This window comes from Myotis nattereri, assembly GCF_964212035.1.
Source record: "Myotis nattereri genome assembly, chromosome: X".
Lineage (NCBI taxonomy): Eukaryota > Metazoa > Chordata > Mammalia > Chiroptera > Vespertilionidae > Myotis > Myotis nattereri.
Window position 1 is genome coordinate 15,877,067 of NC_138078.1, and position 144,179 is coordinate 16,021,245.

Genomic DNA, 144,179 nt, shown 5'->3' on the forward strand with positions numbered 1-144,179 from the left:
CCGGAGGGCCGGGGGCGGCTACGTACCTCGGGGGTCCGTCCAATCTCTAGTAGACGGCAGTTTGCATCAGGAAGAAGCGGGCCGGCGGCCGGACGGTGGGCAGTCGGGCGCCTGGACGGCACGCGGCAGGCTCCTCGACCGTCTAGAAGGGACCGCTCCCGGGCCGGGCCGGGGCGCTCCGGCGGGGGGCGAGTCTGCGCGCCTGCAGCCCCCTCGGCACCAGTCCTGGGAAAGGAGACAGCACTGAGTCGCCAGTCGAGACAGTCGAGCTGGTCGGGAGGTGGCGCGGCGTCGGGGCCGGCCCGGCCTTACCAATGCCTGAAGCACACGGCACCCCGAGGGGCTCGGCGAAAGGACCGACTGGGGACCGCGGGCAGGGAAAGGGGCTGAGGGGCCGCAGGCAGCGGCAGAAGCGCTGGAGGTGACGGCGTCGACGACGGCGTCTCCGGGCTTCTACCCCGAAGCGCGCCGAGTCTCAGGATCACCCACGCCGGGGGTGGAGGCAGGCGGGCGAGGGGCGGGAAAGGGGCGGGGCGAGTGGGGCCACGAGCCAGGGGCCTCTCCTGGCCGCGCGCCCCCTGCGGGCGGCGAGAGCGCCCGGGGCCCGCCCAGGGGGGCGGGGCCCGCCGGCAGAGAGCGCCGGGCGCTGTCGCTGCAACGCGGAAGCCTGCCACGTGGGTAGGGAGGTCGAGGGGTGGGAAGCTGAGAGATGGGCAGGAGGCCCTGGAGGCGCCCCCAGTCCCCGCCGGTGCCTCAAGGGGGCCCCGCGTACGGGCGGCGGCCCAGAGGGTGTTTACCTTCCCCCTGGTCGAGCGCCAATGCCGCCATCTTTCAGCCAGCACGCGTCACTTCCGGCGCCGCGGGAGCGGGAGCGGGTGTGGGAGCGGGGTGGGGGCAGGGCCGTCCCACGCTCGCGGGGCCCCACGTTCCGGCTGGCCAAGCCGGCGGGCCCCACTGAGGGGGGATCCGGCGGCCCCCGCGCTGTGGCCGCGAGCCCTGCCCGACGTGGCTTTCCTCGCCGTCGGGGCTGGCAACACTTGGCTGTGCTCTAGTCGCTGCGCAGCGGTCCCTGCTCGTCTGCAGGAGCAGTGGGCTCGAGGCACTGCAGTGCGCCCACTCTCGACGAGTTGAGAATCAGGAAGCTCGGAAAACGTCTTTGCGTGTTGCATTCACAGTGGGGGTGGGGGAATCGGGAACGACGTGGAGGGAGTTTGACCATACCTGTGTTATGAAAGCGACTCCATCTGCAGCAAATGACATCATTTTTTAGTAAGGCAACTTGCAGGGGATAATTGCGTCACAGTTCCACTTGGCTTGTAGCACAACAATTACACGTTTCAGAAGTACATTTCCCAGAGGTGGGGAAATTCATAGAAAACGGCATGTCTGCACCACGCAGAGAAATGCCGGATCTAAAAACGCTGTTCTGTTTCTGTTTCCTTGCAAATAAGATGGCAAGCAGCAATAGACCGCAATGATTTGGGGGGCGGGGAGATGTTCTTTTTTTAACAAATCAACTATAGAACTCTACCTTAATGCTTTTTTAAATAGCGCCTTTTCAAAATAAATAGCGCCCTTTTCTTGATTTAGAATATAAAATTACATTATAGGACTGTTTTGTAATTTTATTGTTGTGAAATCTTTTGGGAAAAGTGTAGATGAAATACACAGTTGGAGGCCAGTGATTCTACAACTAACCTTAAATTGTCATCCATTGCCCATTTCAGATCCTAAACTATGGAATTTTTCCGCCTCCCACCCCCAGCCCCCCCGCCGCCATTTTCTCTATACTTATATCCCCAAGTACTTTCAGTGAGATACATATATTGCTAAAACGATCATTATCTCTTTGTAGCAAACTTAAACACGTCCTGTTCCCTAAAAGGCCAAAATAGCACACGGTGTACTATTTTGCTGAAGTAGACAGAATACTCTGTGAGGAAAAAAAAGAGAGAGAAGCACCTTCATCTTCTGGAAATAGGGAAATAAGCTTTCCTTTTCCCATTTAAACTACAAAAAAAGCTTTGAAAAAAAATGAGCCATCAAATAAACTTTAAAATGGCATATATTCAACTTGGAACATTTGTTTTCATACATTATTCCTGAATATCTTTTTTTTAATATATTTTATTGATTTTTCACAGAGAGGAAGGGAGAGAGATAGAGAGAGTTAGAAACATCGATGGGAGAGAAACATCGATCAGCTGCCTCCTGCACATCCCCCACCGGGGATATGCCCGCAACCCAGGTACATGCCCTTGATCAGAATCGAACCCGGGACCTCTCAGTCCGCAGGCTGACTCTCTATCCACTGAGCCAAACCGGTTTCGGCTATTCCTGAATATCTTAAAATGCTGATTTTTTTGCACATTAGTTAACATACATTTTGAGCTATATATTGCATATTGTGGCACTAAACTGTCTAGAAAGAGACTTCTGTTCTTGATTCAGTCAGGAACTGAAATGTGTCTGTTTTGTGCAGTAGGGATATATATACAGTGATGTCATGAGCCTTATTATGACATTATGTGGTCTCCTGTGATATTTCATTATGTCCAAATGTCCTTTTTGAATATACTTAACTGTTTCTGAAAACAGGCTGAGTCTTTCCACCAATCTATATATTTACTATGTAGTGCCCACTCTGAGTCGAGGATGAGTCTCTCTCTCTCTCTCTCTCTCTCTCTCTCTCTCTCTCTCGTTCTCTCTCGTTTCATAGAAGGGTCTGATACAATAAGAAGTATTTTGCTTCTCCAACACCAAGCAAATTAAAACCAAGTTATTTAAATAAATGAACTCCTCCAGGTAATTCAATTACTTTCCCCACCAATTACTGGAACAATGGTAATAAATACCCTGAGAACACTTTTTTCTCACTGGTAGAGACCCTCATAGGGCAGATAGAAGCTGTCTTTTCCTTGCCCTCTAACATAAGTATACAGACCTCAAATCCAATATCTAGCAATTTCAGATGTCCGCAGGTTTAGAGACGTGGTAGTAGAGTTGGGAGAAAGTTCCTACCCTAGAGTTCTGAGGATTTAGGATATTGTATACCCTACCCCACTTTTTTTTTAAATATATTTTATTGATTTTCACAGAGAGGAAGGGAGAGGGATAGAGAGTTAGAAACATTGATGAGAGAGAAACATCCATCAGCTGCCTCCTGCACACCCCCCACTGGGGATGTGCCCGCAACCAAAGTACATGCCCTTGACCGGAATCGAACCTTGGACCCTTGAGTCCACAGGCCGACGCTCTATCCACTGAGCCAAACCGGTTAGGCCCCTCCCCCACTTTTTAAAAAAATAAGTTGAGGCTTTTCAGAAATCCAGTCTGTGCTACTTATCTTGGTAATCACTTTCCATGTAACTAGCCCTCACCCCAGTCTCTGGGAATCAAAGAGTTATATCTTCAGCAAACTCTAATAAAGCTGCATATGCATTCTCTTTCCTCTTGAAAACTGTTTGCCAAATGCTCTATAGCTTGAGGCTTTTTAAGGCATCTTGTGGCAAATAGTCTATTTCAGTCCCTCAGGGTCCACCAGTATCTTCCAAATCAGTACTAACTTCTGTGGGTCCATACCAAGACTTGGACACTGACACATTGCATCAGGATGATGGCTGTTGTCCTAAACATTATTTCCTGGTCCCTAACCCTGATGTGGCCTTCAAAATGCAACCTGAGCCTTAGCTGGTTTGGCTCAGTAGATAGAGCGTTGGCCTGTGGACTGAAGGGTCCTGGGTTCGATTCCAGTCGAGGTCACATGTCGGGGTTGCAGGCTCAATCCCCAGTAGGGGGAGTGCAGGGGGCAGCCGATCAATGATTGATGTTTCTATCTCTCCTCTCTTCCTCTCTGATATCAATAAAAATATCTTTAAAAAAATTTTTTTTAAATGCAATCTGAAGGTCCCCAAATTTTCCAGGCTTTCAAGTTTATTGCTTTAATAGCCAAATAAAATAACTTGAGGTTTTTAAATTTTTTTATTGAAGTGAGAGAGAGAGAGAAACACCAATTTGTTGTCCCACTTATTTATGCATTCAATAGTTGATTCTTATGTGTGCCCTGACTGGGGATCAAACCCGCAACCTTGGTGTAGTGAGACGATTGCTCTAACCAACTCAACTACCTGGCCAGGGTGACTTGAGCTTTTATGTTACATGACTAATAGGAAATCGGTGTCTTCATGAATGTTGGAGGATTCCTGGCTAATACACATCTTGGTCATTGCTGGTCACCTGTCACTTGTAGTGGCTCCTCTTAGCTTGTCTCATTACCTCTGGCCTTCTTGTTTGTCACCACCTCTCCACACTTCTCCAGCTCGCTCTCTCTCTCTCTCTCTCTCTCTCTCTCTCTCCCCACTTCCAGACTAACAAACTTGACTCTCCCTCCACTTCCCTAGCAAAGCAAAAACAAGGAAACTTCAATCTCTTTAAACAAGTCATGGCTTCTAGCGATCCCCACACAGGGATGTCCTCTCTCATTGTCTCTAAGATCTGTAATCATTTGGTGGGAACCCTTTCCTGAGCATACCACTTGTTTCTCTCTTCCCCAGTGCCATGAACTCTCAAAGCCCACCCTGGGCCCAGCTAGGAGAGTACCAAATCCCTAAATATACAAAAGTAATGTAAGTACAAAAATAAACAAAAACCCTTCAAAGGGCACTCCCCCCATGAAACAGCACGCCTAAAGTATTTACATTTGTGTTATTTCACTAATATGCAAAGCTACCCAAAGGAAAATGAATTGATAACATGACATGTCTACAAGTCAAGTCCAAGAGGACTCAACTATGTGATTCGTCCTGGAACTTGGCTTCTTCCTATTTCATTTCCCTCCTTAACGTTCTAGCAAACAGTCCTCTGCTGGCCATTGTTAGAATAACTGCTTTGACCTGGGGCCAGTCAGCAAGGGTTCAGAAACATTCAGATTCCATCTCTGAGTTCCTAATACATGTGATAGGTTTACAGAGTATGGGGTGCCATGGGAGCAAGTACAAAGGGGGGATGTAATCGGAGCTTGGGAGGATCAAGCACAGCTCCTCAGAGGTATTATTCTCGAAGTTCCGTCCAAAGGGAAGAAAAGCAAGGAAGAGAGTAAAGGATACCTACACGGTAGTGTGTTCCAGGCCTGGAAGAGGCAGCAAAGCACCTTTCTTCAGAGAACCACTGATAGTTTAGTAGGGCTACAGTGTGGGACACAAGAAGGGGAAAGGGGAAAGAAGCAAAAACTCAGGAAGGCTGTGGAATATGAACCTTGGCAGTCAGGGTTTCCCCCCTCCTGGGTGGCCTCTCACTCCATGCTCTTTCCACTGTACCATGTTATATGGATTAACATAGCAAATGATCTTCACATTGTTGCACTTTTTACTCCTACTTAATTCCATAAATTGTTCATTTTTAATCTATACTAATATATCATTAATATTTATGAATGGCTACTATAAGTCCCTTTCTAAGCACTGGGAATCTATCAGCAACCAAACATAAAAATCCATGCCTTGCCCTAGCCGGTTTGGCTCAGTGACTAGAGTGTTGGCCTGCGGACTGAAGGGTCCCAGGTTCAATTCCGGTCAAGAGCATGTACCTTGGTTGCGGGCACATCCCCAGTAGGGAGTGTGCAGGAGACAGCTGATCGATGTTTCTCTCTTATCAGTGTTTCTAACTCTCTATCCCTTCCCTTCCTCTCTGTAAAAAATCAATAAAATATATTTAAAAATAAAATAAAATTTAAAAATCCATGCCTTGCCCAGCCAGTGTGGCTCAGTAGTTGAGTGTCGTCCACCTATGAACCAGGAGGTCACGGTTCGATTCCTGGTCAGGGCAAATGCCCAGTTGTGGGCTCATTCAGGAGGCAGCCAATCAATAATTCTCTCATTGATGTTTCTTTTTTTTTTTTTTTAATTGATTTCAGAGAGAAAAGGAGAGGGAGAGATAGAAACATCAATGATGAAAGGGAATCATCGATTGGCTGCCTCCTACATGCCTCCCACTGGGGATCAGGCCTGCAACCTGGGCATGTGCCCTTGACTGGAATTGAACCCGGGACCCTTTAGTCCGCAGGCTGACACTCTAGCCACTGAGCCAAACCAGCTAGGGCAGTGGTTGTCAAACTGCGGCTCTTGAGCCACATGCGGCTTTTTGGTCCCTTCAGTGTGGCTCTTCCACAAAATACCCACTTCTGCGCATGGGCCACGAAGTTTCAATCGCACTGTACGTGCGCGCCCCCACGTGGTATTTTGTGGAAGAGCCACACTCAAGGGGCCAAAGAGTCAAATGTGGCTCTCGAGCCGCAGTTTGCCGACCACAGAGCTAGGGCATCATTGATGTTTCTATCTCTCTCCTTCTCCCTCTCTGAAATCAATAAAAATATATTGTTAGCCCTAGACGGTTTGCTCAGTGGATAGAGCATCGGCCTGCGGACCAAAGGGTCCAGGGTTCAATTCCAGTCGAGGGCATGTACCTTGGTTGCAGTCTCCTCCCCGGCCCAGGCCCTGGTCAGGGCTTGTGCAGAAGGCAACCAATTGATGTGTCTCTCTCACATCAATGTTTCTCTCTCTGTCTCTCCCCATCCCACTGTCTCTAAAAATCAATGGAAAAATATTCTCAGGTGAGGCTTAACAAAAAAACAACACAAATTCATGCACGGGTACCGTCCCTAGACCTCGCCTGTGATCAGGGCCATCTTCCCCAGCTGCCCGTAGCTGGCCCTACCCCCCTGCTGCCACCCACCCCCAGTTCCTTGTTTGCCATCGGGTGATCAGTGCCTGACTGCCAGGGGAAGGGACCAAGAAGTCAGCTGTTCCCGCCAGCTCTCCGGCCCCACCCCCGCCATGAGTAGCCATCAGGCGAGCGGAGCCTGCGGGGTGGGTAAAGCAACCAAGAGGTGGTCAGTGTGCCTCATACTGACTGGTCCAGCGGTCATTCTGGTCATTCTGCTGTTAGGGTCAATTTGCATATTACCCTTTTATTATATAGGATAGAGGCCTGGTGCATGGGTGGGGGCTGGCTGGCCTGCCCTGAAGGAGGCCCTGGATCGGAGTGAGTGGTCCCCACTGGGGGGCTGGGCTGGTCGGGGTGAGGGGCCGTGGGGTTTGCTGACCAACCCCACCCCTGATCAGGGTGGGGGTCCCTGCTGGGGGCAGGGCCAGCCCGGGCAAAGGGCCGCAGGTAGTTTGCAAGGTGGTCACACCCCCAGCTTTGTCAGGAAGGAGGTCCAGAATGACATCCAGAAGACGTCTGGTCTATCTGGTCTAATTAGCATATTACCTTTTTATTAGTATAGATATTATATATATTTTAATTCATGTCTTCTTACAAATCACATAAATCAGGCAATAACCAAAATAAATAAGCAAATTATAAGGCCTGCTATAATGTGACAAATTCTATGGGAAATAATAGAGCAGGATGGTAAAAGAGGTTAGGAATGTTGATGTGGGGGGTGTTCCAATTCTAACTGGGAGGATTTGGGTAGGAGGTATCCTTTGAGCCTTGACTGGAAGGAGATGAGGGACCAGACTATGTAAAGCCTTGTAGGTTATTGTAAACTCTTTGGCCTTTTTTCCCCTTCATTTTATTTTTTTCCCATTCACCATTTATTCCCCCTATACCATCTTCCATCTCCACCCCCCTCCATCCCAAGTCTTTGGCCTTTGAGAAATTGAAACCATTGAAAGGTTTTGAGAAGAGAAGCAATATGATTAATACTCAGGCTGCTGTATAAATAATAGAATTTAGGCATAATGTATGTACAACATGATGACTGTAGTTAACACTGCTTTATTGTATATTTGAAGGTTGCTAAGATAGAGCCTAGAAATTCTCATCACAAGGAAAAAAAACTTTTTCCCCCCTTGTATCTGTATGAGATGATAGATGTTAACTATACCTACTGTGGTAATCATTTCACAGTATATGTAAGTCAAATTATGCTGTATACCTCAAACTTATACAGTGCTGTATGTCAATTACATTTCAATAAAACTGAAAGAAAAAACACTGGAAAGATTACACAAAAAATATAGGCTATAAAAAAAAATGTAGGCAGACATGGGAAGCAGGGTGCTGTTCCATCAGTGGAGTGGAATGGAGGCTACAGTGGAGACGGGAGAAGTGGCCAGACTCTGCAGATATTTTGAAGGAAGAGCCAACAGGATTTCCTGAATGTAGGGGGAAAGGAAAGAGAGGTGTCAAGAATGTTGTCCAGGTTTCTGGCCTGAGGACTGGAAGGATGGAATTGTCACTTCCTGTGATCTGGGAGACTTCTAGAAGAACAGGTTTGCAGGGGTGGAGGGAAGGGGAAAGGTGAAGATACAACGACTGGATCCTGGTCTAGTCATCCAGGAGAACATAGGGAGACCAGAGTGCCATATGCTGTACCCTGGAGAGGCAGGAACTAAATATTCAATAAAAGATGCAGTGCCGGGCTGGAGTGGCTCAGTGGTTGAGTGTTGACCTATGAAACAGGAGGTCACAGTTTGATTCCTGGTAAGGGCACATGCCCGGGTTGCGGCCTCAATCCCAGTGTGGGGCATGCAGGAGGCAGCCAATGATTCTCTCTCATCATTGATGTTTCTCTCTCCCCCCTCCCTTCCTCTCTGAAATCAATAAAAATATTTTTAAATAAAAATGAAAATATTATAAAGAACTAATTTTTAAAATTTGTATTGAATTTATCGGGGTGACACAAGTTAATAAAATTACAGCCCTGACCAGTTTTGCTCAGTGGCTAGAGCGTTGGCCTGTGGACTGAAGAGTCCCAGGTTCGATTCCGGTCAAGGACATGTACCCAGTAGGGGGTGTGCAGGAGGCAGCTGATGGATGTTTCTCTCTCATGGATGTTTCTAACTCTCTATCCCTCTCCCTTCCTCTCTGTAAAAAATCAATAAAATATATTTTAAAATAAATAAAATTATATAGGTTCAGGTGTACAATTCTATAATACATCATTTGTATATTGTATTGTGTGTTCACCACCCAAGGTCAAGTCTCCTTCCATCACCATTTATCCCTCTTTACCCTCTTCTACCTGCCCCCACCCCCCTTTCCCTCTGGTAATCACCAAACTGTTATCTGTGTCTATGAGGTGTTTGGGGTTTTTTTTGCTTAATCCCTTCACCTGTTTAACCCAGATCCACCCCGTCCCCTCTGACAGCAGTCTGTTCTCTGTATCTATGAACAAATTTTTAAAAAGTTAATCATTTTTGTGCTCCTTATGACCCAATTGAAAATAATACTATGTTCCCAAAGCCTTGGGAAGCAAGCCACGTATTCATGAGGTGTTGACAAAACTTTCAAGGGGCTGAGTGTAAGTACAGGGAGGACTGGAAGCACCAAAAGTAGGGAGTCATCTGGGGGAAGATAGAGAACTGCCAAGGAGACAGAAGGAGTAGCCCGTGAGATAGAGTAAAACAAAGAGTGTGGTATGCTATGCCAGATAGAAAAGTACAGTAAATTGTTCAACACCTGCAACATCAAAGATGAAATTAATATCACTATTATAATGAAATATATTTACTTTGAAACACGTTGTAGACAATGTCCCCTTATAATAAATGGAAAAGTTGCCAGGCTGGCATGGCTCAGTGGTTGAGCGTAGACCTATGAATCAGGAGTTTCAATTCCCTGCCAGGGCATATGCCCAGGTTGTGGGCTCCATCCCAGTGTGGGGTGTGCAGGCGGCAGCGGATCAATGAGTCTCTCTCATTAATGTTTCTATCTCTCCCTTTCCCTTCCTATCTGAAATCAATGAAAAATTTTTTTAATAAAATGAAGATGCTAAAAACACTTTCCCACAGAGTTAATAATTTTTATGTTCTTTCTGAACCAGTACAAAGCAACACTATACTTTAGAAGCCTCAAGATACAAACCACACATTCATAAGTACTGCATTTCAGTACATACGCATGCAAACACACACATTCTAAGTGTGAGCCCCAGAGTTGAGGTGAGTGGGAGCAGTGAAGAGCTAATATATGGTGTTTGCACCATGAAGGAAGTGAGAAAAAAAAAAGCCTCCAAATAATTAGTGTTGCCAGAAGCACAGCTTTAGGACTTGGGAGACTGTGGTTAAGGATAGAGGCGGGATTGAATATAGGGTCTGAAGTTATTTATTAGTTCTAAAACTAAGTTCTTAAAAAAACAGTGATCACATAGCTCTTAGGACAAAATGTCTTTGTCCTGACTAAGGGCAGAGAGGGACTTCAGGTAAGTCAGTTCTGGCAGCCTCAGCTTGGGGTGGGTAGCTTTAGTGGAAGCAGGGGCACCTGAATAGCGAGGGGCCTAGGCCTGGCTTCAAGGATGGCTGAACTTCACCCTGTCCAGAGACCTAGAAAAAAAGCAGCACTGTCATGGTAGGGGGTATTGAAATGCTAAGCATAGGTGAGACTAGAAATCTCAATATTGTCAAGATGGTGAGTCTCCTCAAATTGATCTATAGATTCAAAACAATCCCTAGAAATCCCTAGCAGGCTTTTATGTAGAAATTCACAGGCTGGTCCTAAAATTTAAATTCAAAGGCTCTAGAAAAGCCAAAAGAATTTTAAAAAGAATATGGTTAAAGGACTTACACTTCCCAATTTCAGAATGTACTATCTAAAACTACAGAAATCAAGACAGTGTGGTACTGGCATAAGGATAGAGAGATAGATCAATGGAACAGAGAGCCCAGAAATAAACCCTTTTATGGTCAAACTAGTGGCTCAGTGCACGAAATTCGTGCACATTAAAAGGAAATTAATTAGCCTGGCCGGTGTGGTTCAGTGGCTAGAGCGTCGGCCTGCGGACTGAAGGGTCCTGGGTTTGATTCCCGGTCAGGGCACATGCCTGGGTTGTGGGCTCGATCCCCAGTAGGGGACATGCAGGAGGCAGCCGATCAATGATTCTCTCTCATCATGGATGTTTCTATCTCTCCCTTTCCCTTCCTCTCTGAAATCATACAAATATAGATTTAAAAAATAAAATATACAAAAATATTTTTTTAAAAAGGGAATTAATTAGAGGAAATATTTTAATATTGCTATTTGCCCTTTATAATAGAAGTGTCAGAGATGAAAGAAAATTAGTAAAATGTATATGAAAATCTTCCTTCTAGACTGATGAACAAAAATAGATACAGAAGCAGAGCATCAAACAGATTGTCAAACTACAGCAGGAAGGCGGGGAGGGTTGGTGGGGGTAAGAGATCAATCAAAGGACTTGTATGCATGCATATAAGCATAACCAATGGACACAAGACACTGGGGGGTGGGTAGGGGAGGCTGGGGGAAGGTCAAAGGGGGAAAAAAGGAGACAAATGTACTACTCTTTGTAATATTTTAAGCAATAAAAAAAAAAAGAAAGCCTGACCAGTTTGGCTCAGTGGATAGAGCGTCAGCCTGAGGACTGAGGGGTCCCGGGTTCGATTCCAGTCAAGGGCACGTACCTTGGTTGCGGGCACATCCCCAGTGGGGAGTGTGCAGGGGGCAGCTGATCGATGTTTCTCTCTCATCGATGTTTCTAACTATCCCTCTCCCTTCCTCTCTGTAAAAAATCAATAAACTATATTTAAAAAAAAGAAAAAAAATCTTCCTTCTGTCAGAGCCTGGGGCGTGCCGCAGGACCCAGAGTCAAGTCCCTGCCCAACCGCGTGTGCCTCGAAATCGTGCGAGACCCAGACCCGGCTGGCCCCATCCGCATTGGGCAAGATCCAGACCCGTCAAGCCCCACCAGGCAGGGGGGCACAGCCTCAGGTCCCCATCAAGCCCTGCCAGGCAGGGACACAACCCTAGGTCTCCTGGCGCACACCAGGTGGGGGCGCAGCCACAGGTTCCCCAGTGAATGCCAGGGTCGGGGGGAGTGGCCTGAGGTCCCCTGGCCTGGGCTGGGGTGGGAGGCATGCTTTGAGGTCCCCCGTCAATCCCCACCAGGCAGGGAGTGCGGCCTGAGGTCTCCCGTCAAGCCCCGCTGGGTGGGGGTCGTACCCTAAGGTATCCCATCAAGCCCTGCCGGGCAGGGAGCACGGCCTGAGGTTCCCCTGGCCCAGGCCAGGGTGGGGGACATGCCTTGAGGTCCCCCGTCAAGCCCCGCCAGGTGGGGACGCATCCTCAAGTCCCTGCTGACTGCTCATTAAGGCTCCTTATGGAATTGGCCTCAGCTGTGGGCACAGCCATCTTGTGACAGTATGATGGTTAATTTGCATAGTACCTTTATTATATAGGATGTTATATATTATACATTATATATTGTATGTTATAGGTTATACATTATACAACATATAGCATACAATTATATATCTTAGGGGTCCAGTGCACGAATTCGTGCACCTTGAAAGGAACTGTGGGCCACGAGGCTGCAGTGGGCACAAGGACAGGTCTCAGCCCATCCTCCACGCCCCTCCCCGGCCCCTTCTGCCGCAGCCCCTTGTCCCTTATCTGGCGGCAGCCCTGCTCTCGCTGCGGCCTGCCACTGCTGTTCCCACACGCTGACGGCACAGAGAGAGCAGGGCCAGCCCCATCAGCAGGTACGAGCGGCAGCTGCTGCCCCAACTGCCCCTCAGGAGCAGGGGGAGGCAGAGAAGCCCTGAGGGGCGATCAGGGCTGGCAGCTGCCGCTCACACCTGCTGATGGTGCCGAGCGATTGGGGTTGGTGCTGGGTACTTGCAGCAGGTGCGAGTGGCGGCTCCAGCAGCGATTGGGGTTGGTGCTGGGTACTTGCAGCAGGTGCGAGTGGCGGCTCCAGCAGTGGCTCCAGCGCCAGCAGCAGGTGTGAGCGCCGGGTGGGACCGCGGCATGTGGGAGCAAAGAATTTCCAGTAACCACCAGAGGCTCACCCCAATGATAGCGACCAACACCCTGCCTTGGTCTGGCACCCCTGCTCATCTGCTCTACCATCCCGCTGCAGCCAATGCCCGCCATGTTCCACATGTGTCCCCTGGTGGTCAGCGCACATCATAGTGAGTGGTTATTCAGTTGTTCCGCTGTTCAGTCTATTTGCATATTAGGGTTTTATATATATATATAGGTTATATATTATATACTATATATTGTATATTATATACTATCTATACTAATAAAAGCCTAGGTGACCCTTGTGCGCAATGTCGTCACAAGATGGCCATGTGCACAGTGGAGGCAGGGCCCGGCGGCTGCTCCGTGCGGTGAGGCCTGGGGGTCCCATGCCTCCACACGGCATGGAGGAGGCCTGTCCCAGTGTCTTCGCCGCCTCACGTGGAGGAGGCGGGTCCCAGTGGATGAGGTGGGTCACAGCAAATAGTTGGGGGAGATTGGGCCAGCAGGGGAGGGCAGTTGGGGGTGATCGGGCCAGCAGAAGAGCAGTTAGGCGTCGATTGGGACAGCAGGGGAGTGGTTAGGGGGCGATTGGGCCAGCAGGCGAGCAGTTAGGAGCCAGCAGTCCCGGATTGTGAGAGGGCCTAAACTGGAAGTCGGACATCCTCCAAGGGGTCCCAGATTGGATAGGGTGCAGGCGGGGCTGAGGGACACCCCCCCATGATGAATTTTGTGCACTGGGCCACTAGTATATTACATATTACTATATATATAGTGTCCCCAAAAATATATACATACTTTTTTGATAGTTCAATTGATGTTTCTTCCTTTTCAAATTTAAGCATTGGAATTAATATTCCAAGTGTGTACACATTTTTTGAGATATGCTATATATATTATTTTTATTGATTTCAGAGAGGAAGGAAGAGGGAGAGATAGAAACATAAATGATGAGAGAGAATCATTGATTTGGCTGCCTCCTGCACACCCCCCACTGGGGATCAAGCCTGTAACCCAGGCATGTCCCCTTGGCTGGAATCAAACCCAGGACCCTTCAGTCTGCAGGCTGATGCTCTATCCACTGAGCCAAACCAGCCAGGGCTATATATTTATATATATATATATATATATATATATATATATATATATATAATTTTTTTTTTTAAAGAGAGTGGGAGGGGGAGATACAGAGACAGAAAAATCAATGTGAAAGAGACACATCAATTGGTTGCCTCCCGCACACTCCCTACCAGGGCTAGGGTATCAAACCTCTGACCCTTCAGTCCACGGGCTGATCCTCTATCCACCGAGCAAAACCGGCTAGGGCTATTTTTTTATGTTGATATTGATTTTTTTAAAATATATTTTATTGATTTTTTACAGAGAGGAAGGGAGAGGGATAGAGAGTCAGAAACATCAATGAGAGAGAAACATCGATCAGCCGCCTCCTGCACACTCCCTACTGGGGATGCGCCCATAACCAAGGCACATGCCCCCGACCGGAATCGAACCCGGAACCCCTGAGTCCGCAGGCCGATGCTCTATCCACTGAGCCAAACCGGTCAGGGATGATATTGATTTTTAGAGAGAGAGGGAGGGGGAGAGAGCAAGAAACATTGATCAGTTGCCTTCTGCATGTACCCCAACCAGGGGTGGAACTCGAAACCTTGCTATGTGCTCTGATGGGGAATCGAACCTGCACCTTTCAGTGCAACCAACTGAGCCACAGTGAACAGGGCATGAATTTTGTATTTTTTATTGCTATAATTTACATACTGTAATATTCACCCTTTAAAACATATAGTTCACTGCCCTAGCCGGTTTGGCTCAGTGGATAGTGTGTCACCCTATGGACTGAAGGGTCCTAGTTTACATTCCCGCCAAGCGTACATGCCCAGGTTGAGGGCTTGATCCCCAGTGTGGGGCGTGCAGGAGGCAGCTGATCAATGATTCTCTCTCATCATTGATGTTTCTAACACTCTTTCCCTCTCCCTTCCTCTCTAAAATCAATAAACATTAAAATAAATTAAAAATAAATAAGATGTACAGTTCACTGATTTTTTAGTTTATTCACAAAGTAGTGTAACCATCACCACTAATTCTACATTGTTATCATCTGGGTTTTCTGAATTGGGTGGTACAACTATTTACAATGTCAGATAAATTCTAAATTTATAAACTTGTAATTTCCTAAATTTAGAACTAATTGCCTCCACCCAAATACAAAATATCTGCCATCACGTAACCAATTAATGTATTTATTGAAATATAGCTTCCCATTTTAGGTAAATCGTTGTACCTAAAACTTATAAAAACATATCATCTTTCTTAAGCATTAAATGAACACAGATAACCTAAATTCTTATTCATCTCTCCTTACATTTTTTTCTGACTAGAAATGAATACATGTTCATGATGGAAAATTTGTAAAGCATAGAAATACATGGAGAAACAAAACTTGCATTCTTTTTAACACTGGATGAAAAAGGGTTAAATCTCAACAACCTTTAAATTTTAAAATAGCAATTTATTGGTAATATTTCCATTAAAGAAGTGGGTTTTCTTCATATGTAATACCCTTTGTAATACTTTAAGCAATAAATAAATAAATAAAAAGAAGTGGGTTTTCTTGAATCAGCTTTTTTAAAAACAAAACAAAACAAAACAAACCTTTTTGGGAGGTCTTACTGACACCCAGCTTCTATTCTATGCTAAATCCATTCTAGCGCCACCACGCACCACCTCCCTAGCTCCCCAGAAACCTCCGAGAATAAGTTAAGACTTTGCTTTTCCCATCCGTCGGCCGCGAAACTTCCGCGCGAGGGCGCCCTCCCCGCCGTCTGCCAGTGACGCGAGGCGACGTGAACGTGGCCAGCTCAGCGCATGGCCTCCTCCCCGCCTATAGCTCCGTCACAGGTGGGCCGGACCCGAGCGGACGTCGCCTTATTAAATTGCGGAAGTCAGTAAAAAAATACGTTCCCACAGTCTGTCCTCACATCCTACCTAAGGTTCCCAGGTCCTGAAAAACCCTTCCGGCCACCCCCACGGGAAACCGGAAATGGTTCCTCCCGAGCCAGCGCGCGCGCTGTTAGTTTCCCCCGCGTAGACAGGGGCCTTTTATGGAGCTGCCCTCAGCTTTGCCTGCACAAAAAAACCCAACAGGTCCGCTACGAATCGATCCCGAAATTTTGCCTCGTGCTTTCTAGTCATCCTGCCGGCAGGTACTGTATGAACCCAAGCAGAAAGAAATGCAAGTAATGAGGTCCTGCTGCACCGACGGTCCTCCTTTCCCCGGCCCGAGCCCTGGCCTTCCTTCCTTTATTCGCCCCGCCCCTCCTCCCTCGCCCTGCCTTTGGTCTGGCGGTTGCCGCGGCGACTTCCTTCCTCTCCCAACAAGATGGCGGGGGGTGAGGCTGGCGTGACTCTCGGCCAGCCGCATCTTTCTCGACAAGATCTCGCCACTTTGGTAAGGTTTCGATCTGGGAGGATGCGGAGTGAACTCGGGAGTGGGAAAGACAGGGCCTCCCGAGTGGCGTTGAGACAAGGCAGTGCCGGGCTGCTGCAACGTGGTTTGCTCTGGAGCCGGAGTTCCTGAGCCGCGCTCGCGCCGCCGCCTGCCTCTGGGCAAGTCCGCGAGCTGGGCGGGGGGAGTGATATCGTGAGACCTAAATGTCATTACGGTTTTCACTTTTGAAAGTTTGTCCTCAGTGCTAATGTCAAGGTTGGGCTGCCTCCAGCCTCTCCATCTTCTCTAGAGAACGGAGTGTAGTCTTATGTAGCGATGAGAGGGACTTTTAAAACTTCCCAGTCATTCGAGTACAAGATTGCTTACAGAAGAGAGCTATTTGCATGGTGGTGAACTGTAGGTAAAGTGTAAAGTCAAAGGAAAAAGTTGTGATTTGCCTTATGTACAGTGATTAAAAGTAAAAGTAAAATGTTTAATTGCAGGATGTTACCAAATTGACTCCACTTTCACACGAAGTAATCAGCAGACAAGCCACAATTAATATAGGTAAGATAAGGATAACCTCTTGGACACCTGAGTTGCTTGATCTCCAGCAAGTGATTTTTCTCTCCCTTTGTGTGATTACCTGAATTATATAAGGATGCAGATATTCAAATAGACGTTGAGCACTTGTGAGCAAAGCACCTCCTTGATTTCTTTGGGAAGCACATGTTACCCATGCTTACCTTACAGACTAGGTGAGGGAAAAAAAACAGACAGACATATGAGAAGTTTAATAGCATAAGGCAATATGTAGTCATGTAGCACGTTAAGAAGTAAAAATGTGGCTGTACTTGTCACACAGGGTTATTGCAAGGGCAGAGTTTCTTTGAAAGTTTTATTTGATATATAGGCCATTATTAAGTAGAGTATTTTTTTTCCTTAATTGACACCTACAGCTGTAGAGGAGAAGTTGTTATGTCGGCTGAGTGTAAATTTGGGCTATTTGAGAGTCTGTACAAACAGCACAGTAAAGCCTAGTTAAAAGTAAGGCTTTACCATCAGGCTATTAAAGGGTTGTAAGATATATGCTATCCTTGACATCATTACTGTAATTAAACCTGGGTTTTCTCATTTTCATGGATTCCTTTTGGTTAGGCTCATCATACCTATTTATTCTGGGAATGCTGGAAAATTTCTGAATATACAAGATACATATTTTTTATTGCATTTTTTATTTTTGGATTTGAGAGAAACATCGATTTGTTGTTCCACTTATTTATGCATTCATTGGTTGCTTCTTGTGTGTACCCTGACCAAAATCGAACCCACAACCTTGGTGTATTAGGATGATGCTCCAACCAACTGAGCTACCCATCCAGGACCTTGAGTGTTTATTTTAAATGAAGGCAATCTTTCCTGTGGTTAAAAACATGAGATGAATAGTTTTTAGTATGCTAAGTACGGCTTTTTTGTTGTTGTTAATCCTTACCCAAGGATATTTTTTCCATTGATGTTTTAGAGAGTGGAAAGGAGAGGGGGAGGCTCTCATCCTTGATGTTTTTGTCTCTTTCCCTCTCCCTTCCTCTCTGAAATCAAGAAAAAAAATTTAAAAAAAAGGAATATGTAAGCGCAAAAATTGAAGTCACTGTTGGTTTTACATTGATATTTCTAATGAGCTATAGCTTTGTTTTTCTACTCCATTGTTATTTGCAAAAAAAATATTTGGTGAAATTGAGTACATGTGAATTAATTTTTTTGAATTTTGTCTGTAGGTACAATTGGCCACGTAGCTCATGGGAAGTCCACAGTTGTAAAAGCTATTTCTGGAGTCCACACTGTCAGGTTCAAAAATGAACTAGAAAGAAATATTACAATCAAGCTTGGATATGCTAATGCTAAGGTGAGCCCTGTACTGTGGAACTAGAAATCAACTTTAATTGGAACATGCAGATAACAAATCCCAAATCTTTTCATTGAAACTTTTAGATTTATAAACTTGATGACCCAAGTTGTCCTCGGCCAGAATGTTACAGATCCTGTGGAAGTAGCACACCTGATGAGTTTCCTACAGACATTCCAGGGACCAAAGGAAACTTCAAATTAGTCAGGTGACCTCTTTGGTGCTAAAAACACTTTATACTTTATATTTTATTGTCTTGTAGTTGGAACTCTTTGAAATATATGACCGGGATATTAAATAGAGAGCCTAATCGCTGAATGGTTTTGTTATTTTAACATTATTTTATGTTTTTAAATAGGTGTTTCTGTTCTTATGGCAGGAACAAAATGAGGAGAGAGAATCATTGATCGGCTGCCTTCTGCATGGCCCACAATCCAAGCATGTGCCCTGACCAGGAATTGAACCGTGACCTCCTGGTTCATAGATCTACACTCAACCTCTGAGGCAGATTAGCCGGGCAGAGAATTTATTCTTGTATCAAAAGCCAGGCCAATTCCAGCTTTTGAAAGTGCTAGCAAAATTTTTGGCAAATTGTTTTTTCAGATGGCAATGTCCATTCTGTTAACACTGTTAACTTTCAAATAGATTACTTTCCCTGTATATACTCCATACCGTATTTACTTTCATTGGATTTGGGAGTTTCTGGGTCTTCAGTTATTTCTAGTTATTACATAGCTAATTTCATTTGCTTTGTAATGATCTATAGTGATTTGACTCTCGGCGAGTAGGTAATCTTATTTCCAAGGTCTAGAAACACCAAGTCCTGTAACCACTTGACTTTATAGTAGTAAGAATTATATATATTTTTTCCATATTCATATATAATATTTATATTCTGCATTTAAGGTGGTTTAATTTTGGGAAATCTGTAACTTTCATCTTGAAGCATTGATTGATCTTAGGAGTGATTGTTATTTCTCCATTGGTAGACATGTTTCCTTTGTTGACTGCCCTGGCCACGATATTTTGATGGCCACTATGCTGAACGGTGCCGCAGTGATGGATGCAGCTCTTCTGTTGATAGGTAAGTAATATCAGAATTGGTTTGGACAAATCAATGTAGAGCAAATCCAAGATGAAATATTTAAAGGGGAACTAAGGCCTTTAAAGGCCATATCTATTACCTAAGGGTGACATGAGTGGAAACTAATATGAAATACTAGATGACATCCCTGCCTACCAGCTGTCACAAAATATTAAACAAGATAGACCTAGGGCCTATAGAATTCATATGGTGGTATATCGTTTTAAAAGTCAGGAGTTCATTTTCCTTACATCACATGATATAACTTATTTTTATTTTAAATTTACTTGTAAAAGTACATGTGAGTTTTTGTTTTTGTCTCAGCTGTCCACTGCAACATTGATATATAATGTTTTTATTTAGACGCAAACTCATTCTTAGTAAGTGTCGAAGGTTAAACCTGAATTGGGGTTTTCAGGACTAGGGTTGTACTACCTCCTTATGTGAGCTGTTGAAAGATTTGTTGCTATGGGATATAATTTTTTAAAAGTATGCCAAGGGATATAGTATAGGACACCTGAACATTACTGCATAGAGAGGATGACCATTGGAGTGCCCAACAAAACATGCCTATTTCTTTATGATACACTGTTAGTTATTTTCACTATTAGTGTTCTTCCCTTCCTTTGTTAGGGAATAACCTCTAATAGTTGAAATTCATAGACTGTATTGTGTCTTTCCCTCTTAATTACTCTCTGCCTCTTGGGAGCTTGACTAGGCCGGAACATTTCTAATGCTGGATAGAGCCTTATGCCTGAGCAAAAGTTAAGGGCAGACCCTGAGATGCCAAACTTGTTGATTCCAAACTCCTTGCTTAGGACCAGCAATGGGAGCCAAACAATGTGATAACCAGGACCTTTGCCTTGAATAGGTCTAGGACATTCAAATGTTTCCTTTATCACATGCCAGCTAATAAAATATACATAATATAAAACATCATTTTAGCCATAAAGTGTACAATTTGGTGACATTAAGTACACTGACGGTTTTGTACAAGCATCACCACTGTCTAGCATCACCACTGGGACATCTTCATTACCCCAAAAGAGAGCCCTATGCCCATTAAACAGTCACTCTATTCTCCCCGCCAGCCCAGCTCCTGGCAACCACTAATCTGCTTTCTGTCTCATGAATTTACCTCTTCTGACATTTCTAGCTAATTCTCATGCATCTATTTTATTCTTTGTCATTTAGCTGGTAATGAGTCTTGTCCTCAGCCTCAGACTTCTGAACACCTGGCTGCTATAGAAATCATGAAACTGAAGCATATTTTGATTCTACAAAATAAAATAGATTTGGTGAAAGAAAGCCAGGCTAAAGAACAGTATGAACAGATCCTTGCATTTGTACAAGGTAAGAAGCCATAATATCTAATACATCGATGCATCACTTTGAGAGCTATTTAATCCAGGTACCAGATGTTAACTCTTAATAGATTTTATAAAACAGGGTAAGCTTAGGGGTCTTAAGCCTTATTTTTCTCTACCTACCACTGGTGAAATCAATGTTTCTGAATAAATAGACTAAAATATATTTTTGCTGGTTGAAACTTAGAAGTGAAGTTGTATTCTGGAAACTATCAGTTTAAAAAATCCTCAGTGAGCCCTAGCTGGTTTGGCTCAGTGAATACAGCGTCAGCCTGGGGACTGAAGAGTCCTGGGTTCAATTCCGGTCAAGGGCACATGCCCGGGTTGTGGGCTCGACCCCCAGTAGGGGGTGTACAGGAAGCAGCCTATCAATGATTCTCTCTCATCATTGATGTTTCTATCTCTTCCCTCTCCCTTCCTCTCTGAAATCAATAAAAATATATTTTAAAAAAGTAAAAATAAAAAAATCCTCAGTGATAATAAAATGAACAAAGCACTTAAAAAAATAGGTCTTAAATTATTCTTACTGAGTAGCTACTTGAAGAATTGGAACTGACAATCATTTATTTAAACTTAATCATCCCTTTCTCTACCAGCTAGTGTTCTTCATTTTAGGGAAGACATGATACATCTTATTGTTGACATTCGATTCTCTCTCAGCCATGTTTTTGTTGTTAGATTGACTTTCCATGAACCCAGTTCTATCATAATGAAAAATAATAAGTCATATTGATTAAAATTAATTCTGTTTGTTCCATTTCTTTGACCAGCCTGTTTGACATATAATTAATAAGGAGCAAATATTAATATGTGCAGTAGTCTTTGATTAGCAGAGTCTGTAATTTTATCTTGACATTTATTGGAAGGTTAATTACATGTTATTGGAAATCTTTCAACTAGTAATATGTTCTTTCCCAGGAGTGTTAGTATTTTATTCCTTTAAATAGTTTTATTATCTTAGTATATTAAATATACTTTAACATTTTTCTCTTAAAGGGAATAGTATCCATTTTCAGGAGTAAAAGCAAAAACAATACTGCTACCTTTCTAAACAAAAATCACTTTCTTCTGGTTTCTGGCACTTGTATGGGGATGTGTAGGCATCTGTTTCTTAACAGTTTCCTGTAACATGTATAGAACAAATTTTGTAAAATTGAATTCTGATTTTTCTGAATTTTGTCATATAGGTACAGTAGCAGAAGGCGCTCCTATTATTCCAATTTCTGCTCAGCTGAAATACAATATTGAAGTTGTCTGTGAGTACATAGTAAAGAAAATTCCAGTACCGCCGAGAGATTTTACTTCAGAACCCCGACTTATTGGTAAGTGATAGGATTTGTTTTTAACTCTTTTTAAAAAATATATATTTTATTGATTTTTTACAGAGAGGAAGAGAGAGGGATAGAGAGTTAGAAACATCAATGAGAGAGAAACATCCATCAGCTGCTTCCTGCACACCCCTACTGGGGATGTGCCTGCAACCAAGGTACATGCCCTTGACCGGAATCGAACCTGGGACCCTTGAGTCCGCAGGCTGACGCTCTATCCACTGAGCCAAACCGGTTAGGGCTGTTTTTAACTCTTAATTGGATCTTTTCTACATTGGTGATTCCCCCTTAAGAGTATTTACTACTATTTCCTATTTCTGGTACCATTAATGAAGATTTTCATGTCCCTTTCACTTTTATTTAAGTTTAAAATATCAATTTTGCTATAATTTGATCATCAAAGATTGTGATTTCTTTTTTATTTTATTGATTTCAGAGGGGAAGGGAGAGAGAGAAACATCAATGATGAGAGAGAATCATTGATCAGCTGCCTACTGCACTCCCCCTACTGGGGATCGAGCCCGCAATCAAGCCACATGCCCTTGACCGAAATTGAACCCAGGACCCTTCAGTTTGCTGGTCTATGCTCTTACCTACTGAGCCAAACCAGCTAGGGCTAGGCTTGTGATTTCTACGGAGATGTAGGAGCCTTTTCAAAACACATTTAGCCCTTTTGGGCCTTCACCCAGGGCCCGCCTGTGTGTTGTGGGAAGTGTTCTCTTGGGTGATTGTGATGCATACCCATTGTTAAGAGACACTGCTCTCAGGACCTAAGTGCAGGTCATATAGTCCTAGAGTTGTTTTGTAGTTTTAAAACTAAATTTTTATTTAGAAGTTGTATAGTGGTATATAAAGGAAAGAAAAAAGTCCATAATCTCCCTGCCTCCCTCCCACTTCTAGCCCCTTAGCCCTGAAGTATTTTAGTTTTAGTTTTTCTTTGTGGAAGTGGGATCATACTGTGTGTGTTATTTAATAGTGTCCTTCCAGTTCATTACATATGGTTCTACATTCTTTAATGGCTGCATGACAAACCCTGGTATTGATGTACCATAAAATGCCTCCTGTCAGTGAACTTTTACGTTATTTCCACTTTTCCATAAGGCTGCAGTAATCTTAGTTGGAGTAATAATACTAGGTTTTGTCACAAACTCACCCCTATGGTGTAAATCTTATGTGTATACTATTTTAGGAAAGTTAACTTAGAAAATAATATTTCATCTAAAATTAAAGTGTGTAGAATCAGCTTTAATTTGTTTTCTTTTTAGTTATTAGGTCCTTTGATGTCAACAAACCTGGCTGTGAAGTTGATGACCTTAAAGGGGGTGTAGCTGGTGGTAGTATTCTAAAAGGAGTGTTAAAGGTAAGTTGGGTTTTGGTTGTGTTTTTGTTTGTTTGTTTAATTGAGGTAAATTGGTTAATAACATTATTTAAATTTCAGGTTTTTACAACCTTATAATACAATATCTGTATACTCCATTGAATGCTCACCACCCAAAGTCTACTGGTTATCTTTTTGCTTTGTTTTCCCCTGGTCTTTTTTTCTTCTTAGGTTTTTTTTCCAATTACAGTTTACATTCAGCATTATTCTGTATTTGTTTCAGATGTACAGCAAAGTGGTTAGAAAATCATGTACTTCCCTGGTCTTAATTAGGAAAGCAGTATATGGATATTTTAAATTGAAAAATAAAAATTATTTTTTCAAAAGACATAAAACTTTTTAAAAGAATTTATTGATTTGAGAGAGAGATCAATGTGTTCTACTTATTTATGAATTGGTTGCTTCTTGTATGTGCTCTTATTGGGGATCAAATCCACAACCTTGGCGTATTGGGACAACACTAACCAACTGTGCTACTCATTCAGGGCAAAACATTTTTTTCTTGGTGGTGCCTAGTACTTGATATAGATATCTTTTAGTACTCCACATTTTTTGTGGAGATAGGCTTATATGGTAGCTGGTTAGAAACAGTTGGATGGTTCTGTTTTGGGAGATCATTTTACTTTTTTTTATTATTGTTGTGGTCTTTGAAATAGAAAAAGGATTGCCTTTTCACTTTTGTGGTCTTTCTGTTAGGACTTTTTATGTGTAAATGGGAATTGTGTTGTCCCTAACTCTAAATGCAGTAATTTTAATTATTAAATTTTTTTTTTTACAGGTGGGCCAGGAGATAGAAGTCAGACCTGGTATCGTTTCCAAAGATAGTGAAGGAAAACTCATGTGTAAACCAATCTTTTCCAAAATTGTATCACTGTTTGCGGAACATAATGATCTTCAGTACGCTGCTCCAGGGGGTCTTATTGGTAAGGTTTTTCCTCTCATCCCTATGTTATTTTTGAGAGGCAGGAAGGGAGAGGGAGAGAAAAACATCAGTGTGAGAGAGGGAAGCATCGATTGGCTGCCTCCTACATGCCTCCCATTGGAGATCAAAACCACAACCTGGGCATGTGCCCTAACTGACTGAGAATTGAACTGAGGACCTTGCAGTATATGGGATGACACCCAACCAACTAAGCCACACCAGCCAGGGCACATCTCTACATTTTCATTTGTGCATGTTCATGGCACTTTTCATGGGACATGGATTACTCAAAAAGATATAGATTTTTTTTTTTTTTTTTTTTTTTTAGTTCTCACCCCAGGATATGTTCTTCATTAATTTTGGAGATGGGGAAAGGGAGAGGGAGGGGAGGAGAAAGATAACTCTTGTAGCCACCACCCAGCTTCAACAAATTACCAATACACTCTCAATCTTGCTTCCTCTTTATATCTGTTCTTCTCCTCCTCCTCAAAAGATACACGGCTAAAACATTTTGAAGTGGATTCTAGGAGTCATATGAAATCTTTACGCTATTTTTTTGACTAGCCTTCCAGGGGAGAAATGGCAGGCAGATATCCTTCACACTACCCATGAATTTTGTATCTTCACACTACCCATGAATTTTGTATCTTTTCAACCTTCATTAAGGATAGATTCATTTTTTAGTTAGGCTGTTATCTCTTTGCCTTTTGTTTAGAATTTAAGTGAAGGGAGTCTTTCTGATTTCAAATGCACAACTAACTTGGGAGTTTACAATTCTATTTCTTCAGATAAAGTGGACTTTTTGTCAAACCTATGTAGCTGTTATGTTACTATGAAAATCTAAGTATTAAAATGTACAGGTATGTGCTGTACTTGTTTGAGTACGTTTTGGGGTAAACAGCTTTGTAGGGGAAAAAATGGGAACATATACATACATACACACACATGTATATATGTGTATGTATATATATGCACATACACTAGAGGCCCGATGCACAAAATTCATGCAAGGAGCTCGGCCCTTGCAGCCCTGGCTTCGTCCGGAAGGTCAATTGGCTGTTCGGTCTAATTAGCATATTAGCTCTTTGTTATATAGGATATATCTTATTTTATATCAGGAGTTGGAACCAAAATTGACCCCACTTTGTGCCGGGCTGACAGAATGGTGGGGCAGGTACTTGGTGCGGTTGGAGCTTTACCTGAGATCTTCACAGAATTGGAAATCTCCTATTTCCTGCTTAGACGCCTTCTAGGGGTACGCACTGAAGGAGACAAAAAAGCGGCAAAAGTAAGTGCTTTCCATAATTCCTGTTTCAGAAAAGTGACAGTGATGTGAAGACCAGTCTTACAGTTAACATGGGATTCAAAAAAAAGGAGTAAATTTGAATTCTTGAAAATGGAGAATTTCGATATGGCATTCAGTTTAAAGTGAAACCGAACAAAACGGAAAAGTATGTCATGTGTCAATGATTTAGTCCTGTTATCCATTTTATTTATTTTTAATTTTTGTTAATCTTCACCTGAGGATATTTTCCCATCGATTTTTAGAGAGAGTGGAAGGGAGGGGGAGAGACAGAAAAAAACATCAGTGTGTCCTCCAGTTGATTGGTTGCCTCCCGCACGTGCTCCAACCAGGGCCAGAGATTGAGCCTGCAACTGAGGCATGTGCCCTTGACAAGTCAAACCCGGGCCCATGCCCTATCCACTGAGCTAACCTGGCTAAGGCATCATTTGATTTTTTTTTTTTAAGTGTCAAGATTATGCTGGCAGAGATGGAAAGTTGCTGACATCTGTTGTTGGCAAGGATGTCAGAAAATGAATAGTAAGTTTTGGAACACATTTTCTTGATATTGGGGTTTATTTTTATTTCCCTAGGTGCAAAAGCTGTCTAAGAATGAAGTGCTCATGGTGAACATAGGATCCCTGTCGACTGGAGGAAGAGTTAGTGCAGTCAAGGCCGATTTGGGCAAAATTGTTTTGACTAATCCTGTGTGCACAGAAGTAGGAGAAAAAATTGCCCTTAGCCGAAGGGTTGAGAAACACTGGCGGTAAGTGTATTAGCCTTTGTCACTGTCTATTAAAGAAGACACAGTTAATTTTCTTAGATCCTCTGTGGCGTGCGCGCGTGTACACACACACATACACTTGAATACAACAGTTATTATTGTGGCTTTAACTCTAAACTATATTTATTTGAATGACTTTGTAATCTGTATTTCCAGCTGTGATTTGTGATGGACACCTATCAAAAACCAATGAATTTGGTTCAGTATTTCCCTTGTCTTTGGCTTTTTACACACAGACACACACACACACACACACACACACTAGGAGTTGCTGTCTGCTGCTTGCCTTAGCTGGCCACCCTGCCCACCACCTCTGGTAGCTCTCCCCTGCTCATTGCTCGCTGCCCCGCCCTCCTATAGCTCTCCCTACTCTTAGCTTGCTGCCCCACCCTCCTGTACCTCTCCACTGCTTGTAGATCGGTTGTGATGTTATGGCATCCTGGCTAATTTGCATATTCTATTATTAGATGTATAAACATTTTTTCTGAGCTGTTTGAGGATTAGGTTGTTTATAACCATGCCCCTCCCCTTGATCTCATAATACTTCATATAGTTCCTAAAAACAAAGATATTTTCTTATATAACCATGTAAAGAAGTTTAACATTGATAAAATAATAAAATCTACAGTCCATATTCCAGTTTTATTGCTTGTCCCAATATTGTCCTCTACGTTCTTCCATTCTGGGTCATGCATTGCATTTAGTTTTCATGTCTCTTTGATCTCTAATCTGAAATTTCCTTAACCTTTCATTGTCTTGGCATTGTCAGCTTTGAAGAATACAAGCTAGTTACTTTATAGACTACTCCTCAATTCGGGTTTATCTGATGTTTCCTAAGATTAGACTCAGGTTTTATCTTCTTGCCTGGAATACTTATATAGGTGGTGATGTATCCTTAGAGAATCACTAAAATTGTTCACAGAAATGAGAGCATCTGAATGAGTCTTACATTCTTTTTTTTTTTTAATATTTTTTTTATTGCGTTCAGAGAGGAAAGGAAAGGGAGAGAGAGAAACATCAATGAGAGAATCATTGATCATCTGCCTCCTGCACGCCCCCTACTGGGGATCGAGCCCATAATCCGGGCATGTGCCCTGATTGGGAATCAAACCAGTGATTTCTTGATTCCTGGGTCGACGCGCAACCACTGAGCCACACTGGCCGGGTGATTCTTACATTCTTTAGAATTGTAGTTTTAATCCATGTGGAGGTGGATTTTGTTCTAGAAGCTACAGTTGAGTTAGCAATCCAGCTTAGTCACTTATTAGAGCAGACATTGGAAGAGGGAGCAGAGGTCTCTCTACTGTTGAGAGTAATCCTATATAATAAAGAGCTAATATGCAAATGGTTGTCGGGCCAGGAGACCCGGGACCTGAAGCCACACCCCTGGGTGGGGCCAGCCGGGTCTTGGTCTTGCCCAGTGGGGGTGGGGCTGATCAGGTCTTGGTCTGGCGCAATTTTGAGGTGCACGTGGGTGGGCGGGGACTTGACTCTCGGTCCCGCAGCGTGCCCCAGACTCTGACAGGAGGGAGATTTTCATATATATTTTTACTAATTTTCTTTCATCTCTGACACTTCTATTATAGAGAAAGGGCAAATAGCAGTATTAAAATGTTTCCTCTAATTCCCTTTTAACGTGCATGAATTTTGTGCACTGGGCCACTAGTCTGCCAATAATAGACTATCTATCTAGTCCTTTAGTTTAATTTCCTTTACCAGCTAAGGTTATGCTAAAGCCATTGTGATATGCTGAGGTGCTGTGAATGGAGAAAAGGATAGAGAATGAGATTTTTTTAAAAGCATCAGAGTGGGGGGTTTTATAACAGCACTAGAGGCCCGTTGCACGAAGAGATTCGTGCAATAGGCCTTCCCTTCCCCTGGCTGCTGGCACCGGGTTTCCTCCTGCACCCGGCACCCAGGCCTTCGCTCCTCTGGCTTGGAGCCTTCCATCTTTGCTACTCCGGCCCAGAGCCTTCTGTCTTCGCTCTGCCGCTTCGCGCCTACGCATGCAAATTAACCGCCATCTTTGTTTGGTTAATTTGCATGCTCCTGCTTGGCTGTTGAGCTTAGTGGAGGGATGGTCAATTTACATGTTTGTCTATTATTAGATAAGATGGTTCCTTAGGTGGATGGGAAGGCTCTTGACAGTTCTGAAGGAGTAGGTGTATTTTGATAGAGTGAAGGTGAGCATATTTATAGTAGCAATTTTTTTTTCTTCCGTCATTCATTCTGACTAGAGTCCATCTGTCTGGGTCTAAGAATCTAAGATGATAGTGTGAGCTTTATGGAGAAGCAGGTTTTGGAAACATTCAGATTGAGCAGATAGGCAAGTAAAACCAGTTATGTCAAATGATTGTGTGGTAATAATGAAATAGCCCAAAAATCACAGTTTCTTTTATTTTCATTTTGCAGTTTAATTGGTTGGGGTCAAATAAGAAGAGGAGTGACAATCAAGCCAACAGTAGATGATGACTGAAGAATTCGGAACAAGTCAGATTTTCAAAGTAGTGCTGGGGAGTGAACTTCACCTTAGCGATTACTCTCATTTTTTGGTGATGCAAATGTAACCTCTCTAGTACTGAAATAGGGTCTACAATAAATGCAAAAATTACTGGATTGATTTTCTCAGAAACTGCTCATTCCCAAATAATGTCTAAATTACATAACTGCTGGTTTGAAATGAAATACTACAGTTAGCTTTTGCTGTAGCACATGTACCACAGAACCTGTTTGAAATAAATTTTTTCTTCTTATTTTCATGATTCATCTTTGAGTAACTTCAGGCTTGAAAGGATTATTACATCAGTAAAAACTTGGAGATACAAATTCTTGAAGACCAGCTTCCCTTTGCCTCATATTTTATGTTGTTTTATTTTCACAATTTTGAGTAAAAGAAATGAATAGGTTCAAATAAAATTATCCTTCAGAGCAAGCATGTCACACTCAAAGGTTAACATGGGCTAAATAAGGCTTAAGTTTATGTGGGCGGCAAAAAAACCCAAAAGCTTCAATTTTCATAGAAACGTAGGTTTATTTTGATAGAGACATTCTGAATGCACAGGGCTGAAATAAATGAGTCGTTAACAAAATAATAGAACATTTTAATAAAAATAGTTTTTCTTGAACATTAACTTACGAGACACTGAATAACTACACAAATTAATAAGTGTAATGCAAATAAACCTATTTTTCTTGTTCTCCAAAAGCGAAATCTTTTCTGTTGCGCACAACAAGCAGTCCAAGACTAATGACATGGCAACCGGCTGCTAAAATATTTGCTGCTAGTATTAGTGGAGAGAAATGGTGTGCCTGCGCGTAAGGTGCATAAGGAAAATGAATGCAACACAGTTATAGTAATCAGTCAGTGAATGTAGTTTGTTATGTATAACGATATTGTAAAAATTAAGTTACAGATTTAAAAAATATATATAGATTTCAGAGAGGAAGGGAGAGGGAGAGAAACATCAATGATGAAAGAAAGTCATTGATTGGCTGCCTCCTGCACGTCCCCCCCATGGGGATCAAGCCTGCAACCAGGCATGTACCCTTGACTGAAATTGAACCTGGGACCCTTCAGTCCGCAGGCTGATGCTCTATCCACTGAGCCAAATCAGCTAGGGCAAGTTACGAAATTTTTTTTTTTTAAATACATTTTATTGACTTTTTACAGAGAGGAAGGGAGAGAGAGAGTTAGAAACATCGATGAGAGAGAAACATCAATCAGCTGCCTCTTGCACATCTCCTACTGGGGATGTGCCCACAACCCTGGTACATGCCCTTGACCAGAATCGAACCTGGGACCTCTCAGTCCGCAGGCCGACGCTCTATCCACTGAGCCAAACCGGTTTCGGCAACGAAATTTTTATTAAAAAGTTTCTTCCATTATATTGGCTGGGCCACAAAAATATTTGTTGTGGGCTGCGAGTTTGACGTGCTTGCTTTGGAGCATGAGTGCTGGTTACTGTGGGCACACCCCTCCTCCACCCCCCTTTCTCTCTTTTCCTGGACTGGAATATAAGAAACAAGTCAGAAGTTCTCACCCTTTCCCTATGAAATTCTGTAATTGTGTTGGTTGACACCTGAAATCCAACAGCCTTCTCCCATTGCAAATACTGTTACACCAGGTGCTTCTAGATAAGTAAGATCTTCCAAGGCCTTATTTATGAGATTCTAATAGTAATCTTTGGGATTTATTATAGGTATGTACTTACTGATTACAGAGAGGGACAGGGAGAAAGAAACATCAATGATGAGAGAATCATTGATCAGCTGCCTCCTGCACACCCCACACCAGGGATGGAGTCCACAATCAGTCATATGCCCTGACCAAGAATCAGACTGTGACCTGGTTCATGGGTCGATGTTCAACCACTGAGCCACCAGCCGGGGAAAGTTTTGTGTGTTGTTTTGTTTTTTAATATTAGTAATCTAATGAGCTTTCAAGAGAAAAGATGTTAGAAAGCAAGGGGTGTGCCCTTTGATTTTTAACTTATTCTCCATGTTCCTATACTTTTCATGTGCTGTGCTGTTTAATTTTTTACTTATTTTTTGTTTCATAAGATTCTGTTAGAACAGTGGTTCTCAACTCTGAATGACATTAGAATTGCTGGAGAAATCTGAAAAAAAGAAAGCTGCCTGCCCTAGCTGGTTTGGCTCAGTGGATAGAACATGGGCCTGCAGACTGAAGGGTCCAGGTTCAATTCCTGGTCAGGACACATACCCAGGTTGCAGGCTTATCCCCAGTAGGGGGCATGCAGGAGGCAGCCAGTCCATGATTCTCTCTTACCATTAAGGTTTCTATCCCTCTCCCTTCCTCTCTGAAATCAATAAAATAAGTATTTTTTAACAAAAGATAGATGCCCCACAGAGATTCTGATTTAATTGGCTTGGGGTGGAGCTGAGGTGTGATGTTTTTAAAAACTCCCGTGTTGAGAAACAAGTTTAGAGAGTTGAGAAGTAGGTGTATCAGATAACACAGAATCTTACTGAGTTTTGGTAGTCTGATAATACCCTGGTTTGCTTTTCTTCAATTTGCATTTAATGTGGGATTGGATGCCATAGTCATAATAGTATGCTCTTTTGGGCATTGAAGCTGGTGTGTCATAGAAGTTTAGTATCTATGACTATGAGTTATGTAAGTATAAGTTTTGAGGAACCATATTAATGTTACATACTTGGTTGACTTTGAAGGGTTGTGCTATAGCGTCTGGAACACACTTAAATTGCTGGGGTCCAGCCCCAGTGGGTCCAGGGGTTCCCAAAGGTGTGGACGGAGTCGGCGAAGAATGTTTTACATGGAGACAGCGTTCAGAACTCTCTAGCTTTCCTTAGTCTCCGTGGATCTTCCCTGTGCCTGGCTGAGGCCACAGAGAGAGAGATCCCAAGGCAAGCTGAGCCTTTATTTTATAGTGAGAGGTAAACAAGGTAGTGGTTACCAAAGTTACACTGTTCTTGTGAGTTTCACTTGTTTACACTGTTCTTGTGAGTTTCACTTGTTTTTGTTCTTGTGAGTTTCACTTGTTTACACCATGGTTATACTTCCCAGATAAGATCTAGGGAGTGTCACAAGGTCAAGCCTAATTATGCTAAGAGGACTGTGCCCTCTAAGCTGGGAATTGTTTGTGACTTTGCCCACAGGTCAGTCGGAGGCTTAACCCTATATCAGCTCCCTACATTAAATAAAACAAGGTTCTAATCCAAACATTAAGTTTATATCTAATATGTCCCCCTGTGTTTTCTAAGCATTTACCAGAAATTCTGGAATGATGTAAGATCCAGAGCTTTGCAATAATTGACTAATTTATTATTTTTAAAAATATTCTTGCTAATTTTTAGAGACAAAGGGAGAAACACTGATATGAGAGCAAAATATTGATAGGCTGCCTCTGCACGCCCCCTACCAGAGATCCAGCCCACAACTTGGGCATGTGCCCTGACTGGGAATCAAATCGGCAACCTTTAGGAGCACAGGATGAGGCCCAACCAACCGAGCCACACTGGCTAGCGCAACCAATTTAATTAAGCTCATGTCAAAATTGAAACCAGAAGTCTCTTACATGAATTTCAATAAATTTGCAAAACACTATGCTTAGTGTAAATGGGAATATACAAATAAAACAATGGGCCTTATTTTCATAGAACTTAAAGTTGGTACAGTGATTCTCAGCAAAAGATATACCTAGTTGAGAATCTGCCTATAATGTGATGTTGCTGATGAAAGTTCATGGCATCTAAATTCTGTTGGCTCTCGTCAGCAAGATCTTTTCAGAATCTGACCAGTTCTCATCACCTCCGCTGCTACCATCTTACTTGTAGTCACCAGTGACAATAACCCTATAAGTCCTTCCTGCTTCCACACTTTCACCACTGCAGTCTGTTCTCAACATAAGTAGGTACCCTTTTTGTAAGCGAATGCTATGTACAACTCTGATAAATTATAAAGTTAGTCTCACAGAAGTGGGGGGGGAGCATAAGGACAGTGAAGCTGTGACATCATCCAAATGACATCCAGGCTGACCTAAAAAGCTCTGCACTATTTCACTCTTTGTGTATAACCTCCCAAGATGTGTGTGTTTACATTTGGCTTTTGCAGAGAAAAAAGAACTTTCCTTCTAATAAGAGTGTGCAAAAAGTTGCACTCATAAAATTTCTGAAATGCCATTTTTAGAAAAAAATGTGGTAAAGCTTCCAGTGAAATGGATACTTTTCTAGAAGTACATAAAAACATTTTTAAAATACCAAAAATGAAGCAGGTACCCTTAAAATATTGATAATCAAGAAACTGAGCATGTTAAAAAAGTACCTTTGCAAAAATTTTCACATTCTGCCAAATTTTAAGGAATAGGTAATTCTGATACTTAAATTGTTCCAGAAAATAGGAAATGAAGAGGGGGCAAAAAAAGGAGACATCCTAACTCATTGTTCAAAATTATTCTATCCCTGCTGTCCAAAACTGGAAAGAATACTACAAAAAACAACAAAACCATTAGAGACTTCATCCTATATAATAAAGAGCTAATATGCAAATAGTTGTCACGCCCTCATGTCCTTGCGCCCTCACAACCTCATGCCAGAACTGCTCAGACACTCAACACTGGGGTGAGTGGAATGGGGACCAGCCAGGCACAAATGAGCTTGTGAGAAAGGAATGGGGACCAGCCAGGCTGCAGCCTGGGAGAGGGACAAGCTGCCCGCCCCATGGTCCTGGGTATCAGTGCCTGTTCCTGCAGCCTGGGAGAGGAACAAGCCGCCCACCCCACAGTTCCAGGTGCCAGCGGCTGCAGCCTGGGTGAAGCCACCCGCCCATGGTCCTCTGCGGCTGTGGCTGGCCCAGGCGAAGCCAGCCCAGGTCCTGGGTGCCTGTGGCCGGCCAGAGGAAGGGAAGCCTGGGTCCTGGGTACCTGCGACTGGCTGGAGGAAGGAATCCTGGGTCCCAGGTGTGGGGCGAGGCAGAGCTGGTTAAGGGTGATCAGGCCAGCAAGGGAGCAGCTAGGGGCGATCAGGCCGGTAGGGGAGCAGTTAGGGGCGATCAGGCAGGCAGGCAGAGGTGGTTAGTGATGATCAGGCAGGCAGGCGGGCGAGCGGTTGGGAGCTAGTGGTCCCAGATTGCGAGAGGCAGTCAGAAATCCCCCAAGGGGTCCCAGATTGGAGAGGGTGCAGGCAGGGCTGAGGGACTCCCTCCCCTCGCCACCCCCCCCACATGAATTTTGTGCACTGGGCCTCTAATAAAGTTATACAATTTATATTAAAATATTAGTAAATTAAGTCCAGCAATATATATCAAAAATAATGCATTCTTGTGTACACTTGAGTGTTTTTATCGGTTGAAATAAAAAGCATACCTTGAAGATGTATTTGGTACAATTCAAAAATTTAAAAACATAGGTGATATAGAGAAGAAAACTATTAACTTGTGTACTTAGAGACTATCAGAATTATCATTTTTTTTAATATATTTTATTGATTTTTTACAGAGAGGAACGGAAAGGGATAGAGCGTTAGAAACATTGATGAGAGAGAAACATCGATTAGCTGCCTCCTGCACACCTCCCACTGGGGATGTGCCTGCAACCTAGGTACATGCCCTTGACCGGAATCGAACCCAGGACCCTTCAGTCCGCAGGCCGACGCTCTATCCACTGAGCCAAACCGGTCAGGGCAGAATTATCATTTTTAATGATGAAAAATTTTCATCTTGATAAAAAGTTTCACTTGAATAGAAAGGGGGCTTGTGGGGTTAATAAAATAACCCCACAAATTTACAGGGTGGGAAGCAGTCATCAATTGCATTCCACCAGAATTCATGTTATTGTTTTGTTTCTGAATTTTCAAGTCCTGGAACAAGTCAAGAATGTCAGCTGCCACTTCAATTCTACAACATGATTCTCTGGGGCTTAGCACATGAGATATAAATATTGGGAATGGAAGTGACAGAACATTATTTACTAGGTCTAAGGTTGTCTACCTGAAAGACAACCCAGAAACTGAAAAACTTGAACTGCTAAGAGAATTCAGTAAAGTGACAGAGTTCAAGATGAACATGCAAAAATTATTAGTTTACTAAATAATTTACTCATTTACAACACACAGATACACAAATCAGAAAATGCAATAGTTATAAACCATCCAGGTATAAATTTGGCAAGAATATTCAAGGTATATATGAATACAACCAACATTTGCTGAAAGACAAAAAAGGAGATATGAATAATAAGAAAATAGGCAATATTCTTGGATGGGAATACCCAACATTGTACAGATGACTGCCATTTTTTCCATAAAAGTGCAATCAATAAAAATTTCAATAAGACTTTAAAGAACTTGTTCAGCTAAACATAAAGATTTGGAAAACTAAATTCACAAGAATAGTAAATAAACTTTGAAAAGGAATTATCATGGGAGAGTTGACATATAAAGCCACAATATAAGAAGCATGGTATTAATACAGAAATAGATTAATCATTGGAACAAACTATAACCAGATCTAAAATTTTAATAATATATACTATAGGTAGCATTTTATGTCAGTGAAGAAAAAGATAGACTGTGTTTTAGTCCAAATGGCTAGCTATTTGGCGATAGAGATATTTTATTGAAAATCATATGTAAAACTTCATCGAGACAAAATTATGAACAAAGAAAATATGAGATTATTTTAGTAATTTGGATGGGGAAGGCAAAACAAACCCAAAAATTATAAAGGGAAAATTGACAGACCCAATAAATAAAAGTTCAAAACTTATGGCCAAAGATATTGCAGATTTAAAAGATGATAGGTTGAGAGAAAATTCTTTTTTTTAAAAAAAATATATATTTTATTGATTTTTTACAGAGAGAAAGGGAGAGAAATAGAGAGTTAGAAACATCGATGAGAGAGAAACATCGATCAGCTGCCTCCTGCACATCTCCTACTGGGGATGTGCGCGCAACCCAGGTACATGCCCTTGACCGGAATCAAACCTGGGACCTTTCAGTCCGCAGGCCGACGCTCTATCCACTAAGCCAAACTGGTTTCGGCGAGAGAAAATTCTTAAAACTTGTATGACACGTGAAAAATTAATATTCCCAGCACAAATCAGTAATATAAAAATAGAATAGAAATGAGACAAAATACATATTGCATTGCTTTAGGTGGCTAAAAACTAGCAGGAAGAGAACTCGTATAGACTCTTGAGCATATTGATTTGACTTGGGCACCTGGAGAAGTTAGTGACAGTGAAATGGTCCCACAGGCAGGAGCATATGCAGCATCTCACCTCCATGGAGTTTTCTTAGTGCCTCAGACTCCACAACAGGAAAGGACTGTTGGGACTTATAAGATAGTGTCTTATTGGATCATGAAAATGAGTTTTGTGCTGAACCATTGTTCTTTTATTTTTTTATTTTATTTTTATTTTTATTTTTTTAAAATATATTTTATTGATTTTTTACAGAGAGGAAGGGAGAGGGATAGAGAGTTAGAAACATTGATGAGAGAGGAACATCGATCAGCTGCCTCCTGCACACTCCCCACTGGGGATGCACCCGCAACCAAGGTACATGCCCTTGGCCGGAATCGAACCCGGAACCCTTGAGTCTGCAGGCCGAGGCTCTATCCACTGAGCCAAACCGGTTAGGGCCCATTGTTCTCTTATACTCAGAGATCATATCATTGTTCAGGAAGAACTTAGACAAATATTCCTCTTACTATGCTTGCATTTAAGGGAACGTTTACAAACATTTGGCATCAGGGTAATAATCACACTGTATTCTGGAGGATAAGGCACCATTAGTGAATAATGTGTCTGACTTCAGCTTTTTGGCAGCAGGGAAAATCCATCTCGCAAATATGTATAGGCTATTTATAGAAGAAATACAAATATCCAATACACATTTGTGAAGTGCTCAGCCTATCTAGTAATAAGGAATGTGAAAACTAAGTGTGATTCATTTTTCACTCTTTAAAATTGGCAAAAATTAAAACAATTTATAGCAGTCAGTGTTGGTGAGGATATAAACAAGTACATTCTTTAAAGAAGACAGTTTGATTATAACAAGATTTAAAATATCTCACCCTTTAACCCAGAATCCCACATGGGGGAATGTATCATAAAGAAATATTTGCTTGCCAAAACCGGTTTGGCTCAGTGGATAGAGCGTTGGCCTGCGGACTGAGGGGTCCCGGGTTCGATTCCGGTCAAGGGCATGTGCCTGGGTTGCGGGCACATCCCCAGTGGGAGATGTACAGGAGGCGGCTGATCGATGTTTCTCTCCCATCGATGTTTCTGACTCTCTATCTCTCTCCTTTCCTCTCTGTAAAAAATCAATAAAATATATTAAAAAAAAGAAAAAAAAATATTTGTTCATGATGTTTATTTCTGCATTGTTTCTTTTTTTTTATTTCCTTTTTTTTGGGGGGGGGTTAATCCTTGCCTCAATTGATTTTCAGAGAGAGAGTGGAAGAGAGAGGGAAAGACAGAGAGAAACATCAATGTGAGCATGAGCCCTGACCAGGGCCCAGTGCTGGGGAGGTGACCGGAATCGAACCCAGGACACTGGTCTGCAGGCCGATGCTCTGACCACTGAGCCAAACCAGCTAGGGCAGTTTGTCTCTTTTTATTGCTGAGTAGTATTTCACTGTAAAGATATACCACATTTATCAATTCACCAATTGATGGACATTAGGATTGTTTCCACTTTTTTGGCTATTAAGAATAATGCTGCTATGAACATTAGCATTCAAGTTTGTGTAGACATATGTTTTCATTTTTCTTTGAGTAGATTCCTGGGAGTGGAATGTTAGGTTGTATGGTAAGTCTGTGTTCTACTTTTTAAGAAACTGCTAACCTGTTTTCCAAAGTGGCTGTACCATTTTATATCCCCTTCAGTAATGTATAAGAGTTCCAGTTTCTTCACATCCTTTCCAAAACTTGGTATTGTCTGTTTTCTTCTATTATTCTAATTTTGGTGGATATTTAGTGGTATCTCATTGTGGTTTTAATTTGTATTTTCCTAATGTCTAATGATGAGCCCATCATAGTACCAAAATATCCCCCAAAATGGAGTTCAAGTTTGAGCAAAACATAAAGCAGGGTGTGTGACCCTTTAAAGGACAGGCAGAAGGAAAAGTCACCCTAAAGCACGATCTGCTCAGGTCTCGCCTATGAGAAAGGGAACAGGGAAGGAGAGAAATCTACATGCATAGCTGAACTTGAGAACATTGCTTGAGGCCCCGGGGCGATTTCTGTTTCCTGGCTTTCCCCCACTTCCCAGACAGCTGCTCACAGAACTTGGGCACGTATCCTCCTATTCTGCCTGGTAGCCCGTGCCAGCCACTGGGGACTGAGCTCATACTTTTTGTGGAAAGATGCCACCTTGAATTTACCAGGGTGGCCTCCAGGTCGGTTGCTGAGAATGGGCTCGTCCCACTTCAGCGGCCAGTGAAGTCCTGTGCCCTTTGGAAGCCCAGAGCCCACATAATCAGAGAGGACTGTGCCACTGCTGATGTCACTGCCCTTCTTGTTGACCACCAGAAAATGGTGCCATTCCCTACGTTTGGGGTCCTTTCCGCTGGGAGCATCCGGGTCTGTGGAGACCAAGGTGTAGAGTTTACTTAGCTCAAGGCCATCCCTTGCAATACTAGTGGGTCGGTTCTCAGCCTGGGTGGGCGTCAGCACTTTGCCCAGCTCGTCTACCTCCACCCCGGCGTATGCGACCTGCAGCGGGTGCTGCGGAGTCTCATCCACCCCCTGCAGGCTCCAGGGCCGGGACCACTTCCCGAGGTCCGCCGGCACACGGGGCGGAGCAGGCGGACAGCCGGGAGAGCCAGAGCAGGAGCCGAGAGCCACGGGAGACCAGGAGCTGTAAAGTAAGATTTTAAATCGGGTAATAGAAATCCTCCAACTTTTCTGTTTTCGAAATTGTTTTTACTATTCTCAATCCTTTGAATTTCTGTAGAAATTTTAAGCCCGGCTTGTCGATTTTTCCCCAAAAGGGCCTGCTGGAATTTGGATAGGGATCGCGTTAAATTTATAGATCCAGGCAGCGGCCTGGGCCCGGGCGCGGCGGTAGCGGAGCCGGAGCCGGAGCCGCATCTAAGATGGCAGCGGCGGCGGCGGCGGGGCGGGCGTTGTGGGGGTGGCGGGCCGGGGCGTCTCGGGGCCCTGCGCGGCCGAATCGGGGCTCCCTGGCGCCCACCTTCTCGCCATCGGCGATGCGATCGGCGGGATCAGGGGCGCGCGGAGCCGCAGGCGATGCGCTCTAGCCCCGCCGAGGCAGGCATCGCCCTCTACAGCCGTGAAGATGTGTGTGTGTGGCGGGGGGAGGGGGGCTCGGTGTCCCGCGAGACGGAGTGCAGCCGCGTGGGCAAGCAGTCCTTCATCGTCATTACCCTGGGCTGCAGTAGCGTCCTCATCCAGTTTGCCGAACCCAAAATCTATTCCTTCTGCAATATCCTAAAGACCTGCCGGGGCCATAGCCTGGAGCGGTCGGTGTTCTTCGAGCGAGGGAGGAGTCGTCCTCCATCTCCGTGCAGTATTTCCAGTTTTATGGCCACCTGCCCCGGGAGCAGAACAGGATGCAAGGCTACGTGCAGATGAGCACCTAGCAGCGTGCCATACTGCAGAGCCACAGGGACTTCAAGGACAAGGTCGTTCTTGATGTTGGCTGTGGCTCTGGGATCCTGTCGCTTTAAAAAAAAAAATCTATATGTATATATAATTGATTTCAGAGAGGAAGGGAGAGGGAGAGAGAGAGACATCAATGATGAGAGAAAATCATGGATCAGTTGCCTCATGCACCCCTCACCCTGGGGATCGAGCGGTAACCTGGGCCTGTGCCCTGATCGGCAATCCAATGGTGACCTCCTGGTTCATAGGTCGAGACTCAACCTCTGAGTCACACTAGCTGGGCTCCTGTTGCTTTTTGCTGCCCAAGCAGGAGTAAGGAAGACATAGGCAGTGGAGGGCAGGACCGTGGTCCAGCCCCCGTAGTTCTTGGTGAAGAATAACCTCACCGACTGTACTCAGCTGCTGTATCATGGTCATCTCCCGGAAGGTAGAAGAGGTCTCGCTCCCTGAGCCAGTGTACATCACCATCTCAGAGCCTATGGCACTGATGGCGAACCTATGACAGGCATGTCAGAGGTGACACGCGAACTCATTTTTTTGGTTGATTTTTCTTTGTTAAATGGCATTTAAGTATATAAAATAAATATCAAAAATATAAGTCTTTGTTTGACTATGGTTGCAAAGATCAAAAAAATTTCTGTATGTGACACGGCACCAGAGTTAAGTTAGGGTTTTTCAAAATGCCGACACGCCGAGCTCAAAAGGTTCGCCATCACTGGCCTATGGGCTACATGCTACCAACATGCCAGGTACCTGAGGCCTAATGGAAACATGTTCCCTATCGTTGGTGATGCCTACCCCGTGCCCTTCATGGATGAACTGCTCTACATGGAGCAATTCACTAAGGCCAGATTCTGGTACCAGCCATCTGTCGGCCCTCCGAGGCACTGTTGTGGATGAATATTTCTGGAAGCTTGTAGTGGACACATTTGACACCTGGATCTTTTTAAAAAATATATATTTTATTGATTTTTTACAGAGAGGAAGGGAGAGGGATAGAGAGCTAGAAACATCAATGAGAGAGAAACATCGATCAGCTGCCTCCTGAACATCCCCCACTGGGGATGTGCCCGCAACCAAGGTACATGCCCTTGACTGGAATCGAACCTGGGACACTTCAGTCTGCAAGCCGACGCTCTATCCACTGAGCCAAACCCTTTGGGACTGGCACCTGGATCTTGATGGCCATGCCTGTCAAGTACACGGTGAAGTCCTTAGAAGCCAAAGATGGAGACTTGCACAGGATAGAAATCCCATTCAAATTCCACATGCTGGGGGAGGGGGGGAGTGGTAAGAGAAAAAAGAAAAACAAATTCCACATTCTGCATTCCGGGCTGCTTCAGGGTCTGGCTTTCTGGTTTGACGTCACGCTCATTGGCTTATAATAACTGTGTGGCTTGTCCAGGCCCCAACAGAGCCCCTGACCCACTGGTACCAGGTCTGGTGCCTGTTGCAGTCACCAGTGTTTGCCAAGGCTGGGGACACACTCTCAGGGACATGCCTGCTTATTGCCTACAGAAGACAGAGCTACAACATCAGTATTGTGGCCCAGGTAGACCAGACGGGTTCCAAATCCAGTCACCTACTGGATCTGAAAAACCCCCTTCTTCAGATACACAGGCGCGACACCCCCACCCCAGCCTGGGTCCCACTACACCCCCTTGGAGAGCACGTGGAACATGGGCAGCACCTAAACCTCAGCAGTGCGATGGCTGCAGCTGGGATGCTGACTGCCTGGGCCTGAGCAATGTTATCACAGGCGGCTCCAGTGTGGGCCACAACAACCTGATTCCTTTAGGGTCCTCTGGCACCCAGGGCAGCAGTGGTGGGGCTCCAGCACCCACCACCCGGTCAACAGTTCACCATGGGCATCCCTGCCATCTCCATGGCCTCACCCATGTCCATCCCAACCAACACCATGAACTAGGGGAGCTAGGTCCCTCCAGTGAGGAATGGACTGACAGCAAGCACCAAGAAACCAAATGAAGGCCCTGCCCACCCACCCCTGCGCCTGCGCAGCTTTCACCCCACTATTGGAGAAGCCCAAATACTGGTCATGGTCCTCTTTGCCTATAGAAATGGACACTTTTTAAAAATATATATATTTTTACTAGGGGCCCAGTGCATGAACTCGTGCACCTTGAAAGGAACTGTGGGCTGCGATGCTGTGGCGGGCACAGGGGCAGGTCTCAGCCCATCCTCTGCACCTCCGCCCGGCCCCTCTCACCTCGGCCTCGGTCCCCTGTCTGCCCACAGCCCCACTCCTGCTGCCACTGCTCCCATGTGCTGATGAGCCAGCACTGCTCGCACCCGCTGATGGTACGATGGTGCGAAACAATTGGGGCTGGTGCCAGCAGTGGGTGCGAAAGGGTGCAAGCAGGGCCGGTGCTGTCAGTGGGTGTGAGCGGTGGCTGCTGGCCCCATCGCCCTCCAGGAGCAGGGGGAGGTGGAGAAGTCCTCAGTGGTGATCAGGGCCATCAGCTGCCGCTTGCACCCTCTGACAGTGCCAAGCGATTGGGACCAGCGTTGGGCGCTGGCAGTGGGTGCAAGCAGCGGCTCTGGTGCTGGCAGCGGGTGCAAGTGGGGCCGTCACTGTCACCAGCAGCGGGTGTGAGAGGTGGTTGCTGGCCCCGATTGCCCCTCAAGAGCAGGGGGAGGTGGAGGAGCCCTGAGGGGCAATCAGGGCCAGCAGCCACTCGCACCTGCTGACGGCACCGAGCGATCGGGGCCAGTGCCGGGCAGGACCACAGCGCGGGAGCAAAGAATTTTCAGTAACCACCAGAGGCTCGCCCCAATGACTGCGACCAGCGCCCTGCCTTGGTCTGGTGCCCCTGCTCACCTGCTCCACCATCTCACCGTGGCCGATGCCCGCCATGTTCTGCACGTGCCCCCTTGGTGGTCAGTGCACGTCGTCGTGACCATTCAGTTGTTCTGCCTTTCAGTCTATTTGAATACTAGCCTTTTATTATATAGGATTGATTTCAGAGAGAAAGGGAGAGGGAGTGAGAGATAGAAACATCAATGATGAGAAAGAATCATTGATTGGCTGCCTCCTGCACTGCATGCACCACGTTGGGGATGAAGCCCATGACCTGGGCATGTGCCCTTGACTGGAATAGAACCCAGAACCCTTTGGTCCACAGGCCGACGCTTTATCCACTGAGCCAAACCAGCTAGGGCGAACTTGGACACTTTTTACACAATGTTGCTGCCGCTACCCCCACCGCCCACTCACATCTTGGCCCCGAGCGTGGGTCACTGCCATATTTTACACAAGATCATACCATGGGATCCCTGTTTCCCCCTCCTGCCCTCTCTACCCTGACGTGGGCTTGAAATCTAACGAAACAGACGTGCCCAGGCCTGACAGCTGCAGGCCCTGTGGGTGGGTGGTAGGGAGCAACTGTGGCCCTGCCCGGTTCCCCAGTGCCGGCCCCCCTTGCCTGTCTCCAGTGGGAAGGCAGTCTTAGCCAGACGGGGCCTCCCTAGGCCTTGGTCACAATGGGCAATAACATGCTGCTTTTTAAATTTTATTTTTTTATGAAAAGAACCAGTGTTAATCCACAGACCCTCTGAGAAACCAGGCTGGCCAGGCGGAGCCAGCAGTCCCCCTCCCCCAACTCAGAGTCTCAGTGGTGAGGGGTGGCCGTGCTAGGACTTCAGAACAGGGTGGGGCCAGGCCTGTGCAGTTCCATATATGTGTCACAAAAGGGTTCACCTCACACTTGAATGTACAGCCCACTCCAGCTGTCGGGAAGGCCCTGCCTCTTGCTGCTATCCTGTCCCTGAGCCCCTCTGGGTCCGCCTCCCTAATCCCTGCCAAGAGCTAGAACAGGAGGCCCTGGGGCCTGGAGGGGAGGAGGGTCAGTGTCAGCCACTAGACACAGAGAAACCTCAAGGATCTGTTATGGAAGGCGTTCTTTTTCCTTGTAGCTAACATTAGGCCCGTGTATTTCCCTCAGTATTTGTATTCCCAGCCTAAATCCCATTTGGTCACGGTGTATGATTCTTTTTATATGCTGCTTAATTCAGTTGGTTGATATTTTCTTAAATATTCTTACATTTATGTTAATGAGGGATATTGATTTTTAGTTTTCTTTTCTGATGATGGCTTTGTTTGGTATTGGTAAGGGGTAAAGCTAGCCTCGTAGAATGAATTGGGCAGTATTCTGTCTTCCTCTATTTTCTGAGAGTTTGTGAAGGATTGGTAATAATTTCTTCTTTAAATATTTGATAGAATTCACCAGTTTGCCAGTGAAGCCACTTAGATTTGAGCTATTCTTTCAGGGAAGATTTCAAATTAGTAATGCGATTTCTTGCTGTAGGTGTGTTCAGATTTTCTGTTGCTTAGGGGGTTGATTTTGATAATTTGTGTCTTTTCAGGAATTTGTCCATTTCATCTAAGATGTGCAATGTGTGGGCATAAACTTGTTCATACAAACCCTTTTTAATCCTTTTAGTTTCTGTAGTGTGGGCAGTGTTGTATCCTCTTTCATTCCTGATTTTGGTAATTTGTGTCTTCTCTCTCTCTCTCTCTCTCTCTCTCTTTCTCTCTCTCTCTCTCTCTCTCTCTGTCAGTCTTTTCAAAGAACCAACTTTTAGTTTTTAAATGTTCTCTATTGTTTTCTGTTTCATTGATTTCAGTGCTAATCTTTATTATGTCTTATCTCGCTTTGGGTGTAGTTTGCTCTCCTTTTTCTAGTTTCCTAAAATAGAAGCACAGGTTATTGATTTGATATTTTCTTTTGTGATACAGATATTTAAAGCTATAAATGTCCCTCTCAGCACCATTTTCTCTGTATTCCATCTTATTTTATTTTATTTATTTTTTTAATATATTTTTATTGATTTTTTACAGAGAGGAAGGGAGAGAGATAGAGAGTTAGAAACATCGATGAGAGAGAAACATCGATCAGCTGCCTCCTGCACATCTCCCACTGGGGATGTGCCCGCAACCCAGGTACATGCCCTTGACCGGAATTGAGCCTGGGACCTTTCAGTCCGCAAGTCGACGCTCTATCCACTGAGCCAAACCGGTTTTGGCTCCATCTTATTTTAAAAGTACATTTTTTATTATGAGATAATTATGAATTCACATGCTGTTCTAAGAAATCATACAGAGATATCCCACGTATCCTTTACTGATTTTCCCCCAATGGTAACGTCTTACAAAACTATAATGTCTCATTGTGGTTTTAATCTGCATTTCTAATGGCTAATGGCGTTCATGGGCTTTTTGCCATCTGTATATCCTCTTTGGTGAAATGTCTGTTCATGTATTTGCCTCATTTTGTAATTGGAATATTTGCTTTTCTACAGTTGAGTTTTGAGAGATTAATCCTTTGTCAGATATGTGATTTGCAAATATTTTCTCCCAGTTTGTAGCTTGACTTTTCATCCTCTAGATATTTCACAGAGCAAAATTTTACATTTTGATGAGGTTCAGCTTACCCGTTTTTCCTTTTATGGTGCTTTTGATGTTAAGTTTAAGAACACTTTGCCTGGCCCTAGCTGGTTTGGCTCAGTGGATAGAGCATCGGTCTGCAGACTGAAGGGTCCCGGGTTCAATTCCAGTCAAGGGCACATGCCCGGGTTGCAGGCTAGATCCCCAGTAGGGGGCATGCAGGAGGCAGCCGATCAGTGATTCTCTCTCATCTTTGATGTTTCTATCTTTCTCTCCCTCTCCCTTCCTCTCTGAAATCAATAAAAAATAAAAATAAGAACACTTTGCCTGGCCCTAGGTCCTGAAGATTTTATCCTATGTTTTTCCCCTAAATGTTTTTTTTAAAAAATATATTTTATTGATTTTTTACAGAGAGGAAGGGAGAGGGATAGAGAGCCAGAAACATCGATGAGAGAGAAACACCGATCAGCTGCCTCCTGCACACCTCCCACTGGAGATGTGCCCGCAACCAAGGTACATGCCCCTGACCGGAATCGAACCCGGGACCTTTCAGTCCACAGGCCGACGCTCTATCCACTGAGCCAAACCAGCCAGGGCCCCTAAATGTTTTATAATTTTATGTTTTACATTTAAGTCCACAATCCATTTTGAGTTCATTTGTATATCAGGTGTGAGGTTCAGGTTTAGGTTTTTTTCTTTTTTTTTTTTACCTTATGGCTGTTCAATTAATCGAGCACCATTTGATGAAAATACTCTCCTTCCTCCATTGAATTATTTTTTGCATCCATGTCAAAAATCAGTTGGGTATCTTTGTGTGGGTCTGTTTCTGGATTTTCTATTCTGTTCATTGACCTATGTCTATACGTCTACAATCTGGATTACTGTAGCTATATAATAAATCATGAAATCAGGTAGACTAATTTTTTTCTACTTTCTTCTTCTTTTTTCAAAATTAATTTAGCTATTCTAGTTCCTTTTCCTTTCTATGTAAATATTAGGATAACCTTGTCTACATCTATAAATTATTGTTGAGCCCTAGCTGGTTTGGCTCAGTGGATAGAGCATTGGCCCATAGACTGAAGGGTCCGGGTTCAATTCCAGGCGAGGGCACATACCTTGATTGCAGACTCGTTCCCCAGCCCTGGTCGTACACACACACACACACACACACACACATACACACACTGAGATTTGGATAGGAATTGCATTAAACCAGTACAGGAATTTGGGGAGAACTAACATCTTTTCTATGTTGAGTCTCCTAATTCACGAACACAAAAAGTCTCTCCATTTATTTAGACCTTTTTGTATTTCTTGCACAGGGTTTTGTAGTTTTTAAGGATACAAGTCTTATACATGTTTTGTTAGATTTATACCTAAGTATTTTATTTTTTACTAATTGTAAATGGTATTTTATTTTAAATTTTGGTGTCCATGTGTTCATTGCTAATATATAGAAATACAGTTATGTTATACACTTATCTTGTATCCTATGATGCTGTAAAAATTATTAGCTCTAGGAGTTATTTTATAGATTTTTTAAAAAAATATTTTTATTGATTTCAGAGAGGAAGGGAGAGGGAGAGAGAGATAGAAACATCAATGATGAAAGAGGATCATGGATCAGTTGCCTCCTGCATGCCCCATACTGGGGATCGAGCCTACAACCCAGGCATGTGCCCTGACTGGGAATCGAACCATGACCTCCTGGTTCATAGGTCCACACTCAACCACTGAGCCACACCGGTGGGACATTTTTACATAAACATTCATGGCATCTGCAAATAGAGACAGCCTTATTTCTTTCTTTTCAATCACAATTCCTTTTATTTTATTTCAGTTTATTTCTTTGTCATGTTGCACTGGCTAGGACTTTCAGTAGTATGTTGAATAAGATGATGAGAGCAGACATCCTTGCTTTGTTCCTGTTCTTATGGGGAAAACAGTCAGTTTTTCACCAATAAGCATAATGTAAGCTGTAAGGTTTTTTTGTAGGTTTTATTTATCAAGTTGAAGTTACCTTCTATCCCTAGTTTTCTGAGAATATTTATCGGGAATCAGTGTTGAATTTTGTCAAATGCTTTTCTGCATCAATTGATATGATTATGTGATTTTTTTTCTTTTTTAGCTTGTTGAAGGGATTTTAAATATTGAACTAGATTTGCATCCAGGGAATAAACCTCCCTTGGCCATGGTGTATGACTCTTAAAAAAATTTTTTTTACTGTAATAAAATACACATCGCATAAAACTTACTATTTTAGCCATTTAAAAGTGTACAATTGTCACTAAGTACATTCACGATGTTGTGCAATCATCACCACTATCTAATTCCAGAGCATTTTCATCACTCCGAAAGGAAACCTCATCCTCATTAAGCAATCACTCCTCATTCCCATTCTCCCAACCCCTGGCAACCACTAATCTGCTTTTTGTTTCTACGGATTTGCCAACTCTGCATATTTCATGTAAATGGAATTATACAGTGTGTGGCCTTTTGTGTCTGGTTTGTTTCACGTAGCACAATGTTTCTGCGGTTCATCCATGTCAGAGCATGTGTCAGTACTTCATTTCTTTCTATGACTGAATAAGATGGCATATTTTGTTTATCTGTTCATCTGTTGATGAGCATTTGGGTTGTTTCCATCTTTTGGCTATTGTGAGCAGTGGTGCTATGCACATCATGTATAAGTTTTTGTTTGAACACCTGTTTTCAATTCTTTTGGGTATATACCTAGAAGTGGAATTACTGGCTCATATGGTAATTCAGTGTTTCAGCTTTTTGAGGAACAGCCAAACCTTTTCGAAAGTGGCCACACCATTTTGCATTCCCACCAGGAATGTGTGAGGGTTCCAGTGTCTTCACATCCTCATCAGTGCTTTTCATTTGATGTTTTGTTGTTCGTGTGGCCATCCCAGTGGGTGTGAAGTCGTATCTCATTGTGATTTTTATTTTCATTTCCCGAATGAGTAGTGATGTTGAGCAGCTTTTCATATGCTTGTTAGCCATGTGTATATCTTCTTTGGAGAAGTGTCTATTCAAGTCCTTTGTTCATTTTTTAAGTGGGTTGTCTGTCCTTTTGTTGTTGAGTTGTAGATGTTTTTGATATATTCTGGATACTAGAGCCCATATAATTATTTTAATATGTTGCTGAATTTTAATTGCTAAATACAAGGGTGGGCAAAAGTAGGTTTACAATTGTATGTGAAACAGAATTTATTCTGTGTGTGTGTGTCAACAGCCACCTCTTCAAATAAATTATTTCTTATTTATTTATTTTTAAATATGGAATGCTTCACGAATTTGCATGTCATCCTTGGGCAGGGACCATGCTAATCTTGTCTGTATCGTTCCAATTTTAGTATATGTGCTGCTGAAGCGAGCACCAGAGTTTATTCTTTTTTAAAAAAATATGTATTTTTATTGATTTCAGAGAGTAAGGGAGAGGGAGAGAGAGAGAGATAGAAACATCACTGATGAAAGAGAATCATTGATTGGCTGCCTCCTGCATGCCCCCAACTAGGGATTAAGCCCATAACCCAGACATGTGCCCTTGACCGGAATTGAACCTGGGACCCTTCAGTCCCCAGGCCGATGCTCTATCCACTGAGCCAAACCAGCTAGGGCCCAGAGTTTATTCTTGTGTTATTTATTAATCATTGTATTATTTATTTGTATTACAACTGTATTCATGAGGGATATTGGCTGTACTTTTATTTTTTCTGATTAATCCTCACCCAAGGATACTTTTCCATTGGTTTTTAGAGAGTGCGAGAGGCAACCAATCGATATGTCTCTCTCACATAATTTTTTAAAATTATTTTTTTCTTTTTGCCTCTCTGGGTGTTTTTAGCTACATTGTCTTTTAAGTTGCTGACTCAATCCTCTGCTTCATCTAATCTGTTGTTGACTCCTTTTAGTGTATTCTTCATTTCAGATTTTGTATTCTTAAATTTCGACTGATTCTTTTTCATTGTTTCTATGTCCTTTGTTTTATGTTTACTATCTCTTTGTTGAAGTTCTCACTAAGTTCCTTGTATATCCTTATAACTACTGTTTTGAACTCTATGCCTGGTGGATTGCTTGCCTACATTTCATTTAGTTCTTTTTCTGGGGATATCTCTTGTTCTTTCATTTGGGGCATGTTTCTTTGTCTCCTCATTTTGGCTGCCTTTCTCTATTTGTTTCTGTGCATTAGGTAGATCTGCTATGTCTTCTTGTCTTGGTATGGAGGCCTTATGTAGTAGGTATGTTGTGGGGCTCAGTGATACAGTCTCCCTGATCACCTGAGCTAGGTGCTCCAGGAATGGCCCTTGTATGGGTTATGTGAGCCCTCCTGTTGTAGTTGAGTCTTGATTGTTGTTGGTCCCTCAGTGGGTGGGGTCGATTCTTAGGCTGGGTGAAGATATGGATTGACCCCAACCACAGTGTATGAACTGCTGTGTGGAGACTGACCCCACAAAGCAAAATTTGCCCCAACAGGATTTGTGCCTGCTGAGATTTCCCTTTGGGCATGCTTCTTGAGGAACTAATTGGGTGGTGCTCTGCTGTGGTCTGAAGCCTGCCACCAGGTGTGCTGGTTCTGGGGCCTCTTGGGAGGGACTCCGTTGCAGCAGGTCAATATTAGGCACTGCCTGTGACTGACTCAAGGCTACCTGTTTGGAGCTACAAAGGAATCCACAGTTTGTGCTACCTCTGCTGGGCCTGGGTATGATGAGAGGAGCCAAGCTGCACACCAAGGCCGGTTTCCACCAGCACCAAGCCTGGGAGCAGGTCAGCAAATAGCCCAAAGCACCCCCAAAATCCACTTCCGCCTATGGCTTCCTGTTAGTCTCAGTGAAATAGCCTCTGGTGATATGAGAGTTGCATGAGGTACGTTCTCAGTGAGTCACCAGGTAGGGGCATGTGTTCTTCACCAGAATGATACAGATTCAAACTCAGCACCAGTGCTGGGACTGAAACCACTCAGCAAAAGTCCCAGAGTACACCAAGGTCAACCACCACCATCCGGGTGCCTGCAGACCTTTGTAGTGGGGCAGGGTCTCGTGGAGTTATCAGGGTGAGGCCAGCAGAGTTCATCAGACCCAAGGAGACCAAGATTTGGCCGTGTGAAGGGAGGGCTATATACAAGAATGATGGTGCTGGTCAGGCATGTGAGGGAAAATTGGCACCCGCCCTAGAGTCACAGAATTCAGTCTCTTCCTAATTCTGCCCAGAGCTTTTCTAGAAGCTCTGCACTGCAAGCCCAGGCTGGCCACAGCCAGGTGACAATTCTGCAGGACACCAGGTTGGCAGGGAGGGGCCACTGGGAGTTGGGAGGGTGGGGCTAATGGATTTCCTCTAGGGGATAAGCTCCAGTCAGGAGCGTGGTAGGAGGCGTGGTCCCTACCCCAGAGCCATATAACTCAGTCTCTGACATCTCCTGAGTTCATCCTCAAGAGCCCTCCAAGAAATTCTACACCACAGGCGCAGGCAACTGACTCCTCTTCAGGGCTTGAGCTCGGCACTGTGGAGCAACTGGGAGCCAGGAAGATGAGTCTATTACATTCCCCCAGGCTGTAACTACCAGGAAAGATTGCATCTGTGGGAAGGTAAGAGAGGGACTCAGCACAGGTCCCCTGGCGGCTGTCCCTTCAGCTTTCTCCTCGGAGCCACACAACCCAGTGTCTCCGGTCTTCTTTGAGCATCATTCCCTCCTCTGGAGCCCACGGTGAGTGACTGTGAGTGAGATTTTGTGCTCTGATCCTTTAAGAGGGTGCCTGGGTTTCTAGCAGACTCCCATCTCCCTGGTGGACAGAATTCCCACTGATTTTCAGGGCCAGATGTTACGTGGGCTCCTCTTCAGGCTCTAGTGTTCTGGGCTGGGAGCCCTGCTGGAGTTGAGACTCCATGCTTCTAGCAGGGGGAACCTTTGCCCTCTGGATTCTCAGCCACTGCATGTGAGTACGGGTCCAGTCCTTTTCACATCTCCACTCTTCCTACCAGTCTCGATATGACTTCTTCTGTAAATCCTTGCTAATAAGACTTTTGTTCAGCTAGCCTTCAGTTGGTTATTTAGGTTGATTTTCCTTTATTTTAGTTGTACTTTCAGTTTGGTCCGAGGAGGCAGTGAGTATGACTTCTACCTTCCTCCACCTTGGATCATCTGTGAAGGTATTTTTCTTTATTGTGATTAACATTTAAGTCAATGGTACAGCAGAATATCCTCAATAATATGGGTGGGCCTTATCCAATTAGTTGAAGACCTTAAGTGAAAAAAACGTACCTCCCCTGAGGAAGAAACAATTCTGCCTTTGGACTTAACACTACAGTTTTTCCCTGGGTCGCTAGCCTGCTGGCCTACCCTGAAGATTTTGGATTTGCCAGCCCCACAATTTTGTGTGTGTGTGTGTGTGTGTGTGTGTATTTTCTCCCCTCTTTGTCAGTGATGTTTCGCAGTTTCAAAAAACATACCCACAAACTTCCAGAATGCTCCTTAGAGGGCAGTGTTGTCCCTGTTGAGCCTATAGCACTTTTGAGACAATTGCTGTATCTCCTGAGGCTGCTTTTTGGCCAGAGACTTGAGTAGGTTGTGAAATCTGGGCTGTAGAGCTCCAGTTTCTCATGGTCTCAACGGCTGGACTAATCCTCTTTTATAGACAAAATGATATGGATTCCAAAATTTTAAAATAGGGGTTGTATTCTCAGCCTACATAATCTTCATTTTTCTCTCTTTATAAAAATATATAATATATATTATATAAATATAATATATGTGATATTTTATGTTATATATAGAATAAGGGATATATATGTGTATATATACATATATATTAACACATCTACTTCTATTGAGCTCATCTAGTGAATTTTTAATTTTATATATTGTATTTTTACCCTCTAAAATTTCCATTTGGTTATTTTTATAGTTTATTTTTACTCTGCTGAGAACTATATTTTCATTTATCAAAGGGTGTGTTTACCTCATAGAGCATAATTATAACAGCTTTAAAGTCTGTCTGTTAATTTCAACATCTGAGTTATCTTGGATTTGGCATCTGTTGAATGTCTTTTCCCTTGGGAATTAGCCACGTTTTCTCGATTTTTTGTATGTCAAATAATTTGGATTGTATACTGGATATTTTGAATCTTATGTTGTAAGAATCTGGGTCCTGTTAAAGTCCTCTGGTGGATGAGATTTAAAAAAAAAATGCAGGCAATCAACCTGGTTAGGTTCAGACTACAAGCTTTGTGTGCAGTGGTCCCAATGTCAGTTCAAAAGCCTCCGCTCTGGTACTTTGGTCTTATCTCGCATATGCTCTACTCAGGAGTTAGGTTGAGGGGTGTTTTATATAATAGTTTAGTTCTCAAAGTCTTTGCTTTGTTACTTTGGGTCTGTCCCATGCATGCTCAGCTCAGAGTTGAGTCTGGGATTTGTGCTTTTCTCAGTTGTCTGGCCAGAAGTATAGGGTTCCTTGGAGGTATTCTCATTGTACTGTCTAAGCAAGCTCTGCTGGAGATTTCTCCTCTGATCAATGTTGGGAGAGAAAGTAGCTAAAATATATGGGTAACTCACCCCTCATCTCTTCAAATTTTTACTTCCCTTCTCAATGCACCTAATTTTGCTTACATTTCAGAGTTCTTAGGTAGTTGCTTTTGTGTGTGTGTCTCCCCCGGCCACCCCCAGAGGTTATAGTTGTTCTAAGTGGGAGAGATAGACTATAGTGGGTTTATTCTATTTTGGCTGGCACCATAAATCAGTACATCCACAGTATTTCTATTAGTGGTAATCTACTTTTTATGTCTGTAAATGTCTGTATTTTGCCTGTATAATGGTAATTTATCTAGGTATAAAATGCTATGTTGGTAATAATTTCCCTTTTTCACTTGGAAAATATCATTCCACTGTCTTCTGGCAGCAGTTGGTGACTGATACAAAGTCTGTCGGTTATATAATTTTCATTTCTTAGTGGTAATACCTTTTTTCTCTTGTGGCTTTTAAGATTCCCTTTTTCATGAATGTTTTGTAGTTTCGCTCCAACGTGTCAAAAAAAAAAAAGTATTAACAACCATCCATAATGTTCCCTAGAGGGCAGTATTTTTCCTGTAGAGTCCAATAGCACTCCAGTGACAATTGCTGTCTCTTGACTGAAGTTGCTGCTTGGTCAAAGACTGGATAAGTTGTGAGATCTCAGTGTACTAGTAGATCTCCAGTTTCTCACAATCTCAAAGGTTAGACTAATCCTTTTATAAACAAAATGACATGGATTCCAAAATTTTAAAGTAGACGTTGTACCCACAGACTACATAAGCCTCATTTTTGTGTTTATAACCTATTTCTTTCATTGATTCATGGAAATCAGCCTTCACTAAGGTTTTGGCTAACTTCCATCAGTCCTTCATTGCTTTGTATTTCTTTATTACCTTAAAGATATTTAAATATATTTCAGAGAAACTTAAAGCCACTTAACGTCATTCATTAGACTCTTTGCACTCCTTCCTTCTTTCCTTCCAGTAATTGTCAATTTATTTATTTAACATTAATTGAGTTGATATGCCAGGCTCTCTACTAGACCCAGACCTTTTTCTCAATGTTCCCTCAACCTCTTTAATGCATTAATAATCCAGGAAAAAAAGTTTCACGACAGAACAGAGTTTTAAGGAACATATGAAGTTGTGCCAGAAAATTCTTTGACTTACATCATTTAATCTCTTCCTTAGTGGATATATTTTTGGTCAGGAGAACTTAACCATTGTTTCTTAAGCTTCTATAAAACCTGTCCTGCTACCTTCTATGAATATATTACAGTAATATTTATTGACCCATGTGCAGGGTGGTTGTGAGATATTTTACAATATTTATTGTCAAGCCTCAGTTAATAGAAATTGTTACTGAAAATAGTACTTTTGGGAAATGTTATTTGTCAGGTTGAATTATTTGTTTTATAACATCTTGTGTTAAACCTGAAAGTGATAAATAAGTATTAAAAATCTGAGTGTTTTTCTTTTATTAGTATTATAACATCATTTCAAGTGGATGTTTGGAGACATTTAGTTTTTGAGCAGAAATAATACAAATATTAATGTACTTGTATAATTTAAAGATAAAATAAATATTCCTTACTAAATATTAAAAAAGAAGTGGTTGGTTTAAATTAGGCACATCTTTGTTCATCATAAATGGTTGTCCAGAGCTTGGACTTTGAATTTCTATTTCATATATTTATTAAAAATACAAAGAATCAAACTATGTATTTAACTGTTTTTTAAAAAAACATTTTAAAAGCATAGATGTGCCTTTTTTGGGGAAATAAACACTGTTAGAGAGAAGCAAATAATCTGTATTCTAATTTTGCCTAAATCAAATTTCTATTAATTGAATGTTGTTCCAAAATTTATTAGAGAAACTTATACATGAAAAAATCACTTTAAACCACGAAGTGCTACATTAACAAGAAATATTACAGTAATTAAAGGAATCCTAGGACTAAAATTATTTTGAAGTGATTTCATAGACTTAGTTTACTTAAGTGAGCAAGGCCATAGGAGGAAAATATTAATGAATAAATGTTCCCCTTCAAAGAGAGGAAGAATGAAAAAATAGAAAGGAGAGGAGATCCCTTATTTTCACAATTTGGTGTGCAGTCCTCCAGGGGATAGGGCTAGAAGTTCCATTACTTGTAAAAAACAAAAAAAAAAATTAGGATAAAATCCAAGAAATTAAAGAAAACACTATAATATTAAAATTGAATTGAAAATATTCACATAAACCCATTATTAAATAGTACATTAGTTATCTAGTGCTACATAACAATATGAACACAAACTTAGAGGCTTAACACAAGACACATTTATTCTCTGTCTTTTTCTGCGGGTCAGGAGTCGGCATGGCTTGGCTAGGTACTCTGCTTCAGGGACTAACAAAGCTTCAGTCAAGGTGCCCGCCCAGGCTCCCATTGCATCTGCTTCCATGCTCACGTGGTTGTTGGCAGCTTTTCGTTCCTGCGGGCTGCTGGACTGAGGGTCTCAGTTTCTTGCTGGCTGCCCTCAGTTCCTTGCCAAGTGGCCCTCTCCATAGGCAGCTCTCAGCATGGCAGGCGGCTTCTTTAAAGACAGCAAGGGACATAGTCTCTTTGTAAGGCTGGCAACAGTCCTACAGACTATAGTCATATATTATATGCAACCTGTCACCTTTGTCATCTGCTAACGACTAGAAGCAAGTCATGGTTCCTCCCACTTTCATGAGGAGGGGAGCACACAGAAGCATGAACACCAGGAGGCAGGAATTATGGGGGCCACCCTAGAGGCTGTCAGCCACAGTATGTGAATTTTTCTAGTTCTACCTATTGAAATGGCCTAACAGCATTGCCACCATTCATTGTAATGTTCGAATAATGAACCTCCCTGGTGCTCAGGTTGTGGTATCTGAAAACCATTCCCCAGTAAAAGGAAGCTGGGCCTTTTGGACAAATAGCTTATTCCAGGGCTGGGACAGGAAAAGTGCAAGGAAAGCCAGGGATATTTTGTTGTGCTAGGAATCAGTAGTTCTCAAAGATCAATGGGGTCACGTTGCACTGGCCGGAGTCAGGGCATTTAGAGCCTTATGAAGATTCATGGTGGCAATGAATTGCAACAGGTGGAATCTATGAAAATCTATGGTTTAATAATGATGTTCAAAAGTCTGAAAATGTTTACTTGTCACCATTCGAAGCAGCTATTAAATCAACTCTTACTATGTAATTTGGCTATTAATAAAGAGTTAATCATTTTTCTGCCTTTCCAGTAGAATCTGTATTTCAATAACCAAATATCCCCAGTGGATAAGGGGAGCTCTACTTCAAAAGATGAATGCCAATTAATAAATGTGGAGAGATGATAGATTTTAAAACACCACAGACTTTAATGGAGGCTGTAGGGGAGAACCCATTCCTTGCCTTTTCCAGCCCCGAGAGGCTGCAAACATTCCTTGGCTCTGCCTGCATCACTCCAGTATCTGCTTCTTTCATCATATCATCTTCTCTGCCTTCTGAACATCTTGCTTTTTCTAAGAAAGATCCTGTGATTACATGGAGTCCACAAGGATAATCCAGGATAATCTCCTTATCTCACGACCCTAAGCCTGGCTGGGTAGCTCAGTTGGTTAGGCCCCTGGTCGGCAAACTGCGGCTCACGAGCCACATGCGGCTCTTTGTACCCTTGAGTGTGGCTCTTCCACAAAATACCACGTGCAGGTACGCATGTACAGTGCGCTTGAAACTTTGTGGCCCATGCGCAGAAGTCGGTATTTTGTGGAAGAGCCACACTCAAGGGGCCAAAGAGCCGCATGTGACTCGCGAGCTGCAGTTTGCCGACCACTGGGTTAGGCCATTGTGCTGATACACTAAGGTTGTGGGTTCAATCCCTGGTCAGGTCACATACAAGAATCAACCAATGAATGCATAAATAAATGGAACAACAAATCAATGCCTCTCTCTCTTTTCTCTCTCTCTCCTCTCTTCCCTCTCCCCTCTCCCCTCTCCCCTCTCCCACATGCCTGGACATCTGGGCCTCTCCTCTCCTTGTTTCTCTCCCTCTCTCTAAAATAAAAAAAACAAACCAAAAGATCCTTAACTTAGTAACATCTGCAGAGTTCCTTTTGCTGTGAAAAAGATTCAAGGGATTAAGTCATGGACATCTTTGCGGGGAGGCCATTATTCTGTCTACCACAGTATGTGATGTTTTTACTTTGTACTTTTGTGTCTACATTTTGTAATTTTATATAATGTGTATGTATTACTTAAAATGTACTAAAGTTAAAAGTAGAAAAATGTTATAGGTTAATACCAAGTGACATGGAATATGGTTCTTTTAAAACTTTTATTGGGCTCCATATGAAGCGTGAGCTCCACATCCAGTTATTTTCTTGGTTTTTATTTATACGAAATCAGAACTTTTAAATTCACAAGTATGTGTCGCCAGAAATGGCAGTCAGCGTTCCGTCACTGGGCCAGAGACTTTAGTATATTGGATTGAACAAGGACCCATAAATTGAGAAGTCATTTCTTCCATTTTGTGTTGACCCCGGACACTAAGAGGATGAAATATCAAACTCAAATTCTGCAGGGAAGAATATTTCACCTAGGAGAGTGGGTCTCACTGAGGGCAGTACCACCCAAGGGTATGCTTTGAACACATGTGGGGCTATTTCGGTTGTTACAGTGATTGACAGGACTCCCCTGGCAGGGATTTCCTGGCAGTTAATGGGAAGGAGCCAAGAATGTCATATGTTCTTCAATGCATGTGACATTCTTTCCAGGACAGATTTTCCTACCTCTTATGTAATTTTCAAACGTCCCCTTAGATAGTCACATATATGAAAAAGCTATTTGTAATGGTCTGAGCCCAAACCCAATCTCATTTTGCATGTCAGCTACCCAGTACTTTTTTCTTTTTCAAAAATTGAAGTTTTAAAAATATGGAATGCTCTCACAAATTTGCATGTCATTCTAGCATCAGGGCCATGCTTATCTTCTCTGTATAATTCCAATTTTAGTCTATTGCTGCCGAAGCGAGCATAACTCACAGTCTTTTTTGCACAGTTTTAATATCCTGGAATTTTCCAGGAACGGAACCACTGGACAAATTGAAAGGAGTGTGTGTTGTTTTGTTTGGAACTTTACCAAGAATGGTTTAATGGTTTAGAAAATCACACCAATGACATCAATGCCATTTATGGGCTGCGCTGGCTATCTCCCATTTGCCCTTTCAGATCCACTCCACTCCTCTCTGTCTGCTTTGTGCCCTGGGAAGGGACTGTATTTACAGGTTTCTTTGCCTTCCAGTTTCTGGACAGGTTCACTCAGAAAGCGAAGGCAGGAAATGTAAAACGTGAAAGGAGAGGGGTGTATGCCGCTTGAGATGACTATCAGGTAATAGGTCTTTTCTCATCCATGGAAATAGAAAATTGGATGTGACATTTTTATATTCTATTAGGAGATGATAACGTTGTACATGTGATTGAGTCCCAGCTAGTCAGAAAGCACAAGTAATGTGTATGAAGAAGTGTTTTAAACTCCCGTGGTCTTGCCCTAGCTCGGTGGATAGAGCATCGGCCTGTGGGTCGCAGGTTCAATTCCAGTCAAGGGCATATGCCTGGGTTGTGGGCTCGATCTCCAGTAGGGGGCGTGCAGGAGGCAGCTGATCAATGATTCTCTCTCATCATTGATGTTTCTATCTCTCCCTCTCCCTTCCTCTCTGAAATCAGTAAAAAAAATAAATAAACTCCCATGGCCTTAATGGTGACAAGCTAAAGTTTGGATATCCTTACAACGTTTATCATTTTTTGGTGACATCGCTATGAGATTCATTTTGCTTATGTTAGACTAATATTATTAAAACTCTATGAAGCCTGGCCGGTGTGGCTCAGTGGTTGAGCATCTACCCGTGGACCAGGAGGTCACCTGTTCGATTCCTGTTCAGGGCCCATGCTTGGGTTTCAAGCTCCATCCCTTGTCCCCAACAGGGCGTGTGCAGGAGGCAGCCAATCGATGTTGCTGTTTCTCATAGGTGTTTCTATCTCTCTCTTCCCCTCTCTCTCAAAAACAAAACAAAACAAAACAAAACAAAAAACCCCAACCCTATGAAAAGATAAACATATTAATTGAAAGGGAACCACCATCTTAGGAACTACATAGAAGATAATACCATTAATAATTTTCTATAGAATTTTCATTTGAAAAAAACAAACCCTTTCTCATGTAATATTTCCACTAATAATGGGAAAATAAAGATGAATCTATATTGGAAAAAAACAACAACCCTGCTATGGTACTTGCTCCCTCTGATATATTTCTTCCTTAACTCACATTTATGGCTTCCAGAGAGTTCTCTATGATTGGACAACAGCAAAACACAGGCTTGGTATATGCACAGTTTGCTGTCACTGGGTAAAAATGGATGGCTGCATTCTAGCCCCTGAAAGCAGTGGTGAAGGGAAATATTCCTAAGGGTAAAACTTTGAGCATTATCTCTTATTGTTCATTTCATGTGGAAAGAGAGATGGCCTATTTTCTCTCGAGGCATAATATTGTTGGGAGATACAATCTGTCAGAGCCCAGAGTGTCCCTGATGTTCTTGTTTTGTATGCCAAGAATGCGAGTCCCTGACCCTCTTTACCTGGGCCTTCATCTCTCAAGGCGGTATTTGCAGGGAGTTGCCTGGAGAGATGAGATGCTATCTCCTTCTCGGACAGAAAGCACGTTTGCCATAAAAAATGTGAGTTCAGCCCTGGCCAGTGTGCTCAGTGGTTAGGCACTGTCCCATGCACCGAAAGGTTTTGGGTTCTATTCCCAGTCAGGGCACATGCCTGGGTTTCAGGCTCAATCCTGCATAGGGAGTGTGCAGGAGGCAGCTGATTGATGTTTCCCTCTCACATCAATGTTTCTCTCTTTCTCTCCCTCTCCCTCTCTCTCTCAAAATCAATAAAAATATATTTTTTAAAAAGATGTGAATTCCCCAAGGCCAGTATTCCTTGGCTGCGATGCAAACCCGCATTGGGTACATAGTGTGTCCACCTGGGCCCATCCACATTGCCCCTGTGGGACTTGAGGAAGTGGGGAGTCCATGCAAATATGTTGATGATGTTCATACTTACTGTGCTGTTGGCTTCCAAGGAATAGAAACAGGCTAACTTGTTAGCTTGTAAGTAAGAGAAAGTCCCATGTACCAACAAATACTTGTTATATACTTTGTAGGTGGTTTTACAGGCCGTTTAGGTATTATGTGACTCATACCTGAGTTTGCGTTGAGGATTGTGACTTGGAATTATTCCTCTGTAGTTTTGGCCCTTATGGAAAAATTTTTGTCATTTTTATGTTTGAATGACTTATTTTTTTCTTTGTTCAGGCAAAACTCTACTGGCAGAGGTATCATTGCACATCTGTTGGAAAAAGCAGATAAGTTTTACTGAGTTTATGAAACGATTTGACTAGTTTCATAGCAGACAATACTAAGGACCAGGGGTGAATGTATTGCCAATATAATAAATCAGAAATTCAAATATTCATTATCAGTTTTTTTCTGTCCTCACTGTAGATGGATAACACTACATGGTCATTTTCAATTGTTTATAATTCTATTTTGTCCCTTTCCTTTCCATAGTAAGTTTTAACCTTAGATCTGTCTTTATTTCCCTCAGTTCTAAATAACAGAATTTCAGCATTTGAACTGGAAACTCACAGACCCTCCTAACTGCTGGGGTAAGAAATCCCAGCAAGAGCCTCAGCCACTCTGGCTCAGTTGGTTGGAGCATTGTTCCCTTGACCAAAAGGTGGTGGGTTTGATCGCTGGTCAGGGCACATATGGGAGATAATTGATCGTTGTTTCTCTCTCTATCTCTTCCTCTCTCTTAAAAAAAGAAAGGAAGGAAGGAAGGAAGAGAGAAAGAAAGAAATTCCAGCAACAGAGTAAAATGATTTTCTTGTTTCTTAAAATGTCCTTGAAAATGTTATGTCTAATCATATAATACTTTTGGGTCTTGTAAGACATCTGGAATCAGAACTTATGGCTTGTTCTGTGAACGTAACCTTGGCCTTAAAAGGCCGGTGATTCTTTTTGTTTGTACTACTTAATAATGTGTTTCCTGGGTAATGGTATTTAAATTTACATCTCCATGTCCTAAAAGCTATGAATACCTATGAGTTTTAGTAGCTAAGTTAATTGAAAATTTATGTGCACACAAAAATTTATGTGCAAATGTTTATAGCAGCTTTATTCATCAAAACTGGAAAAGACCAGATGTCCTTCAGCAGGTGGATGATAAACTGGTAGATGAATACAATAGAACACTAGTCAGTGAGGGAAATATCTCTTGATTCATTCAACATGCATGAATCTCTTTTTAGTGGTAAAATATACTTAACATAAGCATGGTTGAATCTTAAATGCATTTTGTTAAATGAAATAAGCCAGGCTCCAAAGACCCAAAAGTATTGTATGATTCTGCTCATGTGACATTTTGGAAAAGGCAAAACCATAGGGATATGTATAGCGATAGGAATATCCCTGCTGTAAAAAACTACCACGAACTTGATAGCTTACAGCCACACAGATTCTCTTACAGTTCTGGAGGCCAGGAGTCTGAAATCAGTTTCACTAGGCTAAAGTCAAGGTGTGGTAGGGCTGGTTCCTTCTGGAGCCTCAGGGGGAAACTTGTTTCCTTGACATTTCTAGCTTATGGAAGTCTCCTGTATTCAGCTGACTCCTTCCTCCCATTGTTCCAACCTCTTGCTTCCATTCTCATGACTCCTCCTCCCTCCTTTGACTTTCTTACAACTTTCTCTTAAGGAACCTTAGGATGACATTTAAGACCAATCTGGATAATCCAGGATAATCTCCATCATGAGATCCTTAACTTAAATCACATCTGCAAAGTCCCTTTTGCCATATGATGTAACATTCATCGATTCCGAGGATTAAGACATGGGTATCTTTTTTTTTTCTAATTTAAGATTTTAAAAAATTGATTACAGCTCTGACCGGTTTGGCTCAGTGGATAGAGCGTCAACCTGTGGACTGAAGGGTCCCGGGTTTGATTCCGGTCAAGGGCATGTACCTTGGTTGCGGGCACATCCCAGTAGGGAGTGTGCAGGAGGCAGCTGATCGATGTTTCTTTCTCATCGATGTTTCTATCTCTCTATCCGTCTCCCTTCCTCTCTGTAAAAAACCAATAAAATATATTTTAAAAAATAAATAAATAAATTGATTTCAGAGAGGGAGAGAGAGATAGAAACTTCAATGATGAGAGAGGATCATTGATCGGTTGCCTCCTGCATTCTCCCTACTGGGGATCGAGCCTACAACCTGGGTATGTGCCCTGACTGGGAACCAAACCTCGACCTTCTGGTTCATAGGTCGGTGCTCAACCACTGAGCCACATCGTTTGGGCTACATTAAAATTTTTTAATAAAAAAATTCTGTAACTATGTACAGTGATGGGTGTTAAATAGACTTATTGTGGTGATCAACTATTGAATCATTATTTTTGTACACCTGACATCCATTATGTGTCAATTATACCTAAATTAAAAAAAAGGAAAGATGGTGCTTTGACTAGATAATGTAAAACTAATGACAAAAAGAACTGTACATAAATACTGTACTCTAATTGGTAGATACAGAAATACAGATATGTAAGTATACGTGAGATAGTATGCTTAGATAATATTTCCTGGCTCTGAGTGCTGAGGTGGCCTAGAAACAGTGACATTCAGCAGCAATGAGAACACATCCAGACCTTTGTTTCTAAATACCATTCTCCAATAAATGGAACCAGAGCTCTTTGAAGAAATGGCTGATTCTAGGCCTGGGGCAGGAAAGAGATAAGGAGCCTGCACTTGGCCTCTCCAGACCCCTGCTGTGAGTCACATGCTGTGATGTTTATTCTGATTTACAGGCTCTTGCTGTAGGGTGTCCTTTCCCTGTACATTTGAAAGCTTTGCCCTTTTGGGCCCCTTCTTCAGCAATTTAACCCTGTTTCAGTGCCACTGTGAGTGCAGCTATATATTCTATTCTTGTAAATGTCGCATGGGCACTAGGGGGGGGGGAAAACGGGGTATTATCTAGTATGCATATTTGTTTTCAGATTTATTAGTCATATTATTAAATGATTCTTTATCCTTCATATTTTGGCTTTATAAATTTCAGTGTCACTTTTGTTGTTGTTAATCCTCACCAGAGGATATTTTCCCATTGATTTTTAGAAGGAGTGGAAGGAAGGGGAGAGACAGAGAGGGAGAAACATTTGATGTGAGAGAGACACATCGATTGGTTGCCTTCCGCACGTGTCCCAACCAGGGCCAGGGATCGAGCCTGCAGCCTAGGTACATGCTCTTGATCGGAACCGAACCTGGGACCCGTCAGTCCGCAGGCCAACACTCTATCCACTGAGCCAAACTTGCTAGGGCTCAGTGTTACTTTTTTTAAAAAAGATTTAAAAATATATATTTATTTTATTGATTTTTTTTTACAAAGAGGAAGGGAGAGGGATAGAGAGTCAGAAACATCAATGAGAGAGAGAGAAACATCAATCAGCTGCCTCCTGCACACCCCCCACTGGGGATGTTGCCTGCAACCAAGGTACATGCCCTTGACCTGAATCAAACCTGCGACCCTCCAGTGAGCCAAACCGGTTAGGGCTTCAGTGTTACTTTTTTATTTTTTTTTAATATTTTATTGGTTTTTTACAGAGAGGAAGGGAGAGGGATAGAGAGTTAGAAACATCTATGAAAGAGAAACATCCATCAGCTGCTTCCTGTACACTCCCTACTGGGGATGTGCCTGCAACCAAGGTACATGTCCTTGACCGGAATCGAACCTGGGACCCTTGAGTCCGCAGGCTGACACTCTATCCACTGAGCCAAACTGGTTAGGACTTCAGTGTTACTTTTTAATGTCAGATTCTACTAACATAAATATTTTCATCTTTGATTTCTTTTAATTTGCATTTGTTTTATATGTTCCCCCTTTTCTTTACCTTAATTTTGTGTTTCATTTTGTGATTCATTTAAATAGTATGAAATTCAAATTTTATTTTTAAAACTTATTTTTAATTATAGTTGCTATACAATATTATATTAGTTCCAGGTGTACAACACAGTGATCTATTTATGTACTTTACAAAGTGATCACCACAATAAGTCTAGTAATCATCTGTCCCTGTCCATAGTTATTACAATGTTATTGACTCCATTCCCTATGCTGTATATTACATCCCCCATGACTTATTTTATAACCGGACGTTTGTACTTCTTAATTCCTTTCCTCTTTTCTGCACAAACCCCCATCTCCTCTCCCCTCTGGCAACCATCAGTTTGTTCTCTGTATCTAAGAGTTTGTTTCTGTTTTGTTTGTTCATTTGTTTTTTGAATTCCAGATATAAGTGAAATCATATGGTATTTGTCTTTCTCTGTCCAACTTATTTCACTTAACATAATACTCTTTAGAGGTCTATCCATGTCCGAAATAGCAAGATTGACCTCTTAATCCAATTGTGAATCTTAATCTTTAATAGGGGAGTAGATCCCATTTATATTTATAGTGATCACTAATGCATTTGTTTAATTATTTATGTCATATTTTTCTATGCTATTTTTAATGTTTCCTTATCATTTTTATTTGTTTTATGATTTAAAATTTTTGTAGTTTATTTATTTATGTTTGTGCCCATGAGTTTCTGTTTTATATCCCACATCTGAGTGAAATGATATAGTTCTTAGCTTTTTTCTGACTGATTTATTTCACTTATCCAGTCCTCTATTGCAGGATGCTTTGGTTGCTTCCATGTCTCATTCGCGACAATTTTTAAAATTTGTTTGTTTCCCCTTTTGACTGTTTGCTTTTATCGGATTCATTTCTTTGGAAGATATCTATACTCTTTTTGATACTGCTAAATGTGACTTTTAAGGTTTTCAAGAGCATCCTCTGGGTCTGGGGGAGGTAATGTACTCAAGTATTTTAATAGCAAGAAAGCTATGAACGACTGAGGGTCATGTCAGAAGGATTCAGGAACCAACGTAAAGAAGTTCCTATTAGGCACAGTTGGTATAATTTGAGCACCAATAAAAATAATTGCAGTGGATTGAAACACATGGAATATGTTTGAATCATGAGTTTAAAATGCTACCAAATGTATTTTTCACTTTAAAAAGAAAACACCTGATTGAGGCAGCCGATTTCCAAAACGTTGAGGTGAGGAGTTTAGTACAGACACTCTCCCCAGTAAAAGAACCATTTAGCTGGTGAAAATTATTTTTAAAAAACCCAACCGTTTAAAGGCTCTGGAATTTGTCCCAAGGACATACAGCAAATAGAAACATTCATTCAAGAAAATCTCCTGCTTAAACCTTAGTAAGGACAGTGGGAGTCTGTAGCATTTGAGCCGAGAACTGCTTCCCGCTCCCCAACTCAGTGTGATGGAAGCTCTGTTGGAAAATTCAGCCCAGAAGATGGGGCTCTCTTCCCCCAACCCCCCCCCCCCCCCCCCCCCCCCCCGCTGCCAGTCTTAGACCATGGTTTCACTCCAGGAAGGGCAAGCCGGCAGATCTCTCATCTCTCATCAGCTTCATCCAGGCAGATGCAGGGGAGAGGACTGAAGCTCCCTCCCCTTGCCCAGTCTCCCCAGTAGGACAAAAATTCTACTAAACGTGGTACTGACCCCCCTGCTTCAACTTGCTCACAGGGCAGTGGTTCTAAATCAGGAGGAGGAGCAAGAGAGGACCCAGGCCAATGATCCCTGCCCCGTTCCCCTCTTGTAAAACAGATGTGTCACTCTCTAGAGCAGTGGGACACCATCCTCCCTCCCCCAGCTCAGGCGTAGTAGCGCAGAGGTCCCCTTAGAACTTACAGCAGTGCCCGCCACACGGTGTGTGTAATGTTTGTTAGCTATTGTTGTGAAAGACAGTTTGGCAGAGTGTACGAATCTTTGGTTACAATTTTTTTTTTCTCTAAAAATGTCTAGCTGTTGCTCTATTTTCTTCTGAAAGCTGATATTGCAGAGAAGTCTGAAACCAAATGTTCTTTGTTGCCTTGTAACATAGTGGTTAAAAGCAAAGGTGGGACTGCCTTGGTTTGTATCCCGGCCTCCTCAATTTATTCTGGATGTATGACCTTGGGCAAGTTTCTTGACCCCTAATCCTTACTGCCATCATCTGTATAGTGGGGCAACTCATAGACCTCCCCATTGTGTATCCTTTGCACTTGTGGGCCAAACTTCTCTTTTATTCGTTTATTTTTCTCACTCCACCCTTTTAATTCTGATGGGATTTTGAATCACAGTACCCTCAGCCCCTGGCCAAATATATATATATAATTGATTTCAGAGAGGAAGGGAGAGAGATAGAAACATCAATGATGAGAGAGAATCATTGATTGGCCGCCTCCTGCACGCTCCCCACTGGGGAGGATCTAGCCCGTAACTGGGGCATGTGCCCTTAGCCAGAATCAAACCTGGGACCCTTTAATCAGCAGGCTGACGCTCTATCCACTGAGCCAAACAGGCTAGGGCCTGGCCAGTTCTCTTGCTCCATTCTCTTGGCCACTGTGATGGATCCAAGGGCAAGCACATGGCAGAAAGACAAATGGAGACCTTCTCTGGTGAAACCAGGAAGGAGACTCCCTCTCTCTCTTCTGGTGTTACTGAGCTATGGTCATGTGAGCCAGGAGCTGCCTCTGCCACGTCTGCAGGAAGCCTGTGGGCCCCCAGGAGGAATGGGAGAGCTGAGGCAGCCGGAGAGCAAAGGGATCCCGACAACATAGTTTGAGTTCCTGAATCTGGTCACCTTAAAGGCCAGCACCACCCTGTTTTGGAATGCTGTGAAGTCTAAATGAGAGAATTCACGTAAAGCATCAAGTAGTGTGCGGAACAAATGATGTTTTCTCCTGTCTTGAGGATCGCAGGTTGTTTTCTTTGTAGCTGAAACTTACTGCCATATGTGTGTAATTAGGTAATCCTCCCTGAAATGGGGTAAGTTCTTTCAGTCTACACTTAAGGGAGACCTCCCTTAAGCTCAGAAAAACCTTTTCTAAAAAATCTTTCATGCCCTGGCCGGCTATCACAGTTGGTTAGAGCATTGTCCCAATATGCCAAAGTTGCTGGTTTGATCCCCGGTCAGGGCACATACAAGGATCAACCAATGAATGCATAAATAAGTGGAACAACAAATCTCTCCCTCCCCCTCCCTCCCTTCCTCCCTCCCTCCTTCCCTTCCTCTCTCTCTTTCTCTTAAGTCAGTAAACAAACATTAAGAAAATAAAATAAAACATCTTTCATCATGTATTTCTTGGCCAGGAACGTCATGCACCTGTAATTTGTTGGTCATTGTCTCCGTGTCAACGCTCTCATCATTCTCCTCCACACCTGAACACCCAGCTCCTAGGGGCATGGATGTGGGTGACGCAGAATCAGTGCCAAGAGCTGTTGACTCTCAACCCTCCTGGGCCATACCATGCCCACGGGAGGACTCTAAGCCACTGGCTGCCACAAGCCCAGCCCCGAATGGGTTTCTGTCTTGTCCTTGTGCTACTGTCTTTCTAGTAGCAGAGCTGGCAGGTGTTTGCGCTTAACAGACTTCATGCAATGCCAGAGTGAGGAGCGACAGCTCTGCAGGATCCAGAAAGCCCTGCTTCCTCAGCATTGCCCTGGGGCTTGTGGGACATGCAGACTCTCAGGCCCCATCCTGCATCAGGAGCATTTCCACAACATCCCCAGGGGCCCTGTGTACCCATTAAAGTTTGAGAAGCTCTGCTCCAGAGCTCAGGCTCAGTTTGAACCTTTTATTCATAATCCATTTTTTTAGGTCTTCTCACAAAGTCATTTTTTTTTTTTCCCTAGCAAAAGCCTTCCCAAACTGACCGGACCAGATCATGTAATATTCTGACACTTGACTACTTACTTGATTTTCATGTGAATTTTCCCTGAATATAATGACCATAAAGTGGGGGGTTCCATTGCTAGGTCACTTAGAAGTCATATGCGCAATTCACACTTTATAGAAACCTTAATTTTACTCAGATTACTACTGTGTCCTTGGCTTGCCTCACCTTTTTGAGAATTACGAAACTTTCCACATTTTTGCCAGCTGCTTCTTCCTGTTTTGCTCTCAATTTGGGTTGTTTCTATTTGCTTGATGCCTGAATGCAAAAACAAGTAAAAATCATTTGTGGTTCATGTAAACACAGAGCACAATTCAAATTTATTCCATATGAGATTCTCTGACGAGGAATTATGTCCTATAACTGGTGAGAACATTTTTGCCTTAAAATGTAATGTTTCATTGTCACTCCTTTGAGCATATTTATTTAACCATTTTGGGGTGAAAAGTCATTTGAATTAGAATAATGAAAATAATTACAATAATGAAACATCATTAAAAAGGAGTCTTTGTTCAAAATGTGGGAGAATTTGCAAGAGCTGCTTTAACAAATGTTGCTAACTGAAAGGTCATTCTGTAAGATACTTATGTTCTTGGCAAAAAGTAAAAAGTATGAGCACATCAAGTGTTGGCCACGGAATGGGGAGTTGGGAATTCTCTTCTGCTGGAGAGAATGTATATTAGTATAGTCATTTTGGAGAGTAATACTGAAAATGTGGCATATCCAGCAATTTTACTTCTTCATACTGCAAGTGAAACTTATAAATATGAGCAAAGGGGCATTTACCAGCATGTACTAATATTTCTTATAGTACCATTGGTGTGTGCCCACTTGCCTGTGTACTCACGTGAAATGCTGGTTAAATTGCAGATTCCTGAACTTTATCCCAGACCTACTAAAAATCAGAATTTCTGGGAATTGAGGCTCAGGAGTCTGCATCTTTAGTAAGGTGTGCCCTTGCAAATTTGAAAACCACTGCAGTTTTCTTAATCATAAGTGGTCTAATTTTATTGATTTAGAAAGTGGTTATAAGGTCCATAGAAAAGAGAAAGGAAGCAATTAATATCTAATGCTTGCTCCACTCCAAAGGTTCTTTGATATTTGAAGTATTTTTGTCTTTGTACTGTTGTGTTTTTTTAAAAATATATTTTATTGGTATTTTTATAGAGAGGAAGGGAGAGGAATAGAGAGTTAGAAACATCGATGAGAGAGAAACATCGATCAGCCGCCTCCTGCACATCTCCTACTGGGGATGTGCCCGCAACCAAGGTACATGTCCTTGACCAGAATCGAACCTGGGACGCTCTATCCACTGAGCCAAACCGGTTTCGGCTGTTGTTTGTTTTTTATACTTGCGGTGGAAAATTTCAAATATACAACCAGAGGGAAAGGGGGGGTGAGAGGATTTAGGAGAAGGTATAAGGGGGATAAGTGGTGATGGAAGGAGACTTGATTTAGGGTGGTCAACACACAATATAATATATAGATGATGTACTATAGAATTGTACACCTGAAACCTATATAATTTTATTAACCAACGTCACCCGATTAAATTCAATAAAAATGTAAAACATAGAAAAATTTAAATACACACACAAAGAGGATAATACATCAAGCACTCATGTGTCCATCATCCAGCTTCAACAATTGTGTGCTCGTGGCCAGTCTTATTTTAATTACATCCCCCACCCACTGCACCCTCAACCCCTGTTCTGTCCTCACTCTCCCATGTTATTTTCAAGGCCATCTCTGATAGCTTATTATTTTATCTGTAAATAGTTTGATTATGTATCTCTAAAACATAAGGACTCTTTTATTTTTAAAATATATTTTATTGATTTTTTACAGAGAGGAAGGGAGAGGGAGAGAGAGTTAGAAACATTAATCAGCTGCCTCCTGCACACTCCCTACTGGGGATGTGCCCGCAACCAAGGTACATGCCCTTGACCGCAATCGAACCTGGGACCCTTGAGTCTGCAGGCTGAGGCTCTATCCACTGAGCCAAACCGGTTAGGGCCATAAGGACTCTTTTAAAGATACAATCACACCTAAACCAAATTAACAATAATTTGTTTATATCAACATGTATCTTGTCATTGTTGAAAACAATCCACTCTGTGTTCACATTTCTTCAATTGTCTCATATTTATTTTACACTTGCTTGAATCAAGATTGAAATAGGTTTCATATACAGCAATTGATTGATGTCTTTTAAGTCTTTTGTTATCTATTGGTTTCCCCTCCAATTTTTTTTCTCTTTATTTGTTGAAGAAAGCAGGTCCCAGAGTTTCCCACCATCTTGATTCAGTTGATTGCATCGCTGTGGTTCCATTGATATAGTTCTCTGTCCCCTGTATTTCCTGTAAATTGGCAGTTAGAGCTAGAGGCTTGATCAAGTTCAGGTTCGACTTTTTTGGCTAGTGGTGTTAATGGATAGGAGAGGGCCTCCTCTTCCCGGTTGCTAGTGGGGTTGGAATTCTTGTGATATCCAGAGAAAAGGAGTTTTCTGAGGCTCACAGGGGAGGATGAGATATAGTAGAAAGCTTTATTTCTGTGGAATTACATCCCTCGGTTTCCAGAGTCCCATTTCCCTTAATCCAGTCATAGAAATGTAGCTGGGGCTTCAGCAGAGCTAAAATCAGAGCCAGTGTCCAGAGTTTCCTTTCCATGTTGGAGCTGGGTCTAGTCCGCATCAGGCTAGCTTAGCTTGTGTTTCCCCGCTGCAGTCCATTAATCCATTGTGTGTGGGGTCCGCATGGCCATGGGCCGTATGGGTGAATGCAAGGAAACAGGAGCAAAAAAAAGAGCCCCTAAGCCGAGAGTCAAGCATGACAAGAGAGCAACAAGAGAGAGTGCTCCTTTGTTTAGGGTATTATGTATTCCCAAATATTTGCATGTTTGCAGTCATCAAGACCATTCTGGCCAACCATCTCTGTCCCCAGGTGTGATTGACAGGCAAGTACCTTCTCTATGTCACCCCAACTTTACTAGGTATGCATCTGTTTTCCCTTTGTTAGATCCCTTCCCCCAATGTTTTTCAGGGAATTGGCTTGCGGTTCCCTGGGGAGTGCAAAGTTGCGACTTCCTGCTAAAGCTGCCCAAATGACATGCTTATAATGCCCGGCCTTCCCCCTTTGCTCCTTTTCCATTATTAATAACTAGCTCATTACAATGGTATCAGTGGTATCGTGTACTTCCATCATGAGGCATCTGTCTGGTTGTCACTCTGCTTAGCTGCCACTGATGATTGTTGCCTAGGTCCATTGATTCATTAGCGGTTGCAAAATGGTGGCATCTAACTCTACCAAGTCTTCATGTATTAATTGAAATACTTCTATTAAAAGAAAATGCCCTTCATCAACTATGTGTTTAACCTGAGGAACAGTTCATACAGTATAAGTGCCTGATCTTTCCCTTTACTAGTTTTCAAAATAATGAGTTGGTTCTGTAGCTTTTCTCCAAAGGTGATCATTAAAAAAACACACCACAAGATATAATTCACATGCCATAAAATTCACTAGTTTCTAGTATATTCACAAAGCTGTGCAACCATCACCATTAGTTGATCATTCTAAAATATATTTTTATTTTTATTTTTTTAAAATATATTTTATTGATTTTTTTTTACAGAGAGGAAGGGAGAGAGATAGAGAGTTAGAAACATCAATGAGAGAGAAACATCGATCACCTGCCTCCTGCACACCTCCTACTGGGGAGGTGCCCACAACCAAGGTACATGCCCTTGACCGGAATCAAACCTGGGACCCTTCAGTCCGCAGGCCGACGCTCTATCCACTGAGCCAAACCGGTTAGGACAAAATATATTTTTATTGATTATTTTTTTTAGAGAGAGAGAAGAACGGAGAGGGAGAGAGAAACATTGATATGAGAGCGAAACATCTATCAGCTACCTCCTGCACGCCCCTAATGGAGATTGAGCCTGCAACCTGGGCATGTGCCCTAATGGGGCACAAGAGGATGCCCAGCTAACTGAGCCACACTAGCCAGGGGTAGTTGATCATTTTTATTTATTTTTATTTTTAAAAATATATTTTATTGATTTTTTACAGAGAGGAAGGAAGAGGGATAGAGAGTTAGACACATCAATCAGCTGCCTCTGGCACACCCCCAACTGGGGATGTGCCCGCAACCAAGGCACATTCCCTTGACTGGAATCGAACCTGGGACCTTTCAGTCCGCAGGCCAACGCTCTATCCACTGAGCCAAACCGGTTAGGGCTAATTGATCAGTTTTAAAAATGCTATTACAAACTCATCCACCTACTTGATGCATTTCAATTCATAGCAATTATTCTTTTGACATTCAAATTTTTAAATCTTTAGCAAACTGGCACCTCTTTAAACTGGTTCCTGACACCTTTTGACACCTAGCAAGCTTTCTGTTATGAGTAGATATTCCTGGTTCATCTTGTATTTTCCACTCCAGCCCAGGAACCAGTCATTTCTCTCAGAACTGTGGTTCCTCTAGTCGAAAATTGTACATAGAGGCAGCAATCTGGACACCCAGCATGCTCATTATTTTCTCACTTATATTCAGGAATTAAACAATGTCTTATTCAACTAATGACTCGTTATAAAATACTGTTTGAAAATCACCTAATTGTCAGTCATTGTTCATTTTAAAATTATTTCCCTTGGGGAGGGTGTGTGGCTCAAAAACTCAAATTAAAAATTCTTACTTGGCATTAATTATAACCAGCTGAATTCCAATGTGATGCAACTTGCTCATGTTAAGATAAGTACATATAAGATGACTTGAGTAAAAAAAAAAAAAGATGACTTGAGTATCAAGTATCAGATAGATGGTTAATTGTTATGGGATGTGCTTCGTTCAATAAAATTAGAGCCTTCCTAGGGGAAAGTAAGTATTTTTTAACCTTTAGGACATAAAATAATTACCACAACATTATTCGAGGTCTATATTTTCTCATAAACCAATAACTTACTGTTTTCTATTTGGATTTCCAGCAGTTAGTAATGTGGAGTGAAAATTAACAGTAGTTTTCCTTCTTTTTTTAAGAGCTTCTTTTCTGACTAATCTTTCTCTGGAAAAATGATTGAAAGGCCTTGTATTATTTCTGGCTCAAGGACCTATAAACATGTCAGGAATTTTTAGTTAAGTTATTAAAACATTGTCAAAACCTTGAGTAGATGCTTTTCAACTATCTGATCTACATTAACAGCTCTGAAGGAACAAATAGATTTTAGCACATAACCAAAATCCCTTGACTGTTTTGTAATCATCTATTTTGTATTCACAGCATATACCTTTGAAATGTTCTGCTCTCAATCTCCCTATATCAAATTTTATTTGAGAAAATGGAAGGACTTAAGAATGTTTTTATTCTGCCATAGGTAACCTCCTTATTCAGAGTTCTCCAAGTACCACATCTTTTTATTCCCTGTGCCCAGAATGCTATAGGTCCTTAATACTAAACAATGAACAAAAGTATCAATGCTAGTAGGCTGTAGTACTGTGATGGCGAACCTTTTGAGCTCGGCGTGTCAGCATTTTGAAAAACCCTAACTTAACTCTGGTGCCGTGTCACATATAGAAATTTTTTGATATTTGCAACCATAGTAAAACAAAGACTTATATGTTTGATATTTATTTTATACATTTAAATGCCATTTAACAAAGAAAAATCAACCGAAAAAAATGAGTTTGCGTGTCACCTCTGACACGCGTGTCATAGGTTCGCCATCACTGCTGTAGTAGGTCCTTTAAGTGCAAGGTGTCAGGTTAATCACCCAGTGATTAATTACCAAATGCGTTCAGTGATCTTAGGTGTCTTCAAGGTCCTATTGTGAATATTCTCATAAACTGTTTTGATTTTATTATAACATCGAATGTTTTATAATTTTTTTTATTGATTTGAGAGAGAGAGAGGGAAAGACATCAATTTGTTGGTCCACTTATTTATTCACTCATTGGTTGATGCTTGCATGTACCCTGACTGGGGATTGAACCTGCAACTTTGGCATATTGCGACAACTGGGCTATACAGGCAGGGCAACATGGAATGATTTCTGATCTCTGCTGTTCACACTTCCTTTGTGCCTTCACTTTATCATAAGTATTTTATATCAAGGGTATTTCTAGTAAAATGCTTTTCATCATACACTGTTCTTTACAGCCTTCCATAAGTGGATTTGAACTAGAAGTTACTTTCCCTTTTTTTGAAAAATAAAAGTATAGTTGACTTCACCTGCATAATCATCTATGGACTAATTTTTGTTGGACTTTAATAAAAGTTTATTTAATAGAAATAGGCTTTCCTTTTCTTGTTTCCCATCAAAGTCTTTATGCATGAAAAGTACTGGCAAAGGGTTCTTTTATTATAAAAGTATCAATACCTAAACTACTTCTGGTCTTTTAAGTTGAGGAAACCTTTTTTTCATTTGTGTTCCTTGACACTCTTAAGTACTTTATACTGGTGGACTTAGAAGTATTTGGTGGTAATTATGGAAGCACTAATAAGAATGCTGACATTAGGTTTTTCTGTTCATGCTGCTTACAGTTGCATGGATTAGACCCCATTCTTGACATACCATAGCATTAAACAGAGGCACTTGGAAAGTACCTAAATGCTGGTAATCAATTTTTTGAAATTATATTAGTGTGAGTATACAAGCTATTTCTCTTTCTCACTTATATTTACCTTTCTGTGAATAGAGTCTATATCATAGCCCGATGGAGTTTTCTACAAATGATGAAGACATGTTGTCATTTATCATTTTTGAAAGTAAACTTAACCGCTGGAAAAAAAATCAAAGCTGAACTCTTGAAAGGAAAATTACCATCCAGTACATTCTCAGACATTTCTTCTTATTGTACCTTTGGTTTGTAAAATGTCTGAGGGAAAGGACGACTTGCATTCTGGGAGTTTTAAAAAGTTATGACAGGAAATGAAAATATATGGTTTCTGTATTTAAAATGAGATTTCACAACAGCATGCTATTTGTTAAAACTTTTGTGTTCTGTACTGCTTAAAATGTTTTTATCTAACATTTAGTGAAGAAATAAAGCACGTCAGATATCCTGATTAAAAACCACACTGTTTACCATTTAAGTATAACTTTTAAACATAATTTGGGTCCCAAGTTTAGTATGGAAAGAGCTTAAACATAAAAAAACTAATGAAAAAGCAAAATACACATTTTTGGGGTTGATAAATGCTTTGTTTAATCAAATACATATTACCCCTTCTTTCCAGTCGTTTTTCTTTTAAACTTTAAGAGGCTGTTTAAGGAAGTTTGTAAAAAAACCACCCATACCCAATTCTGCTCCCTTTCCGTATTTATTAGAGAATGTGAAAAACTGATCTTATGAAACAATTACACAAGACTTCCATTTCATAGGCTCCCAAACTCTGAAACTCCGATATATATGTAGAAAATATACATTAAAAATCTGTCCATTGCACTGTGCGAAACCCGTTTCAAATGTAACCAACCCTCTTCCTGATTTTTTCTTCCCCACCCCCGCAAACGAATAAAATCAGTTAGGCTTTCTGGCTGCATGTTTATTTTTAAAAAATTAAATTAAATGGTTTCGTAGTTGCTTTAGGATCACCTTTCTACCCCTCCTCTTTCCCACATACCCACTTCGACTGGCAAGCCTATTTTCATTTTATTTCAAAGATTTTTTTTTTTTTTTAAAGCGAAAGCAGGGGACGGCGGGGGTTGCTAAATTTATCTTCTCCAGCCACGGGGATGAAAACACATTTACTGCGGGCGGGGGTCTGAGGGCCTGCAAACAACTCGAGCAGGCGCCTCGGCCAGGACGGGTGAGGACGGGCAGTATGTCTCCGGGGAGGGCCCGGGGGGCGGCCGCGGCCCACAGGAGATGGTGGGGGGCGGCCGGGCCGAGTCGGGCCCCACGCGGGCTTTACAGCCGAGGCGGCGGCAGCGGCGCGTGTGTAGCGGTGGCGGGCGGGAGCGCGGAGGAGGTGGAAAGAAGGGGGGCGCTGTCACGGAGACCCCATCGCAGCGAGGCCACTAGGCTTCCCGGCCGCGGGGCGTATGCTTCACCGACCCGGGGCTCCAGGGGGACCCACCGGGCGGAGGAGGGGGCCTCTCTACCCTTCCGCATTTTCCTGGGTCTCTCTCCCGGGCGGTGACGTGACGTGCTGACGGCGGGCCCGTGCCGGGGAGCTGGGCCGCTTTTTGTCAGCTCCGAGCTCGGCCCCTCCTCCCTCCCTCCGCCCGCCCCACCAGCCGGAGCCCGGCCCAGTGCTCCAGAGAAAGGCCGGCCTGCAGTACCCGCCACCGTCGCCGCCCGCCCGCACGCCCGTCCGGTGAGTTCCGGGCGCCGCCGCGGCCGCGGGGCCTAGCGCGCGTGCAGCGGCCTGGTCCCGGCCTGGTCGGCGGCCCTCAAGGCGCCCTTCCGCGCTAGGCCGGGCGGCGTGGCGCGCGGCGCCGACCAGGCCCCGAGGAGGCCGCAGTTAGGCCCGGGGAGGAGCCCGGCTGCCCCGAGCTGCGGTGGAGGCGCGCTCAGTGAACGGGCGCGGGTTGGGGGAGGGTCGCCCGGTGGCCTGGGAGGCGATTGAGAGGCCGCGGGTCGACGGCGCGGCCGGCGTGGGGCACCGCGCGAGGGTGAGGCCTGGCCAGGAGGCGAAGGCTGCAGGCGTGAGGTGAAGGCCGCAGGCCGACCGGGCCGATTTTCGCTATGTAAATATCGGCGAGGGGGGGAGGGCCGGGGGACAAGATGGCGGCGGCTCGGCGGCTCGGCGCCTGCTGCAGGGGACGATTGAAGGGGTTGCCGGGAGGGGGAGCCGCCATCTTGAAGGCGGTGTCGGAAGAGAAAATTCCGCTACAGCCCGGGAGGTGGGGGGAGGGGGGACGTCGGAGGGCGGGCTGCGGCTGCGGCGGCTCCGGTGACGGGCCCTCGAGGCCAGGCGCGGCTGCGTGTGCTTGCTTCCCACCGCGGCCATTGCCCTCGCCGCCATGATGGGCTCCTGGCGCTCGGCGGCAGCGCCACCTTCCTGCCCTGCCTCGCGCAGCCCCTAGACGGGCTGTTGCTTCCGCTGCATTTTAACTGAGCTGCGCAGGCGGCCATCGCCGCCGCTCTGACGCTTGCGACGTCGTCTCCCTCTGCGTCCCCAGCCCCGCGTCTTTTCCTCGCTCTCTTGGCGGCCCAAGGGCGATCGGGGCGGATGGCAGCCCAAATATCTGGGCTCACTACGGCAAGTGGCACCCCAAGACATTTTATTGTAAGTTAAACAAAGTCATACATGGCTGTTACGGCGCCCTCGATGCGGTTTTCCAACAATCATTGCCTTCTTCAGAGTCTAAATAAAGCAGTAGCAACCCAATTGGCTAAGAAGAAGTTCTCACCACTCTCTTATCCAATAGGAGAAAAAGTGAAAATTACACAGGACGAGAACGGAGGAATAGCAATTGGAGTCTTTTGAGCTCATTTATTTGGGAATAACTTTTTTTCTTGAAACTACTTTCTTGAAAAAGGTGCATTTAAGCTATTCGCGATCTGTTGGTAGTATTTACTTTTTTTTAAGGAGTAAGGGGAAGGGCAGAAAGTTTTATTTTCTTACCGAGGGACAACAATGTGATGCGGTATTTTTTGTTCATGTATCTATTATGGTATTTAGGAGTCTTTGTTTGATTTGAAAAATTCGAAGGTGTAATTCCTTCCTTTAAAGTACCTTTGATCGTGTACCGTACAACTCTCCAGGAAACTCGGAGCCCAGTGTTAGCGATGCATTGTGCTGGGTGCTAAGAACGATTTAAAACGGGTCTTGTAATGCAGCGTGGCTGCAAGAAGTTCGTTGTTTAATAGTAGAGGAGACGAGGCGAAGTGCACTCAAGTGCTGCGAGAGAAAGGTACAATTAATTACTGAGGTTTCAGGGGGAAGGCACGTTTCCTTTCGGAACATCAGGGAAGTGTTCCTGACATTTTGAGGTTACTGAATGATGGGTAGGACTTTATTAAGCGGTGGCGGAGGTGGGGAAGGGACATTTGAAGGGTGAATGTTCTTCGGAAAACAGTAAGTATTTACAGTTTGGTTGGAGTAGATAGTGTAGGTAGGGGAGTGGTGGGAATTCTGGGCAGAAAAGGTAGGTGGTGGAAGAGCTTGCTTGCAAGTTGTTAAGGCTTATAAACCCAATGGGGGAGCCCGGGGAGCCCTCAAGTTTCTGGGCTTTATATTCGCTTAGTAGTTCCATTAGACTAGGTAGGAAAAGTTTCAGAATTGAGAAATAACGAGAGTAGTAAGTTCACCAGTGTTTTCACTACTGGAATGATTATGAAGAATATTCAGAAGTTAAGCCAGTTTTACTACTTTTCAATGATCCATCTATTAGATAGCTGCTCCTTTTTTCTATCCTAACTTCTCATTGCAAATAACCTTTTGCTCAGTTATTATAATTTCTCTAGTAAACAAACAGGGAGGGGTTCCTAACTTTTCCTTTACCAGGTGAAAAATACAGGACTAGTGCCGTAGGTTACTTTACTAAAATGAGGAATGAATTTGTAAGCATTCCCGTGGTAATTTTGAAAGAATCAGTGTTTGAGAAGTAGGTTAGAAGAGCCGGTTACTAAAAAGGCAGCAGCCTTCAGATGGCCCTTTGCAATCCCCGTTCTCCCTTGTGAGAGTAACCAAGGCTGTTTGCTAAGTGAATCCTTCTCATGTTGTGATTAATCTTTGACTATTATAGATGCTCATTTGCGGAATGTGTGCCATAGAATTTTATGACATAAAACAAATATTCACTAGAAACTTGTTAAAGTTTTTCCATTCCTAGACTGTGGCAGGTCAGAGTATCGATGCTCCGTGAGAGGACGGGAGGGAACTGGAGCTTCTCCTGGTCGTCATAAAGGGCCATGGTTTACAGATGATTAAGAAACAGCGCGTTGTAGGAGGCCCACTGGAAGCAAGTTGCTAAGGGGCTGGGTTGTTGAGGTGGTAAGAGTAAACGTACACTTAGAAAGAAGAACCAGTTGCTTTCTTTCTTGCCAGCTGGGAAAGACATAGAAAATGGTTGCATACACAGTACAGCAGCAGTAGATGTTTTACTACAGCAAGAGTGGATGTTCAAGATAAAGATGGTTAGACTCAAGTTGTGTAATGAAGGAGACAGATAAGTGCATAGTTTAGAAGGATTTCTATCTCCAACTGTTAGGTATAAAAAGCTTTTTGCGTGAAAGAGTAGACTTTGATCTGGAAAACCTTATTACCTTACCTCTTGGATACCTGAAGTGTTAATTTTTAAGTTATGTAGATGTTTGGGATAGGTGCAAGTTTCCTTTTTTAAAAAAAACATGCTCAGAATACATTAAAACAATTTTTTCCGCGTTCATTTTGTAAATACTTTCTCTCTAATCCCATCTGTACTTGTATTGTCAATGATGACCTTGTTTTTATTATATGTGCACATACTAGCAATCAGACTTTTTTACTCTTGAATTCCTTAACCCGCCCTGGAAACCCCTCAGCATTAGCAGAGATTACCTAATCTTTTACTTAAATCAGGATAGATGATCATCTAATCTGAGCATTTGCACTTCCTTCCTTCCATATCATGCTCTTCTTTAGTCTCTAAGGCTTTCCTCCCCCCTGTTCTTTCCCTGCAGGAAGAATTGGCCTCCTTCAGGCCCAGCTGCTCTTCCTGTGCACCCCACCCGTCCTTTGGGACGGACCTGTTAGTGAATCTGAATCTGCCGATTGCATCATTGCCTTCTAACTCCACTGGTGCCTTTCCCTCCCCTTATAAACATTCCTAGGTTTGCTCATCGTGCAGAAAACCTCACCTGTCTTTTTTTCTTTTACCAGTACTTTTCTTTTCATCCCACTTACTCCTAAATTGGGTAACTGTTCCACATCATGTCACTGGGTGTGTCACATAAAAGTATTCTGTGTTTCATAAACTCTTTGCCTTCTCTGTTTTATACCATGAAATTTCCGTCAAGGTCAATCTTCTGTCCTTTTTTGCTCAAATCTTCTCTCCGGGTTCCAGTGTTTCATACCATGCCCATCCTCTCTTTTAGTTTCTCATCTATCATTTTCAGTTGCCTACTGACCATCTCCACCCAGGTTCCCGGCTGTCTCAACACAGCTGAAACAAGATTTATCTGGCACATAGTAAATAGATGTCCAATATTGGAAAAATAATCTTTTTTAAACCCAGTGTCCCTAAAACAACACCTACTTCTAGTTTTCTTTCTCTTAATGGCATCATTATTTTCCCAGGCTCATTTTTCTCTGTCTCATATAGCAATGTGGACATCTTTAATTTATTAGCATTTACTCTTCACCCAAGGAGATGTTTTTTGTTTTTTTTTTTAAAAATTGACTTTAGAAAGCGAAGAAGGGAGAGGGATAGAGAGAAAGAGAAATATCGATGTGAGAGAGAAACATCAATCAGTTGCCTCCCGTACTCACCCCAAATGGGAATTGAATTTGTAACCTAGGTATGTGCCCTGACTGGGAATCAAACCCAAGACCCTTCTGTGCAAGGGATGACCCTCCAACCAACTGAGCCACACTGGTCAGGGCTAATTTATTATATTTTAATTGTTTTTATATTTTTGTCATTTTTTCTAAACTTTCAATGTAGAAACAGTTTTATTCTTGTCCCCAAGCAGTACCTGGCACATGGTCATTATCTCTAAAAACAATTAATCATTGGGTGCAGAGAGTTTTATTATTCAATCATCTAGTCCAGTGATGGTGAACCGATGACACGCGTGTCAGACACGAACTCATTTTTTTGGTTGATTTTTCTTTGTTAAATGGCATTTAAATATATAAAATAAATATCAAAAATATAAGTCTTTGTTTTACTATGGTTGCAAATATCAAAAAATTTCCATATGTGACACGGCACCAGAGTTAAGTTAGGGTTTTTCAAAATGCTGACACGCCGAGCTCAAAAGGTTCGCCATCACTGATCTAGTCAGTGTGTCTTTTGACCAAGGGGTATACATACTAATGTACACCACATAAGTTGAGTAACCTCCACCCCATCCCCACTGCTTAACTATTTGGGGTTAATATAGCCAGTGTATTCTTATTCCTGTGAAATTACTTTTCTAAGCAATGTTTTATAAAATCCAGATTCTTACAACTATATTTACTCAAAGGGAGGTCCACTTTAAATTAGGAAATATTTCAGAATTACAAGTGTCAATTTACAAATATTTCAGAGAAACAAGTATCACCTAGATTTAACAGATCTTAATATTTAATTATATATTTGCTTCATAACATTTTTTGTTTGTGTAAAGAAAGAAAATCTCATAGATTCAGTTAAAGAGTGCCCCTCATTCCATTCCTGTCTTTTCTTTGCCGGAAGTAACTAACCACTGTCCTAATATGTATGTACCAAAAACAAGTATGTATTGCTTTGTGTGTTTTCACTTTACATGAACAGTACCATACTGTTTGTCATTTTCTTCACTTAGCATTGTGTTTTTGAGTTTTATCCATGTTGTATGTGGATCTAGTTTAGTGATTCTCAAAGTGTGTTCCGGAAGTTCCCAAGGATCTCTTAAGATTCTTCTAGCCGCATTCCTCTGTACACTGCATCGGTGCTGTACAAAGGCTATATGGCACATGATGTCTTAAATTGAACACAAGCAGTTAAGGGGATCCAGCTGGCTTCTATTACACTTGATTTTTAAAGAGGCTTGCAAAAATGTAAAATAATGCTATTCTTTTCACTGTTTTTATTTTTTTGAAAATAGTAATGTGTTATGTTGACATAAAGTGGGTTTATTGTTTTATCAATTTATAAATGCCTCAGATTTAATTTCTAATGTAAATATAGATAGAACCCACATAAGCAAAACTTTTTGGAGGTCTCAATTTTTAAGGCTGTGAAAGGGGTCTTGAGACCAAGAAGTTTGAAAACTATTGATCTAGTTCATTCATTTTATTTGTATTTTAATGTATAAATATATTGTGATTCATTTATTACGGAGAGACCATTTGGTTTGCAATTTTCTATAATTCCAAACAGTGCTGCAGTGAACATCTTTATACTGTACAGGGTTCTTCTCTCTTGGGATTATAGTAGTAGAATTGCTACTTTCAGGAATCTGCATTTGTCACATTTACTGGGAATTGTCAAATTATGTCCTATTTGACACTCACCAGCTGTGTACGAGCCTCTGTTTCTCCAGACCAATGCCAAAAGATTACACTACATATTGTTTTCCAATCTGTTGGGTGTTAAGAATATCTCATAGCTCATTTCATTTTGCATTTCTTAAATTTCCAGTGAGATTGAGCCCCCCTCCCCCCCCCACACACATATTTATTTGCTATTTGAGTTTTCTATGACTTACTTGTGCCTATCCTTGGTCCATTTTTCAATTGGGTTGTCTTTTTCTCATTGGCTTATGGATAGTTTTATATTCTGAATACTAATAATTTGTAATTATACACACTGAAAATACCATTTCCTAGGCTGTGGCTTATCTTTTAGCTTTGTTTATGGAATTTTTTTTTTTTTTGTATAAGACTTCTTGATGAGATGGTAATCAGTTTTCTTTCATTTATGGCTTATGTCTCATCCCCCCCCCCCCAACCTCCAAGGTTATAATAGTGCTGTGCTTTTTCATATTTAGGTCATTAATTCATCTGGAACTTTTTAAATCTATTGTGTGATCTAATTTTTTTAAATTATTTTTATTTTTTTGTTAATCCTCTCCTGAGGATATTTTTTTCCATTGATTTTTAGAGAGAGTGTAGAAGGGAGGGAGGTAGGAGAGAGAGAGAGAGAACGAACCTTGATGTGAGGGAGAGACATAGATTGGTTGCCTCCCACATGTACCCCAACTGGGCCAGGGAACAAACCTGCAACCCAGGTTATGCCCTTGACTGGGAATCGAACCCATGGCCCTTTGGTGTGCAGGCCAGTCCTCTAACCATTGAGAAACACCAGCCATGGCTAATTTAAAATTTTAATTTATATTTTTTATAGATTTTAGAAGGAGGGGGGAATAGAGAGATACATCAATCAGTTACCTCCTAATGCACCCTGACCTTATATTTAACCTGCAACCTGGGTATGTGCCCTGAGTGGGAATCAAACCTGCCACCTTTTGACGTACAGGACGACGCTCCAAGCAACTGAGCCACACTGGGCAGGGCTGATTTTATCTTTTTAATATGGATTTGCCAAGTAGTTTAGCCTTTCTCCCCACAGATTTATAATGCAGCTCCTGAGGTTTATCATATTATCACAATATACATATCTGTTTCTAGTTTCTCCTGGTTTCATTTGTTGACTAACCATACTATACCACTGTGATTTAATAATGATTGCTTTATAATTAAATCTTAACATATGTTTTTTTTCTTCAGGTGAAAGCTATTTTCCTTCCTTTGTTTATTTTTGGGTCAGTTTCTATGAAAAACTTGGATTTTTATTGTATTTGCATCAAATTTATAGAATAAATATATAGATACAGATAGATATATGCTAAGTAGTGGAGCTGGGATTTGAATCTGGGTGTGCTCTATTGTTTTTCATAAAGTCTTGCTCAACTTTCATTAGATCTTTTTCCAGATACTGTGTAATTTTTGTTGTGAATAGGATATTTTTTTTTTTAGTTCTGTTTAGCATCTAAGCTGATGTATAGGAAACACTATGGACTTACATGTATTGATATATAACCCCGCTGAACTCTCATATTACAATATTTCATAGATTTTGAGATCTAGTTTCCTCCCTTAACATTTTAACATCTCTGAAATCAAAATAGATCTTGAATTGATGGTGTCCTGAAATCAGTGTTGTCCTGGTAGCAGTCATGATATAGTTATTGTTGCCTGCACATGCACAAACTTGATCAAGACTCTTCATTTTGTCATCACTTAAATGAGTATGTGCATTGTTATGTAGTTATTTCATGCCAAACAATACAACCTAAGGGAGGAGAAATGGCGAAGTGGGTGTTTGACTGGAAAGAAAATCCCAAAGATAATAATGGAGCATTTTAAGAAACGCTGCCTCACTAACACTCTTGGCAGAGGGCAATATTATTAGGAAAGTTTGAATAGTTTTGAGTAGAAAAGTAATTCATAGGACGCTGAATGTGAAGTTTTAGGAGTACCCTACCAATTTCTTTTGCTTCTATTTTTTTTATATGCACAAAATACAAAAATATGTCTAAGTCTAAAATAATTTTCTCTAAGTCTAAAATGAAAATTCTAGATAATAAAGTATGGCATTCCTTTAATTGGCAGTGTTTTTTTCTTAGTTGTATATAAAATAAGGATGTTACTTAAAATTGGTGGTATCTTTAGAATAAATGAAATGTGGGAGCAATAACACTTTAAAATTCTTCTGTATTTTCTAGGTAGTTGTGTGTGAATGAGGTTTTATTTTTCATTCATTTCGCCTCCTGTTTCTTTTTTCTTTTTGTTAATCCTTACCCGAGGATATTTTTTTCCATTGATTTTTTTTTTAAATATATTTTATTGATCTTTTACAGAGAGAAAGGGAGAGAGATAGAGAGTTAGAAACATCGATGAGAGAGAAACATCGATCAGCTGCCTCCTGCACATCTCCCACTGGGGATATGCCCGCAACCCAGGTACATGCCCTTGACCGGAATCGAACCTGGGACCTCTCAGTCCGCAGGCCGACGCTCTATCCACCTAGCCAAACCGGTTTCGGCTTTTCCATTGATTTTTTTTAGAGAGAATGGAAGGTAAGGAGAGGTAGAGAGAGAGAAATAGAGAAATATTGTGAGAGACACATGGATTGGTTGCCCCTGGCATGCGTGCAGACCTGGGTGGGGATCGAACCTGCAACCCAGGTATGTGCCCTTGACTAGGAATGGAACCCACAACTCTTGGGTGTGTGTGCCGATGCTCTAACCATTTAATCACACCGGCCAATGCTCTTTTTTTTTTTTTTTTTTTTTTAATTGCATTGACTACTGTCTCTAGCTCAGTGTTGAATAAAAGCATTGATAACAGGCATCCTTGTCTAGGTAATTGAATAGAGTGCTTCTAATATTTTATCATTAAGCATGATATTGTAGTGGGTTTTTTTGGATGGGGTAGATGTTATTTATTACATTCTCTTATGCTTATTTTAGAGTTTTCATTGTGAACAGAAGTTGATTTTTCTAATGTGTTTGCTGGATATATTGGTTTGATGGATCGCATAGATTTTCTTCTTTTAAATTAAAAAAATTTAATTACAATTGACATTCAATAGTATTAGTTTCAGTCAGCTATCTTGAGGATGTAGATTTTCTATTTTAAATTATCTTTGGATTTCCTGGATTATTGCTATGTACTTTTCCTTTTTCATGTCGGCTTTGTATTGTTTTGATAACAAACACGGTTATGCTAACTTCATAAGATGAGTATGGCAGTATTTTTTCTTTTTGAAATAAGTTTTACTTAATACTCTGTTCTTGAAAGTTAGAATTCATCTGTGAAACTGCCTGGTGTCTTTTCTGTGAATTGATTTGATTTAAGTTTCTTTGGTGGTGGTAAGTCTTTTTGACTTTTTTTAAAAAAATTGATTTGAGAGAGAGAGAGAAACAAGAAGAAATTTGTTGTTTCACTTATTTATGCATTTATTGGTTGATTCTTGCATGTGCATTGACCGGGAGTTGAACTCGCAACCTTAGCATATCAGAATGGTGATATCTAACCAACTGAGCTACGTGTTCAGGACTTGACTATTCAGAAAAATGTAACTTTTCAATTATATTGGTATAAGATATAGGTTTCTCTGACTTTAAAGTATCTAATTTGATTAATTTGTCCCTCTTTTTTTCAGCACTGCCAGTAACTTGCCTATGTTATTAAGACTTTTCAAATAGTTCGTTTCTTTTAAAAATATATTTTTTTGTTGATTTCAGAGAGAGGAAGGGAGAGAGAGAAACATCAATGATGAGAGAGGCTCATTGATCGGCTGCCTTCAGCATTACCCTCACCCCCATTGGGGATCGAGCCTGCAACCCAGGCATGTGTCCTGACCGAGAATCGAACCCTGACTTCCTGGTTCGTGGGTTGACAGCCACACCGGCCGGGCTCAAATAGTTCTTATTGACCCTTTGTGTTTCTGCTCATTTGGTAAGATTTCTTTCCTTCTACTTTATTTGCATTTATTCTAACATTTAAAAAATTTAAGTTGGAGGTTTGGCTCATTAATATTTAATTTCTACTCTTATAATATGTGCCTTTAAAACTATAAATTTTCCTTGAACTATAACTGGTTGTGATGATTTTGATATGAATTGATTTTTATTATTTAGTCCTAAATATATTGTGATTTTCATATTGCCCATTGAATTACTTAGAACTTTGTTTTAAAATTTATGGAATATTTTTTCTTTGGTCTGTGACATTTATTTCTAGTTTTATTGCATTGTAGTTGGGGAACATTGATATGCAAAAATGAATTGTATTTCTCTATATTAACAATTTAAAAGTCAAGTTTATTTTTATTTTTTAGAAGTCTGCTTTCTTTAATGTACAAAATGTATGAGTAGAAACAAAAGCAAACTAAACATATTTATTTATACCACTATCTAGTTTTTATATCAACTTTACTATTCAAACAAAAGAAAGCAGGTGGCAGTTGAGTGGTTGGGAAAGAGATACAACAAATAAAACTTTTCTACCATATTTATTTTACACTGTGCTCACAGAGATGGCTTCTTTTACTGATCCACTGTGCAGGAATTCATTTGTATATAAAATTGAACCTGCTCAAAAGCTGAGGGAGACTAGAAATGATGGGCCCATATCCTGGTGCATTGTCCACACAAATCAAACAACGGTGCGGCTACCAGCTTATAATTTTTAGGGACTGCTAACAAGGTTTTCTCTTGAAGTTGAACCAAAAACAACTTAAGTTCCTTTGGCTTTGTAATATGTGCTGGAATATGTGGATACTGAGGATGTTCAAAATTTGGTCTCTACCAGTTACCAAAGCAGTCATCAATGACCCAGTCTTACAGGACTCCACCTTGGCGACCTAGTATCTCTGTCATTAAGCATTTTAGTCCTTCAACTTCACCTTCTCCTGGGTTAAGTTCACCATCAGGTAATTTGAAGAAAGTTGTTCCCAGCTATAGCAGTAACACATGGGATAGCCAGTGCTCATGTACAATTGGAACCCTTTCTACAGTCCTCATTTCAATTTTATCAAATATCACCCTCATGTGTTGAAATCTGATTGCAACAGAGCTGTCCTCAGAAAGGTGCTGCTTTGTAGCAGAAGTATAATTGAAAAGAGGATACAGGTTGATGGTGTGCTCCAAGGTGAAGGGCTTGGTCTCCTGGATGTGCTTGTTGCCCAACTGGTCAAAACCCTAACTGGATTTTATTAACCAGTCATCCCAATAAATTTTTGTTTTGGTAGACCAGTTCTCAAATTTATATGGAATTAATGCCACTGATACTCAGTGGAGCTGATAGTCAATGAAGCATGCCCATTGTTGGACATGTAAGAAGCAGGTGTACTGTAAACCAGCCCCTTGCATTATCTAGCCTGTTATTGTAAAAAAAAAAAATTATTAAAGGATTGCCCTGGCTGGTGTGGCTCAATGGTAGAGCATGGGCCCACTCACCGAGGCGTTGTGGGTTCGATTCCTGGTCAGGGGCACGGACCTGGGTTGCAGGTTTGATCCCTGGCCCCAGTGGAGGGCCTTGTGGGAGGCAACCACTTGATATGTCTCTCTAACATGTATATTTCTGTCTCTCTCCCTCCCCTCTTCCACTCTCTGAAAATCAGTGGAAAAAATATCCTCAGGTAAGGATTAACAAAAAAACCCAAAAAAACAAAATTAAAGTGTTTATTAAGTTATAGGTACAAAACATACTGCTTAACTGCATTAGCAAAAGATCACTGTATAAGCACTCCATAATTCTGCAGTTTTCAATTTAAAAATTTTATAGTTGTTGAAAAGCTTGAAATTATCTTCTCACCAGTGTTTATGATGTACAGAAAGCATTGTTAGTGTCAGCACTGAGTTTATAGAACCTTATAGACCCAAAGTAATATATTTAGGAAAAACAGTAATAGGAAGCATGTGTTCATGTAGGTGAGGGAAAGAGTAGGGATCAGTATTAGTCAAGTTACTATGTTGGTGATCTGGCAAGAGAGTAATTTAAAGAAGTTTTATAGTTTAAGGATATTTAAAAGTTTAAAAACTGTAAATGCTGCATTACATGAGTTTTACAAGTAGTGCTAGAAAACTAAAGAAGGCACTTATTAGCTTGAATAAAGTAACATAAAAGCAAGAATGCTTTAATCTAAAAAAACCCCACCCATAATTCTGCATTATCAGAAAGATTTTTTAATACGAGGAGACACATTGCTCATTAAGGAGTTCAATAAGATAATACCGACCTTTCTTTATCATGTACTGCATTTGCCAGAAATTGCCCTTTTAAAAAGTTTTCCCCTGACATTTTTATTTAGTTTATATCGGGTAAAATGTAGTCTAAATTAATCTCCACTTTATATTATGTCAAAACACTGTCTTTATCCTTTGATCACACCAAGTGCTTCAAACACTCCACTCCATGCAACTAAAGGCCGAATATTTCATTAGAGGAAACATATAAATAGGATTTCTGACCGTAATCTCAACAAAAGCTACTAAACTAATTTTTTAAAATTTCACTACAAAATCAAAGTGTGATCCAGAGTTGAGTTATACATGATATACAGAATATTATATAATGAACATGTATTGACAAATTGTTGAGTGCATTAAATAGCAACATTTCATTAAGGAGGCTATACTGCTTTACTTATGAAAAACTAGATAGAAAGTGTATGCAGTTGCTAATATCAAGCTACAGTCTTAAAGACAAAGGCATTGAAAGGTTTAGTGTCTAGTATGCACAGAATATTAATGCAACTAAACTCAGAGGGTGTTTTGGCAACTTTTAATCTGAGCACGAATAGGGGCTTTGGAAAAATAAGGTTTTAAGAAGGCTTGTCATTTTAGGACCAAATTTTAATGTGTTCACCCAAATTGTTAGATTCTTTCTACTTGTTTGTCTTCAGATTCAACTGGTCTCTGACCTCAGTTCCTGCAGCAAAATCAGGAGCACCCTTTTATCACAGCCCTTAGAATCTTCTGAGTAGACACCATTCTAAGAACATTGGTTTCATTCTGATTGTCAGAGGAATTACTTCTAACCCCAAAGTTTAGTATAGTCATCTCTGCTTGGAAGTACAGAACATGTTTTTTTCTGATTTGGTGACAAAACAGAAGGAAAAATAACCGGTCAAAACTGTTCGTTGAATACTTAACTGATCACCTGAGTTTCTCTCTCTCTCTCTCTCTCTCTCTCTCTCTCTCTCTCTCTCTCTCTCTCAAATCAATAAAAATATATTAAATATAAAAATATATTCGGGCTATAATATCTGTTAGGAAATGGGTATGATGTCCAATGATGAGAATATAGCAGATAAGTTTATCATGGTGCTTGGGTGAATTTCTTAGAGCACACTGAATACTGGGGAACTGCTGAAGCTTTCTGAGCAGGGGAGTGCCGTGATCAAAGCAATGCTTTGAAGGATTAGTCTGCCTCAGTACTTGGCACCAGCCCTTACTTGTAGTAAGGTTCCTAGTCATTTGTTGTGGGAGTGGCAGAAAATGAAAGGCCAGTTGAGAGGTTATTTTTGTCCCCTGGGATCAGTAAATATGAAGCTGAGAGTAAACGGTGACAGTGGGAATAAAAAAAGGGGGGAGGGGGATAGATTCCTGAGAAGTTGTGGACGAGGAATGGATAAGATCTGACAACCTGACTGAGCATAAGCAGAGAAGAAGGAAGAGTCCATAGTGGTCATGTCAGGAGAAGCAGGGCTTTATCCCGATGAAAATATGCAGCAGTCTGGTGGAAGTGTCAGGTACTAGCCTGAGTGTGTGTGTTTGGGGAATCACCTTTGTGTAAATAGTAGTTGAAACCTTGGAATAAAGAGGAAGCAGAAAACAAAAGGACTGAGCTCACCACCTTGGGCAAGGCTGCAATAATGGGTGAGGGGAGGCAGAGTAAACAGCAGTTGGGAAGGTGGGAAGAGAATTAGAACTCAGTTTATTTATTTTATTTTTTATTTTTTAAACAGATTTTATTAATTTTTTACAGAGAGGAAGGGAGAGGGATAGAGAGTTAGAAACATCGATGAGAGAGAAACATTGATCCAGCTGCCTCCTGCACACTCCCTACTGGGGATGTGCCCGTAACCAAGGTACATGCCCTTGACCAGAATCGAACCTGGGACCCTTGAGTCCACAGGCTGACGCTCTATCCACTGAGCCAAACTGGTTAGGGCTAGAACTCAGTTTAAAGAAACCGAGGAAGGAGAGAGTGTCAAAATTGAGGGAGTTAATTATCTGTCCAACCCCAATAGAAAAGCTAAGGAGGATTGTGCAGGAGTTATTGTGCAGGTTGAGAATTCTTAGAGCAGATGGGGTTGGGTTTATGTAGGAGAATTGGGGAGAGGGGCATTTAATGCATTAATGAATTGCATTTATTGCCTTCTTAATTGGCTTAATTTCATTTTAATAGTCTATCATTATGCTTAGAAGCTTAATTCACGTTTATCATTTTGTAATTACATTTTTTAAAGGTGAAAAAGAATTATGGCCAGGGGTGATTTTGGTGTGGAGAGAGTATTGACAACTTTCCATTTTTCATAGTTGAAAATGTTTTTCTTTATTGGTCCTTTTAATTTGAAGCAGTTTGAATAAATAACATGAAACATGCTTGCTCTTGATAAATAGAATATGTCTCAGTTGACATGTTGAAAATCCAATTATTAATATTAATTGAGTTTCTCATGGATATTTCTTTAAGAAATATATACACAAACACACACATATGTTTTAGCATTTGAAAAGCATATATAAATAACTATGGTTTATAGCAAACAAGTACAATCAGAAAAAAAGGAAAAGGGATAAATTGCTGTGGAAATTCAGAGGAGAGAGAGATTTTCAGCTTTTTCTTTTTTGGTGGGGAAGGGGTTTTTGGGGAAAGGCTCTAGTAAGAGGATAGGGGAAAGGTGTTCCATCCAGGTAGAAGAAACCCTGAGTCAAATAGAGTTTGGGGACATTGGGCATTTTTGTTTAGCTGAAATATGTGCGTGTCATGGTGGGGGAAGGTGCTTGAAAGAAAGTTAGGGAATATGATGGACAGATAGTTTAGTCCCCAGACTTAGAAGATGGCAGGAGCCATTAAAAATTTAGCAGGAATGACATCACCTAGCTCCGTGGTCGGCAAACTTTGGCCCCTTGACTGTGGCTCTTCCTAAGCCTTAGGAGTACCCTAATTAAGTTAATAACAGTGTACCTTCCTATATAGTTTAAGTTTAAAAAATTTGGCTCTCAAAAGAAATTTCAATCGTTGTACTGTTGATATTTGGCTCTGTTGATTAATGAGTTTGCCGACCACTGACCTAGCTGATGCATTATAAAAATGACTCTTGTCATTTGAAATTTTAATAAGCATTCAGAGCTTATGTTATCAACAAAAAATGATAAAGGTAACAGAAAGATGTGTCTAACAGTACTATTTAGGTTGGATTAGAAAGTGAAAATGTAGATAGAGATAAGGAAACCAATGAGGGGGAGGAGGTTTATGCAATACTTACAATATGAGTAAACCACAGTCTTTGATGTCTGCTCTTTTGAAACAGTCATTAGTATTAAGTAGTATATTATTTTATGGGTTAAGTTCTTTTTGCTGTAAGTTTTAACTTAAGTAGAAAAGGGAGCATTGAGGTCATTGGGATGTCTTGCACAAACTCAAGGCAGATAAGGTTCTGTAGTTGGACCTCAGAAAGTTCTAGAGCCAGGAGCTAAAAAAATACTGGTAAGCCTCCCTTCCCTGTTCTCTCTCTACTCTGTTTCTGAGGACATTCACTGGATTCTTTTTCATTTATAAACTTTATCTCACTAGTCTAAGCTGAAGTTGGAAAAGGGCCTTTCTCAGCTCCTATATAATAGCTACCAGGAGAAAGAGACTGAGTGACCCTTGCTCATGGTTTTAGTTCTCAGGGACAGGACTTTGATTTTATTGTGCTCAAAGATGAACTTATTTTTATCATTTTATAGCCAGTGCCAATCAACTACATGGCCAGGAGAGTATATAAATACACTGTGGGAATTTACTTCTCTAGATCAGAAGGTTAGTTAAGAGATGTCATTATAAGTTAGGCAGAAATCCCAAATGGTGTTTACTATAATTATGCACTTTGAGTTTTTACTGATCTTGAATGTATTGGTTGAAAGCAGACTACATTAAATTTAGAAAAGTAATATGAAAATCGTGTAGAAATTTCCCCCCAATAAGGTACAGAGTATGTTTAAGTTGAACCTTAATAAAACCAGTTACCCTCGTGGGAGTGTGGGGTGTATGGACTGAGAGGAGACAAGTGCTGGGGTACTGGAAATGTTCTGTATCTTGATCTGGGTAGTATAGTGATTACATAGGTTTAAAAGCATGTGTCAAAATTAATCAAAATGTGTGCACTTGATATATGCAAGCAGTATCTCAAGCAAAAAGCCTAGGCAAAGTTGACTTGTTTGATTTCTCTGCCTTGCCTTGTCTTATAGATGCCTATTATCATTGGAAATCAATTAAGTTCCCTTTTATTTTAGATAGATGTGTTTTGTTTTGTTTTGTTTTTTAAATCCTTCCTGAGGAGAGAGTGGACAGGAGGGGGAGATGCGAGAGAGAGGGTGGGGAAACATTGATGTGAGAGAGACTCATCGATTGGTTGCCTGCTATGTGCCCCTGACCAGGAGCTAGGGATTGAACTTGCAACTCAGGTACGTTTCTTTGACCAGGAATCAAACCCACAACCCTTTAGTCCAAGGGCCGACACTCTAACCACTGCAAAACTGGCCAGGGCTAGGTAGATATGTTTTTGATATATGTTCATCTGTGACATACTTACGAGTGTTTCAGAAATGTAAATATGGTGCATTTTAAATACATGATATAATAAAAGTAATACTTGGTTTACTTTCCCCCCCTAATTTAGGAGCTGTGACTGATGAAAATTAAAGGCCATGGATGAAGATGGACTTGAATTACAACCACAAGAGCCAAACTCATTTTTTGCTGCAACAGGTATAACTATTTGGGTTGCTCTATTTTCCATCTACCAGATTTGGAGTTGGTTATCGAGTGGACAAATTGCTAGGCTCTCACATTGATATTCACACTTAGGTATCTTGTGTCAAGTCTAAAAATATTAAAGTGAGCACATTATTCTCCTCCTTAAAAATTTGGCTCCCCTACAACCAACTCTTAAATTTTTGTCAGTAACAGCATCAGTATCAAAACCTCAGTGTTACCCTCAGGTACTCTCATCTTGCCCAGTTAGAGCACTAAGTCCTGTTAGTTTTCTCTTTGAAAATGTTGCTAATAGTTACTTCCCACCACATAGACAGGCTCTAGCATCTCATTCCTAGTCTGCAATAACTTTGAAGTTATTCTTTTTCTTGTCCTTAGTCTCTCTTTTTAAAAAAAGAAATATTTTTTATTGATTTTAAAGAGGGAAGGAGGGAGGGAGAGAGAAAGAAAGACATCAACGTGAGAGAGCCACATCGACTGGTTGCCTCTCACATATGGCCCAACTAGGGAGTGAACCCCTAACTCAGGTATGTACCCTTGACTGGGAATCGAACCTGAGACCCTTCAGTGCGTGGACTGACACTCTAACCACTGAGAACACAGACCAGAGGGAACTAGCAACCTTTTGGTGCATGGATGACACTCAACCAATTGAGCCACACACTGGCCAGGGCCTTAGTCTCTTTTATATAGTCCCCCAGCCAGAGTACTCATCGTAAAGTAACACATGGATCATGTAATTTCTTTGTTTTCCATTACCCAGCAGTTAAATTATAAACCTCAGGCCCTCCACATTCTGACCCCATCCTACTTTTACAACCTATCTTTCACAGGTTGAGAAGAGGAGCCTTTTGCTTCAGGAAGACAGTCTTACCCCACTCTCTAAACTGTACAAGGAAAATTAAGTTCATGAAGTTTTAAAAATAGAAAAAAATTATTCATAATTTTAGGTTATCCATCATTCCAATTACATAACATCGTAAAGTGATTACACTAGGTTTTATGATATAAGATGGTTTTATATCACACTAGCTAGCTACCCTTCTAAATAAAATATTAATGAGTTTTCCATTGGGCTTAAAATGATCATATTGCAGTATATTAAAGAAGTAGCAATTAACTATATCAGGAAATTCAAAATTAGTGGTTTTTAATTTTCACTTTTTTTTTCTTTCTTTTTTTTTAATTAAATCTTTATTGTTCAGATTATTACATTTGTTCCTCTTTTTCCCCCCCATAACTCCCCTCCTCCCAGTTCCCGCCCCACCCTCCGCCCTCACTCCCACCCACTGTAATTTTCACTTCTTTAGTCTCTAAATCCAGTGTGTGTATGTGTTGGAGGGGTATGTTTATTTTTCTTAACAATTTAGAATAGTCTTTGACTCAAGTTTGGTAATTTCAATTTGATAACAAATGCAGTTGTAATTCTTCTTTTATTAGAACATGTATAATTAATGTGCTTGAAAGAGAAAGAAGCTCTTTGAGGAAAAATGTACAGTATTTGCTAGCTTAATCTTGTCATGAGCAATCCTGGGTCATGGGCTAAGTGGTAGATTGAAGGGCTATTTCATTTTAGCCCTGGTTGTTAACACTTATGGTGTTTGTTTATCTTTGAGCAAGTCACTTAATCTGCCAGGGCCTCCAGTTTCATTTGTCCTAATAATAATGAAACCTCTCATTACAGTTTTTCAGAATACTTCCCATACATTTCCCATTTGATCATCACAACAGTCCTGTGAGGTATGCATGGCAGATACTACTATCCTCATTTTACTGATGAGGAAACCGAAACTCAGAGGTTAAATGACTTGCCCAAGGTCACAAAACTAATAAGTGTCTAAACCCTGTTCTCTGGTTTAGATTTTTTAACTATTGCTCTTGCCACTAAATGCTTTCATCTTTATATCTGTAAAATGGAGATTATAGTGATCTATTGCTTGATGTTAATATTGAGAATATTGAAAACAAAGGAGTATAAAAGCACTTAGTAGAAGTTCTATAGAAAATAAAGCAAACATTTTTTTATTCTAGATGTAACTAAAATAGCTATTAATTGGCTTCAAGATTTCCTACATTTTTAAAGGTTCTTTGACCCCTGTTGATCATTTGTGTTTGTTAAACAAAATCATGTGTCTCTCTGAGGGCCTGGCCAGTGATACACAGTCATTGAGTTAGGCAGCTGCTTAGATTCAGCCTGATTTGAGTCACATCCAGAATCACTAATTAAAATTAATTGCTTTTTAACTAAGATTTTTATAAAAACCTCAGTTGCTTTTCTCTGGACCAGGAGCCAAGATACCAGATTTGTTTTATTGTATTTTATGTGTTTTGACAAGGATATCTGATTTGGAGTCCCATTTGTGGCATTTATTCAGAGTAATATTTACTGAGTACCATAATCTGTACAAATGTGTGATCTTGGTGAAGTCATTTAATCTCACTGGGCTTTAATTGATTCAACCCTGTACCTTTATTCTTAACTGCAGAGTGGACTAGAGTAGTGTTTCTTATACTCTGAGGAACTGCCTGGGGCATTAGGGTATGGGGCGATGCAAGGAGGCTGGATGGAGGCAGAGTACCCTGGTGAAGTTGGGGTAGGCCCCGCTCCAACTAACCTCACCCTCTACTGCTCCAGAGCAGTTGCACTTTTATTCATCTTATCTATTCTCAGAGGCTCCTTAACTAGTTGCCTTTCCTCTAGCTGTGGCCTTGTAGCTGTCTTTCCCCTGCCCCATGTTGACACTATTACAGATGTCCCCCATTTTACCCACTTTTGCCCCCCTCCACCCAGCCCCCGCCCTAGCCCTCTTTTATTTATGCCCCAGTCCTTTCACATCTTAGATTCAGAGGATAATTTCTAAATTTCCATAGTCATAAATATAGGATATTGATGAGATATTATATCAGAACAAAGGGGGAAAGAGGAGAAAAATGGAAGGGAATTAAAAGAAATACATGGGAGAGATGGAAAGAAGATAAAGTATTAGTTGAGGGAGAGATGGAGCAAGATGAAAGAGATGAAAAACACATAATAAAGGAAAATGGTATATTTGCCACCTGAAGTTGCTTTACTTACTAATTTTTATAATCATCCCTTAAGTATATGCATATGGATTTAATTTTAGTGAGCCTAGAATTTTACTTTCATGAACATTTTTATTTTGTGACTGCCTCAATTAATTGCTTGGTTTTTCTATTTTCTTATCAATTGATTTGGGATGAGTATAAAAAGTTCTTAATATTAAAATTTTTCATTTCTGATATTCAAAAATAGATTCCCTTTTAATTTTTTAATCTATATGAATGTTTGAGAAAACTGAGGAACTAGTCTGTTTTCCTGGTAGAAATTAAATAACATTTACATTAGCTGAGGCAGTCATACATGCCTACTTGAAATTGTGCTTTTAAATTTTTTTTTTTTTTTAAGGAACTGATGCTGCACACATGGATGGTGATCAAATTGTTGTGGAAGTTCAAGAAACCGTTTTTGTTTCAGATGTTGTGGATTCAGACATAACTGTGCATAACTTTGTTCCTGATGACCCAGACTCAGTTGTAATCCAAGATGTTATCGAGGACGTTGTTATAGAAGATGTTCAGTGCCCAGATATCATGGAAGAATCAGATGTATCTGAAACGGTCATCATTCCTGAGCAAGTGCTGGACTCAGATGTAACTGAAGAAGTTTCTTTAGAACATTGCACAGTCCCAGATGATGTTTTAGCTTCCGATATTACTTCATCAATGTCTATACCAGAACACGTCTTGACAAGTGAATCTATACATGTGTCTGACGTTGGACACGTTGAACACGTGGTTCATGATAGTGTAGTTGAGGCCGAAATTGTCACTGATCCTCTGACAACGGATGTAGTTTCAGAAGAAGTGTTGGTAGCAGATTGTGCCTCGGAAGCAGTCATAGATGCCAATGGGATCCCTGTGGACCAGCAAGATGATGACAAGAACAACTGTGAGGACTACCTTATGATTTCCTGTAAGTCTTGGGGTACAGTGATTTTCAAAGGTATTTTTGAAGGCTGTCTTTCCTAACTTACATCAGAGATGAAAATTTCTTGACTTCTATAAAAGTAAATCTCGTAAACCTTCCTGCATTGTTGTTTCAGTTTGGAGCCTGTAAGATAACTCAAAATTAAGAAAAGTAAAATTGTACAAATTAAAGCATCTTTTCTCTCTTATAAGGACACAATAGAAAGATGAAATTTCTTCAGTCTAGAAAGACAAAGACGGGAAGGAATAGAACTGAACTTTGAAATCATGAAGGATGTGATTAGGCTGTTACCAGCCTTTATTAGAATTAGGAACCCTATTGAAACGTAAAAAGGAGTTTAAATTGGAAAAAAATGTATAACCAAACTACTTATATTCTTGTATATGCATGTTAGTACTTATGTAATACTTATATGCTTATGTAAAATACTACTTATATAATAGATAGCATGGGAAAAGGCTCTGGTATAGCATTGAAACAGATGATTCTAAAACATCCTTTTAAGTATGATGGACTCAGGTTATTGAAGAAAAGTAAGGTGTTTTGGAGCACACCTCTAAATGTTTAACATCTGGGAGGATAACTGTGTCTTCTTACACATATTTCTTGGCATTGCTTTCAGAGATCAAGCCCTCAGTTGGCTAGCCCACAACTCTGACCCAGTATGGAAATTAGTATGCCTTTAGGAACTAAATGTCAAATAAATAAAGACCCACTATTTTTAAAATATATATATTTTTATTGATTTCAGAGAGGAAGGGAGAGGGAGAGAGAGAAACAGCAATGATGAAGGAGAATCATTGATTGGCTACCTCCTGCACGCTCCCTACTCGGGACTGAGCCTACAACCCAGGCATATGCCCTTACCAGGGAATCGAGCCTCGATCTCCTGGTTCATAGGTCAATGGTCAACCACTGAGCCACGCTGGCTGGGCTAACTCTTACATTTCGACTTTTGATCCATTTTGAGTTTATTTTTATATATGGTGTGAGGTCACGAGCTAACTACTCTCTCTGGCACATCGATATTCAGTTGCAGCACCATTTGTTGAAATGGTGTTCTTTACTCATTGAATATTCTTGGTACCCTTATTGAAACAAATTCTTTAAAATTTTATCTATTGATTTTTTTATTTTTATTTTTTTTTTTAGGGAGAGAGGAAGGGAGACAGACACAGACATCAATTTGTTGTTCCACTTATTTATGCATTCAGTGGTTGGTTCTTATATGTGCCCTGACCAGGCATGGAACCTTTAACCTTGGTGTATCAGGATGACACTCTAACCAGCTGAGCTACCCAGCCAGGGTCTTATTGAAAATAATTGATAATAAATATGACGGGTTAATTTTTGGACTCTTAATTCTATTCTATGGATCTGCTCATCCTTATACTAGTTTTATGCTGTCAGGAGTGGGTAGTGAATTTGCAAAATTTACTACCCTAAATATTAAAGTCTAAAACTTAAAGTCCAGGCAAAAATGCATAGTTCAGTTTTTAAAGGATTAGCAGAATTAATAAGCAGTGGCAACATAATGCATTCTTATGGAAGACTAGGGTACTTGGTGTGCCTACCTTTTATAGTAACATCAAAGGAAACAACTAATACGCCTCTGGAGCATGGGGTTCCCTTCTGACAAAAACCTGGGCCAGAGAGCCTCTATTCTAATATAAACCAATATGATGCTTCATTTCTAATACACATTTTAATAAAATATTACTTTGTTATTTTAAACGGTTTTTAAAAAGACATTAAAAATTATAGCAAATAAATACATATTTTTTTGTTAAGCCTCATCTGAGGTTATTTTTTCCCATTGATTTTTTTAGAGAGAGAGGGAGGGAGGGTGAGTGGGAGAGAGAGAGAGAAACATTGATGTGAGAGAGAGACATCGATTGGTTGCCTCCTGAATGCGCCCCAAGTGGGGTGAGGATCAAACTTGCAACCCAGGTACATGTTCTTGACTGGAATCGAACCCATGATCCTTCAGTGTGTGGCTGACGCTCTAACCACTGTGTCATGCCTGCCAGGGCTATAGCAAATAATTTAAGCTTAGGACCCTTTAAACTAGTTTGGTTAAGTGAAAGTATGCCACCATTTTTAACATGTTGATTATAAAATTGGAAATTTTACTTTGTACAGACCATAACTTTAATAAAACTTTTGATGACAGTACTGTATCTGTGATCTCCATTTAGTTTTTATATTCTAAGGCCACTGACTTTTTCATTAGGATAAAATTGTGTTCAAAACACTATTTTCTACAATATGCAACTGCTTTTATAAAAACTGAATGTTAATAAATCATTAGGTTGGTTAGTTCTTAACTAATGCTTATTAAACTTTTGGCCTGGTGGCATATATATAATTTAAGTCCATTTGAATTAATATATCAAAGGAAGAGCTCAGGTGGTAATGTGTGCTGAATGCTTCTAATGACCCTTGAGTCAATTGACATTTTTATCAGAAGATGTAATTAAGTTTATTTGGTGAGATTTGTTAATAAAGCTCTCTTTTCAGGGGAGAAATGTTTAGGATTGTCATTATGGCCAATTTTTAAATTTTTTAAAACAAGATTTTTTATCCCAAGAAAAATTTTTCAGTTGGAGATTTGTAACAAGTTGGAAATAATAAAAATAGGTAATAGTAAACCTTTAATAAATAGTATCTGTGTTCCAAAACTTTATATATATATTCCTTACAACAACCATATAATGTTGGTGTTATCACCATTTTACAACTTGGGTAACTGAGGCTCAGTTTATGTAACTTGTTCAAGGTTACACATCCAGTTAGCATTAGGGTGAAGATTTGAAATCAGATGTTTTATTTCAGCCCTGGCTGGTTTGGCTCAGTGGTAAGAGCGTTGGCCTACAGACTGAAGGGTCATGGGTTTGATTCCAGTCAAGGGCAGGTACCTCAGTTGCAGGCTGGATCCCTGCGCATGGGGGAGGCAACCAGTCGGTGTTGTCTCTCTCACATCGACGTTGCTCGCTCTCTCCCCCTCCCACTCACTTTCTCTGAAAAAATCAGTGGGAAAAGTTTTATTCCAGTGCTTACTAAAAATAAAAAAATAAAAAGAAGAAGAAACCAAAAGCAAGGAAAAAAAACTAAAATAAATAAAACAAAATAAAGGAAAAAACAAAGTGTCTACTCCACTCTCATATTGTCTTTTTTTGGTCCGTGTGTATATGTATGTGTGTGTAAAGTTAATACTACAACGCAGTAGAGTTTGGGATAAAAAGTGATTATTGGTGGACAGAGGAGGCATATGGAATTTCAGTGATTATTAAAATTTACAATATTCATGAAAACCCAATTTTAGCAATGTTAGGAAATAATTTGGGCAGGAGGCTTACACATTTTCTTAGTTACTCCTTAATAGCAGAAGCCACGAGGTCAGCCTCCACACCCTATTCTATTTTCTACCTAGAAAATTATTTTTTTTCAAATTTATGTTTATATGAGAAAAAAGAATCATCTAAACGATTATTTTTACTCTTGCCTATGTTTACTTTTCTTATATCTTCATTCAGTAACATTTATTAATCAGCCATGATAAACTAGGAATCTTGTTAGCTGTTAGAGATAAACAGTGAAAGTTTCTGGCTTTTTAAGAGTTCACAGTCTTGGAGAGAAGACAGACAGAAACAGGTAATTATATAGTTGAGTGTGAAAAGATATAACTGGATATACAAAGTATTTTGGGAGCACTAAGGGAGAAAATGTTGAGATTTTTGGTACACTTGAGTGAGCTAAATGCTATGAAAGTATAAACCAAAGTTCTGTGGGAGCTTGGCTGAAGATATAACTAAATTTATTTCATATCTCCTATTCATTTTCCTCCCTCTATTTTGAAGCAAATCCCACATATTTATTTCATAAGTATTTATCAAAGACAGGGATTATTATTATATTTTTTAAACATAATTTGGGATGAACTCAATTTGAAGGATGAATAAAATGTTCAGTGGGTACCTGAGGGGGGAGGAATGGCAGAGAACATATTTAAAGGCAGGGAAATGTGGAAGGTCTTTGATTGTTCAAAGACTTTTTCTTTGGAGTGCAAATGTCTTTAATGATGAGAATGGAGGAAATGTTGAGAAGTAAGAGTCGCAAAATTGGGCACAAATCATAAAGGCCTTTGAATACAATAAGCCTGCTTTACCTTTCTGATGTGGGGAGCTATTAGCGTTGTAAGCCGATTAATAATAATATGCTTAGGGTTATAGTTTACAAAAGTAATCTTAGTGGCAATATTGAGAGCAGACAAGGGAAGACTAAAATTAAAAACAAAAAATACGCTGTGAGAGATGATTTAGTAGTCCAGGTAAGAAACAGACGATGCTAGTTTGAAATGAGGTTCTATCAGTAGAGTTTGGCAGAAAGTTACTTCATGACATATTTAGGAAGTGGAATTTGGATTAAAGTTGGGAGGTGGAGGGTTTGAAGCTCCCTGGTTTCTGGCTTGTGCATCTGGGCAGATGGCAAACCAATTACTAGAGGAGGAATACATTTAGACATGCTAGAGATCTGTCTACAGGATTGCTGCATGCAGCTGTCAGCTGTCCAACTATAGTGTGAATGGCACCCTTGCAGATATGGAGCCTAATGGCCCTGGCCTTTTCTAGTTTAGGTATTTTGACCATTTGGTTTGATGTTAGCTCCTAATTCAGCACAACTTTGGTCATAGTAGACATCCAATAAAAAGTGGTTCAGGGAGTGACTGAATGAATGAATGAATGCAAACCCTTATGTTTAGTGCATGAACTCTGAGGATCAATACAGTCTAATGGTTTAGAATCGAATTATTCTAGGGGATATTAGCACAGGAGACATGCTAAAGTATTTGCTTATTTCTTTGTCCTACAGGCTGATGGTTTGTGTAAATCTTACCATTACTTTTATGTATGTACTCGATCAATTTCATTTTGTACCTTGAAACCATTTGGTAAATCACAGAATAAAATTTTAGAATTTTAAAAATATATCAGTATGGGAATATTTCTGAAATGTGAGAAAAGTCTAGTGAACTAAGAATATTTTAGAGAAGATGTTAAACAAGCTTTAAGCTTGTTCTGATAAAATTAAAGTTTCTGTTTATCTAAAGTTACTGTGTCTTTACTGTAGGCATTCAGATTTATTTAGAAATCAATACTAAAAATTAATGAATTAAGAGTTTTCAGTTTAATCTGATTTCAGTTAGATTTATACCAAGAATAAAGTGCTCAAATAAGGCAAAGATGTGTAGTCCTCCCCTCTCCTCACCATAAAAAAGAGGTGGGGCAAGGGATTGGTAAGCCAGGGAATGGAATTAAAGTTTGAGTAAATTCTAATATAATATTTTTTGTTTAAAAATAGCATGTTACACTATCCAGTTTTCACACACACACAAAAAAAATCTCTGTCCAGTCTGTCTCCCATTCTTTTAATGCCTAAATATGCCTAGAAATGTCTGAATAATGATCTGTAATTTTTATTGATAGTTCCATATGGTGGGCTTTTGAGCACATTTTAATTTATTTTTATACTTTTCTTAAATAATAAGCTGTACAGCTTTTATAATAAATATGTATATAATTTAAAGCAAAGTTGCAGAAGCACAAAGGAATGGAAATAACATACTAATAACTTCAGGGTACATGGCATAGTCGGGGGGGTGCTGAGGAGATAAGAATGTGAAGGCAGAAGGCAGTTTGGTCAGAGTTTGGTTGCTAGACTGCAATTTTTATTTTACTTGGTAGGAAATGGGGCACCATTACCTGCTAGAGAGTAAGGTGACTGGATCTTTGTTTTAAGAAAGCTGACCGAGGGCAGTGTCTAAGGGATTTTGGTATGATGTCTCTTTTTACGATGTTAATGTACACAAAATGCAATTCTATAGCAATCCCATACCATGTATTTTTCTATCTTGGCAAAAATAACGAAATCTGTTTTGAAGCTTTGAGAGATGAGAATAACAAAACATTATCACCTGTTTTATAAGGTTGTTGTGAGGAGTAAATGGTATATTTTAAGGGCTTAGTATCATGCTTGGCATGTGGTATGTGGTAGGTAAATATTTGGTGTTATTATCACAACCATTGTTATTTCTTATTATATAGATTCTCCATCAAATGTTCTCCAAATCAGCTTCGTTTTGCTGATTTTTAAATTAGATCAGTGTTCCTTTATGAAGCAGTTTGCTTGAAGTGGTGTATCCCCTATTCCCCCCACCCCCAAGTAATTTTTATTTTCAGAAACTACTGAGTTTTCTGAAGTCTTACCTATATTTTTAGACTCCATAGCATCTGTTAGTATTGCAAATAAGCAACCCTTAATTTTTGGTCTTCAGGGATTTTACTGAAGCTCCCTTGAAGCAGCATAAAATATGCCTATATTTTGCCATAGTTTTGCTATTAATAATGAGATAATTGCTAAGTCAATTTTTTCTTTAGTTTTACAGTTTAAAATTGTTGGATGAGATACAAAGATGATTATTCCATAAGGCTGGAGGAAAATGTGATGCCAATTTCACTTTAAAAACTGGGAAGGAAATTTACTAAGATAATGATAGACTCTCTGGTTGGTGGGACTATTGTTGATTTTTTAAAATACTAAATTATATACAGTGAACATAAATTTCTTAAAAAATCAAAAGATGAAAATAAAGATCTGGATTCTAAAGACAGGTACCTCCTCGCTCTGTCTCCCACTTCTCACTTATTAGTTCACCTATTTGGGCAAGTCACATACCATCTCAGAGCCTTTATTTCTTTATCTGGAAAAGATGAGAATCAAATAAGTAAAAGTACATAGGAAATGCTAAGGAAATTGTAAAATGCCATGCAAATGGTAGTTATTATTAGAAGTAGTCTTAATTTTCAGGAATTATGCTCTTCATTTTGGAGAGGTCTATTCTAAAGCTCTAGTTCTTCATTTTACTGCATTAGAAGAAGGCACTTACGCAGAAATCATAGGTATGATGACTCAATTTTATCTAAGCCTTCTTTATCTGTTTTTAATAGAAATTCATTTTTAATGATAGCATTAAAATCAGAGTGAAATTTTGAGTAAGAGAACCAGCAAAGTATTTTTTAAAACAAATCACTTCTGTAATATTTCATATTTAGAATAATTTCATAGTTTGAGTTAGTGGGGCAAATTCTCAAGGTGAAAATCTGAATTCTACTTTTGTCAAATGGTAGAACAACTGCTTGGCTCCAGTAAGCCTGTATGTTTGAAATGTGTTTCCCACACATTTATGAAAACAAACAGAAAAGTCTTTTAGCTCAAGTTATAGGTAAATACATGACATTTTGTAAGCTCAAAAATGATTAGATTTTCCAATCATCAAAGGTTTATCTTATGAGTACTGACAAACTAGTGTACCCAAAAACAGCTAGCCTGACCTTGTTCTTTGTAAACACAAGGGCATTTGATTTTCTAGTACTTGTTAGAATCAGTTTGGACAAACCTTGCCAGAAAAGACCAAGCTTCATCAACAATATCACCTGTCAGAGATGAATTCTTTGAAGACATAAATTTATTCAGGACTTACCTGCTAGTTTGGTGAGATCTTCATCCTTATAATGTTATTTCAGCTTAAAATTCCAAAGCTACCTTTAACAAAATAACATTGGCTCAATCGGCTTGGGTATATCATAAAAATATTTAGCTTTGAAAAAGGGCAGGTACACATCAGGCCAGAAATAAGGACATAATGCTGATTCTTCCCCCCTACAAACCATTTTTATAAAATGTAGTCAAGATACTTGAATATAGGTAGTTATGTTCAGAGTTCAGAGAACCTCTCTTTTTTTAAACTGCAGAGTTTAACCAACTGGTCTCTGACCCTTCATATCATCAAGCTTGTCCCGGATCAACTCATTTTCTCTAGCTTTTTAAGCTCTTAACTCAGTCTGCCATTCTCTCACTGGTAACCAAGTCCTTCCTTCCTGTTTCATATCTACGGTTGAAGCCACCAGTCATGAACTTCTCCAATTTTCTGCATTACAACCTTCCTCCTTTCCCTAAACACAATGTAGCTATGTTCTCATCCATGTTTACCTTCTCATCTCGGAAGGTATAGCAAATTTCTCCTATTTAAGGAAAATTCCTTTACCTTTTGAAAAAAATGCTTTTATTGATTTTTTTTAAGAGAGAGAGGGAGAGAAGCATTGATTGGCCCCCTCCTGCACCCCCTCTACCGGGGATCGAGCCTGCAACCCAGGCATGGGAATCAAAACTGGAGTCCTGCCGAAACCGGTTTGGCTCAGTGGATAGAGCGTCGGCCTGCGGACTGAAAGGTCCCAGGTTCGATTCCGGTCAAGGGCATGTACCTTGGTTGCGGGCACATCCCCGATGGGAGATGTGCAGGAAGCAGCTGATCGATGTTTCTCTCTCCTCGATGTTTCTAACTCTCTATCTCTCTCCCTTCCTCTCTGTAAAAAAAATCAATAAAATATATTTGAAAAAAAACAAACTGGAATCCTTTTGTTGCACAGGATCACATTCAGCCAACAGCCACACCAGCCAGGGCTCCTTTATCTTTGCACCTAGTTTCGTTTCCGTTTCCCTTTTCCTTTGAGATCTTGATCTATAAATTTCATATCATGTCTGGTTTCAGCCCATCACTTTCTATTATATTTTCTCCTACAGATTGAGCATGCATAAGTATTTTTCTCAAACAGAAAAGTCCTTGACCGTGCAACCCATTCTAGTCACTGCCTCTCTGTTCACGGTAAAATTAGACTTCATAAAGAAATTTATAGCTTCCATTGAATACTCAATCCACATCTGACCCCATATAGCCTTCACCACACCACTTTTCACCAGGAACATCAATGACTTCTAGGTGACTCTGGTCAATGCAGACATTCCTCCTTGAATAATGCATGCTGTATTATTGCCATGGGTCTTACTAGAATTCTCAGAACTCTTAGCTCCCTGGCTTCCTTTATGACTCTTAATCAACCTCTCCAGCTTTCCTTTCTGAACTCTTCTTGTCCCTCCCTTAGACTATGACATTCCCAGGATTTTCTCAGCCCGCTCTTGCCTCATACTGCAGGTTCTCATTCTATGATCTCAAGGCTTGGTTAGCATGGGGCTGATGGGCTCCCAAATCTGTGTGTCAGCCTTCAGCTTTCAGACTGGAATATCCAGCAACTGACTTCACGTCTTAGCCACTCATGAAATCATTGATTCATCAATATTCTGATCATCTATCACCAGACTCTATCTTAAAAGACTGAATAATGAAAATACAGGTTCTACTCTGTCAATGGGAAAGATAGGTGGAAAACCTCAGCAATATAGTGAATTGTACACTTAGAGAAACAATCAAAGTATGCTATGAGTACAGAGGGATAGGGACAGACATCAGCTCTGAGAGCTTTCAGAGATGTTATCCCTTGGACCTTAATTAAATTAACATGTAGGAAGAGAGATCCTTTTCCTCATTTCTCTTAACATTTCTTCACCCAGTTGTTTATCGCCCAAATCAGAAATCCTATAGTTATCCTTGTCATGTTCAATTTTTAGTTGGGCATCAAGTGCTGCCATTTTAGTTCTAAGATAGGCCTCAAGTCCAGCCCTCCTCCCCATCTGTATTGCCTCTGCCCGATTCGAGGCCTTGGTATCTGTCGCCTGCATTATTGAAGTAGATTCACAAGTGGTATCCTGTGTCATGTCCTAACCCCTTTGGATCCACCTTTCTCAAGGCCAGCATGGTATAGCAAAAATGGTGGTCTCACCTTGTCACTGCTTGGCTTAAAAGTGTCCCATCACCTATAGCAGAGGTTCTCAAAACTCTGATCAGAATCCCTAGGGTAGTGTACCTCTTAATCTGTCTATATATCAGGTCCCACTCCTGCAGATTCTGATTCTGTAGAACTGCTGGTTGCTGGCCTTTGTTTCTAAGTTCCCAAAGAGATTTTGACACCTGACAAGATTGAGAAACCACCAGCCAAGGATCAAGTCTGATCTTCTCTGCCTGGTTACACAAGACCCTTTGTGACAGGCTTTAGCTTAGCTATTGGCACATTTCCCATCATGCTCCACATGTCTACTTGTCTAGGTAAAATCGTTCATTTTTATGTGAATCAAGTTAAAGATTATATTTGTAAAAAAAGACTTGAAAATGCTAACATTTAAATACCTACTAATGTTATTTGTAATGTGTTCTCTGCCTTTTTAGTGGATGATGCTGGCAAAATAGAACATGGTGGTTCCTCTGGAATGACAGAGTCAGAAATTGATCCTTGTAAAGTGGATGGTTCTTGCCCTGAAGTCATCAAGGTGTACATTTTTAAAGCTGACCCTGGAGAGGATGACTTAGGTAAGAGGACACCTTCAACATATTACTCATCTTGATCTAAACACTTCAACCTGATTACTTTTGGGTGGATTAGATTGAGAACATTTGAAACCTTTTCTGAAGATAACTTTTAAGCAAGGTTTCCAGCCCGGCCAGTGTTGCTCAGTGGTTGGGCATCCACCTATGAAGGAGGAGGTTGGGGTTCAGTGCCCTGGTTGTGGGCTTAATCCCCAGTAGGGGGTGTGCAGGAAGCAGCTGATCAATGATTCTGTCTCATCATTGATGTTTCTATCTTTCTCCCACTCTCTCTTCCTTTCTGAAATCAATAAAATTATATTTAAGCAAGGTTTCCAATGTAGCAGTAGAAAAGTATGTAAAATGTGATACGTGAAATAGGAGGAAATGAAGTTTTCTCATAAATTCTTGGAGCTGTCATCTTCCCTAATAGGTGGCACCGTAGACATTGTGGAGAGTGAGCCTGAGAATGACCATGGAGTTGAACTACTTGATCAGAATAGCAGTATTCGTGTGCCAAGGGAAAAGATGGTTTATATGACTGTCAATGACTCTCAGCAAGAAGATGAAGACTTAAGTAAGTAGGTGGTCTTTGTGGGAGAAAATTTAATGTTCTTGTAGTTCTTTTTAAAAAAAAAAACTTTAAATATGACCCTTGCCGGTTTGGCTCAGTGGATAGAGTGTCAGCCTGTGGACTGAAGGGTCCCAGGTTCGATTCCAGTCAAGGGCACGTACCTCGGTTGCAGGCTCCATCCCCAGCCCCAGTCGGGGTGCGTGTGGGAGGCAACCAGTCTATGTGTCTCTCTCACATCGATGTTTCTCTCTCTGTCTCTCCCCCTTTCTTCCACTCTCTCCAAAAATCAATGGAAAAAAATAACCTCAGGTGAGGATTAACAAAAAATAAAAAATTTTAAATATGGCCAATATTTAAAGGAAACAAGTAGCATTATTGTAGAGATTGTTATGCTGCCGTATTCCAAGGAAAACACCAATAACTCATGTATTCTAAGAACTTTATTGAAAAACGAATAGTGTCAACAATGAAAAAATGAATTATGGTGAAAACCAAGAAATGAATGATTCATTCAAATATTTGAGTGCTTATATGCGAAAACTGTGTTCTAGGTGTATAACATTTGAACCTTCTTTCTACTTGTCTATTAATTTAATTCAAATGACAGTATCTTTCCTGTAATCTCTGTAAACCTGGTCACAAAAGTTTATATAATTTTCTACTTAGATGTTGCTGAAATTGCTGATGAAGTTTATATGGAAGTGATCGTAGGAGAAGAGGATGCCGCTGCAGCAGCCGCAGCAGCCGCCGCACACGAACAGCAAATCGATGACAATGAAATCAAAACCTTCATGCCAATAGCGTGGGCAGCAGCTTACGGTAAGTTGCATAGCAGCTCTTCCAATTGAGTTGGTTCTTGAATGTGAATTCATGCTTGAAAGATGGTTTCTGTAGTTTTAGGTTTCAGAAATCTGAAATGCCAGTACCCTATAATGGTTACTTGATTGGAACAGGAGTAGTGGAAGATTATAAAGTCTACTTTTTGTCTTTGTTTTTAACAAGATTTTTCTTCATGTTTATAGCATGTAGAAGGAAGTACTACAAGAAGCACACAGGCTTTCAAGCTGAAACTTTTATCTTGATTATATCTGTCCCATGCCTTTTCAATTTTGGGAGACAAGAGAGTCCATGGGGCAAAATGCTGACATGTGTTTTTTTAGATTTGGAAGCTCGGCCATTTCTTCCGGTCTTGTTATAATAAATATGGTCATGAAACCCATTATCTAGAATGGGGAATTTCTGTCATTCATGAGTATCATGGCTTTTTGTTGTTGTAGTTAATAAAGAATCCCTAATTCTTTATAATTTATAATACAGTATAATTTTGTTTTTTAATGCGCATCGTTAGGTAATAATTCTGATGGAATTGAAAACCGGAATGGCACTGCAAGTGCCCTCTTGCACATAGATGAGTCTGCTGGGCTCGGCAGACTGGCTAAACAAAAACCAAAGAAAAGGAGAAGACCTGATTCCAGGCAGTACCAAACAGGTGAGGGCACACGAGTTCCACAGCGCAGCGTGCTTTGCGAGCTCTCAGATGAAACTAGTATGTATCCACAGAGGTGTTGTGATGGCATTTTAGCTGCTAGACCACGTGTAACTTTTGCGTATCAAAGCTGAAAATATAATTTGAAGAATTCAGTGATATTCATGAATGATTTTCTTGGATAAAAAGAAACGGAATGGATCGAACATGGATGGAAATAATTAAAAACTCAGTGATTTTTTGTGTGTGGAAATGAAAAGAAATCCCTCAAATATGTTACAAACATTAACTTTTTTAAAAGTAATATATTAAAAGAATCTGATTATGTCAGCGTAAAGAGGCATACTTTACAGAGCAGCAGAACAGGTACTTAAGGTCATGTGATGTATTCCTGTCTATTCTTGTATGCCCATTTAAGCTTTACTGTAAGTTGACATAAATTATGCTTTTGGAATAACCAAAGAAGAAATTGTGATTACAACACTTTATTTTTATGAATAATTTCCCACTGATTTCTAAATTGATAATAATAGCTTTAATCACTAGTTGATAGAAGTTACATATTCATGTATTGTTTTAAACTGGAGGGAGTGAGGTTGGTACAGTCATACCGAATAAAGTTTGCAGACCAGGTTCCTCTTTATGACAAGGTTGATATATCTCCTATGTTGAAAAATGCTAAAAGGAATGTTAAGTAGCAAATAGCTTAACTTAAGAGTATTTGCCCAATAATGTCCAGAACACACCCTTTAAATTCTTGATGAAACCAAAATAGAATTTGGTTTGATCTCTCATGTACCTTTCTTTTCCTTTCTTAGCAATAATAATTGGCCCTGATGGACATCCCTTGACTGTCTATCCTTGCATGATTTGTGGGAAAAAGTTTAAGTCCAGAGGTTTTTTGAAAAGGCACATGAAAAACCATCCTGAACACCTTGCCAAGAAGAAGTACCGCTGTACTGACTGTGATTACACTACCAACAAGAAGATAAGTTTACACAACCACCTGGAGAGCCACAAGCTGACCAGCAAGACAGAGAAGGCCATTGAATGCGATGAATGTGGGAAGCATTTCTCTCATGCTGGGGCTTTGTTTACTCACAAAATGGTGCATAAGGAAAAAGGAGCCAACAAAATGTACAAGTGTAAATTTTGTGAATATGAAACAGCTGAACAAGGGTTATTGAACCGCCATCTTTTGGCGGTCCACAGCAAGAACTTTCCTCATATCTGCGTGGAGTGCGGTAAAGGTTTTCGTCACCCCTCAGAGCTCAAAAAGCACATGCGCATCCATACTGGGGAGAAGCCGTACCAATGCCAGTACTGCGAATACAGGTCTGCAGACTCTTCCAACTTGAAAACGCACGTAAAAACTAAGCATAGTAAAGAGATGCCATTCAAGTGTGACATTTGTCTTCTGACTTTCTCAGATACCAAAGAGGTGCAGCAACATGCTCTTATTCACCAAGAAAGCAAAACACACCAGTGTTTGCATTGCGACCACAAGAGTTCAAACTCCAGTGATTTGAAACGACACATCATTTCAGTTCACACGAAAGACTACCCCCATAAGTGTGACATGTGTGATAAAGGCTTCCATAGGCCTTCAGAACTTAAGAAACACGTGGCTGCCCACAAGGGTAAAAAAATGCACCAGTGTAGACATTGTGACTTTAAGATTGCAGATCCATTCGTTCTAAGTCGCCATATTCTCTCGGTTCACACAAAAGATCTTCCGTTTAGGTGCAAGAGATGTAGAAAGGGATTTAGGCAGCAGAATGAGCTTAAAAAGCACATGAAGACACACAGTGGCAGGAAGGTGTATCAGTGTGAGTACTGTGAGTATAGCACTACAGATGCCTCAGGCTTTAAACGGCATGTTATTTCCATTCATACGAAAGACTACCCTCACCGTTGTGAGTACTGCAAGAAAGGGTTCCGGAGACCTTCGGAGAAGAACCAGCACATAATGCGGCATCATAAAGAAGTGGGCCTGCCCTAACAATACTTCTACAGACGTTTGTGGAGATGCAGGCCTTGGAGCAGAAAATTCATCTTAAAGCCAATCAGTCTTGTTCACATACAATACTGTATATTGATTTATTCTGTGTACAAATAGAGTATTGCTTGTAGTTGACTTTTTTTTTTTAACATTTTGTTCAGTAGTGTGTTCTGAATTCTATTCAGTTTGTTTAATTAATGGGGAAAAGCAGCAACAAGCAAGTTGCTTTTAATGAAGTAATCCTTCTATACTGAAATTTTCTATTAGTTTTATATTTATTTAAATATTTACCTTGCTTATTATCTTAATGGTACTCTTCTAAGACCATTTAACATAAAGCTAGGGTAACTTTAGATTGAGTCAACATGATTACTTTCAGAGTAACTATTCCCCCCCCCCCCCCCATAAATTTCTTACAATAAAATTGTCAGAGACATCTAACATAAATGGGAGATTTAACAGTCATGTCCAATTAGGCTAACACGAAAGTCATGTACTTGTCTTGCTTAATCTTTTCAGACCACATGACAACGAAAGTTTCCATTTGAGCTTTGCATCCCTGGCATTGCTGAGTAAAGAACAGTGGGTGGGTTTGTGCTTACTTTTCATTTTGTTTAGTGGACAAAATATATCTTTGGGGGGCTTTCTTTGGAGTATTTACATCTTCTGTCTGCATAGCAAAGTCTTAGAAAACTTTATTGACAAATTTTGCTTGATCCTGTTGTATTTTGATTATTCTGTCTGTGCTGCTTTGTCTTGGAATGGTTGTGTGCTACAAATGAGACTTATTGAGGACTGCATTTTGGAATCTCCTAGAGGTAATTTGTGGCTCATAGGATCTTTTGCAACTTTATATATGTATATGTACCCTGAACTATGTATATGCACATATATATATAAAACATGTATCTGTGTGTATTGCTTATTTTACATATTTATACACACAACCCCAAGTAGTAGTTGTTTAAAATCTATAATGAAAAGTATTAAATTTACAATAACATGAAAGATGCAGGGATGTATGAGAGCATTTTGTAAAGCATGCTCTTCAGAGAGACTACTCAGGTGAAGAATTAGAAGGAAAATAAGGACACTCGTATTTTTAAAGAGTAAAGGTATTTTCTTTTAAATATCTTTGGTAATTGAAAAATAGAAGTTAAGATGTTTCTAGATAGAATGTTTTCATACACCTTCAGCTCCATGCCTTTATATTTTTCTGAAAAGTTAACGAGTATCCGGACAGACCTTCCTCAGTTCTCTCTGAGAAGCCCCCGAGGGAACTCTGTGTTACCAAGCGAGGGAGACTAAAGAAGCTATGGCTTCGTGTATCAGAGATCGGGTGCTAATTATGATTTATACTTGGCAAGTTCAGCCTACTCTGTTATTTCTTAGTTGTAGTTAGGAAACTTTCAAACACTTAATGCTCAAGTTGGCTTTGATTAGAACATAACATTAAAGGTATGTTTTAAGTGCATGAGGAAAATCTGATGCCTTATTTGGAATATCACCATGTCTTTCACTGTTTTATTTTTCTTTGAGTTGATTTTTTTTAAACAAATAGTTCAGACTCAGATTTATAAATTCATAAAAGCAACGCTAAAGTTCATTAGAATTTGGTTATGTTAGAATAAATTTTAGAGAACATAAGACAGTTTTTTTTGGGGGGGGGGGTCCTTAAATTGGCTGTCAGCACATACGAGTACCTGGCACGTCATGGGAGATTTTGGACTTTTCTTCCCACTTGATAGCTGCCTTGCCACTTCATTATGGTGCTCCATCCTCTTTGTGCTTTTAGGTTTTTACCTTTCATCTTTCTCTTTGCCGTTGATCTGTATTCAAGAGTTTATAGGATTAGAACTCTAAATATCGTGTGTTTGACAAGCCTCTGAAGTACTGGATTGATTTACTTCAGTTCTAAGTCAAGTACTTTTAAGCTGGTATGAACTCCAACCTGAATGCCAGTCGAAACCAAGGCATGGGCCTGTCCCAGTGGGAGCTCCTGTGCCCTCTTGGCCTCTATAACGTGCTTTTTAAAAAAAAGTAACTTAAAATTGTGTGATTCATTGCCCTGCAGTACTATTCTTGAAAGCTCTGTTTTTTTGAGAACCTTTAAAATTTCCCTAATTTTTAATTTTTCCCAGAGATAATGTAAAACACTTAAATGAAAGTGGAAATTTATTAATTTTAAAACATCCTGTAAAATTAATACAGAAAATATAATTGGTCATTATATTTTTTTAAATAAGCTGAAAGATAAAGAACACAGCATTTTACACACTTTATATTTCTCTTACATAGTCTGGAATCATACACAGTTCTTTTCTTTTTAAAGCACAATATTGAAACCTTTAAAAGGTATTTAAGGGTTTGGTCAAGTGAATATGATAAAATGTATTTGTCTGTATAAAGAGAAAATGAAATTGTAGTCACTGTTATGTACTGACATTAGTTACAACCTAGTTTTACTTAAAACAATTTTGATTAGCAAAGCTAAAAAAAAATGGATGTTTCAGTTAAATGTTTTAAAGAGGTACAGATTTTTACAAGGACATAATATAAGTTATTGTTCTGTAGAAATATCCTATTAAATATTGTATGTCCCTCCCTCTGTACACTTTGTAAAAAAAGTAAAATACATAAAAAGAAAATCATATAGGGATGTGTGACATTATTGTAATTGTGTACTTGAGAATAATGTGCAAAAATAAAAATCAGAATATTTTCCTGTTACTGAATGTTTAGTCTATTTGATACCAGTACTAAGTTAATGCTTTTTCTTAAGAAAAAAAATGTACAGTTTTTGTAAACCTAATAAACATCAAAAGCAGTGGTTTATTTTCATTTCCCCATTTCTTAATTCCTTTTATGCAGCAGTGGAATTCAAAATGCTTGATTGCTTTGAATTTTATGACTTGAATGCAAATACTGATAATATTTCAGCCCTGCGGATTTGCAAGTAATTCAGAGGAGTTAAGAGGTGATTGGTGAGTCCTTTGATGAGCATGTCCTTGAAATTTATTTTTTTCTTTTATCTTCATAAAGGATTTGTTTTATTAGCATCTCCAGTTACCCGGAGATAAATTTCCCTTGCATAAAGTGGTTTTTGAGAGCACTTAAGTTCATTTTAGTATCAATGCATTGCACATTGGGTCAGTGGGGGTTGTCCCCACCTCCACCACAGAAACCCTGCCCTAGAGTTTCCCCTTTGTGCCCAGTTGGAGGGTTCTAGACGACAATAAATACTAGAGAATGGTCATTGTCATAATAAGAGAAGTTAGGTAAAAGTTATCAGGACTTAAAAAAGAACAAGATAGATTTCAGTCATTGATTTTTAAAGATGAGACCCTGCTGATCTTCAACTATGTAGGAATAAGTATTTGTCTAATAGTTGAGACAGTAAATAATAAAAACTTGAGGTAAAGGATCAAGAGGACATGGTGAATGTCACTGTCCAGAGCCATAAATTGGACAGAAAATTGTAGCATGCTGAGAAACTGGTTTGTAATAAAATACCTGACAGATAACATCATACCAGTCTGTGATCCCAGGCAGTGTATTACTCTGTTCTCTGGGAATCTTAGTATTGACAATTTCCTTGAGCTCCCACAAATTCTAGAATTAATATAAAGAAAATCATGACCAAACTCTTAAAGGGTTGCTGTTTCAGAGCAGTGATTTTCAAGTGCTGCCAAATTCTCAGCCCTACCCAAGACCCACTGAATCAGAAAACTGGGTGTGGGACCCAGTGATCTTATGTCTTAACATGTCCTCCAAGTAATTCTGCTGCATGCTCAAGTTTGGGAAATGCTGTTATAGAGCACTTGAGGAACTTCAAAGATTAGAAACACACACATACACACAAGCCAGAGATAAGCAGTTAAAGGTGACATGGGACTCAATTTATACCTTGGATTTACCCCTTTTAAAGTGTGAGTCTGCTGGTCAGTGAGTAAATCCTTTAGTCCACATGTAAATAGCCTGCACTTAGTCTTGTATGGCTTCCCCTAAGTTACACTCCTCAAAGGTGGATAAGAATTCAGAGGAAGAGTCAGCAAGTAAAAGAGAGGGACTGGAAAGTGTGTATGTGTTTAACTAATTGGCCCAATGTTACTTAAGTAATTCATATCTGAAAACCCGTATCTGTAGCTGTTTAGGTAAAGTAAAAATTAACTTTGCCCATTTGGGTTTTGTTTTGTCTTTTGTGTATATATTGTTTGCCTTTTTCATAAAATAATTCTTGGATTTGTTATATATTGTTCCTGTTATTTTTGACATCTGCTATTGTTGTAAATAAATTCCTATTTTGTTTTAAGTTACCCTAGTGGAGTGTTGGCTATAGACAGGGTGTGTGTGTGCATGCGCGCGCGCACACACACACACACACACACACACAAACACACACATGGAAATGAAGAAACATAAATCACGCGGTTAATATTCTTGACACAGTATAAGCTGGAAGTGATGTGGTCCCTTTAGTAGTTGAGCACTTCTAGCACCAATGAAAGTATCAGTGTTGCATACAGGTAATAACACCTGCACCTGCTTGGACTTTATTTTTTTATTAAAAAAAATGTTTTTTATTGATTTCAGAGAGCAAGAGAGAGAAACATCAATAATGAGAGAGAATCATTGATCGGCTGCCTCCTGCACGCCTCACACAGGGGATCAAGCCCACAAACCGGGCATGTGCCCTTGACCAGAATTGAACCTGGGACCCCTCAGTCCGCAGGCCGACGCTCTATCCACTGAGCCAAACCAGCTAGGGCACCTGCTCAGACTTTAAAATCACTTTTGTGACCTTTGAGATGGCAATTCTTTTAGTCTATTAAGTTTGAGGTAAAACTCAAGAATGATTGTTTTTTTTCTGTTCACTTGGTCCCAAGTTACTTGTATTGTTGGTATCAGTGAACACAAGGGATTTGGCATTGTAGTGACCTGCTGATACTGTAAAGCCATTAGGATACTTTGCTACAGAAAACTTGCTTAAGAATTGTAGATGGCAATTGTTCATCATGTGAATTACCACAGAAATATCCAAATGTATTGACAAAAATAGAATAGTTCATTAGAACTATATTATTTTGCTTTTATCTAAGAGGCCAGTTTCTGCTTCTTCATGCTATGTTTGGCTTTAAAAGCAGGACCTGTTTCCTTTTGCCTGGGCTTTTTTGAAGTAAGGGGAGGGATTGCAAAGCCATCCGTTGGGGTTTTGGAGGTTCTAATTATACCCATCCTCTCTGGGTCCTAACCACATTGAAAATAGACTCAAGAAACCACCAGTTGAGTATGTGACTTCATTTAGTAAAGCTGGGTTGGGAGATCCAGAGGCCAAATCTGTTTCCCCCCCAGTGTAGGCCTTGAGTGATGCAGCCAGTTACTTGAAGGTGTGGGGCCCACCCTCCCCTTAGTGATCTATAGGGAGACTGCTTAGCTTCCCACCAGAGAAATGGAGCATGTGGGTGAGAATGGCTGCAGTCTTCTCCCCAGTGCTCCCAGGCCCAGATTCAGGGAAGGCAGAGAAGAGTTCCCTTATGTCATCCTCATCTATATATATAAAAGGCTAATATGCAAAGTGTCCCCTCGGGAGTTCGACCAGGAGACTGGGAGTTCAGTTGCTCACTATGACGTGCACTGACCACCAGGGGGAGGTGCGGAACATGGCGGGCGACCAGCGGTGGTGGCGGGGTGCTGAGGGAGCAAGGGAAGCAGGAGGCTGGAACCATTCCATGGCTGCGCAGGTGGCAGGGAAGGAGGAGGCCGGTAGGAGGGGAACCTGATTGTCCCTGATTGCCGGCCAGGCCTAGGGCCCCTACCCATGCACAAATTTCGTGCATTGGGCCTCTAGTGAAATAATAAGGGTTAGTCCAATTCTGTTGGTCCTCTGGCATTAGCCCACTAGCAAAGTATGAAGGTTATTTACCATTAGCAGTTCACACTCCCACAGCTATATATGGGAGGGCCCATTCTTTTCAGTCTTACAAACAGTGGGTGTTAGAGTCAATAGCACGGGTAAGAAAAGCTTGCTCTCCCATCATTGTTTCAATCTGTTTTGACCTGGCTCTCAGTGGAGTTAAGTAATACAGTACTTGCATATGTCTAATAGCCCTTTGAGTTTTCTCAATCATGAATCACCTGTTCCAATCCTGTGGTCCATTTTCTCTTTAGAGCCTTTTGTACATTTGGCCTATTAGCTTTCTTTCTTCCCCTTTTGATTGAATTTATTAGGGTGACACTGGTTAACAAAATTATACAGGTTTCAGGTGTACAGTTCTACAACACATCATCTGTATGTACACTGTACTGTGTGTTCACCGCCTCAAGTCAAGTCTCCTTCCATCACCACTATTAACTTTCTAATATGTTTGTTGCATATTTTTCTAATCTGTGATTTATCTTGTTATTGTTTATGTTGCCTTTTGATACCCCAAAATCGTTAATATTTGTTTAATCAAATATATGTCTCCCCCCCCTTATGATTCCTGGGATTTCTTGTCCTACTTAAAAAGGCCTTTTCTACCCCAAGGCTCTTTATAAATATGTGCCTAGATTTTCTTCTGGTATTTGTATTATTTTAATTTGTTTGGATTTTCATACAATTAAAATTATTTTGATATATGATTGTGTGGGGTTTTTTTTGAGAGAGAGAGAGGAAGAAGGAGGGAAGGAGAGAGAGAAAGAGAGGGAGCGAGAGAGAACTTTGATTGGTTGCCTCCCATATGTGCCCCAGTGGGGAATTAAACCCACAACATTTTCGTGTACAGGACAACACTCCAACCAACTGAGGCATCCCGCCAGGGCTGATGTATTATATTATAGACACAAAGTTTTTCTTTTTTTCTTTCTTTATTTTAATATATCTTTATTGATTTCAGAGGGGAAGGAAGAGGGAGAGAGAAACATCAATGATAAGAGAGAATCATTGATCGGCTGCCTCCTGCAGCCCACAGCCGGGCATGTGCCCTTGACAGGAATCGAACCTGGGACCCTTCAGTCTGCAGGCTGATGCTCTATCCACTGAGCCAAACCGGTTAGGGTAGTTTTTCTTTCTTTTCTTTTTTAAAAAAGTCTTCAGTAGAGCCTCCTATCTGTCACTAAGATTCTTGGTGTAGGAAATAATGTTGGGACCCTTACATTCCTCACTCATTAGATTTTTACCCTATCACTGGGGACACTAAGATTCACCAGCCCTGTGACATGGGCAATGAACCCCTGGCCCTGTTTAGACTGGGTAATAGCTTCAAGCTCCTGAGAGCTGCAAAAGAGCTGGGCCCAAGACATGAGCACAGTGGTATGCTCTTTCCTTAACATGAACACAGGCCCTCGTGTGGGGGAGGGGTGAAGGAGTAGGAGAAGAGGGAGCCTAATCCCAATGGAAAAATAGGAGGCTGCACACAAACTGTGACTAAGTACTTGTAAGACTACAGCAAGTCCTTGGTTAACATCGTGTTATTGCAACCGGGACAAAACGACATATAATGAAACCAATTTTACCACAGGCTAATTATAAACAACAGTTAAGGCCATCTCATCAATGTTTTATAATGAAAGGAGACATTTGTTAAAGAAACATTCACACCTGTAAAGAATGTTTGTGAGTTTATTTGAGCCAAACTGTCGACAATTAACTGGATGGAGATAATGCTCCAGAGAATGGCAGTTTTTCACCTTATCATACATTACAATAAAAAGAGGAGACTTAAATGGGTTACACGAGCCGAAACCGGTTTGGCTCAGTGGATAGAGCATCGGCCTGCGGACTGAAAGGTCTCAGGTTCGATTCCGGTCAAGGGCATGTACCTGGGTTGCGGGCACATCCCCAGTGGGAGATGTGCGGGAGGCAGCTGATCGATGTTTCTAACTCTCTATCCCTCTCCCTTCCTCTCTGTAAAAAATCAATAAAATATATTTTTTAAAAAAAAATGGGTTACAAGAAATCCATTAATGATATCCAGTGGTAGAAAGCAAAAGCGAGGGAGAAGGGGACTCCCTGGGATTGGGTAAAAAGTAAAATGATAGGCACATACTTCCTTTACACAGGTGGGTACAGGATAGTTAACAGTCGACAATTACCTCAATAACAGTAACAATGGGTGTGCCCTGGGGGGTCCGGAAAAGGGGAAGTTACAAATTACCCTGACATTTCACAGGTATGTTACCTTAGATGCAAAAAGTCAATAGGCTCAGTAAAGATCGAAGTTGATCTTTGTCAGGAAGATACTGGCCTAGACATGACTACCCACTATAAACTGCTTTTTAATTAAAGGTTTTAATGTCAGACCGTCCTTTGTGGTTCAGATCTTTGAGTTTACAAGGCTCCACGCAGGCCTTCGCTGACTTAGCCAGGTTAGCATGCGGCCCCTTTTCGTCCACACATTGAACAAAACAAAGTTATTTGAGGGCCTGCTATCTCAAACTTTCACTTCTCCCAGGGGGCCTCTCTGGATAAGAATCCTTTCTTGAAATTATCATCCCCTCAGCAATGTTACATGTTGGTTTCTGTTGTCAACATATAAGTCTATGCTTTTCAGTTTGTTTGTTTTTTAATCCTCACCAGATATTTTTTCCATTGATTTTTTAAGAGAGAATGGAAGGGAGAGGGAAAGACAAAAAGAGACACCGATGTGAGAGAGAGACATCGATTGGTTGCCTCTCACATGCCCCCAACCAGGGCCCGGAGTCCTGCAACTGAGGTACATGCCCTTGACTGGAATCAAACCTGGGACCCTTCAGTCCACTGGTTGACGCTCTAGCCACTGAGCCAAACTGGTTAGGGCTTGAATTCTTTCTTATTCATCTCCTCTATCTATATTGTGTCTACTATAATTCATCAATGAAGTGCTTACACCAAGCATGTCAAACTCAAAGGCTAACACGGGCCAAATAAACAAGTTTAAGTTTATGTGGGCCGCAAAAAAAAAAAGCTTCAATTTTCATAGAAATGTAGGTTTATTTCGATAGAGACATGATGAATACAAAGGGCTGAAATAAGTGAGTCATCATTAAAATAATAGAACATTTTAATAAAAAATATTTTTTCTTGAACATTAACTTACCAGACACTGAATAATTGCACAAATTAATAAGCGTAATGCAAATAAACCTATTTTTCTTGTTCTTCGAAAGCGAAATATTTCCTGTTGCGCACACCAAACTTGGCAATTGGCTGCTAAATATTCGCTGCTGGTATTAGTGGAGAGAAATGGTGCGCCTGCACTTAGGCCCATAGTAATCAGTCACTAGCAAACGTTGTAGTTCATTATTAATAATTATGTGTAATAGGATATTGTAAAAATTAAATTATGAAATTTTAATTAAAATGTTTCTTACATACCATTGTTGTAATGTACCCCGCGAATCACAGAAGGACGCCTCAAGAAGTCAAATTAAAGAGTCACATTTATTGCAATCCGGGACTATGAGGGGCCATTCCCAAATCTCATAGCAATAAGATGGTGGCAAAACCAGACTTATATAGGCAAAGATCACAAAGGTATTGATTACATCCCAGGGTTTGGAATGAGGCACCTGGCTTGCAAAAAAGCAGATTACAGAAGCAGAATTAAGCATGTTAATTACAGTTTTGGGTCTCTGGATCACTGAGTTGATAGAAACACATTATCTAGAGCCCTCAGGTCTCCCGACCACTGAGTTGTCAGGACAATTTACAGTAATTGTGCTGTCCTGGTCTCGGGACCACTAAGTCAGCTGGAACGCACCACCTGTGGCCACTAAAACTATTTAGGGTAATTGTGCCGTCCTGTTTCCAGGTACAGAAGAATGTGCTCTCTCAGACCAGTATGACCCCAACCCATGGGATATTCACATTACCATCAATAAGGCATTTAATTGAACGGGATGATTTATATAATTCAGAAAATCAAAATAACCTGTCCATTGTTAAACAAAGCAAATAGGTACCATACTTCGCCATTATATTGGCTGGGCCGCAAAATTATTGGTTGTGGGCCGCGAGTTTGACATGCTTGGCTTACACTGCTAGATGCTGCTGAGAAGCAAAGGAAGGGCTGTCTGTAACAGAAAAAGCTTTGGATCAGACAAAGCAGTCCTTGGCTCTTTTTAGTGTTGATTCTATCTCATTTGGCCAAGTTACTTACCCTCTCTAGGCCTCAGTTCCCTTATCTGTACATTGAGGATACAATACCTAACCTACCTACTTCCCAGGGTTGCTGAAAGGATTAAATGAAACATTTACCCTTCTTAGACCTAGATTTTGTCATCATGACACTGTAATTGGCATTAAATGAGAAAATATTAATAAAAGCATCTGGAAACAAATAGCATATAAGTGAGCTTTACTACTTTGTCCTTAAGCAGCTTACAATACAGTTAGAAAAATAACAGTGATATAGGTGGGAAGATTAGCAGACAAGAGGTTGATGATAATCAGGATCCTATGAAAAGCAAAAGGAAAATGTTAGGTCGGAGAGAGCCCAGGATCAGACACATGCAGACGTGTGATGAGATAATGGACTCTCCCTGGCATTTCTAACAGATCAGCGTGCCCCACACAGATACTGACTCCTTCCTGAATACCCCTGCTGACCCCCTGCAGTGGGAACTTCCTCAGCTGAATACCTCAGCTCTTGTCCCCGCCCCTCACCCAACCGCAGTATAAAAAAAGCACCCCCCTCCCTGTTGGCGTGAATCCACGGTGCTCTGTCCTTGGTGCTCTGTCCTTGGGCGTACGTGGGCCTCCCAGGGAGGCAGAATAAACTTTCCTTCCTCTTTTTAAAAAAATATATTTTATTGATTTTTCACAGAGAGGAAGGGAGAGAGACAGAGAGTCAGAAACATCGATGAGAGAGAAACATCAATCAGCCGCCTCCTGCACATCTCCCACTGGGGATGTGCCCGCAACCCAGGTACATGCCCTTGACCAGAATCGGACCTGGGACCTTTCAGTCCACAGGCCGACGCTCTATCCACTGAGCCAAACCCGTTTCAGCCTTCCTTCCTTTTCTGATCAACTCTCTTTATTTCCTTCGCTGCCTCCTGAGCCACCTAACCTAACAGAAAACATGTTGCTTGAATACCCACTATGGGCCAAGTCCTTTCTAAGTGATCTCTAATAAGAACAGGAACGCTGTGAGATCATTTAGTATCTCCCATAGCCCAGGTTAGACCATTAGTAAGGGTCAGAGCCAAGATTTGAATACAAAGAGACAGGTCTCAGACTCTCCTTTACTTCAAAATTCCCACGAGACCTGCTCAAAATCAGTCCTTTCTGGAAAAGGCCAACTTCATGGGGAACTACGCAAGAGCATGAGACTGCAAAGAGTATTGTTCAAGGGTGAAGCGCCATAATTACCAACTGCTGACTGAGCCCAGCAGGGTTCTCCCTATATGGTGGGAATAGATCGGCAGCCAGGTTTAATGACCATCACAACCTAGATGCATGCTATTATCAAGCTCACCTTCACCGGGAGAAAATGAAATGTAGAGAGGGGACAGGACTTGTCAGAGGTCGCTAGGCTCCTGAATTTGAACTCAGGTCTAACTCCAAAGCAATTATTTATAAATGAGACACACAGGACCCAGAGACCTCAGCCAGTGTGGCTCAGTGGTTTAGCATCGCCTATGAACCAGGAGGTCAGGATTGGATTCCCAGTCAGGGCACATGCCCGGGTTTCTGACTCCATCTCCAGTGTGGGGCGTTCAGTGATTCTTTCTTATCTAATGCTTCTCTCTCTCTCTTTCTCCCTCCTCTTCCTCTCTGAAATTAAAAAAATATATATATCCAGAGTCCCCCACCGACCGAACAACAAAGAGAAGCTGAGAATGCAAGGCTGCCTGTGGGGCTAAGTTAGAGTGAAATTTCATACAAGCTTTTCTTTACTGATATCATTTGTCTGCCACGGTACTAAAACTTGCATTATACAATATCCTCTGTGAAACGAACTAATTACGCCATTTCACAGAGGAGGAAACTGAGGCTCAGAGAGGTGAAGGAACTCACCCAAGGACACACAGCGAGAAAATAGGGTTCGATTTGAACTCAGGTTTCGGTGACTCCTAAGACCCGGCGTTTTTCCTTGGCATCAACAACCACAATAACAAATCTTTTTCACCCAGCGTTTATAAAGGCCCCACAAATGAAAAGAGAGGAAAAAGGCTACGGAGGGACTACCTTGAAGTGCGGAAAGCCAGTCGCTACCCCTTTAAGGCGTAATCATCCTTAAAGTCCTTCGACCCCACCGCCCAGTGAACTCGTGGCCCTGCGTCCACTCACTATCCTCAGGTCGCAGGCCTTTGTCTGCTGATGTCCCTGCGCTTGGGATGGATGTCCCTGTGTTTGGGATGGATGTCCCAGCTACTGTCGCTCAGCCCAATCCACCTGAGCTCTGCGGGGACCCAGGTCAGCAATCGATCGATCGATCAATGGATCAAGACTCCACCGCCATTTTGTTCTGGGGTGTTCTTTCCGTGTGTGTTGTTTGGTAGGTCTAGTTTCTTTTTCTTTCGGATAGAGAGCCAGTTATTACGGCGCTGTTTATTTAGTAAGTCATCTTGTACTCCCTTGAACTGAAATGACACTTTGTTGTGTGATAAGTTCTTATATAACCTTGGATTAATTTCTGAAGTCTTACTCTGCTTTACCGATCTCTTTGTTCTTCTTGTGCCAATAATATCCTTCCACTCACGGTGCTCGATGGTGACTTGTAAAATCTAGAATGCAAGTTCTTTTCTTTCTCATGGTTTTCTTGACATTTATTCTTCCATAGGAACATTAAGATCATTTTACCCCACTAAGAAGACCCATTGGGATTTTTTATTCAAATTGTATGAATTTTTTAAAAATATGTTTTTATTGATTTTAGAGAGCGAGGAAGGGAGAGGGAGAGATAAAAACATCAATGATGAGAGAGAATCATTGATCGGCTCCCTCCTGCACACCCCACACTGGGGATCGAGCCCACAACCTGAGCATGTGGCCTGACCCCGTTTCTAACTTTGACCTCCTGGTTCATTGGTCTACACTCAACCACTGAGACACACCAGCCGGGCAAATTGCATGAATTTTTCATATTAAATCGAACCTGGCATTTTTCTCATCTTGTCTTCATATCCGTATCCCTCCATTCATTCTGGTCTTGTTTTATATCTTTTAATAAAATGTTCATAGCTTTCTTCATATATAGGTCATATACTTTTCATAAGCCCATTATAATTTTTAGCCACCTAGATACTGCTAAAGTATAGAGAAAAGCTATTAGACTTTTATATACTTTTCATGTACCCAGCTACTTTTCCACGTTATCTTCCCAATTCTAATTGTGCTTTAGTACTCTTGAATTTCTGTGTGTGCAGTTATATGGCAAAAAGATGTCAGTTATTTCATTTTTGTGTCTTATATTAGGTAGAACTTCTAAAATAATGCTGAATAAATAATATATAGTAGAGCAGGAATTTCTGTGCTATGCCTGCTTTTAATGGCAATACTTCAGTAATTAACCACTTAGTATAATAGTGGTTTTGGAAAATAGCATTTTCCAAGGTTGGGTAGTGTCCTTCCATTATTATTTTACTTAGAGATTTTTTTTTTATTATTAGTTAAGGTATTACAAATGTGTCCTCATCCCCCCCATTAACCCCCAACCCCCCCCCCCCTCGCACACTCATGCTCCCATCCCCCTGTTGTCCATGTCCATTGGTTTGGCTTATATACATGTATACAAGTCCTTTACTTAGAGATTTTATTAGCAATGACAAAATAATATTATCAAATGTCTTTTAGCCCTATTAATATAATGACTTGATTTTCTGTTTTTATTTGTTGATGTAATGAAGAATATTGAATTACAGTGCTGGATTTTCTAAAGTTAAACCATATTCCTATTTCTAGGATAAAAGTACCCTACTTAGGCAATTTTTAAAAATTTCTTTATTGATTAAGGTATTACATATGTGTCCTTATCCCCCCATTCTACTTAGGCAATTTTTCTTTTTCTTTCAAAATACTGAAGCATAAATTGGCTAGTATTTTATTTAGAATTTTTGTATCTATGTTCATAATTCTGGTGTTTTCTTGTTTTGTACCATTGTGATCAGGTTTGAATATGAATGTAATTCTAGCTCGATATTCTGCCATGGTTGAAGAACCAGAGGCCTTGTCTGATTTTTAAGGATTAGGCAGAACTCAGTTGTGAAAGCATTTGGGCCTGATGCCTCTTTATAAATGATAGGTTTACTTTTCTGATCTCTTCAACGTGAATTCGTCCATCAGTCTTTCTTCCTAAATAAATGTTGGCACGTATATTTCCCGTGGCATCTGCCCATTTCTCTGAATCAGTACATCTCGCATAATAATGTGTACACAGATCATCTGGAGGATGATGTGAACGTGCTCATTGAGATTCAGTGGCTCTGGAGTGGGGCCCGAGATTCTGCATTTCTTGCAAGCGCCCTGGTGATGCTGATGCTGCTGGTCCACGGACCACACATCTCCCTCTAAGAATTCAGGGTTCCAAAATGTTAGGGTTACCCGGGGCAGCTTTGAACATCCAACACCCCAGACCAGTTAAATTAGAATCTCTGGGAGTGAGGCTCCATGCATCAGTAATTTTCCAAACTCCTCACGTGATTACAATGTGTAGCCAAGGTTGAGAACCACTCTTCTCGATTTTCAATTTATTGCCGTAAAGATGCACACAATATTCTCTTATAAATATTTTAAGCTCTTGTATTTCTGGTTACATCTTCTTTCTTATCCTGAATGTTTCTATTTCACCTCTCTATGTTCATAAATATGTTCATATTTCTTTAAACAGACTTTCAGAGGTTTAGCCATTTCATAGATATTATCAAAGAAGCAGCTCTCAATTTTGTTTATTTATATTTTTTGGTTTTCTATTTAATTAGTTTCCTCATGCATTGTTATTAATTTTCTTTTCCAATTTTCTTCTGGGTTGTGTTGTTAATCTAGTTAAAATGTCTTATGTTTCAAATATAATTTATTTTAAAATGAACTCCTTGAAAGCTGTGCATTTCCTTTGGTACACAAATAGCTTTGGCTGTGTCTCTTTGCATATGAATTGTTCGTTTTTATCACTTTCTAGGTAGTTCTACCTAGAAAGTTTTTTTTTCAATTACAGTTGACATACAATATTATATTAGTTTCTGTTCTACACCTTAGTGATTAGACCTTATGAAGTGATCACATTATCAGTTTTAATTTCCTCTTTTTAATATGTTTAACTTCCAAGTAGTAAAAGTTTTATTAATCTCTTTAGTGTTGGTCTCTAGTTAGTTTTATATAAGTTTGTTGATTGTATTTTCTTTTTAAAAAATGTTGTGAATCCTCACCCGAGGATATGTTTTTATTGATTTTAGAGAAAGAGTGAAGCATCGATGTGAAAAACATTGCTCAGTTGTTTCCCAACCTGGGATTGAATCTGAAACCTTTTGGTGTATGGGACAATGCTCCAATCAACTGAGCCACCCAGCCAGGGCTGATTATATTTTAAAATCCTCTATATCCTTGCTAATTTTTAACTAGTTAATTTTTTTTTTTGTTTTGTTTATCCTCACCCAAGGATATTTTTCAATTGATTTTTAGAGAGAGTGGAAGGGCGGGGGAGAGCCAGAGAGACAGAAACATCGATGTGAGAGACACACCTCGATTGATTGCCTCCTGCACATGCCCAACCAGGGCTGGGGATGGAGCCTGCAACCGAAGTACATGCCCTGGACCAGCATTGAACCCCGGACCCTTCAGTCCATGGACCGATGTTCTATCCACTGAGCCAAACTGGCTAGGGCAGACTACTTAATTTCTGAAAAACTATTAGCATCTTCCACTATAAGGGTGTTTTTATGCAGTTTCAAATCTTGCTTTATGTAATTTGATTTCTATAGATATTTGACATATCATCTTCATAAGTATACCTTTAACAGACCATCTGTTTATGTTCTTTTTAACACTTGATCTTGAATTCAGCTTTGTCTGATATGTTTTCTATTTTGACAGTTCTTTCTTATCTCTTACCTTATAGATATCAGTCATGTTATAATCTATTTAGACATAAGGCTATTTTCCATGATTTATTGCTACTGCTATTTCTTATCATTTCATCTTTCCCCATTTGACATCTCCGTGCTGAATAAATTGTCGTGTGATTGATGGATACTTCATGTTTGTGCTTTCACATCTGGTATGTGGGTGTATAGTCTTTCAGAGGCCTTGACTACCTCAAAATAACTACTTTTGCCTGGACAAATGGTAACTTAGTTGGGAGGTAGAAACTTTTGGTCACAATCCCTTTTCTTTCTCAGTTTATAGATGTTTCTGTTTTTTGTTTTTTCCCCCAACTTCATTGTTATGAGAAGTCTGATACTGGTCTTATTCTCTTTCTTAAAGTTTACGTGATTTTTTTCTTCATCTTTGGAATTGAAAAAGTTCACTAAGATCTATCTAGGTGTGTGTGTGTGTGTGTGTGTGTGTGTGTGTGTGTGTGTGTGTGTGAGAGAGAGAGAGATTTTAATCAGATTTGGGATTTGTTATTTGTTGAACCCTTTCTTCCTAAGGGGTCAAGTCTCTTAAGCTGAAGGAAATTTTTTTAAATGATGTGTGTAATTATTACTTCTCCAACTGGCATTTTGCTTCTTTGGGCATTCCCATCATTCACATATAAGATCTGGATTTGTCTTGTCATCATAAAATGATACGGAGAAGAAAGAATCCCTTCCATCCCACACCCCAATGTGTGATCATTATTGTGCTGAGAATTTTAAATGCTTGAAATCAATGTCTCTTGAATAAAACAGCAAGAGAGTGATAATGCCTGTAAATATGCAGCTTGTCCTGATGGAGAAACAGGGCTCCTGATTTATTTCTCTCTAGTACTAGTAGAAGGAACTTTAGTCAGAAGTTACCTGTCACAGAATAACAGCATTCTAGGTACCTCCCCCTTTTAAAAAATATTTTTTAAATTGATTTTGAGAGAGAGTGCAAAACACCCACCAGCCGCCTCCTACACCCCCCCCACCCGCCTACTGGGGATCAAGCCCACAACCGGGGTATGTGCCCTGACTGGGAATTGAACCGTGATCTCCTGGTTCATAGGTCAATGCTCAACCACTGAGCCATGCCAGCCAGGTGGATGTTGAGCATTTTTCATGTGCTTGCTCACCATTTGTATATCTTCTTGGGAGAAGATGAAATCCTTTGCCCATTTTTTTTAAATATTTTTATTGATTTCAAAGAGAAAGGGGGAGGAGGGAGGGAGAGAGAGAGAGAGAGAGAGAGAGAGAAAGAAAGAAACATCAATGATGAAAGAGAATCATTGATTGGCTGCCTTTTGCATACCCCCTACTGGGGATGGAGCCTGCAACCCAGGCATGTGCTCTTGGCTGGAATCGAACCTGGGACCTTTTGGTCCACAGGCTGACGCTCTATCCACTGAGCCAAACCAGCCAGGGCCTTTTGCCCATTTTTAATTGGACTATCTGTCTTATTGAGTTCAAAGAGTTCTTTATGCATTTTGGATAGCCGTCCCGTGACTTACTATAATTTAAAAAATAATTCTTATATTTCCTAGGGCAAGTCTACCCATTTTTTTTTGTTTTCCAAGGGTGTCTTGGTTTTCTCGGTCCTTTGCAATGGCAAGAGAACTTACCATGTGCTTACAAAGATATCATAACATTTTCCTTTTTTTAAAAAAATATATTTTATTGATTTTTTACAGAGAGGAAGGGAGAGAGACAGAGAGTTAGAAACATCGATGAGAGAGAAACATTGATCAGCTGCCTCCTGCGCATCTCCCACCGGGGATGTGTCCACAACCCAGGTACATGCCCTTGCCTGGAATCGAACCTGGGACCCTTCAGTCCGCAGGCCGATGCTCTATCCACTGAGCCAAACCGGTTTCAGCAACATTTTCCTTTAATCTTTTTTTCTTTTAACCTTATGGTATCACCATGCCTTACCAAGCATGTCAAACTCAAAGGCTAACACCGGCCAAATAAACAAGGTTTATGTTTATGTGTCCCGCAAATAAAACCCAAAAAAACAAAAGCATCAATTTGCATAGGTTTATTTCAGTAGAGACATGCTGAATACAGAGGGCTGAAATAAATGAGTAATCGTTAATGAGTATGCGTTGTGGGCCGCAAGTCTGACATGCTTGCCTTAGATTAATCTTTTGTAAATAGTATATAAGCAAATTTAAAAAATCAATACTACAGTCTTAGTCTTTTAACTGTAATTGTTTTAATCAGTGATATATTTAATATTTACCTAACCTGCTGTATATTTTTTACATTTATTATAAAAATTTCAAGCATAAACAAAAACAGTCAGAATAGGATAACAGACCCCTGTTTACCCATTATCCAGATTCGATAATTATCAACATTTTTAACAATCCCCTTTCATCTATCTCTCCCCTCCCATTTTATGCTGCAGTGCTTTAAAAGTAAATCCTGGATATCATATAGTTTCATAGACAAATAGCCAAGTGTGTTTCTCAAACAGATGGCATTTAAATTAAATAGAACTACCATGCCATCATCAGATGAAGAAACATTTACAGTAATTACTTATCATGTACTATTGAATCCATATCCAAATTTCTCTAATTGACTTTTATTCTATAAGAGTTCTTCACTCACTCACCCACCTTTTTTTAATGAAATTGATTTTTCAGAGAAACCAGGCCTTTTGTAGTATAGAATGTCTCACAAATTGTATTTGTTTGCTTCCTTGCAATGCCATTTAACTTGTTCTTCTATCGCTCATATTTCTTGTAATGGGGTAGTTAGATGTCAAGCCTTGATTAGGCTCATATTCAATTCTTTTGGCAAGAAGACTTCATAGGTGATGCTGTATGCTTCATATTGCATCACATCATTAGGCACAGAAGATCTGGTTTTTCCCACCTTTGGTGATGCCAAGATTGTTGAGTAAATTTAGATGCATATTTCATCTACTTACTTGCTTAATTTTATATTTATTGTTTTTTACTACCCCACTTCCCCCCTTCTGTTAGTCTGCAGATTAAAAGAAGTTTCTTTTACCATTTTAATGCCTAGCCAGCATGGCTCAGTGGTTGAGCATCGACCTATGAACCAGGAGGTCAGGGTTCGATTTCCGATTCCGGTCAGGGCACATGCCCAGGTTGTAGGCTCGATCCCCAGTGGGGGGTGTGCAGGAGGCAGCCAATCAGTAATTCTCTCTCATCATTGATGTTTCTATTTCTCTCTCCCTCTCTCTTCCTCTCTGAAATCAATAAAAAATATATTTAAAAAAATAATGGTTACTCTGGACATTACAACATGGTTCCTTAACTTATCAAAGTCAAATGTTAATTGGTACTTTTACATTTCTCTGAGAAAATGTAAGGACTATAGAACACCTTAACCACATTAGTTCCTCCAATTTAAATGCTACTGTTGTCATACATTTTAATTCTCTCTGTGTTTTAAACCCTCTGAGACATTACTATTTTTAGTATATGAGTGTTCATTTTTACCCACATATGTACTGTTTTTGTTGCTCTTCTTTTCTCTGTTATCATTTTTTGTTCTGCCTGAAGAATACTCTTTAGAGTTTTCTTTACTACAGGTCTATTGGTGGCAAATTTTCTCAGTTGTCTAAAAATGTCTTTGTATCATATTTGTTCTTGAATGATGTGTTTGCTAGACACAGAATTCTAGATTGGCAGTTATTTTCATCTAAATTGACAATCTCTTTTTATATATACATTTACTTTATCTATTATAGGCACTTAGATTGTTTTTATACCTTGGCTATTGTGAATAATGCTTCAATGAACCTGGGAATACAGATATCTCTTTGAGATACTGATTTTGTTTCCTTTAGATATGTACCTAGAAGTGGGATTGCTGGGTCATATGGTAGTTCTACTTTTAATTGTTTTTTAGAAACCTCCATACTCTTTTTCATAATGTGAACACCAATTAACATTCCCACCAAGAATGTACAAGGATTCCCTTTTCTCTACATCCTCACCAGCACTTCTTTTGTCTTTTTTTATAATAGCCATTCTAACAGGTGTGAGGGGGATAATTCATTGTGGTTTTGATTTGCAGTTCCCTGATGATTTGTGATGTTGAGCACCTTTTCATGAATCTGTTGGTCATTTGTATGTCTTCTTTGGAGAAAAATGTCTATTCAGGTTTTTGTCTATTTTTAAGTTGGGTTATTGGTTGTTTTGCTATTGAGTTGTGTATATACAAGTTCCTTGTATATATTGGCTATTAACTCGTTATCAGATATGTGGTTTGCAAATATTTTCTCCTATTCCATAGGTAGCAACATTTTGTTGATGGTATCCTTTGCTTTTAGGATAGAAGCTTTTTAGGTTGAGGTAGTCTCATTTGTTTATTTTTGCTCTTTTTTGCCTGCGCTTTTGGTGTCATATCCCAAAAGTTATTGCCAAGACCAATGTCAAAGAGCTTTTCTCTGTGTTTTCATCTAGGAGTTTTATGGTTTCAGGTCTTATATTTGTCTTTTTATCCATTTTGAGTTAATTTTTTTTTGTGTGGAATAAGGAGTACGTCAAATTTCAATCTTTTGCATGTGGATATTCAGTTTTCCCAGCACCATTTATTGAAGCAGATTAACAATAGCCAAAATTTGGGAGCATATGGGAGGCAGCCAATCAATGTTTTTTTCTCCCTCCTTTTCTCTCTCTCTAAAACACACACACACACACACACACACACACACACACACACACACACCATAGCCATGGGTGAGAATTTAAAAAGTTTTTTTTTAAGATAAAAGGTTTTTATTCAAAAGATGCCATATATATATATATCTATATATATCTATATATATCTATATCTATATATATGTATATATTTTATTCCCCTGTGCAGTATTTCACTCAGTAAAACCAGCAGGCTACGTGCTGCTCAAAACACAGCCCCAGAGAGGATCCGGAAGGCACACTGTCCAGAACTGGTTTCCAGCTATCTACCCCTATATACACAAGTCAGCAACTCCCCTCCCCACAGAACCCACCCACTTGGGTAAGCAGGCGAGAGGGGCCTGCAGCAGTCCCGCCTGAGCCCCATCATCCTAAGAACAGGGCAAGTGTGGTAGCCCTCCCGAAAAGGTCCCCAAGTTAGAGGAGGAAAAGAAAACTATGGCAGCAGCCGTGGAAGCTTGGAGCTGAAGGGAACCAACCAAATAAATAAATAAATAAATACATAACATTGACCTCCAGGCTAGAATGGGCATCTTTCCAAACAAACAAACAAAAAAACATCAACCAAAAAAACAAAACAAAAAAAACAAACCAAAACAAAAAAACAACAGGTAAAATAACTTAAAGGCAATTTTTTTAAAAAATATATTTTTATTGATTTTTTACAGAGAGGAAGGGAGAGGGATAGAGAGAAACATCGATGAGAGAGAAACATGGATCAGCTGCCTCCTGCACACCCGCTACTGGGGATGTGCCCGCAACCAAGGTTCATGCCCTTGACCGGAATCGAACCTGGGACCCTTCAGTCCACAGGCCGACGGTCAATCCACTGAACCAAGCCGGTCAGGGCAAGGCAAAACATTTTTTAAATTAGATCAACTACAATTCTTTTGTACACTATCATGCCAGCTGTACACACATTTACAGTTTTTCTGTTGATTTGCATTGTTTGTGCGTTGTGTTTGTGTGAGGTCTTGGCTTTGAAACAGTGAAGTAAAAACCAAAAAGGAACACCAGAAAAAGGGCAGGTGGCTCAGCGTTTAGCCCTGTCGCCTCTTCCATGGCACCTTTCATATGAAGGGTGGGGAGAAGAGGGCGGGAGAGAAAAACAGGGAAAACCAAACCCGGGCAGATTTTTGGGGAAGCAGCAGGTAAAAGAGGCAAGATCAAGTATTTCTCCCAGCACAGCGCGAGTCCCCACAGAAGGCACTCGGAAGAGGTGACAGGAACTTAAAAAATGGTGCTAGTCCTATCCCACCCCAACTTGTTTTCCCCTAACCTGACCATCAGGGCATTCAGTGAAGGGAACAGTTCCATGACAGGGTTCTGACCCCCACCCTCCCACCCCACTCCACCCCACCCCACCCCCCGGGATTTTGCAGAGTCCAGCAATGCTGGCTGCACACCTATGAGAAGGAGAGAGCTTCTATGAGGAACTGAGGCTTAGGACACCCAGAGGAATTTCTTTTCCCCTGTCCGAGGCCCCTCCAGGGGCCTGGGGTCTGGAATGAGTTGTAAATGTTGCTGTATCAAGCACTGTGCTGCTTGGTGAGAAGTGTCACTGGTACAAAAGCTTCCTCTCCCTGGACCATCTGCCAGGGAAAGGCTGCTATTTGCTGGGCCCTGGCGACAGGCTGTGGAGATGGATCTCAGCAGTTTCCTGGGGCAGGAGCACATCTTGCATCCACGGATGGTTCTGGATTTCTTCAACGGATGGCCGATCGGATGGCCTCAGGGCTAAGCACCGTCCAGTGAGATGCTGACACTCTGAAGGGACCCTCTGCCTGAAAAAAAACCTGGCCCCTGATGATCTCCTCATCGTGCTCAAAAGGAATTATCTCCACAGACCATGTCATACAGCAGGATCCCCAGGGACCGGACCGCTGCCGACCTGCCGTGGTAGCGATGGTAGCGGATCCACTCTGGAGGACCATACACGCGGGTCCCGTCAAAGTCCGTGTAAACGGTGCCCTTGGGCAGCGCCCCCGACCCGAAGTTGACGAGGACGTTCTCGTCCTTGATGTCCCGAGGGAGCACCCCGCAGCTGCGGGCCAGCTCCTCCTGCAGGCCGCTCCCCCTCCCCCCACCTCCGTGATGAAGTCGAAGAGGTCCTGCACCAGCTGCAGCCGTGGATCCGGCCCGTTTGAAATGAGTAAAACTAAAAAAAAAAAAAAAAAAGACCGTACCCTTTTATGTAATGATGTTTACTTTGAATTTATATTAGTTCACACAAACACTCCATCCATGCTTTGGTTCCGGCCCTCCGGTCCAGTTTAAGAGCCCATTGTGGCCCTCGGGTCAAAAAGTTTGCCCACCCCCGGCGCTAGGGCCTCTCCAGGATCAGAACGAAACTGTCGGGCCTCTCGAACCAGCCCAGGAGCCGAATGACGCCCAAGAAGCCCGAGCTCACCTTCTTCAGCAGGACCATTCCATGGGCACCCGGGTTCCCTTGGGCAGCTCTCCGCAGTCGGAAATCCTCCGGTCCTTCCCCACGTGCTTGATGGCCACCGGCCAGTGGTCGGCCACACGGACGCCTGAGTAGACGGAGCCAAAGCCGCCGCTGCCCAGTAGCGGGCCCACCTGGTCCTGCGGCTCCAGGGGCTCCTTCTCCTCTCCGGGTGCCAGCTTGGTGGTGTGCAGGTTGTTGCAGGGCGCGGCGCGCAGGTGGGCAGGTGAGTTGCTTTTGGACAAGAGCATCCCACCCTCCAGGGTGTCGGCCAGGGACTGCCTGGAGCCGCTGCCGCAGGAGCCGGACCGGCTGCGCCTATGGCTGGGCTCAGGCTGCGGCTGGCGATGCTGCTGCTCCAGCCGCCGCCGCCACCACCACCACCGCCAACTCCTCTCGGGCCTTCGCCGGCCGCGGCCCAAAAAGTTTTAAAAAAATTAAAAAAATTTTTTGGTAACTCATCATTTCTATGTGCATTTTCAAGAGCTGGAGAACTGAGAGCCCTAGTTATTCTGATTTCTATTACATCTTCACTTCAAGCACTGGCATTCCTGCAGTATTTCATATCTTTTTTTTTTCATTATTTTTTTTCTTTTTATTGTTTTATTGCTTAAAGTATTACAAAGGGTATTACATATGTGTCCTTTTCTCCCCCCAGCCCTTGACAACCCCCTGGCCTCCCCTACCCCCCAATGTCTTATGTCCACTGGTTATGCTTATATGCATGCATACAAGTCCTTTGGTTGATCTCTTACCCCCCTCCCTCCTGCCCCCCAACCCTCCCCGGCCTTCCCGCTGCAGTTTGACAATCTGTTTGAGGCAGTTCTGCCTCTGTATCTGTTATTGTTCATAAGTTTATAATTTTAAATCTTGAGCACCTGATTTGAAATCATTCCTATATTATGTATGAAAATACTAGACTTTTATCCCAAGCCATATAGAACAGCTGTTTAGTGCTACAGATAACAGTGCTAAAGTGGAGAACCAGAGATGACGCAGGAGTGACTCGGGCTTCTGAAGGGTGTGGAAGGACTGGGATTAGTAAACTGAGTGATTTCACCATGTATAATCGGCAAGCTATTCAGAGGAAGCTTGAGGCCTGAGTTGGAGACTACCCTCTAAGGCAGGGGTGGGCAAACTTTTTGACTCGAGGGCCACAATGGGTTCTTAAACTGGACCGGAGGGCCGGAACAAAAGCATGGATGGAGTGTTTGTGTGAACTAATATAAATTCAAAGTAAACATCATTACATAAAAGGGTATGGTCTTTTTTTTTTTTTAGTTTTATTCATTTCAAATGGACTGGATCCGGCCCGCGGGCCATAGTTTGCCCACGGCTGTTCTAATGGTAGATAGCAAGAAACAGCCTTGGATACTTCTACAGATGTGTCCACATTCTTAATCATACCTCTCAATAAAGGTAGAGTCTTTATTCATTCAAAAAAAAATTTTTTTTTAAGGTAAAAACACATCATGTGATGACTTCTTTCAGCTTTTGTAAATTTGAAAGTCTCTATTTCCCTTCATTTTTGAAAGACATTTTCACTTGGTATAGAATTCTGGGTTGATTTCTTTGAATACTCTAAAGATGTTTCTTCACGGTTTTCTTGCTTGCATTGTTCCAAAGAGAAATGTGCTGTTTTTCTGTTGTGATTTTTTTATTGTCTAGCTGCTTTTAAGATTTTCTCTTGATCACTGGTTTTGAGCAATATGATTATGATGTGCCTTGATATATTTTTTTCTCATGTTTTTTATGCTTGGGATTCATGGAGCTTCTTGGATCTGTGAGTTTATAGTTTTTATCATATTTGGAAAATTTTTGGCTATTATTAATCTGTTATTTATCCCATTTGGTATAATTTCATCTCAGACATTGTAATTTTCATTCCTTGAAGCTCAATTTGGGTCTTTTAAAGAATACCTTCCATGTCTTAACTTCTTTGAGTATATGAAATACTCTTATTACTCTTTCAATGTTCCTGTCCACTCATTCTAACATGTGTGTCATTTGGGGGTTGGTTTGATCGATTGATTCCACCTACCTCATTTTGGGTTGTACATTCCTGCTTCTTTGCATGCCTAGTAATTTTAAAACAATTCTCGCCCAAGGATATGTTGTTGTGTGTGTGTGTGTGGGGGGGGGGGCTTTTTTATTTTAGAGAGAGAGGGAAGGAGAGAGAGAGAAACATTGATTGGTTGCTCCCTAACCAGGGATTGAACCCACAACCTAGGGATGTACCCTGACCAGGAATCCAACCCGCAAACTTTTGGTGCACGGGACAACAATGCAGCCTGGCCAGGGCGGCATGCCTGGTCATTTTTAATTGGACATCAGACATTGTAAATTGTACTTTGTCAAGTGATGGATAATTTTGTAGTTCTTTTTAAATTTAAATTTTTCCATCACCATTTATCTAATGTTGTATTTCTATAAACATTCTTGAGCTGTATTCTGTGACACAGTTAAGTTACTTGGAAAACAATCGGATCCTTTCAGATCTTGCTTTTCAGATCTGTTACATAGAACCAGAACAATGTTTAGTCTAGGGTTAATTATCTCCACAGTTGACCTAAGATTCTTCTGAGTCCTCTGCCAAATTCCCTGTGAATTTTGAGTTTGTCCAGTCTGTTTAGTGGGAACAGGCAGTATTCTTGGCCCTGGTAAACTCTGAGTACTAGCACTGTTCCCTCTAAACTCTTCACTTGGTTGTTTCTCTGGCCTTGGGCATTTTGTAACATAACCCTATTGAGTTCTCTGCTAAATACTCAAGTTTAATTACATTTACAACTCATTTACGTGTTCTCTGCCAATAGCTGGAGTCCTCTCTTTTGCAGGTCTCTCCTCTCTGGAACTCATTCCTGCTAGAATCTAGATATTTTGATCTCCTCAGATTTTCAGCTGTCTCCTCAATTCGGGGAGGTTGCCAGTCTATCGCTGGATTCCCCTTCCCTGCACTGTGACCTCAAAACCTAAGGCAGTAGTTGGGGTGATCATAAGGTTCACCTTGTCTGTCTCCCAAGCTTTCCCCATTATTGTCATTTGTTGCCCTAATGTCTGGTGTCTTGTAACCCAGTGTAGTGTTTCATAGATATTTTTTTCATCTTTTGGTTGTTTCAGTGGGAGGGTAAATTTGATCCTCTTACTCCATCTTGGCCACAATCCTCTTAATAATTTCTGATGGGAGTGTTTGACATTGTGTATGAAAAATTACGGAGATAATTTGATTCTCTGTAAAGTGTTATTTTCTTATAGAATAAGAAAATATTTTTACTTTAGCTTTAGGCTGGCAGCTGAAAGAAAGGCAGTTCTCCTTAATATAATCAGGGATTAAACTGATTTGAAGCTGGGAGTAAGTCTTTTTGAGGGCTTATTCATTTCTGATTTATCCTTATTTCTAATATATGGCCCTTCTGAGATTCCAGTGGAAAATATGGAGTGTTTATCAGAGCCTCTTTTCCTTGGTGGACCCTAAACTTTTAATTTCCCCCCTATCCCTTTGAGACTATTGGAAACACTGCTCAGCTCCTCGGTCTATGAGTCATCGCTTCTGCTAAGCCTCTCAGCCTTTCAGCTGCTTTTTTAGAAGCAGTAAATGCCTTGGAGGGAAAAGCAGCCAGAAATGAACGTTGGTCTCATCTTTGTGTGTTTCTCATCTCTTTTTTAAATCTTGGCTCTCAAAGCCCTCATTGAATTGGCTCTGATACCTTCAAACAGATTTTAAAAAATGCCTTATCTCGTTTTTCTGGTTGTACTTGCTGAGACTTGGTATGCAGCAAGTTACTCCACTATGGCCAGATACAGAAAATCTGCCTTTCATGTTTTTGTTATATGCTTCATTTGACTTCACCAAGGTGTTTGAAATTTGCGTTCTACTTTATAATCCCAACTTTCAGTTGTTTACTAGTGTTAGTAGCGTGCGCGCTACATGTATATCGATACAATGTTCTTCACCAGTCATTTCACGACTGCCGTGCCGTTTTTGAGCTCTTTATTTTTATTTTTTTGATGCAGCATTTGCTGGGCTGGATTTTGTTCTCAAACAGTTTTCTCTGGGAGCCTCCTTCCCCTGTTTCAACTGGCTTGGTATCCATCCAGGTTATTTGTGCAGCTGCTGTCCTGAAATTATTTCTTCTTCTTATTTTCCTGGTTCTACTTGCTGTTTCTTTAATATTATGTCTTTCTCTTTCTAGGCTTACACAGTAACACGCTGGAACACATTCTCCAAATTCCTGAAAAGGGTTTGGGAGGGTACATTTTTTGACTCTTTGCATGTCTGAATATGTCTTTATTCTGTTTTCACTCTTGATAGTCGAAGCTACATTCTTTTCTTTCTTACAGCGTTTAGAGGCAGTGATGAGAATTCAGAGAATAATATTATTCTAGTTCTTTTGAAGGCAATATGTTTTTCCTCTTTGGAAATGTTAAGGGTTTTTTCTTTATTCTTGGTGTGCTGATATTTCACCGTAATAGATTCAGATAAAAAATGTAAACTGATCCTATTTGGCCTGTGATTGACTCTTTAAATATGAAAACTGTGTCTTTTTTTTTTTTTTTAGTCTGGGGCATTTTGATCTCATTTCTTTTATTATTCCCCTTTCCTCTATTCTCTTTAGCCACTCGGGAACTTTCATTAGATCAATGCCGATGCTTCTGTCCTTGTTCTCTTAACTTTCACGTGTTCAGCTCCTTTGTTCCCCCTTGACACTGTGTTCTAAGAGGATCACTCAGAAAAACTTGTTCTACAGTTAGAGAGTTTCTTTTTTAATCTTAAAATGAGTTTGTTTCTTAACAACCAATTCTTGCTTTATAAATGTGATAGCCTCTCTAATCTTTCTCCAGATATTAATAATTAATTTTAACTCACTTTCTCTGTGTTGTATCTACTCTCAATACTTTTAATTTAAGTCAGGGCCTCATGTGATCCAGTTACTGCGAGGCATCCATCCAAAGAAATCTAGGTCAGCAGCCAACATCCATGATGAGTAATTTACAGCTCTACTTGGTCTCTTGAGAAAAACCAAAGAGGAAATGCATTTTTAATGCCTATCTAACATCTTAACCATTGCTTCTCCCCACTGCTGCTTCCCCAGTACTCGTTACACAGCTGGCAACAGATCTCTGAAAATCTCTCCCACTATCACTTTCCAGCTCTCTGAAATCCCCTCTACTATCTGGTCCGTACAGCTTCTTCTCCCCCCACCCTCTTTGTTGTTCTTTTTCTGACGTGGAATCTCTACGGTCTTCACATTAAAAAAAATCTCCTATACATTAACTGTGGATTCTCCACAACAAAGGAAAACCCAAGAGCTGCCACATTAAGAAGCATCTTTCTCCCTTAGAAACTGAACACAGTGAGGGAAGATTGTGAATAACAAACAGCCCGGGTCACACTTTTCCCAAGGAAGTATTTGAAGGTTTCTGTAAAGAGAATCCTGGGATGTAATAGTGGCACCCAGAGGCTACATTTCCAGTTCAGTCTCCGTCCTTCTCCTGCTGGCATGAGTTTAATTACTTTTTTGGCATCCTGGAGGCCATGCCAGGCTGAGCCTGGGCTCATTGTGGTTCCTTCTCCCAAGCTTTAGAGTCACGGAGTGGCACGCTCTAGTTTCTGCTCTGTGTGATGTGAGAAATGAGAGCTTTACTATTTCATCCTGCTTTTGGGGACCAGCTATGGTCACCTTGTTTTCTTCCTCAGATTAGCTTCACTGGTGAGAATTCTGAAGATTGCCAGAAGTCTAAAATGGCTGAATAAATCTTGCCTGTAAATTAGGATTACAAACCCTTAATCTGGGTCAGAGGTTCTCAACTCTAGCTGCACATCAGATTTACCTGGGATAATTTTTAAAAATTCCTCTGCGCAGGACTCAGCCCAGGCCAACTGAACTTGAATCTCTGCGGGAAGGGCCCAGGGATCAGTATTTTTCAAAAGTTCCCTAGACAACTCGATGTGCTCCTGGTGCTTCTGACCCTTCTAGCATTGCTGCCTTCTTCCCTGGGGAGGGGCTGGGGGGAGGATGCTGTCAGAGCTGTTCCAGTCTGAGGTAGTGGCCTTTTCTCCTTCTCACCAACATGTACTGATAAATTGGGCAAATGAATAGCAGCCATTTTCCATTCTGCTATTCTCTCTAGGGCTATGAGGCAGCTCTCAAAATCAAACAAACAAATAATTTGGTAACTTAGGTCCATGAACAATCCTAACATGGGAGTCACTTAATTGATACTTTATTGTTGTAATATATATATATATATATATATATATATATATATATATCACAGACATCCAAAAACAGAAAGAAGAAAAGCTTTAAACATGTAATATTTCCTTAGAAGAGCCTTCCTTGAAACTGTTTACTACAGTTATTATGTAAGTAAACTGATAATTGCAGGGAAAAACAATCTAAAATTGGTATTAAACCTGTTTAACATCTTTAATAATTCTATTTCTAAATCCTTCCACAAAAGGGCATGATAGTTTTTCAGCTTATTGCAAACAGTATCTTTTTTTTAAAAAGTCAGCCCTAATGTTATAGATATAATACACATTTTTAATTATTGGCACTATACTGTAAAGCACAATAAAGAACATCTGCTTTGAATAAATGACAGCTCAGAATACTGTTGCACACATACCATATAGGTTGTTTTACAGCAGATAGTAGTTGGCCAAACTTCAGATGGCAAAATGCTGAGTTGTGAGTTTGATATTGTCCAGCTAGTTATTTCTCGTCACTCTGGACTCCACTGTGGCAGAACACTCATATCCTTAAGATGCAAGGCCTAGCAAAACGCCTCCCACAAATCCACTGGATATCACAACGTTCTGTCAACAAAGTCTGTTGCCCTTTCAAGTATGTTGTTGAGTTCACATGCTGCCTTATTTGCTCGTTTCTTAATCCGTCTTCTTGCTTTGTTTACACCTTTTTCAACTTTCCTCCGATCGATCTGCACATAGCCACTGTGGCTAGCAATCTGAAGGAGAAGAAAGCTACCGCCTATTGTGGTTGCTGCGAGTTTCCCAGCTTTCTGGAACAAAAATCCTGCACACCAGCCAGTCACTACACCCATTACAATCTGGGTGGCTACTGAGTATTTTTTCTACCATAGGTCCCGACTGTGGCCCAAAACACAATTCCACCAGTGGTGTCTTCTTGCATATTTAGTTAAATCCAACACTTCATGAGAGTCATCATCACTTTCATATTCTTGGGGAGGTAGGGTCTGCATTGCCATTATACTGCCAGCGGCCTGTATTGAAGGTCGATGCTCCATCCTTGTAATTTCCACTCTTGTCCCATGTCATTGGCATCTCTAGTCACGATCAAACTTTTTTGATCTGGTACCTTAAGAGCTACTTCTCACTACTTGATCATGTTTCTGGTAGCAAGTGTTCCCTGTCAGTGATTTTAAAGCCTATTCTATTCTATTTACTTATTAATTAATTAAAAATATATTTTTATTGATTTCAGAGAGGAAGGGAGAGGGAGAGCTAGAAACATCAGTGATGAGAGAGAATCATTGATTGGCTGCCACCTGTATGCCCCTTATTGGGGATTGAGCCCACAACCTGGGCATGTGCCCTTGACCGGAATCGAACCTGGGACCTTTCAGTCCGCGGGCTGACACTCTATCCACTGAGCCAAACCGGCTATATTATTGCCAGCTTCACAGAGGCTGCTCAGTCCCAGGGACTTGAGTGAATGCAGGCATGTCTGTCACAAGACCTCTGTCCCTATCCAGGAACAACTCTAATATCTTAAGAAACTGGACATCTGTGGAGGTTATGTTTTTTTAAAATATGTTTTTATTGAATTTTTTTTTAGAGAGAGAGAGAGAGAGGAAGGGAGAGGGATATATAGAGAGAAACATTGATGGGAGAGAAACATCATCAATGGGCTGCCTCCTGCACGCCCCACACTGGGGATCAAACCTGCAATCTGGGCATGTGCCCTGACCGGGAATTGACTCCTGACCTCTTGGTTCATGGGTCGATGCTTAACCACTGAGCCACACCAGCTGGGCAGGAGGTTATGTTTTAAATGACCTCTGATTTACAACTTCAGACTTTCTCAATGTGGTAGACTTACAGAATGCCGTATATATTTGGGTTTCTTTCCAATATATACAGTTCTAACAGCATATTCTCCCCCAGATTTGCCGCCCTGACTTCAGACCTTCCAAGGTTCCACTCTGGGCTATCTGGGTGAATGGCAGATCTATCACGACTTGGGTCTGGGCAACTCCATTGTTCCAGTCGTCTGATATTCATGGTGAAAATGTTTCCTTGTTCACATTTAACACAGAAGTTTTACTCTAAAATCCAGCCAACTACCATACTTTAAAACGCAAAGATGATGAAAAAAAAGAAAGAAAAAAATATTAAAAATACCAAGTATTATGCTAAGCGAAATAAACCAGTTGGAGAAAGATAAATATCACATGATCTCACCCATATGTGGGATATAATGATCAACATAATTTGATGAACAAGAATAGATCCAGAGACAAATGGCAGGGGAGGGGACAGGGTTAGAGAGCAACCAAAGGACTTGTAAGCATGCATATTAGCATAACCAATGGACACAGACACTGGGGCGGTGGGGGCATGTCCAGGGTGGGAATGGCTGGGGGGAGTATGTCAACTGGGGTAAAAGAAGACATATGTAAAACTTCAGACAATAAAAAAAATACCCAAGGATGGTTTATAGCAAAATGTAGGCCAGGCCCTATGGCCCCTGCTTTATTGGGGAAGGGACAGGATGGCCAGTAACACCCTGTGCATGACCTTTTCCTCTCTGTCTTCTGCTGGGGAGAAAGCCAAGTTCTGTGTGATTGGGGAGGTAAAAGATGGAGCATACCCAAGCCCTCAGCCAAGCAAGCACACAACATTGGTTCTTTACTTCATAATCGAAGCCATATGCAGCCTAAAGAGGAACTTGGCAGGTTGTCCTCATCCGTTCTACTCATCTGATGCTCCGATGTCCAGTCCTTCTGCTAATAGAGAGCAACCTCCTTGAATCATTTCCGGCGTATTTGCCCCTTCCCCATGTTCCTTGGTCTTTTTAGTACTTCTGTTGTGGGCTGTCTGTTTTACAGTACTCCATCCAGTTCCCCTTTTGGTGGGGGAGGAGAAACTTTAGATCCTGAAGGTGGAAGTGGACATGATGGTGCTGTGACCCGTGGGAGAAAGTGACAAAGCAATCAGACGTTTCTGTGGAGGATAACTGCCTGTTGGTGTATATTTTGAACCAATTTATGCTGAAAGAGTTCATATCTCCTCAGTTTTTCAGTGCTGTACATACTTTTAAAGAGACTCCTGCTGTTACCTCAGCCTTGTGATGTTTTAGATTCCTGAAGGTGGGGTAGAAAGGGGACACACACACACACACACACACACACACACACACGCGCGCGCGCCCCTATCCCTCCATAAACACCAGAGGCAAACTCTGGCACTTTCCATGTTGGTTGAGCTTGGTGCCTGTCTTTCATGGCAGCGAATTTCCTCAGATAGTCTGTGATCGTTGCATGCTCATGTTTGTGTTGGAAACTTCCTGCTTGTATGGCTGTGATGCTGGCTCTGATAATGGAGCTTGTTGTTTCTGTTTTTTTTTTTATATGCTTATATTGATTTCAAAGTTGAAGGGAGAGAGAGCAAGAGAGTGAGAGAGCCGAAACCGGTTTGGCTCAGTGGATAGAGCGTCGGCCTGCGAACTGAGGGGTCCCAGGTTCGATTCTGGTCAAGGGCATGTACCTGGGTTGCGGGCACATCCCCAGTGGGAGATGTGCAGGAGGCGGCTGATCGATGTTTCTCTCCCATCGATGTTTCTAACTATCTCTCTCCCTTCCTCTCTGTAAAAAATCAATAAAATATATATAAAAGAGAGAGAGAGAGAGAGAGAGAGAGAGAGAGAGAGAGAGAGATCAGTGATGAGAGAGAATCACTGATCAGCTGCCTCTTGCACTCCCCACACTGGGGATTGAGCCACAACCCGGGCATGTGCCCTGACTGGGAATTGAACCATGACTTCCTGGTTCATAAGTTGATGCTCAACCACTGAGCCACACTGGCTGGGCATGGAGCTTGTTTTGAGAATTGTAGGGCTGGAGTGAAATGGCTCTCTCTGTTTGGGATTGCTGGCTTTCTGGGGGAAGTTTTAGGCAGAGAACACATGTTGCTACTCCATTAGCACAAGCCCGTGGAGAACGAGAGAGAGAGAGAGAGAGAGAGAGAGAGAGAGAGAGAGAGAGAGACAGCAAGCACTTAGAACTCAAATTAACCACCTAGAAGATTGCTCAGCCCTGTAGGAATGTCTGTTCTGATCCACTAATAAGTCACATACTAGAGGTTGGCGAACACTGCTAGATGACCCTTCAGATTTA

General features: G+C 41.0%; 3 protein-coding genes and 4 pseudogenes across 10 annotated transcripts; 3 read left to right on the plus strand and 4 right to left on the minus strand.

Moving 5' to 3' along the window:
• Window positions 1-15,859: 15,859 nt before the first annotated feature.
• EIF2S3 (eukaryotic translation initiation factor 2 subunit gamma) lies at window positions 15,860-29,011 on the plus strand. The gene is made up of 12 exons (XM_081114966.1): window positions 15,860-16,231; window positions 16,714-16,777; window positions 17,986-18,113; window positions 18,200-18,321; window positions 19,103-19,197; window positions 20,392-20,550; window positions 21,752-21,886; window positions 23,158-23,252; window positions 24,049-24,193; window positions 25,311-25,480; window positions 26,068-26,240; window positions 28,671-29,011. Exons 1-12 carry the CDS (start codon window positions 16,163-16,165, stop codon window positions 28,732-28,734), a joined length of 1,419 nt encoding a protein of 472 aa, XP_080971092.1. The 5' UTR covers window positions 15,860-16,162; the 3' UTR covers window positions 28,735-29,011.
• An 8,918-nt stretch (window positions 29,012-37,929) lies between these two features.
• LOC308511502 (phosphatidylethanolamine-binding protein 1-like) lies at window positions 37,930-38,830 on the minus strand (annotated as a pseudogene). The gene is made up of 2 exons: window positions 38,759-38,830; window positions 37,930-38,644 (listed from the first exon to the last, which is right to left on the minus strand). The product of its transcript is annotated as a phosphatidylethanolamine-binding protein 1-like (transcript).
• Window positions 38,081-111,722, plus strand: ZFX (zinc finger protein X-linked). Of its 4 annotated transcripts, none has more exons than XM_081081265.1 (8): window positions 38,081-38,604; window positions 92,177-92,265; window positions 95,699-96,265; window positions 106,458-106,598; window positions 107,026-107,169; window positions 107,833-107,985; window positions 108,515-108,655; window positions 109,471-111,722. In XM_081081265.1, exons 2-8 carry the CDS (start codon window positions 92,205-92,207, stop codon window positions 110,652-110,654), a joined length of 2,391 nt encoding a protein of 796 aa, XP_080937391.1. In that variant the 5' UTR covers window positions 38,081-38,604; window positions 92,177-92,204; the 3' UTR covers window positions 110,655-111,722. The 4 variants fall into 4 exon arrangements, with proteins under 4 accessions (XP_080937391.1, XP_080937390.1, XP_080937389.1 ...); XM_081081264.1 differs by lacking the exon at window positions 38,081-38,604 and adding an exon at window positions 75,304-75,474; XM_081081263.1 differs by lacking the exon at window positions 38,081-38,604 and adding an exon at window positions 84,326-85,239.
• Window positions 38,835-41,291, plus strand: LOC308511503 (histone-arginine methyltransferase CARM1-like; annotated as a pseudogene). The gene is made up of 3 exons: window positions 38,835-39,419; window positions 40,114-40,210; window positions 40,660-41,291. The product of its transcript is annotated as a histone-arginine methyltransferase CARM1-like (transcript).
• LOC308511504 (cleavage and polyadenylation specificity factor subunit 5-like) lies at window positions 85,853-87,489 on the minus strand (annotated as a pseudogene). Its single transcript has 2 exons — window positions 87,442-87,489; window positions 85,853-86,483 (listed from the first exon to the last, which is right to left on the minus strand). The product of its transcript is annotated as a cleavage and polyadenylation specificity factor subunit 5-like (transcript).
• A 21,240-nt stretch (window positions 111,723-132,962) lies between the features above and the next one.
• Window positions 132,963-134,065, minus strand: LOC308511134 (serine/threonine-protein kinase pim-1-like; annotated as a pseudogene). The gene is made up of 2 exons: window positions 133,669-134,065; window positions 132,963-133,467 (listed from the first exon to the last, which is right to left on the minus strand). The product of its transcript is annotated as a serine/threonine-protein kinase pim-1-like (transcript).
• A 6,544-nt stretch (window positions 134,066-140,609) lies between these two features.
• On the minus strand, window positions 140,610-140,864 carry LOC308511142 (FUN14 domain-containing protein 1-like; the record flags this gene model as incomplete). The annotated part of the gene is made up of 1 exon (XM_081081132.1): window positions 140,610-140,864. The coding sequence occupies one exon, from the start codon at window positions 140,862-140,864 to the stop codon at window positions 140,610-140,612; it is 255 nt and encodes an 84-aa protein (XP_080937258.1).
• Between the last annotated feature and the right edge of the window lie 3,315 nt (window positions 140,865-144,179).

Bases quoted from the DNA above. Each gene is read 5' to 3' on its own strand.
- EIF2S3 (XM_081114966.1), top strand. From the start codon at position 16,163: ATGGCGGGGGGTGAGGCTGGCGTGACTCTCGGCCAGCCGCATCTTTCT. The intron at 16,232-16,713 runs GTAAGGTTTCGA...GTTTAATTGCAG, and splicing joins GACAAGATCTCGCCACTTTG to GATGTTACCAAATTGACTCC. The intron at 25,481-26,067 runs GTAAGTGCTTTC...TTATTTCCCTAG, and splicing joins GAGACAAAAAAGCGGCAAAA to GTGCAAAAGCTGTCTAAGAA.
- ZFX (XM_081081265.1), top strand. From the start codon at position 92,205: ATGGATGAAGATGGACTTGAATTACAACCACAAGAGCCAAACTCATTT. The intron at 106,599-107,025 runs GTAAGAGGACAC...CTTCCCTAATAG, and splicing joins CCCTGGAGAGGATGACTTAG to GTGGCACCGTAGACATTGTG. The intron at 107,986-108,514 runs GTAAGTTGCATA...GCGCATCGTTAG, and splicing joins AGCGTGGGCAGCAGCTTACG to GTAATAATTCTGATGGAATT.